This window comes from Ananas comosus, linkage group 5, assembly GCF_001540865.1.
Source record: "Ananas comosus cultivar F153 linkage group 5, ASM154086v1, whole genome shotgun sequence".
NCBI classification, from domain to species: Eukaryota; Viridiplantae; Streptophyta; class Magnoliopsida; order Poales; family Bromeliaceae; genus Ananas; species Ananas comosus.
Window position 1 is genome coordinate 5,590,796 of NC_033625.1, and position 123,467 is coordinate 5,714,262.

Consider the following 123,467-nt stretch of genomic DNA (forward strand, 5'->3'; position numbering starts at 1 on the left):
ATTTTGCGGCCCAACCTTTCAATTTATTTGATTTCAATCAGTCAGTGACACTTTGACTTCAAAATTTAAGTTAATTGCCATCAATGAATTTATAATAGTGAGAATTGCATGAAGTATACTAAACCTATAAAGATAAATGACGTATTCAAATTTTGAAGTTAGAAATATTGTTAATTGACTATGATCAAACAAATTGAAAGGTTGGATAGTCGACTCAAGATGGTTCATAATTCAGGTAAGTTCTATACGTTTTCTCCTTCCAACTTTAACAACACGAAGTCCGAATATAGTGTATCTTTTGACACAGCATATTAACAGAAGAACTTAATTGTTACCAGAATAAACTTTTCGGGATGAAGCTATTGCAATTGAATATATGAGGAAATCAAAATCTGGATCATGATTCAGGGACAAAATTTTATAATTGAACCAATGTGGGACCTACCTGTGCGAACTGGCCGGGTACGACAAAGATGGCGGCAAAGGCGACGGTGGCGATGAGCACAGCAACGACGGTGTTGGAGTTGATCGCGTTGTTTAAACCACCGATGTGGAGCTTGTGCAACCGCCTCTTTATCTTCTTGACCTTCATCTCCGTCTGGCGGTTCTGCCGGAGCTGGGATTGAACGTCGTGCTTTATGTCACTCACCGTCTGCTTTAATTGCTTCACGGGACTCTTTGGGGTGTTTACAGCTCCTTTCACAGTCACCGCACCAACCTCACTTAGAACAGCAGCAATCTCTTCGTTGCAGCATTTCTCGGCGATGGCAAGAGCGGTATCGCCGGCTTTATTAACTGCATTGACGTCGATGCCCTCAACTGATAGTAATGCCCGTAACATCTGCAAGAGATTTGGCGAGATCACAAGGAGAGTTAGAAAACATGAAAATCAAAATGATTCGTAGTTCTTACATTAAGCGTCAGGGGTACAATAGAGAGAGATTATGAAGTTCATCGTAAGCTTCTAATTCAGAGATGAATTTTCAACCATTTGATTTTAAGCATAAATTGGGAGGATAAATAGTAGAAACAAACACATAAAATTTTAACTATATGCCATTTAGACGAAGCTTTTTATATTCCCTACATTATAGCCCATTTTGAGGCACCTATTACCGAGTATAATTAGGAAAGTAGGAAAACGGTTTGAGACTTCAGTTGTTTCATATTGAAAAACAACAGTATCATCAAAACTATCTAAGGCTTTATTTGGGATTGCGAGAAGATTGCAGTCTGTGCGGTGAGAAAGTACGGGGGAAACAAAATTTTGTTTGTTTTCGTACGGTATCACTGGAAAACGGAGAAGCGTATCCCTATATACTTTCGACCTACTAGGCACTAGCATTAGATAGGCCTCAATACCAAAAACATGAGCACATCTTTGTATCAAATAGGAAACAAGATACCAGACGATACACCCTCGAAGCATGTGCAAAGAACTTGCTGTTTTCTTATCCTTTTCTCCTAAAAACACGGAGGACAAAGGCATATCAATGATGAAGAACGTCGGAACTCATACACCAAGGCACACTTAATAGTGAAAAAGCATTCGAAAGTCAAAACAAAATCAGATGGAAACAAAAGAGAAGAATGAAATTGTATAGGTATTCGGAGCTACCTTGAGATTGCCCTTCCGTGTAGCAATATGCAACGGCTTGTTCCCCTTATTGTCTTCCAAATGAATGACCGAAACATCGGGTTTCACCAGTTCGAGCACGACATCGACATTTTGGCCTTTCACGGCCATATGCAACGCCGTTTGCCCTTTTTTATCCGTCCTTAAACCGATTCCAGGATCTTTATTTAATATGGATCTAACCACCTCTACATGGCCCATTCTCGCGGCCGAGTGAAGAGCAGTTTTTCCATTATTTCTCGCAATCCTCGCAAGGCTCGCGTCAGTTTCTAGCAAGAGATTGACAATATCTGTGTGGCCTTGCGTAGCAGCAGTGTCGAAAGCAGTAGAGTTTAGTGAATTCGTAGTCATAGCTAGTGCGGGAAAATAATGCAAGAGCTCCTTTACAACCTCTGCAAGTACCAAAAAAGAAGAACAAAAATAGAAAATCAATTCACTTTGTATCAAATGCGTCGAGGGGACGACATGAGTCCATTTTATCAGATGATGTTGGCTAGCTTCAATACTACGATAACAAATTTTCTCAGTTAACTGTTTACAACTTTCGAATCAAAGTTGAGAGCTGCGATGCATGAGAACGAACTAAATAAATGTTATAACTGCATTATCAACAACACCAAATAAGGGACGGCGTCCATCTTACTAAATGCAATTTAGGAACATACCAAGATGGCCCTGCTTAGCCGCAATATGGAACGCATCGAAGCTGTTATTAGCCTTAACAGCAGCCGACTGAACATCCGAGAGCCTCAGTATCTCGCGAACGACGTCGACGTACCCCTTCTCGGCCGAAACATACAAAGCTGTCTCACCATCCTGGTTCTGCTTGGAAACCAAATCTCTCAATTGGGTCTCATCGCACTCGGACAAAATCTTCTGGACATGAGGCAAATTTCCGGCCCGGGCAGCCAAATGCAGTGAGGTGTCCCCTTTCTTGCCAGGGCTGTCTTTACTCTTCCTTTCTTTGAAGCTCTGTTGCTTCTCCATCGAGCCCAGCCGGAAGCTCTTCTGCTTCTCCATGAAGCTGTGCAGTCTTTCCAGGGCTCCGAGACGGAGGCTAGACTGTCTTTCCATCTCCACCCCTTCTCTACTAGCTTGAAACTCCTTTTGCTGACAAATCTAGACCACAATCTACCACTTCAGTGATAAATTTGAGATCTTGTTTTTTCCACAAAACAAGCAGCTTTTTGTTTTGGTTTTCTGGGTGAGAATCTCAGAAGCAGCAGCAGGAGCAGCTGCCACAACAAAATCCAAGAAGTGGGGGGAAAAGTGCTTTTGGTGGAAGCTGGATGATGATGCTAAAACCCCTTAAATCATATAACATCAGGGTCAATCATATAACATGCTCTTTCTTTTTTTCCCATTGAAGCTAAAAACCCAAAGCATTTATTACACAAACCCACAGAAAAAACAACTCCTTTTCATCCCAGAAGCACTACCTAGTACCACAACAAAAACCCCAAAGATCAATAACACCCAACAACCAAAAAGAGAAAATTTTTGTGCCCAAAAATGAAAAATAAATATGTACCTTTTGTTTGTGTGTCCTGAACCCACAGACCCAGAGCACAAAACTCCACCTTTCTTCTACTCTCAACCCATCATCAAACCATTAAAAGAGAGATGGAGACAATCACTGAGAATCTTGAGAGACACTTCATTTTTTATTTTTTTTTATTTTTATTTTTTTTTGTACTTAAGTTCCCAAAGCTCAAGAGCAGTTAAGCTGCACTTACCCCACTACTAATTTAATCTTGTTATCTATGAGTATACTTTTTTTTTTTTTTCTTTTTATTGTATTTGGGCCTACCATTGCATATTAAAAAGAATTTGATGTTGGATTTTTGTTGTTTAACAATGCTATCATTACATCTTGAAAAAAAAAGATAAATTTTACACTTTTCCGTCTACGATGAGAGAATATAAAATTTATACTCTCCTTTTCGATGCGTAAATTTTTCACCTGTTTATTTTAAAATTTTAAAAAATAAAATTTTTAGTATAAAAAAATTGGCAAGATAGGGTCTAATATAAATATTTAGACTAAAAAATATAGAAACTATGCCTCTTTAATATTGTTCTTGCTCTTTTATTTATGAACTTTAATTATTTTTATGTGATGGAGATGATGCATCAATTTCTTTACAATTTTCTCTTTTTTTAATGGTTATTATTATTATTATTACTATCAACATCATGGTGGAGAGAAGTGGGGCCACTAATTCCCACTATGATTATTCATATTCATGTGGGGAATTGCCCCCTCAGTGTCTACTATTTCAGTAAACTTATCTAATCTTTTAAGATATTTAATAATAATTAACATGTTTTCTAAATTTTATTTTTAAAATTTTTTGTGCATATGTCAGCGTTGGTGCGTAGATTGACAGAAGAGATAGACAATAGACAGAAAACAAACTCAGAACGTCTTAAATTGAAGATGGTTTTGAACAAGTTGTGATATGATGTCGCCGAAAAAATCAATCAGATAGAAAATGAGCGCAAAATAAGTTTTCACATTTACACTTTTGATACTCTTACCAAAAATCTTTCCAACTATGATTCAAATCGAGAAACACCAGCTTAATTAGATTGATAGGCTTGTGGTGCAGAAAGATGGAATATAAGTATGGATGGATTAGTTTTTGTTTGATTTTAGAAATTTGATATTGAAATAGCAATTTTTTTTTAAGATGGCCATCTAAAATTAAGTTAAATTTAGATGGCTTTTGTATTTTATCCCATCTACTTTATTTATTGGGTGTTGATATTGCCAAAGTTATTTTTGACAGGTAGAAATGTACAGAATTTATCTAAACTATAAATTATTTTTTTATTTGAATCAGTTAACGATACTTCGATTTTAAAATTTTAATATTGTCGCTTATCTTTAGAAGTATAGTTACTGTCATTCATGTAATTCTCGTAACTATAAATTCAGTTACGAGTCATCTATAGTTCTGATAAATTTNTTTTCAATTTATTTGATTTGAATGAGACGATAGTATTTTGACTTTAAAATTTTAATATTGTCGCTTATCTTTAGAAGTATAGTTACTGTCATTCATGTAATTCTCGTAACTATAAATTCATTAAAGTAAGTAATTAGTTTAAATTTTAAAGTCAAAATACTATCGTCTCATTCAAATCAAATAAATTGAAAAGTTGGCTAGTAAAATGAGAATTTTGAAAGACTGGGTAACAAATTTAAAATATTCTATAGTTCTGATAAATTTTGTATGTTTTTTTACCTTTTCAATATTACCAGAGGCAAAAAAATAAAAAAATAAAAAAATCTAATCATGGCTAGATATCTGTATTTGCTTTAGCAATATCAAAACTAGTTTTAACTTTTAACAATATTAATTTTTTTTACCGATCATATCTAGCGCAATTTACTAAAACTTGATGGTTGTCATTTGAAATCTCAAATTTGAAACCAAATTACTTTAAATTTTTATCCAATCTAAAAAAACAAACGAAACAATAACATTCTACGCTAGTTAATTAGTTACATATATTGTGTGTTCTTTAAAAGGTACCGTTTGGATCGGGTATAAAGGGGGGATAAGGGGGTTATCCCCCTCTTTATACCCAAACAAATTTTTTTGGGGTGGGAACACAACTTGTTCCCACCCACAAGGGGTGGGAACAAGTTGTTCCCACGTTCCCACCCAACCTGGTACAAGGCCTCCTTGTACCAGGTTGGGTCGGAACAAGTTGTTCCCACCCAGGGGTGGGGAACAAGGGGTGGGAAACAAGTTGTTCCCACCCCCTAGGTAGAGAGAGAGAGAGAGATTTTTATTTTAAATTTAAATTTAAATTTTTAAAATTTATAATTTTTAAAATTTAAATTTATAATTTAAAAATTATAAATTTTAAATTTAAAATTTAAAATTTGATATTTTTAGTTTTTAAATTTTAAATTTGCTATTTTCTATCTTTGAAATTTAAATGTCTTAAATTTAAAATTTGATATTTAAAATTAAAATTTTGAAAATTAAAATTTTAAATTTTAATTTCAAATTTTAAAATTTAAAAGTTAAAATTTTCAATTTTCAATTTAAAATTATAAGTTTAAAATTTAAAAATTTAAATTCAATTATAGGGGTAATATCATTATTTTCTATTTATAACTAACAACTATTCCTCTTATTCCCAATAACCATCCAAACACAATTTTTCTAGTTCCAGCTTATACTCGCATTTTCATCCAAACAAAAAAATATTCTTATTCTTACAAAAATTCATATTTGTACCTATCCCCGATATAACTAGTTCTTAGTAATTCTCGAACCAAACGAAGCTTTACTACATGATCAAAATAACAATATATACGCCACATGCAATAGAATTAAAGAACCACTCAAACCACCAACCATGGTCACTTTATCTTAACAGGTAAAAGTTATTGTCCTCCATTTTGAGAAATTATTGCTAGGACCTGGTCCATGGACCAGTTTGGAAAATAATTTTTTGATGGTTGAAATTGGTAAGGTAGAAAATCTATTTGGATTTAATCAAGAGCATTTTATTGAGATTTGTCCAAATTTGTTACCTAATAAAAGATCGATTTAATAATATTCTATTCGTGCATAATATCGATGGAGATTAAGAAAACAATTCGATAATATTCTTACTAAATGATCAAACCTGATAAGAAATAATCTAAAAATAGTTTGTTTTTTTTTTCTTTTTTGAGAGAAATATAGTAAGCTATCAGCGTCGTTTATTCTTCTAGAAATGAACTCAGCTAAATATGTGAAGCAATTAATCTTCGAATTTGAGATCTCAGGTTCCAAAGATATATCAAATCTTTAGTCAACAAACGCTCTATACAAATGGTAATACGAAAATAATATTAAGAATAAGAATATATAATGTGGTCCACATGTGCATTGTGGATTAGATTTACCCACATGACTTGTAATATTTTAGTTTTTTTTATTTTTTCTGTTTTTTTTTTTTTTTTTTTTTTTTTTTTTTTTTTTTTTTTTTTTTTTTTTTTTTTTTTTTTTTTTTTTTTTTTTTTTTTTTTTTTTTTTTTTTTTTTTTTTTTTTTTTTTTTTTTTTTTTTTTTTTTTTTTTTTTTTTTTTTTTTTTTTTTTTTTTTTTTTTTTTTTTTTTTTTTTTTTTTTTTTTTTTTTTTTTTTTTTTTTTTTTTTTTTTTTTTTTTTTTTTTTTTTTTTTTTTTTTTTTTTTTTTTTTTTTTTTTTTTTTTTTTTTTTTTTTTTTTTTTTTTTTTTTTTTTTTTTTTTTTTTTTTTTTTTTTTTTTTTTTTTTTTTTTTTTTTTTTTTTTTTTTTTTTTTTTTTTTTTTTTTTTTTTTTTTTTTTTTTTTTTTTTTTTTTTTTTTTTTTTTTTTTTTTTTTTTTTTTTTTTTTTTTTTTTTTTTTTTTTTTTTTTTTTTTTTTTTTTTTTTTTTTTTTTTTTTTTTTTTTTTTTTTTTTTTTTTTTTTTTTTTTTTTTTTTTTTTTTTTTGGGCGCACCATCCTTGAATCTTCAAGTTAAGGTCATTACAGCAAACCTCTTGCATGGAGGCTTTTGCTTGAAAGATATCTCTTGGTCTCAATCAATCACCAATAATTTATTAATTAATTGTGTTTTTTTAAGAGAAAAAAGGAAATTGTTAGGTGAAGGACAAGTTGACTTAAGATGTCCAAATGTGCAAATAATCATGCAGATGGTGAATAAAATAATCTCACGTCACACGGAACTATCTCTACCATTTTTTCTGTTTTCTTTTTCATCATGCAAAATGTTTAAATATTTAAAAAGTAATATTTGTTCAAGTGATTACAATTTTATTAATGAGTTGAATATGGGATTGCTACTACCATACTTTCCCAAATGGGGTAATTAATGTATCCTTTTGTCTTTCCATAAAATGCTCAATGAGAATATGTTGTTACCACCGTTTAACAATTACTGGTAGGGTTACTGATCGTATCTAATTTAATTGGTTAAGAACTTGATGGTTAGTACTCGAGATTTCAAGTTCGAAACTTAATTACTTTATATTTCTAGTTGAGTTCATTTCTAAATAATAAACAAAACGAATAGCATGTTATCTTTTTCTCGAGTAAAAAGTGGGTTTAATGCCTGTAAGTGCTTAATTTTGCAAAACGGACTCGGGCCCTCATTTTCTCGGGAATAAGATAAATTATGTTCTAGAATGGGTTTTAGAATGGGTGGCCAAACAAACCTTCAAAAAAAAAAAAAAAAAAAAAAAAAAAACACCCATGGTCAAAACCACAGATTAACATCATTTACCACATTGTCTAGTAAATTTTTTTTTTTGTTTATATGTGAAAGGCTGATATCATTAGTCACTATTTATTTTTTTTAGGAGTCGAGATGAGAAGGACGATATTGAATATAAAAATATCAATTTATGATAACTTAAGCGTTTAAACAAGTAAACTTTGGATTACACTCGTTCCGCTTATTCCATGTAAGATACGTCACCACCTATCAAAGAGGGTCATTCTCATTGAAATTATCATATCAAGAGCATTTTATTGAGATTTGTCCAAATTTGTTACCTAATAAAAGATCGATTTAATAATATTCTATTCGTGCATAATATCGATGGAGATTAAGAAAACAATTCGATAATATTCTTACTAAATGATCAAACCTGATAAGAAATAATCTAAAAATAGTTTGTTTTTTTTTTCTTTTTTGAGAGAAATATAGTAAGCTATCAGCGTCGTTTATTCTTCTAGAAATGAACTCAGCTAAATATGTGAAGCAATTAATCTTCGAATTTGAGATCTCAGGTTCCAAAGATATATCAAATCTTTAGTCAACAAACGCTCTATACAAATGGTAATACGAAAATAATATTAAGAATAAGAATATATAATGTGGTCCACATGTGCATTGTGGATTAGATTTACCCACATGACTTGTAATATTTTAGTTTTTTTTATTTTNTTTTTTTTAGGAGTCGAGATGAGAAGGACGATATTGAATATAAAAATATCAATTTATGATAACTTAAGCGTTTAAACAAGTAAACTTTGGATTACACTCGTTCCGCTTATTCCATGTAAGATACGTCACCACCTATCAAAGAGGGTCATTCTCATTGAAATTATCATATCAAGAGCATTTTAGTCCTTTCAACTAAAAAAGAGACAAAAAAAGGAAAAATTCTAGCAAGCCTATTTGTGCTATAATGGCACTGTTTGATTGGTGGATGACATTATTATCTACATGGATTAAGTGGTGCACATAAGACACTACTGATGAGAGAGCGCCTTTAGATCGCCGTAAAAATGCCCAATAATTGATTTATGTCACACCTCAATCATCCCACATCTGATAATCTAATAATACAACTAATAATACATAGCGATAAAAGGATTAGCATGCTAGCATTCTTTTACTCGAGCTCATGAGTTTAAGCCCACCATGATAAGCTCAAACAAGTTGCTAATTACTGAGGGGCCACTATTAGGCTATATATATATGTGTGTGTGTGTTAAAAAAAAACTTGTAGTATAACTTCTATGAGCACAGTATAAACTTCTGTAAGCATCAGAACAAACCTAGTACAGGCCTCAAAGCTCCCTCTTGCTACAAGTTTCATCTGTAGCAACACATTGAACCTGCAAAAGGATATATGCAAATAAAAGAGCAAAGTTAAGTGATATAATATAAGTAAAGAAAACAACAATAAAAGAACATTCTATCTAAACACCAAAGTAGCTTTAGTCATTAGCTGTATCAGAATTGGTCGGTATTCAACCTTTTTTTTAGAGAAGGGATAGAGAAAGATAGCACACTGCTCGCTTTGTTTGTTTTATTAGAAATGGACTCGGTTAGAAATGTGAAATGAGTAGGTTTCGAATTTAAAATTTCGGATACCAATCATCAAGCCTTTAGTCAATTGCGGTAGGTAAGGTCAGTAGGATTCAACTTTTGTTATAGACTTAGCCATAATCAAAGATTATTTATATAAAAGGAACAAGCACAATGGTTATACCATGAGAGAGAGAGAGAGAGAGAGAGAGCTTTTACTTGTATAAAATGAATTACATGTTTCTATAGTCTAGCATAGATCTTTACAAAACATCACTTAAAAACTATCAACACGGCGCAATGTATGCACAAATCAATGAGGAAAAGCAAAAGAAAATTGAAGCTGAAATTTGGTAGCATACTGACCTCAACATCTTTTTTGTAAGACGGCCAGTTATCAACATTAAGTAGGATGAAACCAACTTTCCCTTCATGTGTGCATCTATTTAGCGATATCACCGTTCATCCGTAATGTATCAATTGGTCACTGAACTGTCTTTATTTCCGACTTGATCCTGGTTTTCACGATTTAGAAGCATTTGCAGACTCCTCGTTACACTTTGTTATCACTTCATAGTTCATGGTAGCTAGTTGAGAGATGTTCTGTATAAAGAAAGGAAATAGTTATCACTGCTACTCACTTCTTAAGTGCTTGTTTAACTTGGCTTGTAGAAAAGCTTTTCTATTCAAGGAATTAGAAGCCTCCAAAAACTAGGCGATTGGTTAACAAATAGAAGCTTGTAAGCGCCAAAAGCAGAAGCTACAGTTTAACTGCCACTTCTACTGCCGAGAGTAAAATAGCTATTTTGCTCTTTGAAACAGCTTTGCTCAAACAATATTTTTGCAGAAACTCCGGCCCATAGATTGATTTCAGCAAAAAAAGCATATTTAGCAAAAAAAACAAAAAAAAAAAAAAAAACAAAAAAGATACGAGTTGGCACCAACGACCTTAAACGAGAAGTTACTGAATGAATACTTCACAGAAAGTGTCGGCGCTCCAAAATCTGCCATACTGCGACATTCATCTCCCTGCAAATGCAACATCAGTAACAATACAGTACTTATTTGCAAAGAGAGTCAAAACTTAAAATTTAAGTGTAATAAAAGAGAATATGTGGCTGTATACATCTTCATCATGTTCACAACTATTTGGGCTGCTGCTGCAGCTGACACTGCTACTATCACACAATTCATCATATTCATTAGCAGCTGTGCAGATTTGATCATCTGCGGTACTCCAAGGATGGCGGCAAGCAAAGTAACTCGTATCGCATTCATCTTCCATTGAAGGAATAAATGCTGCCTACAGAAATACAAATAAGAGTTTCAGCTGGCCAGTTTGCAGAAAGTCCTGCTTTTTTCTGATTTTGCAATTTGGTCTATTTTTTCTCATTTCTGCATATTCGTGCTGAAATATCTTCTGATGGCCCGAAGTTTCCCTGAATGGGATTTCTAGTGCATAAAACCATCAAGATGGTTTCCAGGCACATTTTGGTTTATTAAAGGAGATTTCGATCCAAAGTTGCAAATGAAACGAAAATAGCGGATCTCAATTGAAAGAAAAGGGTGGACAGCTTTTGCAAAATACCCCTTTTGGCAGAGGGGTGTATGCTGTACATGATAAATACTAAGGGAGGGTGTTTAAGATTCAACATGTAACCTTTTGTCGAGCAAGCATATCCCAGTTGATGTCTTTGAAAAAGGGATGAGCCTTGACCTGTTCTAAAAATAAACCGTGTATGAGGTTATAGTAAATTTGCATAAACTTTGTCTGCAAAACAAAAAGGAGCAAATGAAAAAAAAAAGAAAAAGAAAAAGGAAAATGAGTTTACCTCTCCAGCTCCAGTTGCGCCCAGTCTCTGGAGTGGGTTTTCAATTAGCAATCTAAGCACAAGGTGTAGATAGAGTCGATTAGAAATAGCAATTTTCTATTAAGTCAACAGCCAGACAAACAAATACATAGAGTGCAAAAATCAAGAAGTTACAGATCATTGGCATGATATGTTCTATGGATAATATATGGCGACAGTCGACACAGCCGGCACAGAACCCGTATGGAGCCCCTTTTGTGCATCTGCACTTTGGCAATCTCAGCATGGGTGTATTGGCACAGTCAACATGAACCCCATGTGCTCACCTTGTCTAGTGGTACTTGTGCATTTTCCATATTACAAACTAGAAAAATTTGGAGAGAGAAACAAACCCTCGCATATGGTTATGTTCAGATCTACTTATGTGCTTATCTTGCCTTAACATTTTCATTTGTTTCTTCCTAAGAGGTGATAATAACATGCAAAAATTCCGAATAACCTTTTCTCTTGATTACAGTTTTTCCCTTTTTGTTATATTTTTCACTGCCAAGAAAAACAATTACACGAAGAACCGCAGCCTTTCTCCAACTAAATATTTGTCAGTTTGATGTCTTACTTGTCAATCAAGTCATGAGCTTCGCAACTCATCTCCTCTGGTACTTGTGGCCAAGATATATCACGATTCATAATATTATCGAAAATTCTCTGCAAGTGAAAGCCATGTGGCGGTTGAACATCATCAAATATTTCCACATTAACCTATATCTACAACCACGATAAAGCAAATGCTACAGTTCATATGAAAAGAGATACTGCACATTTGTTTGTTATCATGCATAATATATCAGATGATGTGCTGCGTGGTATATAATGAAAACATTGTCCTTACCTGTGTTTTCCTTATTATATAGAGGTGGGGAAAAAAAAAGTTACCATGATGTATCAGGATGGAGGTTACCGAAAAAACAAATTCATGTATACATTTTCCTTCGGAAAAGAAAAGATTATTCTGCAAGACTGCAAGTTGTAGTTTTTTTGTGTATTTATCCACTGTATACTTTCCTACTTAACGAAGTGATGAAACTACATCACCGAGCCATGTGTTACCTCTCGTAATGCATTAACTCTGGTGTGTCTAGCGAATGCTTATGTGAACCATAGTTTAAGCACAAAATGAACAGCTGTTGTTATGAGTAATTTGGCATCTAAGCCTTGCAGTCAAAGAAGGCCCTCCTAACTTCACGCATTCTTCGCTCAACTGCTGCAACTCTCAGTTTCAATCTGTTACATTTCTTTATAATTAATTTGGCTTGATTTTCGCATCATAGTTAACCACAAAATATTCATCGTTAAGACAGAGAATATGATTACCCTTTACTCGAGATGGAATACATTGGACAAAAGTATAATAATAATAATAATAATAATAATAATAATAATAATAATTAGGGTTAATCTAATAATAATAATCATAATAATAATTAACAGAAAGAAAATTGTGCAGTTCCTTACCTGTGGATGCTCAGCATTGAAGGGAGGAATTCCAACGAGTAATTCAAAAAGGATGATTCCCACAGCCCACCAATCTGCAGTTGGGCCTGTAGTACACAACAAATTAGAAGTAAAATTTTTAAGGTCTGTATAAAAAATGGTTGCTAAACATTCTTTGTTCGTGTCAAAAAAGTCTTTACAAATGATCTTTCCCACCACAAAAGCGGTATGATGGATATTTTGGATCACAATTTTAACTCTTAAAACAACCTTATAATTCCTGAACAAAAAAAATGTTACGTAAAGAAGGTTAAGTGCTAAAAGTCTAAACACCGAAAGTTCGAATGTAGAATTTTGTGTTTATGGGGCAGAGTGCAAGTGGGCCTCTGCAGGGTCTTTTCTGTAACCTACCTATGACGCCAAAAGGACAAGTGAAATAACTCATTCAGTGGAACATTATTGTTATATTTAAGATCTTAAATATAAATTGAGTTAAAGAGAATAACGAAAAGTTATCAAGCAACAAACCATGTGGCATCCCTAACAGTATCTCTGGAGCCAAATAATCAGGAGTTCCAACAGCCGACTGTTTCCGTCTCTGCTCTCTCTTTTCCGCTCGCTGTGTTGCAGCCGTTGGCAGATCTTCGAAGGAAGTGGAATTGCTCACATCCGGACCTGACAAATCGTCAGTGCTGTTGATAAGACCAACCTTAGAGAGCCCAAAATCTGTTAACTGTACCAAAAGATGTTAGAAGAAAATGTGAGCAATTAGTTAAAATTGTGTAAGGAAACAAATGCCTATAAAGAATCGAATCAGTTTCTCTTAAATGTAGAGGTATCTTGATGTAGAAAAGCAAAATTGGTCATTTTCTTATCGTCAATTAAATTTTGACTATAGAGATCTGTTCTTAGACCATTTTTACTACAAAAAAAAGGGGATGAAATTGCAAAGAGAAGTGGATAGCCACAGAAATTCACCAAAAATAGAAGTCAATAGGTTTTCAATTGATTGGATTACTTTTCAAGAAGGATTCTTACTTAGCCTCAGCATTGAACTTATAATGAAATCAGTGCTAAGCTCGTCATAGCAGAATAGCAGAAGACTGAAGTGTTAGTGTTCTTGAAAAAGAAATAAAAGTTCAATTTCCACATTTTTATCTCTTGACCATTTTTCATTTTGGAAGTCGAAAAAACTGATCATCAATAGTTGATAAGAAAAACTGGAGCAGCATAATGACCTTGATGTGGCCATCTCTTGCAATTAGCAAATTGTCTGGCTTCAAATCCCGATGAATCACATTCATGTTGTGCAGATACTCCAATGCAAGAACCTGAAAAAAAAAAAGAGAGTAGATTCTGCATTTAAAAATTTCTTACATATCAAAGATTCTGTGTTTCCAGGGCTTTTACAAATATATAACCTGCGAGATCATCGATACACATATATGCCCCTGTAAACTCTGAATTTTCATATATATACCCCTAAAAAATGCAGCATATTTCAAAATTCCCCTATTTATACATTGAGTAGACAATTATACATTGAGTAATCATCCCGTTCATGGCGAAGTTGGTTTTGGCATCAAAAATGTTTTTAGAAGAAGGCCACTGAAATATAAATATACATAAAAAGTCAAGTTTTCGAAGGGCATATGTATACAAATATCTCAGGTAGTAGTAACTTACGATTTCAGCTATGTATGTGCGGGCCATTTCTTCATCCAGACAACCTAAACTTCTCAACAGGGAATAAAGATCTCCTCCGTTCAAGTACTCCATGACCAGATACAGATTTTCCCTACATGTAAAGGAGTAGAAAAAACGTACCTGTCGATCAAGAACAGAAGTTAAACTAAATTCCATGAAGTCGCAATAGCAATCTTTAGCATTAATACTCACCACAAACGGATTACGAGCTGATATAAGAATGTTTCGCTCGGCCAGAATACTTTCCACTGCATTCTTTCGAATCATATCAGCCTTCTTGAGAACCTGTTATAACACTCCTATAGTGTTAGACTCCATAAGCATTTAGTTTTTTCATACATATGTTTTACTCTGAATGATTAATTCTTAAGAAAAGAAGTTAATAAAATTAGTGATCGTCCATTTGCGGCCACAAGCTGAGCACTAAAAACTGATGAGATTAAAGTATACAACAGATCTTCAGCAGTACCAGCTAAAAATTAAGCCTACATGCATACGGTACAGTTTACTTTTCCATAAATAGTTTATGCAGAGTCGAAGTAGGAGTTCGAGTCAACAACTCAAAGTTTACATAACTCATTCAAACAAGAAAGTGTATTAACTGCAGAGAGAATAGCAGTTCTAGCATAAAAAAGAATTAATTTACAAATTACAAAAGTGAGAATAGATATATATAGTGCTCATGTCTACTAAATCAAATAAATAATCAATCACCTTTATTGCAAAAAAGTCTCCTGTTACTCTTTTCTTGGCAAGAAAAACTCGTCCAAATGCCCCTCGACTGATCGGTTTTATTATTTCAAAGTCTTCAATAGATGTTCGATCCTTGATTTTTGCATTTAAATGGTTCTTACTTCCCGTATTATTCTCCAAAGAACCATCCTCATCTACCATTGTCAACAAGATATCTTTCTTTCCATCATCTATTTGGCCACAAAGGTGTATAAATTTCTCCCTGCGAAAGACAAAAAGTAATAGAAGGAACTAAATCCAAATGTAGCACCATTTTATACTGAAACGAGATTAAGCATCTACAAATATACCTTTGTAAAATCTGAATTTACATATATACCCTCATAAGTGCAATTTCTTACTAAACCTCCTTAATTTTGGGATTCATCCAACTCATGGAGGAGGCTATGGAAATTCAGATTTTGCAGGGACAACTGCAGCAGGATGTATGAAACTATCTCATTTTGTGGAGCCAACACAGAGACTTACTGCAGCAGTTTTTCTATCCTTCTTCCAAATGTCTCGACAGCAAGACCGTCCACATTTCTTGTGTCAATAACAGCATTCAAGTCTTCAAGATACGAATTTAAATCCTGCAATGAGTTGTAGTTGCATGTTTTGACGCTCTCAATGCCGCGGGCAATGTTGAGTAGACTATCGATCTGCCAAAATGGGGCAAGTCAGCAATTCGTTACTAGTACATATCATTGAAAATATAGCTACTAATATTAAACCACAGTAAATAAATGATAGAACCCCCTCAAAGTTTGGCATGCTTGCGATGAAAAACCAGATTTATTTGCGTGCATGCCCCTAGCAGATGCATCAGTGCAAAAACCAGTTTTTTATATGTATATATATTCTGGTAGGGGCATGAAAGCAAATAAGCACGGTTTGCATGAGTACGCATGCAACTACCATCTTTCCAAGGGATATATACAATGTTACATATCAGGGGTATATGCGCAATAGATCTAACTTAAGATAGCTCGAAGAGACTAAAAAATAGATTCGAAAGCACCTGCTGAAAATTTTCGAGTTCCGAAAACGCCTTATTTCCACTCAATAGCAAATCAGTCCGACTAGTCCTCGGTGTCATTGCTGGTGATTGTGGTGTAATGCTTCCTGATGATAGCGCAAGTGTTCCCTATAAATCAAAGCATTAAATAACTCACAGTAAATGCCTCATCATGGCGAAAAAGTCTAGAATGTGACAGTCACATTGCTGACGTGGTGTCTCCAGCCAATCAAAATGCACCCTTGGAGTTTATCCATTCCATCATAATTTTTGGAAAAATATTTATATTGTACTTTTATCACAAAATAAGAGATATAATTGACTAGTCATAAATAATGTGGTGTGACTGCCACATAGTAGACTTCCTCCATCATGGCATCTAAAGGCTTTCAGTTTACTACAAGTGAAACTAACTTCTTCATGAAAGAACTCTGTTGCTTCTCCTGGCAACAGATTCAATGAGCTATTCTGACTAGAGGATAATCCATCCGATTCATAAGTTACACATAAGGAACTGGCTTTCGTGCTCTCAGTACTTGCTTCTGAATTATCCAAGTTTTTTGGCATGCACGATGCAAGAATCTTTTCAAGTATCTCCGTAACTCTCTGAAGTCGCTGGTCTATACTCAAACCCTTTACATCACATCTATCGGCAATCGTGCAAATGAGGAAGTGACCTTCCGCATAAATCGTCGGTATCTGAAAGTCGCATATCCGGCATATCATTTTTGGCGTCCCGTCACCAAGAATCTGTTGATCCTCAGAGTAATCAATCGGTGCTTCGGCCTTGAGTGAAGAATCGACCAAACCGGCTAAGGCGTCGGCCACGATATCATGCGCTTCGACTTTAGTTTTGTTTGTTTTTCTTGTTTGGGCGAGCGAGTCGGTCGCCTTTGTCGGGGTTTCGTCCTGTGAATCATGGCTCTTCTTCTGGTTCTTCTCTGCTGCCGAGGGAAGCTTCTTCCATGACGATATCCTATCCCTGCTCCCTGGCGAAACACTTTCGCTCGACTGGGTCAAAGGGCGACCAGCAAAATCATAACTCAAATGCCGATGCTCTAAAATCTTCCTCCACAGAAGCCTCTCCTGGACTTCCTTAGCAGTCAATGTATTCTTTCGGTCGAGCTCGCCGGAACCCCTCTGGAACGGGTAGAAGCCCAAGTCACTGAGTTGGTGGAGCCCGAGAATGTGCTCGTCGTCGCCATAGGGCCCCTCCTTATGGAACTGGAGCAGGCGAGTGCACCGCGTGAGGATGAAAAGGAGCCGCGTGTGGGCTTGCTTTAGGGTACCCATCGGCGATTCTTGCCTGCGGTCGTCCAAATTCTGGACGATCCCCTCGCACTTCACCCAAAATTCGTCCGCAGACATCTCCGCGCATTTTTGGGCTATCACTAGGAGGTCCTCCAAAGGCACCCTCCACTCCGGATGCACGCCTGCGGCCTTCTCGAGCATGCCCACCAAATCCCCTGCGTAGACGCCGAGCTCCGAATCGACTTCTTCTTTCAAGCGGTCGAACTTCGACCGTATAACACTCATCAATTCCTACAAGAACAATACATCGACGTAACAACGCGCACAGAAAATTGATTCCGAAATGAACGAATAGTCTCAAAAGCGAATAAATGGGTGTGCTACTTCGGGGCTGCTGAGGCCGCGGAGCTTGCGCATGGGGAGGTGGTGGGGCCCCTTGGCGTTGAGCTCGTGCGAGAAGCTCTTGACGTCCGCAGGGCCCTTCTTGCGCCGGCCGCTCGTGGCGCGGATGATGGCACGGAAACGCGGCGACTCCATCTCCCTGGCAGCATCAAACTTCACGCGATGAGCCGCGCCGCCACTGCCACTGCCACTGCTGCTGCCGCCGCCCTGTCAGGCATTACATCAAACACCTTACCTACAATCCCAAAAATCATGCAAAAAAGAAAGCATGATTGGAGAGCAAAAGAAACAAAACCTAGGGCAAATTGTAGAGAGAGAAATGGGTTTTCGCTCTTACCTCCATTGTAGAAGGAAATGTGCGTGTTTTATGTTGAGATCTGAGGGGGGAGGTGGGGAATTGGAATTGGTCTAGGGCGTTTACTCTCCCAAAAAAAAATTAAAAAAAAACTTGGAAATAAATTTTATTTAAAGGAAAAATTAATCGATCACAAAAGAGACCCAAAAGAGATCCAAAAAAAAAAAAAGTAATTAAATTAAATACAAAATATATATATATAAAAAAATCCCTCTCTTTCTCTTCGTTCTCCATAGATTCTCTTCTCCTCTCCTCTATTTCTTTTTTTTGACCTTTTTCTCTCTACTACAAAAAAAAAAAAGGAATGACACGTGGCATGAGTACATTGGGCAGCGTCGAGAACCTACTAAATGAGAAACTGCCACGTGGCAATTCGGAGGTACGTTACTTTGCACCGGGGAATAGAGTACCCAACGACAAAAACGGCCGTGTTGTGTTTTACCCATCATAATAATAATAATAATAATAATTATTATTATTAATTATTATTATTATTATTATTATTCCCAACCATTATGAAAAAAAGAAAAGTAAAAATGCATGGAGAAACCTCAACTATATTCCATTTTGAAATAAGTGCCTCAACTCTATTTTTTTCAGAATTAAATGATTTTAATAAAAAAGTAGAAGTTTTAACAAATTCATCAGTGATTCCATTAAATTGAATGATTATCAATTATTTTTAGCAAATAAAACTAGACTAACTAATGACTAATAACTAATAAAATTATTAAATTTGATAAATTTTTTACTGAACTAACCATGAAAACTCAAATAAAAAAAAAAGTAGAAGTTTAGGAGCACTAAGGCCCTGTTTGGATGGATAGTTAAAAAACTCCATGAAATTTTTATTCTGTGATTTTGGTCTAAATGAAATACGAAATTCTATAACTACAAAAAAATTCCACAGCTTTACTTTTAAGCTGTTTGGATACATATCATACAATTCCACAGTATTTATAACAATTAGATTTCTAAAATTTTAAAATTCAAAATTCAAAATTTAAAAATAAAATTTTAAAAATTAAAATTCAAAATTCAAAATATAAAATTAAAATTAAAATTAAAAATTAAAAAATTAAATTAGATTTTATGTTTTAAATTTGAAATTTGGAATTTGGAATTTGAAATTTAAAATTTGAAATTTGAAACTTTAAATTTTAAAATTTAAAGTATACCATTTAAACTTTAAAATTTGAAATTTAAAAAATGTTATAATTAAAATTTTAAATTAAATTAATAATTTTAAATTTAAATTTAAACTTAAGTTTTAAATTTAAATTTGAAAATGAAAATTAAAATTAAAAATTAATAAATTTGGAAATTTGAAATTTTGAATTTGAACTTTTTTAAATGTTTGAAATTTTGAAATTTGGACTTTTTGAAATTTGAGAATTTGAAATTTGAAATTTGAAATTTGGAAATTTAAAATGTTGAAAGTGAATATTGAAAGTTCGAAATTGAATGTGAATTTAACATTTGAAATTTGAATTTTTGAAATGTGAATTTAAATTTCGAAATTTAAATTTAAAATTACAAATCAAAATTTGAATTTGAAGAAATTGAACTTGATTTGAATAATTTGAAATGATTTTGAAATTTGAATTTGAATTATTTGAAAGTTGAATGTTGGACAGTTGGAATGATTTGATAATTTGATTGAAATTTGAAATTGAAATTTGCTTAAAAAATTTGAAATTTGAATTCTGAAAATTTGAAATTTGAACTTTTTAAAATTTAAAATTTGAAATTTAAAATCAAAATTAAAATTTAATTTTAAAATTAATTTAAAATTTTATGTTGAAATTTAAAATTTAAAAATTGATACATCTTTGGGAGCCCAAAATGGTGGAATTTTTTTTTTCCTTTGGTTAAAGTGGATTGTAAGTTTACTTCATTTTTTAGAATATAGTATAACTATACTCCAAAAATTATTATTATTATTTTTTTCTTCCAAACGCTTCATAGGATTATTTTCCTACCGGCATAGCGTAGTTTAACTATGCTACGTTTTTAGAGGTATCCAAACCGGGCCTAAATAAAAAAATAAAAGTTCAGGGTGTTTCCATACATTTTCAGAAATATAAAAAAGTCCATATTTTTTTATTATTTATTTAATTTTTAATTATTTATAACAGGATGTATATATATATATATATATATATATAGGTGTGCATCTTTTGTGACTCTCCACTACTATAAGCCTCAGCTATTATGAGTTGTCCCAGGACATTAATAAAATGATTAAAGCAAGTATATAATGAGAAGAGATTTGGGATTTGCTTGAACCAGAAATATTAATTTTATATAAGTTGCATGAATTTTTTTTAACCTTTTTCAACCTTGTCTTTCTTCTCCTGAAAATTCAATTTAAATGTGTTTTTGATAGGTTAAATTGCAAAAAATTGGACCCAAATTTGAATACTATATATATATATATATATAGTCATAGAGAGAGAGTAAAGCTCCTCTGCTTTAAAGTATAGAAGCTCAACTTGCTATTTTTTAACCGTTGGATTGCCTCGAGATTTGTTCAGCATTAGTAAAAGAGGATTTGATGGAACACACCATTAATAATACTGCATGGATCTTGCGGCGATTCGACGGATAAAAAATTACAAATACAAATGCTTCTGTACTTTTAAAAGCATAAGTGCTCAATTTATAAGTTCAGTAGGCTGTCTGAACTCATATCATTTTTTATAACCTTAGTATTGGATGTGTCCCACATGATTTATTCAAGGCGATCTATAAAGATACAATCGGACTATTTAAGTCGATCCATAAAAGTACGGTAGATCGAATGGTTAGGATGTATTTGGACACGTTCTTGATGAACGGATGTAATTTAACATTCTTACATCAAGTTATATATAAATATGTAATATACGGGAGTCCCGGTCTAACCCTAATTTAATTTTTTGTGACGGCTCCATCTCCGGGGATGAGGGAATTAAACTCGAAACGTCCTGCTCACTTGCAAATTACGAACGAGGACGAACCGCGAGCAAAAATCGCCGCCTATAAATCAGGTATAGAAATCGAAATCATGACAGAATGTACGATCTTAATTTCTAATAAAGTTTCCACACTCAAATTATAAAGATTTTTGTGAGATTATTAGAATTGTATTTGGTGTTAATTTTAATACTAGTTTAAAATAACTTAGGAGTTGTTTGGCTCCTTGAAATGTATGAATTTTGTTTGACAAAAATTATTTTTTATAGTTTTCTGTCCATTTAGTCTTAAAGAAAACTAGATTTTTTTTAATTATTTTTTCCAGATTTCAATATTACATTTTTTGTTTTTCAAAAATTTTTGGAAAATGAAATTATCAGTTTTCCATAAAATCTAATAATTTTTTTTTCAACAAAACTATTGTTACATGGATTCAAAAGAGATTTTTTCATGAAAAATATGTTTCTCAAAAAACTTTTTTTTTTAATGCTTTTTCTAGAAACCAAACAATCCTTTTGCTAATAAAGTAGAATATGTGAGCACTTTATAGAAGAGGGTTAAATGCACCATTATATATTCACCATCCTTTATCCAATTATTTATTTTTAATCTCCAAGCTTTAATTTTTGTAATTGAATTTATAACCTTTATTAGTAACTTCAATTAAATTTTTGTTGTGAAAAAAACTTGTTAAGTGAACACTAAATTATAAGAAATTCATGGTGAAAAGCACAAAGAGTATAGACTAAAATGAAATTCAAGTTAGAGTTTGAGGAAAAAGATTGTAATTAGCAATAAGGTGCAACTATGTATGCAAAGCTATAGATAATTGTAGAATTTGGGTTTAGCCTAAAAAAAAAAAATTAAACAAACTAAAATTCACATCAATGTTAAAAATAGAAGCTCCCTTAATGTTCATCATAATAATAATCAAACAAAAGAACAATTAATTTATTAGGAGTAATAAACCATCTTCTACAAATGTTTATCTATAAGTTACAACAAACTTATAAATTAAATAAAATTAGCAGATGAATTTTCTCAGTCTGTATCCACTGATTAATTAAATAAAATTTGCCTCAGGGCGTGTTTTCCCTTAAAAAAAAAAAAAAAGTTACAACAAACAATTACATTTCATCGGCTAAAATTTTGCTATCACTACCTAAATTTTAACTACATTATGCATTAACTTATAAGATTAGAGTTGAGCTACTGTATTTTTAAAAGCACGAAAATATTTGTGTTTGTCACTTTTTAGCTGTCGGATCGCCTCAAGATTCATGCATCATTATTAACGGCGTATTCCATTAAATTCTTTTTATTAGTACTGCACCAATCTTGAAACGATTTGATGGCTAAAAAATTATAAATACAGATATTCATGTGCTTTTAAAAGCTTTTAAAAGCATAAAAGCTCAATAATATAAATTTATATGATTCCATGAGTACTTTAAATGTTAAATTATGATTAAAAAAACCTTCTAAAAAAACAATTATGCAACGTGGCAGCCACATTGTAACGGTAATTAAAATTTCAAAGGCCTGATGGAAAGTTGATGCCTGATAATTAATTGTAATAAATTGATAATTTAGATGATAAAATTTATTTTTTTTAAAAAAAAATTATTATTGAAAATTACAGTGGAATCAAAGTTAAAATCCACTTTATAAAAATTAGATTTGAGAGAGAGTTTCCGTCCAATGAGTGACGTCCACGTGGGCCTAGTAAAGTGAAAACTTTGTCCGATAAAATATTGCCACGTGGTGCGGGCTCACACTTTACAGTGGCATGATCGTGATTTTATACAACTACCCGCCTCTCCTTATAACCGCCATCCCCGTTACGCATCCTCTCCGCATTTGCATTTCGACCCTCGTTCTTCTTGTCGTAAGCGAATCACTCCACTTCGCTCTCCTCGTCTCCGATGTAGGGAAACCCTAGCCATGGCCGAGGAGACCCAAGAGGTCCACGACGATCGCGGCGCCGCGGCGACGCTCTCTCGAGCGCCCCTGAACGCCTCCACCAGCCGCCTCAACGCCGCCGCGCCGGCGTTCGTCCCCCGCTCCGCCGCCGCCGCCGCCGCCGCGGCGCCGCGCCACCGCGCCGCCAAGATCCACCGCGCCCTCGAGCTGCCTCTGGCGCCGCCGCATGCGGCCGCGATCCAAGCTTTTCCGGTGGCGGCGCCGCCACTGGGGCGTGCGATTCTTGTTCCGGTTCCGAACCACGGGGCGTTCGAGTACTACGATGAGGAGTTCGAGGTCGCCGCCCGTGTGGCGGCGGAGCCGAGCACCGCTCCGCCCCCCGAGGAAGGGCTCCCGGAGGCGGTGATCCGAAAGATCAAGAAACAGGTGATGTAATTTTATCTTTCCATACATATTTCTCGTCGTTTTTGTAGATTAGAGTACTAATTAGAGATGCTTTGGTGTTTAATTTGTTATCTACTTGAGCATGTTGTTCACTTTTACTGTAATTCATGGACCACGGTATATGCATTTCTCCTCTCTCTCTCTCTCTCTCTCTCTCTCTCTCTCTCTCTCTCTCTCTCTTAAGATGGTAGGTGAATTTTTATGAGTATTATATTTGTTTGATCTTGATAATATGATCTTGATGAGTGGTTTCTTTTCTTTCACATTATATACTAACTTTTTTTAATTTTCTTTTTTTTTTTATGCATTGTTCTCTTTGAATTGTTGTGTTGGTAGTTGATACACTTCAGATAGTTGGTATCTCCAATGTTGCTTATAACAAGAAGCTGTTAAATCTTGTTTTGTAACACCCATTTCTGTAGAGATATATAATTCATTACTTTCTTTTAGTTTACAACTTTTTAGCGAGTTCTATGACATTCATCTTCGTAGAATGGTTTCTTTGTGTTGGGTATATTAAATTAGAGTCAATGCCTTTTATAAATGTTTGCTGGATTCTTAAATTAGAGTTGATGCCTTTTACGTGCTTCTTGAGGGAGAAATGTTTCACTCTAGTGTATATTACCTCTTTCACCGATTACCAATATAAGATGGTGCTAAAAGAGAAGTGTGAATTGCTTTGTATTATTGAGTAGTGCTATAATACAACTGATAACACTGGCATTATGCTTTTCTTTGTTAGTGAAGGAAATAATTAACTGATCTTGTTTCATTAGTTTTAGGAGTATCTTTTTGTTAGGAAAATGAATAGGATGCCATAAATCGCCTATTTATTTTACAAAAGCTATTGCAAAAGAATTAATTATATATATTTGTATTAATATTAATATTATATGGGTTCTGATGAAGTGACCTCTAATAAGTCAAGCCAAGAATGTTCAAGATATGACGTTGCACATAGCTCTCATCAGCTCTTGAAAAAGGTTAACCAAAAGAGAACTATGTCTCATTTCTAATTAACCTGATTTTCTATGTTGCTGACAGTTTCTATGATTATCTTATTTATTTAATTGTACACCTCTATGCTAGCTTTACGGTTTAGTAAATTACATTTTAGCACTTGAAATTTTAGAGTAAAAGGTAATTACCAAAGTAGGAACTATTAGTTCTTGAACATTTTGCCAGCATACATATGTAATACGTACAGTTCTCTATCAAAATGTCTGTTTGATATTTCTTTGTCATCTGTTGCTTACTCCAGTATCCCATATTTCTAAAAGTCTCTAAAAGTTTCATTTGATATATCACAGGTAGAATATTACTTCAGTGATGCAAATTTGGCTACAACCGAAATTTTGATGAGGTTCATCAGTAAAGATCCTGAGGGATTTGGTAATCTACTTTCTCCAGTAAAGATATCCAAAATTTGAACAGTGATTGTGATTTTATTGTTTTATTCTATTTGTCAATAATGTAATCTAGTATGTTATTTTCTATATAATAATAAGTGGAAGCTCTCTCTTTCATTGATTTTCTTTAGTTGTACCAAGAGCTTGAAGTGTGCTTCTTTCTTGTGTATAACACTCGATTATGACTCCCCTTCTCCTGGTGCAGTACCTATATCAGTAGTTGCATCGTTTAAGAAGATTAGGGCCTTGGTCCACGATAATTCTTTGCTTGCTGCTGCTTTAAGTACATCAACACAACTGGTAAGCTTTTATTTTCTGCATAATGTTCTTTTACCCTTCTGTAGTAATATGCACGATGCTCAATGATCTGCTAAAAATTGACTGTTGTTTAATACACCCAAGTGGCATCGACAAATGCATAAGTAACCATATCTTTTTCACGTGTGTTTCTGATTTTCATGTCTGTTTACTTAAAGCATGTCAGTGATGATGGAAAGAAAGTTAGACGCAAAAAACCTTTCACTGAGGCAGATCTTGAAGAAGTGCAGGTTAACATCTTATCAGGTTTTGATTTTAAGGGAATTATTACTTTACCTATTCAAGCCAATATTAATTTTCTATTTTCTTTGTTTTTTTTTTTTTTCTTTTAGTCGCGTATCATCTTTGCTGAAAATTTACCGGAAAATCATTGTTACCAAAACCTTATGAGAGTGTTCTCAGCTGTTGGGAGGTATGAAGTTTTATGTTCAAATTAAAAGTTACGTATATCAATATAGGCACTTTATAAGCGAAGGATATGTTTTTTGTAGTGTGAAATCGATTCGTACTTGTTATCCACAAAACTCGGATGGTACAACTGCTGCAGTAAATAGGTCATCAAAGAATGATATGGTACTTTGTAACAAGGTACTGTTCAATTCAATGCGCTTATTATAGATGCGAGGTTATTCTACCTTGTTTTTAGCTAGAGAGTGTTATTTTTTAATTATTGTTTTTATATAGAGTTAATAAGTTACAAGGTGAAATTTGATTCATAGACCGTTGAATTTCAAAAAAGTTGGTTTTCCATGTTCTAAACTCTTAAATTCATTATTCAAAAATAACTCTAGCAATTAAAAAGGAACTCTGACAAATAGTTTATAGCTATTTTAGATGTCCAATCGCAAAGTTTCTTTCCTAAATTTGCGTGAAGAAGTTTGCTGAATTTGAGAGTTATTTCTTTGTATATCTCCTTAACATGCGTTACTTTATAATGAGGTAACTTATTGTAATGAGAATTCTTTTCAGATTTTCTTTGAGGTAATAACATTTAAATGTCACTTATCTTCTTTCTCTACATATAGGTGCACGCATTTGTGGAGTATGAGACTGTTGAAGATGCCAAAATAGCAGTACGCTTGAACTTGTTATTTAAACTTCGCTTTCCATTACTTAGGAATTACCTACTTTACCTGATGACTCTTTTTTCTTCTTTTCTGAGCGGATAGGTTAACAAGCTTAATGGTGAGACGAACTGGCGGAATGGACTAAGAGTTCGTCCGCTGCTTGATTGCATGGTACTTTCACGACGTTGTATCCTCTGTTTATTCTGAACTACTGTACACTTTTAGTCATGCATTTTCCCTGTCATTTACTACTAATCAGCTTTAGTACTATTATGGAATAGTGTTGTGGACACTCTACTTGTCATCTTCTAAGAAGCTAACAGGTAAATTATTTATGTACAGTTTGTTACTGGACATTGTGGCTTAGGATAGTATGTTAATATTGATTGGAGGCCTATAGTTAAATTCCCTTTTGATGCTCTGGAACTGTTTAACACTATATTCAACCTATCTTATGCTATTTTGTACTAATTTTGGTGGTTGATAATCAGATTGTTACTGGGTTGTGAATGTCACTTCCCAGAAGCTCTTTGTCTTTTGTGAACGTTTACTTATACATAAAAATGATTCAGGCCTTCTTGGTTAATGATTTGGTTCATTAGAAAAGTACCTTCATTGCTGAAAATGAAATCTGTTTTTCTAATCCTATCTACTATCAAATATTCTACACTGCTTGCCCAGAATATCATTCTTAATCAGTGGAATTCGCTGAATATCTAGAATAGACCCTCGCATAATATTCTAATAGTTCAGATGATTTCAAATGAATCCTAACACAAAAAACTTTTTGGTTTTCCAATTAGAAACATGGAACAGGACGAGGAAGAAAAGATGGACATGAAGGTGATGGTGCGAGAGATGGAGATTTTATTAACACAATTAACCAACCAAAAGAGAAACAAGCAGACGATGAAGCACATTTTGAGCATCATGTATCTCTCCTTGATCCTTTATTGACCTAATTTCTGTTAGCCAGGACTACATTGAAAGCTTACTCCCATCTTTGAGCTCCTTTTTTTTAAATATGTAGTGTAGTTATTCCTCCACGGCAAATTACACCATCGATCACAGAGATTTAAAGTTTCACTTTGGTCTTACAACTTTGTGTTGCAATTTAAGACATTGAGTTTGAAGTTTCTGTTCAATTTTGTTACTCATCAAACTTCGTCAAACTCCGTTTGACTTGTAAGATGATGTGATAGCTGAAAGATGGCTGTTTAATGGATGATGTGATAGCTGAAATAGCTGGCACGCCATTTCTTGCCTTCATGGAGATGAATAATTCAGCCGCAGCATCATTTCTTGAAGATGACATGGCTACTAAAGTGAGCTGCTATATCATCCCTCTGTTAGGGAAATCAAACGGAGTTTGAAGTGACCCGATTGAATCTACAGGGGAAGTTCAGTGTCTTAGTTGTAACAAATCCAACTTTAGTAACAATTGTTCTTGTTTTTTTGCCCTTCGCTGGATCTGAATCATTATTTACTCTAGCCTAAGATTTTAAGAGTTTGGAAGACTAAGGATGGTATTAACAGGATGAGGAGAATTTTGTTGACAAAGAAGGTGGAACGAGGCGAGGGAGGGGGCAGGACCGAGGAGGGAAGTGTCGAGGGAAGGGACAGCACCACCACTACTCCACAAACCGTAACATCGGCCATGCTGTCGGGACCCCTCCTTTGACCCATCCAATGCACCCCGAGCACCCGACGGCGGCGACAAAGCAGCCTCCTGGGCCCCGAATGCCTGATGGCACCCGGGGATTCACCTTTGGCCGCGGGAAACCAATAACTAATCCGATCAGTTCGAGTTGACCGATTCCTCAAAATGTCGATCCATTTTGTTGTAATTGATCGTATTTTGGGGCAATTGGTGGAAAAAAGGGGTTTACTAGATCAAATGTCATCATAGAACTGGGATTTGAGGGTTCATCACAGAACTGGTATTTGAGAGTTGGAAGTCCCGGATTTCACTGATTGTAACCCCATCTAGGATGGTGTTTTTTTTTTGTGTGCGTGCGCGTGTACGCGCACGCGCTTGTTCTTTGTCTTTTGTAATAATTGAGAGAGTCATGTAAAGATAGAACAAAAAGGAGGAAAGAGAGAGCAGAAAGCCGGTCAATGCATAGTGACACAACAATAATCTTCTCTCACACTTCATACTTTGGTATATGGTGAATTCAAAGTTCTTCACTTTCCATCCTTTAATATCAGTTCCTCAACTTAAATTTTACTTAATAACACAACCTTAATTCAAGATTTTTATGTAACTTTATGGGGTTAAAGCTTAATACGAGAGTAGAATGATAATTGTAATAATCAGAAAGAACTAGTGTATGTAAATAACAACAAAACTTTGTGTTTGCTCGAAGCATTTTCCTTTGCAGTTTATCGGGACAAAATTTCAAATCACTGTTGTGGGATACAATGCTCTTAGATTGTTTTGTGAGTAAGTACTTATTAAACACTTATAGATTCTTCCTATCTTAGAGGTGGAAACACTAAATTAAAGCTTCTATTTGAGCCTGAGACTCTCACTATGGTCAGAAGTAAAAATGAGACAACTGATTTTTCATACCAGTTTAGTCCCAAAACAAGTATTTTTCAAATGCAAATAAAAAATGTAACTATATAGCGAAAATTAAAAATAAGGTAGTGAGGCCCAAAAACTAGAATCTAATTCAGGACATTGATATATATGCTGTAGTAAAAATTTATTAAAAAATAATCTTATTATAATATACTAGCTAAGAACCCGCACGATGCCACAGATATTAAATATTTTAATAATAAAATTTAATTGATTTTTTGATATTTTATATAATTCTATTAGTTAGATAATTAATTAAATTATTTTAAATAAAAATAATTTAAAATGGTACATGTATAATATAAATTTTTGAAAGAGCTTATTAGCGATTAACTAATTAACTATGATATATATAAGTAAATGGCTAATAATTATTAGTAATTAAACTAATAATTTAAAAAATTTGTCTATAGATAAAAGATTTAATCCAAATAAATTAACAAAATAACTAGAAGAAGATGGTGAAAAGAGAAGAAATGGTTCCATGAACCGTTTGTATAAGAATATTAGACACCACATTCCTAAATACCCATTGTAACAAATTTATATATATGTTTTTTAAATTTTTATATAGTTTAGATTACATCTGGGGAGAAATATAAAACGGGTGTATAAATATATTTTATACACCACAATCCTAAAATATCATTATTATACAAATTTAAATCACTATAATTCTTCATATAAAGGTTTTTTATATGGTTAGATTAATTATTAAATAAAATTTTAATTTTATAATAATAAGTTTTAAGAAATATGTTCAGTATATATAAGATAAGATTATAAACTGAATATAAATAATAACTTTTATTATTTAAGAAGAGTGTTTCGCTGTGTGTAACTGTGTATAAGAGATTGAGGATTAATATATAGTTATTATTATACATTATAAAAATAGATGTGTATAAGAGATTGAGGATTAACATATATTTATAAATTATAGATTTATAAATTTATAGATTATAGATTATAGATTATAAATCATAAGATTATTTGAGTGTGGCTGTGTATAGTATTGTTTTTTAATTTTAGGATAAATTTCAAATACCACCCTTGTGGTATTACACTTTCTTGCTATAGTATCTTGTGGTTTAAAGTGTATCAATTTAGTACTTTGTGGTTTTATTTTTTTCTTTTCGTCAGCTAATCTGTTAATATTTTGTTAAATTATATATAAAAAATTTCAGATATCGCACCTAGGTTTATCGAATATTCACTTTAGTACTTTTTAGTTTTAACTTTCTCACTGATTTAATGAAAAAAATAGTGAATGAGATAATAGAAAGAGAAAAATAAAACTATATGGTATTAAATTGATACATTTTAAATTAAAGAATACTAAAATAAAAAATACGAAAATACAGTAGTGGTATTTAAAGTTTTTTTTTTTTTATTGTAATAATTGAACAAATACCCAAAACCCCCTGTCCAAGATATATTGGAGAAGAGGGGCACGTTCTCAAGCCCATTTATAGGGTTTCTCTTCGAACCCGAACGCGGCCCCTCCCCACCCAAAACCCCTCCTCTCCCCTCTCCACGCACCTCCGCCTCCGCCACCGTCGTCGTCGCCGGCGCCGCCCCTCCATCGCCGCTTCTCTCCGCCGACCCAACCCACCTCAGCGCCGCGTCGGAGTCGTCGTGGCGTGTGACCTTGACGCCGTTGTTTAGGGCTTTCATCTTCGGGCCGGAATCCGTCGCGCTGTGCTGTTGCTCGACGTAGAGCTCCGAAAATGGCGACCTCGACGCTGTTTAGGGCTTTGAGGTGCTCCTCGACGCAGCGCGGCCTCAGATTGGTAAGCTTTTTCGGGAATTTGTGAAGCATAAGATGCAAAGGACGGATTTTTAGGCTTGAGCGTTGCGGAGTTTATGGTAGTTGATAGGTTTAGGAATTTGTTCGAATACTATTGCTTTTAGTTGTACACATGAAGCCATGGTTGATGTTGTAGGGTATATAGAGAAGTAAACTACTTCATGCAAGCTGGGGCTAGTAAAAGATCTTATTTACTTGTTTCTTCTTTCATTAATTTGTAATCGAAAAAGGCAAAGTAGAGCTTTTTAGCTTGAGCTTTGCTGAGTTTATCGTAGTTGATAGGTTTCGGGATTTATGGGAATACTATTGCTTTTAGTTTGTACATATGAAGCCATGGTTGATGTTATGAGGTATATAGAGAAGAAAACTACTACAAAGAAGTTGAGGGTGGTGAAAGCTTCTATTTTGTGCTTAATGACTTAATCCATTCTGAATAACTTGGTAGGAGATTATTGTTTAAAATATTTATGTGGATATGATGATATGAGTCATATGACATTACAATTTTAATGGAATTTATGCTATTATTATTTAAAGTGATACTCTATGTCCAATATTGTGGTTAAAATAGGAATTGTTTAGTTTACAACAAAAATAGGAAGAAAATTTTCACACTTTCACTAGTCGAAGCTACCTATTGTGGATAAAAATCATTTTTACCATGAATATTGACGAAAATAAAGTGCTACATGTTATGTAAAAATAGGAAAAGCGAGTAGCCATGAAGAAAATGCCTTATTCTTAGAATATTATAGATTCTTTTACCTGCTTTAAGAGATTGAATTAGTGTTGTCTTCCATGTAACTATGATTATGCATAAGATTCAGAATATCTTAATGAATATGTGATCAGATATACGTAGTTACTTGTTAAGATTTCAGATGTCCACATATTAAATAAATGTTAAATTTGTAATCAGCATGAATTACGAGGAGAGCATGGTTGTTCGATGTTTTTTTTTCCATGTATATTAGCTTTACTAAACCAAATATTAGTGGTGCTAAGTTTTGCCTCTGCAGTATTTATAAAACACCAAATGTGAATGCTAGGTCTTGGCATAGCATGTGCCATTGCAATTGTGTATTGTGTATACAAAAGCGTATGCATTGAAATGTGATCCTTTCACAAATATGATTTCATTTGCTTTTTACTCGTGAAAACTTCGGAACAGGGTGCACGTTCAAAATAAATATTTTCATTTATCTTGGTATTTATTGAGTTGATTAGTTGTAGTAATTGTATAAGGAATTCTTAACGAAAACACCAAGTATGATCTTGAATATGCTTATTTCTTATCGTCTGTATTTATTCTTCTTCACACCTGCGTAAAATTTTTAGAAACTATTTATATCGTTTTAGTACTCTCCAATTGAAAATATATCTTATTATGTTTTGTATTTAACAGGCTACAAGTGTTCATTTGCAGTTGGTCCCTGGGTATAGAAATTCGAGTCATCGACAATTAAGTGTTTTCAATGAGTTTTCAAAGAAATTGAAAGGAGAAGCTAAAAGGTAATTACATTACCACATTTCAACTTCTTTTTGTCACTAAGAGCTACATTTGTCATATTGGTTGAAGCTCTTATTTCTTTTAAGAGTAGGAGGCTCCTTGTGATCTACTGTGGCAAAATTGCTCGATAGCATAGATGGAACTTTTTGAGAGCAATTTAATTTTCACTGATAGAGCAGCGAGGTTTATTGTTCAGCAAATGTCGATTATCACGATAACTGTTTGACATTTGATGCCCTTTCTTGTGAATATATTTCTGTAATTTTACTTTAACTTTTAGATATTTGGGTTGATGACAGTAACCAAGAATTCCAGCAATCCGTGAAGGACCTGAATGAAAAAATTGGTGTGGTGAAGGAAGATTTGAAAGTAAGGTAATTTTAGATGAAAACTCTGTCTGTTATGGTTCCATAAGTTGATATGACGGTTTGGGAAATTGGAAAATGCAGAACAAGGAAGACTGCAGAGAAATTATATAAGAGTGTCGACGATGTTTGGACTGAAGCTGAAGAGACGTCAAAAAAGGTTGGTTTGAGTAATGTTTATCTAAGATAGTTTGAACAGTGTTTATCTAAGATCTTTAAAATATGTTTGTGGCCCCTTTGGCCCGGCATTTTTTGGTGCAGTGCTGTCCATCACTGCAAAGGCAGCCCGTTTGGGGGCTGCTTTTTGCAGTGCGGCATGGTCTGCCCCTGTGATTTAACGTGGTGTACAGTAGTTCCATCGTGTGGGCTTTTCCACACTGTAGTGTGGTGTGGTTCAAAGTTGGAATGCATCGCTGAGCCAAACAGGTTGTATATTAACTTGATTGTCAAACATGTCTCTGTAAGCAAGCAAGTGGTGCTGCCTCACGGCATCAGAAATTTTGATTTAAATCTGAAAGTTCTTATTTTAGTTCTTGAAGAAGGCAGAGAGCATCATCATGCTTGTAAGAAGAGCTGCTTTCTGCTTTTGCATGTTTAATACGATGGAATTAAGTTAATTTGGTGAGCTTCTGTCTGATGCTTGTTCCTTGAACCTTATCCCTATGATTTTAAATTTCAGTTTCTTACATTTTCAGGTTTCTGCTAATGTTAAAGAAAAGATCTCAGCTGCTAAAGAAGAGGTACCGCGTTTTATTCCCCGCCCAATAAATCTTAACATTTTTGTGTTCACGCTTATTTTTCCTTTGGTTCTTTGTGGGTTGAAATCTTTGGTTAGGTGAAAGGGACCTTTGGACTTGGAAACGAAGAAGCTTTGGGTTCAACAGAAGCTTCGAGTGCTAAAGATGCGACTGGAGCAAGGGCTGATCAATCCCAAGAATCCGTCAACAATAACAATAACAATAACACAACTGGGGATGATACGCTATTCGGCAAATTTAAGTCAACCTTTTCTTCTGCTTCTCCAATGGTATCTACTGCATTTCAAAAGTTGAAAGAAGCAAAAGTGTCAACCTTAGCAAAGAAAGGATATGATATAGTAAAAGATGAATTAAGTTCAGACAAAACCAACAAGAGACACATGCAGTATGCTTCTGCATCTACTGCATCAGGCGAAACAAGTACCAGAACTGATATAGTTGTTGTGCCTACAAAAAGGTCACGATTGGGTGAAAAATGGGAATCATTTAAAAAGAAGGTAATCTAAAGCATACCTATTTGACTTCCTTTCTGCTTTTGCCCACAGTTTATTAGTAGATAACCTATATTTTCTTCAGATGCAAGATCATCCAGTCTTCAAGCGTGTGACTGGGTACACTCAACCTGTTGTAAATAAGGGACAGGAGGTGGTGTTCTATTATCTTCTTCTTCTTCTTCTTCTTCTTCTTCTTCTTCTTCTCTCTCTCTCTCTCTCTCTCTCTTTATTGGGATTTGTGAGAGATCTTTTGGAGTTATGACGCTCATACAGTTTTTAAATTGCAGTTAGCAGAGGACGTGCGAGAGCGGTGGGAAACAAGTGATAACCCTGTTGTCCACAAAATTCAGGAGTACAATCTCTCTTCCTCCACTCTCCATTCTGTCTATCAACTACTAAGATTTGATTTCATTTGATCTTATTAGTAGATGAATTGGCATGTGATGCTTTTAACTTTCTGTTGATCCTTGTCATTTTCAGTTGAAATCTTAGCTAACTTTATTTTCTAACTGTGAAAGCTAGTTATCACTTCATCATATGCATATTCTGTTATCAAACTACATTTTCTTTAGGAGAGAGGAAATATTTTCCGCCTCCTATCCGATTCATACAAAGCTCCAAAACTTTTAATTTTTCAAATGGATTTTACTTCTGATTGTGCAAAAACATACTGTAAACCTTTAATAGTCACTAGTCAAACATGTTAAGTTTGGCTATTCTCACTTACAGAAACTTGTTTAATTGTGCTAGTGCCTCTTCTAACATATTTAAGATTTTCCTGTTCTCTTTTATTTAGATTTGATGTCCAAATTGATTAACACAGTTATTTGCAGTTTGAATGAAACTGTTTTTGGAGAAACCGCAACTGCTCTATCTTTCAAGGAGATCCGCCGTCGGGACCCGTAAGTCAAAACAGTTTTGTCATCATGTAACCTTCTTATAATAACTAATTATCTGATTTTTGTTGGAAATATGTCTGGCAAAGGTCTTTTTCTCTGCCAGATTTTGTTGCTGAAGTCCAGGAAATGATCAGGCCTGTTTTGACTTCGTATGTCAAGGTATCGATTGTTATTTGTTATCTACTTCCCTTTGGGATTTTTTTTCTAAATATTTTGTTTTTTTATGCAAGTATATCTTGCCTCAGATCGTACTATAATGCCAAGAAATGGATTGTTGTGATATGCAGGCTGATATAGAGACATTGAAAAAGTATTGTACACGTGAAGTGATTGAAAGGTGTAAAGGGGAGCGGACTGCTTATCAAGCTCAAGGCATCTTTTATGATAATAAAGTATGAACGGTTATATTATTTCTACTTTCTCTATGCCTTCTCTTTCTTGGAAATGCCGGCTTAACCATTTTGTTGGCCTAAATTACTATCCTCAGTCACTTAGTTGTATTACTAAATCTCGTTAGCTGGAAAGTTTTGTGAATACATTAAACACTGGGAATCCATCTTGAGTATAATTACCTTTTTCTTCAGATACTTTTGTGCGAACCCTTTAATGTGTATTTATACATGATATTGATGCAAGCAGATCATTCATGTATTTGCCGCAATTATTGTTGTTGAACTAATTATCTGTTTAATGGCATTTAACTGTCTGAATATTTTCTGCGACTCATATCTGCAATCTGCACTGATTCAACATTTTTTTTTTTTTACTTTTTCACAATAATATCAATCAGAAAAATCTGTTGACTTATGTAACAATCAATTGCTAATTGGTTTTTCAGATGCTTATTCTGCTGTTCCCAAAATGTTTTCTACTTGGAATTTTTCTTTTTGTAAAAAGCCTGTTTTTAACTGCCTTTTGTTTGATGTTGCAGATTCTTCATATTTCAGAGGTTGACGTTAGAGAGACTAAAATGATGGGATCTTCACCTATAATTATCTTATCTGTAAGAATTCTACTAGGACAATTGAATTTCTTTACCTTTTGTTCTTCTTCATCTGCTTTTACGGCCATAATACTTGTTCCTCACATAATTGCCGCCTCTATCTTTAATTTCTTTTTTGTAGTTTCAAACACAGCAGATCTACTGTGTACGCGATAGAGAAGGAAATATAACAGATGGAGGACAGGTAAAATAATAGTTTTGGTTTGATGTTCTTGTACCTTCAATGGAATACTAGTAATGCTGATCAGGAAAAATAAGAAGGATTTTGCTTTAAGATGAAGTCTCTCGCCTTTCAATAACTTTATTTTTATATTCCTTTTTCGGAGGTCTTCTGTACTGCCCACACCAAAAACTGAAACTCATTAACGATACCATCTATTTTTCACTAGAAATTTGAAATTCGCGATGTGTTGTTCCTAATGAACCTGTCATGGATTTGTGTTATTAGTCTATTTCCTACTATGTGGTCTCGGCATCGCAGGGACGATATTCTCCTGTAATTTCGATTATGATAAGTTTCCATGGATCTTATCTTTCTTCTATACTTTTGGTTAGGATACAATTCAAAACGTATACTATCTATGGGCGATGCAGCTAATAGACCCTGAGGAGCTCGGGGAAGGTGCATATTACCCTGTGTGGAGGCTCCGCGAGATGCAACAGCAAGGCATTCAAGCTCTTATATAGAGAGAAATTATATACCTTCTTTTTCATAATTGATAATAACGACCAGCAGTTTACCGTCCGAGAAGATCCTCCAACCAATTTTGAGTTCAGCTGGTCTGCTGCTGATGCAATGGCGTGTTTCGACATGTTAATCATTTTTCTCTGGCCTCTCTTTCCTTGTTTCTTTTCCAGCCGAAATTTCAGATAGACATGTTTGTCCTCTGTTCTTTTATGGGGATTCCGGCGGCGATGATTTATGTTGTTAATTTGATGATTCATTTATAGCCTCCTCTTTACTGATAAAAGTGTATTATGAGGCTGGGAATTTTGAAGTTCTGTTGTTTCTTTTTGTTTCTGACCTGCGGAATCCGGAATGCTTGTTCCTTCACATTATAGGAAAATTTGTATTCATTCGTAGAATCATTTTGTGTTTCGCTTAATTGTATACTTAAGCTGCTGTATTTTTAATTTCCCTCCTCTTTTAAACTTGAATTCTATGCAATTGAATGTGGAGGAATGGGCTCTNCTTTTAAACTTGAATTCTATGCAATTGAATGTGGAGGAATGGGCTCTATTTTCGCTGTTGTTGTATAGCTTGTATAGCCATTTTCAGCGAAACAAAGGATAAATCATGTATTTCATTTGTTTCGCTTAATTGTATACTTAAGCTGCTGTATTTTTAATTTCCCTCCTCTTTTAAACTTGAATTCTATGCAATTGAATGTGGAGGAATGGGCTCTATTTTCGCTGTTGTTGTATAGCTTGTATAGCCATTTTCAGCGAAACAAATGAAATACATGATTTATCCTTGTAAAGTGACCTTTTTATCCTTATCCTTTTGCACATTAATACAAGAAATTTATATTTTGATCTTTTTTGTGGGGCTAGGAGCAGATCACAGATTTTTAGAAAAAGGTATTTTAGAGACATTTACTCTTTGTAGTGAGTGGTGATATTTAATGCTCTGTGAAATATTTCCAATGGTTTGAGTATTGGAATGGTGATTTTCTCTTCATATTTGCATGGATAAGTGTTTGTGTGTGTGTATGTGTGTGTGTGTGTTTTTTTTTTTAATTTTCTCGAGCAACAAGCTTCTGGATTAAATTGGTGAAAGCTTTTAGTTTTCATTCTTAGATCGTGCTTTCGAAGTGAGCTTGTGAAATATTGGGTTAATATGTCTTATTTTTGTTGTTTAAAAATGAATAAAAAGGAAAATTCTAATCACTAGAATAAAAATCCAAAGAAGTTGCACGATAAGGAAATATGTGTACTTGGACCATATTAAAAGTTTCACTAACAAAGCTGCAAAATATAATTGAACACTAGCCTTTAAATTTTAGCAGTAGTATATCTCACTGTATTTACTACTGTTGATGTGTTAACATGCATAATATATGAGATTTCACTTAGTTTATGTATTTATAGTGTAAAGTACCACATGTATTTGTCAACAGGTTAGAAGTTTGATCCCTTATTTATGTTTAAAAAATAGAGTGATTTAGGTCCTAGCTTGCTGAAAAAATAAATTAATATTTTAAAATTTTTGATTTTATTGCCCAATCTTTCGTAGTATATTGACATTGAAAGTTAAGCTAATTACATAATTTAATAATTTGCAGTTGCGAGAATTGCCTAAAGTATACTAGCTAAATCTATTAATTTACAGTTGCAAAAATTGCATAAAGTATACTAATTAAATCTGTAAAGATAAATTACGGCGGATTCAAATTTTAAAGTCAAAATGACGCGCGTTGATTGATTCAAAATCATCAAACTAATTAAAAAGTTGAATAGTAAAATTAAAATTTTAAAATGTTCAGCGGCCGACTCAAAATGGTCGATAGTTCAGATAAGTTCCGCGTTTTTTTACCTAACACTTTAGTCATACCTTACTATTCTTGAGTGCATGCATTGCTAATTAGTGAGGCTTTTAGCACCACCAAACTCCCAAGCCCTAAACTCTCCTTCCCTTGAGCTCCACTCCTTGCTCTTTGCTCCTCCTCCTCTCCACCTCTCTCTCTCTCCTTCCACTCCTCACCTTCTCCACTCCCACACACTCCTTTTGCGCCGCCGTCGACGGAGTACTAGCGCTCTTATTCGTGCTATTATCCGGTCGAACATCGATCCTCCTCCCCCTCACCGCGCTCGGCGCGAAATGAGCTTTCGTCGTCGGAGCAACATTCGTTGTCGAGATCAATACTGGCGCCGGCGCCGCGTTATCGGAACCTTTGGTCTTCGGCGCCGCAGCAGCAACAACTCTGTAGCTGCTTCTAGGGTTCATGTTGGAGTTGGAGTTTGGCCTGATCTTTGGAATGGTAGGTTTTTTTGGTGTTGTACTGCTGGACTTGAGAGGTAGGTTGAGTTCTTGTTTGAGGGTTGTCTTTGCCACTGCAGCTGCTGGTGGTGGTGGTGGTGGCGGCTGAGAGTTGGGCAGTCTGGCTTTTGGTGTTGTGGATTTGGAAGAAGAAGAAGAAGAAGGTGTGGAAGATTTGGAGGATTTGGAGGTTGGAGAGCTTGGCCTTGGGACTGTTCTGGCTGCCTCTGACTTGCTGGAAAACTGCATGCATGCATGCATGCAAAATTAGGGTTTATTTGAGTTTTGGAAAGAGTTCAAAGCTATTGATTCATTACCTCAAAAAAAAAAAAAAACAGAAAAAAAGAAGAAAGAAGCTAAATTATAAATAAAAAACTTCTCACACTTTAGCATCTGTCTCAATTACCAAGGTTATGCACTTTACCATTATCTTAAATAGATCTGGTTATTTAAGATGATTGGTGAATTTAGCTATAAAAATGTTGTTAAAAAATGTTTATAGATAAAGTTACTTATAAGTAGTATAATAGATGCATGTAAATTTAATAAAATTGTTCAATAAACTAATAATTTTGATAGTATTAACAAAATGGAAGGTTTCTTTTATCTAAAATTTGTATTTAGTTTTTGAATTGTAAATTTAATAGATGTTGAGATGTGGAACAATATTATATATCAACTTATTTTAATGAAGTTAATTTTACAATTCAAAAACTAAATACAAATTTTAGATAAAAGAAACCTTCCATTTTGTTAATACTATCAAAATTATTAGTTTATTGAACAATTTTATTAAATTTACATGCATCTATATTTTACAATATAATTTGCTATTTTTTAAAAATTCATTTTTGTGTATTTAAGATGGTGACAAAGTGTAGGATAATAATCGATGCAATTTTTAAAGCAAAAATAGTAATTGAGAAAAGGATGTAAGGGTAAGCTTCTTATAATTTAGCCAAAACAAAAAAGAAGAATAAAGATTGACTCGCGAGCTTTATTCAAAACGATAACACTAGCTAGCTAGTTAAATTTATAATCTTATTAAATTTAATGACTCTATTAGCAATTACCTGCTAAAAAGTAATTAAGGCCATCGTCAAATTCCACAAAATTCGCCCATGAATTTAATAAGATTTTCAATTTAATTAACTAAAAAACTTTAAGATACAGAAAACCCTTCAGAAAATACTCATTTTTTTAAACTTTTTTTTTCCGACTTTTAAAAATCTATGTTTTATACTCTCGAAATTTCAAGTTAAGTCACTATTCCGTCCATTTTTTATAATTTATACCGAAAATACTCTTAAAAATAGCATAAATATATTAAAAAATTGTTATTATTTTTTTTATAGAACAAGTATAGGCAATTGGTCATTTCGCCCTCTCCGTTAACACCGTAACCTTCGAAAAATATTTCTGAAATTTTAAGATGACAAAATATAAATTTTTGAAAGTCAAAAAAATAAATATTTACAGAAAGATTTTTTATATGAGGAATGCTTTAATACACCACAAGTATTAAAATTTACTCCCTTAATTAGTAAAGGGTATCGTTGGGATTTACACGAAGTAACCTATTGAGCAGGTTACCGATTTGAATTAATTAACATGACAATATTGAAAAAAAAATTGGTATATACCAAATTTGTCAGTATCCTTTAAATATTAAATATCTTATTTACTTTGATAACTTACCAAATTAGATGATACCCAATTTATTAAGTATTCATCTCAAAAAAAATATTGAATTTAAATTTAATTTTTGAAATTAGTATTGTAATGTAAAATTTTAATTTTGAAATTTATATTAAACTTTTAAATTTGAATCTAAATTGAACGTTTAATCTTAAAGCCAAATTTTAATTTTTGATTTAAATTGAAATTTTGAATTGGAACAAAAAGTTTTATTTTAAATTTATGTTTTATATTCAAAAAAATTAAATTTGATTTATAAATTTTTAAATGTTGTTTTGAATTTAAATTTACAGTTTGGTTGTAATTTAAAATTCAACTATTATTGTAGGTATTTAAGAGGGTCACAATATTCTTTGTTGGATAAAACCGGTTTCGTGGACCAAACTATTTTACAAAGACTAAAATACCCTTTAAATGGGTACCTATGCTTCAATAGCAGGTCACCTCTAGAATCATATTAAATCTAAACCATCTATTAAGAAAAATAAATGGTCAAGATTTATATGGAGTACTGAAGTATTCCTCTTTTTATATTTTAGCCAAAAAAATAATAATAATAAGTCAAAGACATAAATGGTAAAAATGAAGATGAGAGAGAGAGAGAGAGAGAGAGAGAGAGAGAGAGAGTGACCCTTGAAGAAGGTTTAAGTGGGCGCAGGATGGGGAGCTCTTTGTGAACAACCATCATGCTGGGGTCAATAATAATATTAACATTTGCGTCCATTTCAAGGGATGGAAACAGAGGGGTTGCTGGAGGAGTTTTGAGCCTGCAAATTAAGTGCAAACCATTTTACATCTACATTTACATTCACATTCAAGTAATAATTCACTAAAACTACCTGCTAATTAATGTATGTTTATAAACAGATCTATATTTAAAAGTGGTGTGGGAATATAAGAAAAAGAAACCCAATAATTAATTCTCAAGATAAGAAGAATGTGTATTTTGATCAACTGTTACCAGTCATAGTCATTCTTTTCAGGTTCTGCAGCAGCAGCAGCAGCAGCAGCAGCAGCAGCAAGGAAATCTCTCTTTGCTGATGGGAATTTGTACAGATTATGGCCTCCTGCAGCTGGAAAAAAGTAGGAAACATTGTTTTATTAGGGAATTATAATTGACTCATTAAGATCATGTTTAGATGTCAGAATAAATTGTAATGGATATATCGTAAATAAGAAAACGAAACATAATTAGTTATTTTTGTTTAGGTGGTGTTTGGTTTATGAGAAAATATGAAAATCTATTTCTCATAAAATAGTTTTTTTTTTTTAATGAAAACACCATTTTTCTTTTTCTTTTTTTTTCATTTTTCTGAAAAAAATATCACAAGATAAAAATAGTTTTTTTATTAAATTTAGAAAAAAATTACCAGAAAAATTATTTTTTTTCTACAAATCAAACCGATAGAAATTACTTATTTTTGCCAAAAACCTATTTTTAATATATATTTTTCAAATATTTAAACACGTCCTCCTTATTTAAGTTGCACTAACAAATTTAAAGATATCGTAACCACCATTCATTACTCCTTAAATATAAAAAATATTAAGTACTGACATAAACGACAGAAGAGATTCTGAATCTCGAAACGAATAAAATAAATGATCGTCGAGTGAGATTGGACTTTCAGTACTTAATTTATCAGTGCGCTATTCATCGGAGCCAAACCTTTTTTTATTTTTTTTTCTTTTGAGTGAGATAATATACATGCAAAAGACTTAAGTGATCGCATGATTCCATTCAATTTCATCATCCAAACTACATAAGAAGATACACCAACACAAGCACTAATATTAGACACACTAACAAAATAAATTTAAAGGCATCTAGATTCTAGATAGAAGAAAAAAAAAAGTTAATTAACGACATAAATGATGAAAAGAGATTCTGAATCTCAAAGCAAATAAAGTAAATGATCGTCGTGTGAGATTGGCCTTTCAATACTTCATTCATTAGCGTGCATTTAATCTGAGCCAGATTTTTATGTATTTCTTTTAAAATTGTAAGTAAAATAACAATATAAATGCAAAAGAGATGTTACAAATAGAATAATCAATAAGTGATCAACACTATTTGATTCAATTTCATAACCACAAATTAACTCACATAAATAAGAAGATGCAGCAACACATGCACACACTAACCTGGGATGCGCTCGAACTCAACAGAAATCGGGTCGAGCAGGCTCAAATTCCTCTCCTTTTCGCGCCGAACCATCTCGCCGAACAGAACCAAGCTCTCGTCTTCCTCCGTCGTCGGCCGACCCCGACCGGAGATTCGCCGGCCCCCGGCCTTCTTCGTCATTTTCCTCAAATCCATCATTCCAAAATAAGAAAATTGAGAGGGATTCAACTGCAAATAATCAATCACAAAAAGGGGGTGGGGGGAATGTTATTGTTTGGTGTATATATATATATGGTGCATGTTGTAGTACAAGGCATCTAAATTGGCCGGCTTGGTGGATTTGCACATAGCCCCTCAACTTTTATGACAATTTTAGAATAGTCCCTACGTTTTCTCACTTTCAGATTAGTCCCTGGCATAGTAAAAAAAAACACAAACCCCTCAAGTATAGGCTATTTCCAAAATAACCCGTTGATTGAGATCACCTCAGCTTGTGATTTTTTTGGAGTGGAGTGATTTGAGCCTAATAATTAGAGGATTTTACTAATACTAATTTTATCAAATTTAATAGTTTAAAGTGCTTTATGTTGAATAAACCTAGATTAATTAACTGTTAATAGCTTCTTGAGCAGTGAAATTCGATAAAAAGTTTTAAGTTAATTAACTGAAAAACTCAAATAAAAATAAATTAGCAGTTAAAAAGGGGTCTCAATTAGGAAAAATTAAAGTTAATTTCATATTCTTCGACACGGTGTTAGAGGGCTCCTAGCATTACATAATTTTTCTCATTTGATTTAAATTCAAGTTTTGGATCTGGTCTCGCGTCGAAACATAAGAAAAAGTGTTGAATATAAATATTAAAATACTGTTTTATAAAAACTTTAGTTTTCAATGAACAATGGTCGAACACTATATAATTCCTTTTAAATATTATTTTAATGTAAAATTATTAAATTAATCCTAATTGAATTCTTTGCCATTTTATTTGACTTGGCCGGCTATGTATAATAATGTATACATACAAAAGTAGTAGAAAAAAGAGGAAAAAAAAAAAAAAGGTTAAGGGAATGGAGTGAGTTACGAAGCTATAAGGGAGATGGTTCTCAAAAGCATCCACATGGCCATGTCTCATTCTCTTATTTGGGTCCTATTTGTTGGGACATAACATAATTTAATGATGAGCCTCGCAGGTGACACTTTAGTTCTCAAAAACTCTAATTTGTTATAATTACTGATTCGAATTTTTATACTTGTTGCAATCAAATCCCAAAATCCTATTTAGTTGACTAGACGTGATGCATTATTGATGTAAAAGTGATTGTAAAACTGTTATATCACTTTCACATTAACGATATATCAATATTATTAAGCTGTAAAACTTAATTGCAATAATTCTAAGACTTCGAGCCAAACAGTTGCAACAAATTAAAGTTTAAGAGCCAAAGTGTCACCCATTATAGTTTTGAGGGGCGAACGCGCAATTTGCCCTGAAAATTTCAAACATTTACTAATTGATATGTGGCAAACTCAGAATCAGTTTGGCGCAGTTGGAACTTCTGAAGAACTTTCGTGTTGGTAAAGGAGGATTTTTAAAAAAAAAAACATACAACTCTAAAACTTAAGTAGAAGTTTTGTTTAAATAAAGCGGGAAGAAAAATAAGGCATTATCAATTTCTCGCAACAGACTGAAGATTGGTAAGTTTAATGATAACATGCCTGACAGACAGACATCTTGAGGTAACATGCCTGACAGTCAGACATCCTGAGCTTTAAAATCTTTATCTTCTGGGTTTCAGATACCTCTCTTTACATTGTGTGTGTGCATGTTGCGAATTCGGGAAAGTTTCGACGCATATTTGGATGTTCACAACTACTTGATTTAAAGTCCTAAACATTTGTAACTACAAGTTAATGCAACAGGACATGTCAAAGTTAATTACGATTTACTACGCATTATTAACCGACGAAGAACAAGAACTTATTTGCCACTTCTGCAAAGGAGCCCGCGATGAAAACATGTTCTGAATCGTGTCGAGTTGTTAGTGCTGACCACTCAGCTTAGCTAGCTCGTACTTTTTCCTGATTGCGTCCCAAAATGCGGGGAGGGCGTCGGAATCGGGGACTTCTTTAAAAGATGGTAGATAGTTCAGGTCCACTATAACATGGTCTCCACTACCCTCTTGAATCTACAAGTACAAATGATGAAATATGGTGGGATTAGATATGATTATAACAAGAAATAGATTAGCTTCTTATGTTCAGTAATTAAAGAGAGCTTAGTTTCTACACAAGCACAAAAGAGATTTTTCGAGGGTTCATAACAATTGGCCAGGTTGGTTTTGTGTTTAGACAAATTCTCAGAGAGAGAGAGAGAGAGAGAGAGAGAGAGAGAGAGAGAGAACGGAGAATTGCATGCGAACCCTCAACTATATGACATATGAATGGAGTTCCCAACTATATTATTTTTCTGGTGAAAATTTATGTCAATTTGATTGCGAATTATGTTAAAATTAATGGTTCTATCACCAATAGATCATCAACGGTGACCAAAATATGCAGTTCTGTCAGCTGAAACATGGGTGGAACCGTTATATTTAATAAAATGGCTGAATGGAGTTCCGAAGTTTACTGATGGAATAACTAAAATTAAAAGGCAGTGTCAATCCAAAATCCTAATACAGATATTTCAAAATGGCCTAGAGTTGAGAAGTACCTATGTTTGCTAAAGCATAATCTTGGTAGTAATTACTTCGACAACCAAAAAAGACAATCGGTAAAAGAGTATAATACTTACGACGACATCAAATCCAAAAATGGTAAGGCCAAGCCGCTCCCGTAGCCAATTTGCAGCTTTTTCAATTAAGCCCACATCCAATGATTCTTTAATGGCTTTTGACGATCCTATTGGTAACTGTTCCTCTCGAGCAACTGGAAGGGTCTTCAAACTGCAGAAAAATAATAAATCGTCCGATTTTAAAATATAACCAAACTACTAAAGCCATTTAAAAAATGGAGCTTAATTTATTTAGAGAATTACCTGTTAAAGAGAAGAGGTGCAGACCCAGTTTTTTCTGATAATGATAATAGAACACATGCATTTGGCATTGATTTCTTAACTGCATGGAAAACTTTATCGCCGAGGACGTAGAATTTGAAAATAGTTGAACAGTGATCAACATATTCCTACAAAATCAGTACCCATTGAGATCTGACGCTGCTAGTTTATATCAAGTATTATTTGATTATATGAATTTGTACAAGCCCTAGTTGAGATCTCAAAGCGAAGCAGTTATTGCAGTAATCATTTGCTATAATAATCTTGTCACACTACTCAAGCGGCAAGTAGAATATATGAGCTTATAACTCAAAGAAATAAGAATGGTAATGTGTGATTCTTGTTTCATTCACTATCAAGATTTAGTCGGTAAACAAAACACCAATTAACTGCAGATATTGCATTGTTTCTCTTGTCAATGTATCATCAAGTTATTGTAAAGGATGCAATATTTTACAAACATATATACTCAAGAAAATTGATCATAAATAAGGAAAAAAAAGTGAGAGTTCCACTTTCGAAAGGTAAGGAACTTTTTGTTTTAAAAAAAATAATAACTAATACCGCGAAGGCATTAGGTATCATATATGCTAAATTAAATCAGAGAGGGGAAACAGCAGAATGCGTTGTCAAACTTATGCTTAAAACTGCTGCATTGTCAAAGTTAAGCATAAAAGTGTTTATGTTTTACCTGTAGAATAGCTGGAAGGGGAACACCAAGGTTGGCAAAATCTTCATATTTAAAAACTAATGCCTGCAGATAAGCAAAAAGCAAAAAGATAGATACGTTACCGAAGGGAAAAGATCACTCTGGTCTTAGTAACGGCTATGTTGTTTCACCACAGACGGTTTATGAACTGACAATGTTCATGTGCAAATGTAGATTTGGCTTGTAGAATGCTAGAAATTGATAATTATAATAATTTTGACTCAATCCTCAATGTTAAAGACTTGTCTTGAAGTACAACGTATCCTTCAAGAATAAAATGCCTAAGATACAAAAAGCAACTTCTCCAGCCCAATTCCACAAGATAACAAATTAGAAAGTTTCTCTATATGAATTTGAAAATAACATCATCTCTCATTGCACAATTTTTTTTTCTTTTCAAGAACTATAGTTTCAGTAAGAACAAAAATAGAAGCTACTCAAAGAAGGCCATACCATGTTATGAGCATCAGCCACCCCGCATGCTACTTGTGGTTTCACAATGACAGGAAAGTTCAACTTAGCTTCTAATAGCTGTTTTCCTAAATTTGGATCATTAAAATTATCAACCTGCAATATAACAACACGCTATGAAATTGTATGCAACAACTCAATACAAATATATTAAAAAAGTATATGTTTATTATGAATTTTGAACCAAAATACATAATACATAATTAAATTAGTGCATTTGAACACCTTACAAAAAGTTAGATAATACAGCAAACAAGCACAAAAATCTGCAATGACCTATATGAGAAAAGAAAAGTACACGAAGCTTATGGACTTAGAAAACCAAATGACCTTTAAAAAATGCGGTGCGCGGAGTCTGCAGCTGCATTGAGCGCCGAAATCTTGCAATCCAAGTAGAATTTGCTGAATTTGAAGGCGATCCAGCAAAGGGTATATACTAGAGAATGGGTCTACAATGCAAAAATCAGAGTTTTCCTGTAGAAACCTGCATGAAGGGTATGTTTTTTCAGTGGCAATAATGCAAAATAGCAGGTTTCCTAAAAATTAAGGCTTTTGCCAAGTAAACCTGCATAGAGGTGGAGTAATTATAATGATGTTAGAGATTTGGAGATAATAGTTCTTTAAATGTGGCAGCTCTAAAAAGTCAAAGTAAATATATGAAAAATGAAAGTCCTTTTTCAGAGCAAGTTAAATAAAACCATAGCTGTTATTGGTACTATTAGAAGCAATTATACATGAGAGTACCTTTGAAGTTCACTCATTCCAGTGGTAAAGGAAATTCCCTTCGGAAAATTAAAAGAAGAGTTGGTATCTATGCTTATGATCTCATCAGTTACTTTATGAAGTATTACATCAACTCCTTGCAATTGAGAAGCTAAAGGAAGCTCAAATATGAGAGGGACAAAAATAAGCCCATTCTCAGTAGGACAAGAAGGGAATGCTCCTCTCTGTCAAAAACAGCAAGCTAGAAATTAAGTCTCGATAGCGACCACAACCCTAGCTACCTATGTCAAAGATTTACCTTGGCAAAATCTTCTTCGCGAGATGGTTTCATAACATAGCCAACTGCCAAAACTGACTTGTCACATATTTCCTGCTAAACATTTGTTCAATTGAGCAAACTGCATCATATTATGTTAAAAATTCAACAATGGGATTATTAGATGTTTGCCTAAGTATTGACTTATCTTTTCGCCGGCCAAAGTATTATTCAATGGGCCAGGGGCATTTCAGTCCATAGAAATAAACTTCAGCCCGGATTTGCCACAACAAAACTCGTGGATCAAGGTTGCAAATAACGAAAAGAAAAAAAAATATTTGCCAAGATCCCCCTTATCTTAATGCGATAGTTAACCTTTTTAATCAACCTACAAATAGTGATAAGTAGCCCGTCCAATGTGTCAATAAATAGGACTTCTTTATCCGTTGCACCACCATTGCATTTGCCCAAACCTAATAAGGTTTTCTAGTTAGTGTTACAACCAAATGTTGCATGCATTAGTTCACTAAAAAGAACTATCAGGAACTAAAATAACTAATTCTTGTTAAATACTCACAAAAAAATTAGGAACAGAAGGAACAAAAGAAAAAAAAAAATAATACCAATTAAATCTTAGGTATAAAGTTTCATTTGATTCTCACCTACAAGGATAATCCTCCAATTGTGGTTCTGAAGCTCAGAAAACAGAATCTCATCAATTTTGGAAGTTACATATACGCAAAGGTCTCCCGTTCTAGACCTATCTTGGAACAATTCATTAAGTGAATTGTCAACATGGGAAGTGAGGAGTGAAATACAATTAAAGGAGTACAAAGCAGCTGTCTTTGTGAGAAAATCCGCCTATAATGAGTAAGAAAAATATGTCAAGATATTTTATACATCCATAGTAATTAAGATGCACCTAAACAAAAAAGAAAAACAGAGTGCACCTTTGAAGCAGGGATATCCTCCTGGTGACAGAAAGCCTGAGATAAGATGAGAGACTTCGTTATTTTTATATTTATTTGAATTTGTGTTTTTTATCTTTTGAGATAAAGCATATAGAGCGATTTAACTTTCTATAAAGAGAATAACTAGACAACCATCTCATTGGATATTAATTGAGAAAATTACAGAGGCATAAAAGTATGAATCGGCAGATCCTTCACAATATCCAACAAAATCACAAAACCAGAATAAGTATGTTTAGACTTTCTTTCCTTACAGAGACAATTAAAGCATTGGAGCTGATATTGAATTCACATAATTTGAATGGAATGTTGACTACACAGTTACTGATAGAACGAATATTTGCTAAAACCCAGATAAGAAACTGTAAAAGGTATGGGATCAAAAGGAAATGACAAAATTTGATTCTTCCTCTTGGCTCATGCGTATAGCAATTATTCTGATAAAACTGCAGCATTAGAATCTAGACCTCTTAAAAGAATGAGAGAACCAAGGAAAGCCATTAGTACAGTAGAAGCAAATTTATAAGGAAATGCAACAACCAGCCACATTATTCAAAAAGGTCAATCCTTTAACCAAACAGAAGACACCCGCATTTCCTCAAATGTAGCCCAAATTACATATTAAAAAAGTAACTAGACATTTATTAGGTCAAAACTGAATACAAGAGCAAAAGCAACCGATCCAATATTCCAACCTATACCAATTACATTAGCCCACAAAGCAGAACCTCAGAACAGATTGGAGTGGGAAAGGAGATTATTTCATCCATTAAAACCCAAACGCCCAAATATCATCCACATTACTCAGAAAAGTCACTCCTTTGACATAATGGCACAGCTATAAGGAGAAACAGAAGATACCCATATCCTCAAAGAAACCAATTCAAAAGAGGAGACTCTCCAATCAACTACACTACACAAAAAGCTCTCTCCTTCACCATATTTCACACGGTTATTTCAACAAACAGGTGATACCCATTTCCACAAAACCCAAACTTTAAACAAAAACGAATCATAAGCTTTTGGGAGAAGTTGTAGTATACCACACAAAGCTTGGAGAAGCGAAGCCTACGAAGCAAAGCCTCCGAACCCGATCGGAGGGAGGGGTTCGTGCCCTCGTCTTCGGCGAGGAGGATGGATTCGTCCAACAAAACCCTAACCCCGCCCATGTATCCACCTACTCTTTCACCCCTCTCTCTCTCTCTCTCTCTCTCGCTGCGGGAGATTGGAGCTCTTCTTCGCGTGGGCGACAGGTGTGAAGCTCTCTCTCTCTCTCTCTCTCTCTCACACACGCACACACACACACACAAAAGCACACACATGACACATACAAACGGTCGAGGCTTTTTACATCTATGTCCCTAGCGTTTCTAATAATTTCGTAGAAGTGCCTAATATTTTCTCTTAGCAATTATTTTATTTAAAGAGGGGAAAGAAATTCTGAACTAACTTTGGCAGGTTATGGTTTGCTTTCTAAGCTTCTAAAATATTAATTTAAAATAAAAAATACAAAATTTTTAATTTTTTTAGTTAATAATTTATTTTATTTAGCAATTATAGGCTTATTTATATGTATAAGTCAGTTAGAGTTCCGTTATATTATGGATAATAAAAAATTCATAACTTATAAAGTTAGCTTTTAGAGGCTCTACAAAAATATTTTTTAATTTAATAGCAATATTAATTTTATAAAAATTTAAGATATAGTGTAAATAATTGAATATTTTATTACAGATAATAGTTAACTATGTCTATGCAAATTTTTTTAGTTTGGGTTAGTGCTTGCTGGACCATTTGCAAAACAATATTAGAGCGAAAATTAGAGACTATATTTTTAAAAAAATTATTTTAAATAAATTTTGACTAAATTAAATAAATTACATGCATTTTGTGTAGTATCTTAATCGCTCTTTTATATTTATTTTATTTTATTTTCTATCTTACTCACTACGCTCTATGCCGTGCGAAAATACATATAATAGAGAGTGCACAAAAATATGGCAAAATACAAAAATTAAATCAAACAGAGAAGAATAATTACGAAGAAACAGTGAATAAGAAAAAAAAGTCGCTAATGTAGATTCAGCATATGTCAAGGGGTTTTGTGTAATTTAGCTATATAATTTAATTGTTTTAGAGGGTTGTTTCCGAAAAAAAAGGTCCATTCCTTTTCCGGTTTTCCCCTCCCCGTCATTTCGTGCCCTAGCGCTCGTGTCGTACTTTTCGCCGCCGCATCTCCTCCGTCGCCGGCGATTTCTCCTCCGCCGATCACCGCCGCCGCCGCCGCCCTGCCGCCGCCGCTGCCGCGGAGGCTGAGGTGAGTTCCGCCGTGTACTTTGAACGAATGAAACCTTAAAGCTTCAAATCAATGACGTGCGATCGAGTTAGGGTTGGTTTGGAATTAAGTTGTGTGTGTGTGTGTGTGTGTGTGTGTGTGTGTGTTTGTGTGTTTTTTGGAAAATTGTTTGATTTGATCTTATTCTGAGTGGAGAAAAGAAAAAAAAATTGTGTTTTTTTTTTTTATGCGAATTGATTGCCAAATCACCTTACCAGATGTTAGAATCCAAGGCTACAAATACTGTCTTTTTGGATGCTAGAACGGGTTATTCAGTGATAATTTGTGTGTTACGAGGATTTTCTTTTAAAAACGCAAAGCTAGGAGTTTGATTTTAGCTCATCGCAACATCTTCGCATTCATGATTTATCTTACTCCAAAGAAAAAAAAAAAAAACATCATGCTTTTCTAAGCATTTGATCATACTCTTCATTTGGCAGATACTACGGCCCTGTTCGGATGTCAAAACAAAATTCATAATTTGGTAGAATGATGTATTTCACCTACGAGATGATTTTTCTTATTCAGAGAACATCGCTTTGAGATCGAAGATAGTATGTGTTTCTAAGTATTCAATTATACTCTTCCATTTACCGAACACCGAAAGACTTTTGAGTAAATAAAAGAGATGCGCTGAACAAGATGCTCACACATCCGAACAAGCCCCCTATGTTGTCATCCGAAAGTTATCTTTTGTTGCACCGGCAGAAATAGCAAATGTATCTTGCTCTGTGTTGGCAGGACTTTCCTGCTGCCGTTTGCTTTTTGTTTTGTTCCGATACGTTTCCTCATACGTAACGTGATTATATTCTGCTTCATGACCGTATAGACTCATTGTGCTTTGCATCTAGGTTTCCCATTGCTCAATCCGGGACCTATTAGATACTCTTTGTGGGTTTCTGGCTCAAAATTATTTATTCCCTCCCCCCCCCCACCCAATCTCCACACCAGGGGACTGCCAATCAGAAGGTAAGTGTCACAAGATACTTCTAACAAATTGGTGAATAGGACATTATGATTAAAGCTTAATTGAATTTATGCTACCTTGAGAGGGTATACAATTTCATCTTCAGATTTGGCTGATTGTGGACAAATTTTTGGAGTATTAACTCCTCCAAATTTATCTAGTACTATAAAGATGTTCCTTGTTAGCGTATTCATACAAACCTCATGTTTCATGGGAATTGGATTGTTTTCATGGAATTTTTTTTTTTTTTTTTCATCTTCTTCCATGCATCGCTACTAACTTTGTGTGGGGGATTTTGAATTTCTTAAGTGATGAAGTTGCTACAACTGCATTCATTTTTATTCTTTCTCACTGCATTCATTTTTATTCTTTCTCATTTTTGAGGATTTAAATGTAAGGATAAAGCTAAGTTTCTATACATCCTAGCTTTTAGAACGACTTCTCTCAGCTTCTACATTGAGAGGAATCAACCATGCGGCGATAAGTCTAGTTCTGGATCTTTTGCTATTGCAAGAATTTGAAATGATCTTCTGTGCTCCAAAAACAAAAGTTTTAATTTGAAGCTTTTGTACTGCTGTAGGGGATGCTGCTGAGGGGATTTTAATGAAAAAAAATACGTTAGTGGCTTTTGAGCAGCTCTACTCAAACAGCCTTCTGCATAATTTTCAGCGGAGGGCCAAACATGTCTTCCGATCTGTAGGCATGAAATATATTTTAGTTTTGGGACATGATGCATGTAAAGAGGCTGGATCTAAATGCTTTTGTTATCTACTCTAAAATGCATGTTATGGTAATAAAATATGTTAGTTCATGTTCAATGTTTGAGATTTAAAACTAGTGCATGAATAAACATGAACCGGTTGTTTGTCATTGACATATTCAAATACTAAATTACTCTCATTCTGACCATTTTGTGGTATTCAGATACAGTTTGAAGACGACATTTTGATTCCCGTGATGTTTTGATTATGGCAGCAGAACACAAATATACAGTGGCTCCTAAGGTTGAGACACCTCCTAAGATTTTGTACACTGCCTCGCAATTCAAAAGATGGGGTCGGAAATACCCCTTTGTCCGCTACGGTCTTCCACTCATTTCTCTCACAGTGCTAGGATCTGTTGGCCTTGCTCATCTTATACAAGGCAGGCAAGTCTCTCTCTCTCTCTCTCTCTCTCTCTCTCTCTCTCTCTCTCTCTCTCTGCAATAAAGTTGCTACATTGGTAGGAAACTTGTGCTCCTTACCCTTTTCTTAAGCATATCCTTGTAGCAATGTTGGCTATTTGCGTCACAGTGTCACAAGATGCAGCATTAATAGCAGCACTCGCATGACCAAACGCCCATATTTTAACCATCTATCTCTTGCTATTGGCTGTTGGAAACACTAAACCCATTATACGCTTCCTTACGTTGTCGACTAAATAATGCAGCAAAGAAGTGACAAAGGAGAAGGATGATCTAGAATGGGAGATTATCGAGACAACAAAAGCACTCACCAGAACTGGACCTGTGGAGGGCTATAAGCCAAAGAATCTCTCCCTGGAGGAGGAGCTCAAAGTAAAGTTTACATATAGCTGCTGCTGCTGCTGCAACAGCTTCACAACAACTAAGAAAAGTTCTTTTCTTATTCTTTTTTTAAACTGATATGCCCATTCGTTCCTTGCAGGCTCTACAGGAAAAGGTTGACATTAACAAGTACGAATACAAGAAGATCCCGAGACCAAAATGACGAAAAATTCGAGCATAAACTAATAAGTGTTTCTTCTTGAGTTCCTTTTTTTTGGTTTTCTTTTTCTCGGCCATAATGGATTGGTACTAGTTTTATGTTTCCCTTTGTCTTGGCTCTTGTGAAATATGAATCTCCTGGTAATTACCAAATGCGGTTTCTATATACTTTTGATGATTGCTTTACATCATTTTTAATGTTATTAACAACTGATTCGAATGTCCTATCATCAAGATTGACTTTTTAAAGCTCTACTATCTCTGAACAAAAAATGGTCATACAATATACTAGTAAGAAACCAGGGCAATGCACAGATTATAATTTCCTAAGTTAAATTAAGTATAGAGTTGAGCTCTTGTACTTTTAAAAGCACATAAGTATTTGTTCATGTGACTTTTTAGTCTCAAGATTCATACAACATTATTAATGCCGTGTCCCGTTAAGTCTCTTTTATTAATGCTGAATAGATTTTGAAACGATTCGACGGCTAAAATTTACAATCATAAATGTTCCCGTGCTTTCAGAAGTATAGAAGATCGGCCGGTATAGTATATATATATAGTATTATATAGTATATATATATACTAGTAATATAGTAATAGTTATAATATCTATACGTATATAGTAGTGATATATAATATATATATAGAGTTGGGGGGAGGCCTTTCACTATGCTATCGGAAGCACGGAGTTCCGTGCTGTCACGGGCTCGGCTTTTCGGATGTTGCGGGATTTTCGAATCGTCGATCGGCTTCGTTAAACTTGATCTAGAGTATTTGGAGTATCTAGAAAAAAATTTTATTATTTTTCGATATCATTTGCCTAGTGATCGAATGACTCAAATCAACAAATTTCAATGCCGTAGTATGAGCCGTTTCAAGTTTAACGGTGGTATATATATTCCAAATCACGTGAAATTTTGATAGAAAATTTTTATACTATATAAAACAAGATCAATATCTTTGATTTAAAATTTTAATGTCATATATTACATTTTGTAAGATTTTTATTTTCAGCCGTTGATTTTGAGCGCCTTCGTTCACTAGCAAATGATTATCGTAAAATCATAAAATTATTTTCTAGGTACTTCAAATACTCTAGATCAAGTTTAACGAGCTGATCGACGATTCGAAAGTCGCCAACATCGAAAACGAGCTGAAAGTACGGAAGCTCCATGCTTCCGATAGCATAGTAGCCCACTCCATAGTTGTATGGGTAGTATAATTAAGTATATATATATAGTATATACTATATTATATAATATCATATATATGTATATATAAATATATATAGTAGATGGGGAGGCCTTCACTCATGCTATCGGAAGCACGTGAGTTCACGTGCTGTCACGGCTCGGCTTTTCGGATGTTGCGGGATTTTCGAATCGTCGATCGGCTATCGTTAAACTTGATCTAGAGGTAATTTGGGAGTATTTCTAGAAAAAAATTTTATTATTTTTCGATATCATTATGTCCTAGGTGATCGAAGCGACTCGAAAACAAGCAAGATTTCAAATGGGCCGTTATGTAAGAGCCGTTTGCAAGTTTAACGGGTGGTATATATATCAAATCACGTGAATGTTTGATAGAAGAATTTTTTAAACCTATATATAAACAAGATTCAATATCTTCTGATTTAAAAATTTAATGTCATATTATACATCTTTGTAAGATTTTTTATTTTCAGCCGTTGATTTGAGCCCTTTCGTTTCACTAGGCAAATGATTATTCGTAAAATCATAAAATTTATTTTCTAGGTACTATCAATACTGCTAATCAAAGTTTAACGGATGCTGATCGAGATTCGAAAGTCGCGGCGAACAGGTCGAAAACGAGCCTGAAAGACGAGAGAAGGCTCCATGTTCCGATAGGCAATGAGTGCCTTCACTCCATATATATATATATATATAATATATATTATTATATATATATATATATATATTATTATATATATATATTGTTCTAATATATGTTCTTTATTATTTATGCCTTTAGATAATATGTTATAAACAGTTTTAATATTAATGTAAATTATAAACTTTTAAAGATTAATAGACACAGGAAAAATAAAAAATGGAACAGAGAAAAAAAAATTGGAAATCGTGAAGCAATACCTGATTATCAAAGCTAAATAGAGAGATCGAATATCGCGGATTATATAATTTATTGCACAAAAGATAAAAGAGTTCAAAAAATATAAATAATATAAATAATAATATTTTCTCAGGGATCTCTCAAATTTAACTCTATAACTAACAGAAAAAGACCAAAAATACTATATATATAATCGGGATCATGACATTACGAATCTAATAAAAAAGCACTAATAAACACAACAAAAAAGGAATAGTGAAGATAAAACTTTTAATCATCAACACTACACAATAGAGATATAATAACATATTAACAATAACTTAAATTAATACCACATAATAAATAAAAAGCTTTTAATAATAAGAAAAAATAAAGGCTGTTTAATATGGTAAAGATAAAGGAAAAGATATTAAAACCGAACAACACTCAATTGACGTAAATCATACAAGATCATTATACTAAACAAAAACAACAAGAATTTAAATACATTATATATACATAACATCAATCTAGGAATAAAAAACTTATTAAATTTATAAGTCTAATGAAACTAAGATACAATAATACATGAAATCAGTTACAATCACATAATGATTATGAGCAGCCTACAAAAAAAACAGAAAAGCTCACACTAAACTGACCAAGAAATCTGCCATAGCGTGTACTTTAAAAGCTATAATAAAAATAATCCGTTTAACAAAACTATTTCAAAAGTGATCTGGAAATTACTTACAATACAATATACACATAAAAAAGAAAGCAAAAATAATGTAAACAAAACTATCAATACATGATATACGAAAATGAATAAGGATCTTTAACTAATAAAATACTATCACGTACAAACAACAAACAAAAAAACACCAAAAGACACTCGTAAAGAAACACAAAACACAAGTAAGACAATATCAAAAAAAAAAACCAAAAAATACAAACAAAAAACAAAAACACAAAAAAAAAAAAAAAAAAAAAAAAAAAAAAAAAACAAAAAAAAAAAAAAGAAGAAAAACAACAAAGAAACACAAAAATCCAGCAAAAAATACAATACCTATTACACAAGTATACAATTATATATACAATTTTCAAATAACCAAAACAAATACTAAATAAAATATTATTCAATTAATTAACCTAGTAAGCAAATGCAAAGAACCAAAGAAATAAATTAATAAGAACATAATCAAATCAAGACAAAAGACGACATAATACAAAAAACATCAAAGACAACAATAATAAACATGGCCTATAATAATAAAAACAAGCACTAATTAATATCAAATAAACCTTAGAATCTAACATCAAATAACATAACTCAAATAAAATAAATATAACTAAAACCAAAATTCTGCATAATTAATCACGACATGCTAAACACATTACTGCAATATCCTACTTAGACAATATACCTCAATCATACAAAAAACAGACAACGAAATCAATAAGAGACACAAATACAAAAATCCAAAAAATAAGAATTTAAACACACAAGCAGTAAATAAAAAAAAAACAAACATTAAACTCATTAAACTAATAACTTCAAGTCAATCAAGAAAGAACTAACTTAAATCTACACAAACAAAAGTCAATTATAAAACGTAAGATAGCGCACTAAACGCAGAGACAAAAATAAGTGAAAAAACTAACCTAATAAATAAATCTTCAATAGACGTATACCATAAAAATAACCCCACCAACACATAAAATTAGACACGTACCACTGATATATAAAATACAAAAATACTCATACGAAAATAATCAACAAATCATGAATTACAAAAAAACCGTTAATTACACATCTAAATCAACGTTAACTCAAAAAAACAATTAAAATAAAAAATAATTGCCATTACTAATAATGATTAGGATCGCCACTTGTTGAATTATGATGTGTGTATATATATATATATATATATATTGAGAGAAGAGTTGCTATACTACAGAGATATCTATACCCCTAACTCATTTAGATGATAAATCTTTCAAATCGACAATCCATATCGTTAAATATAATTTAGAGCATTTAAAATATTTAGAAATCAAATTACGTAACTTTTTGAATTTATAATAAAATCAACTCGGTTGCAAATGTTTAGAGATAGTTTAACGGTATATATATACATATATATCAAAATAAAATATTTAATGCAAGTTTATTTGATATAAAAATATTTTTGTATAATTAAAAGGTTATAGCTTGAATTTTAATTTTAAAAAGGTCTTCAAACTTATAATGTGATAGAATAGTATATCTTACCTGCGAGATAATTTATCTTTTTTTTTAAGAAAAAAATTGAAAGTTTATTTTGCCTATAAGGTGATCTATTTTATTATGAAAAAAAAAAGCGTCCAAAGTCGAAATAATATTTGTTATAGACATATAATCACACTTCTTATTTAACACTTATTTAATGTTTCCTGAGTAGATGGGAGGTATACACAATATAAAATGTACTAGCATTTAAATAGGATTGTAATTTTAATCCTTTATTATTATATTGCACAAATGCACCAAAAGGTATGTATTAGCTATCATTATTGTCGCCGTTACGCGCATTACATATTTAAAAATGCTAATAGTTGTGCTAATCAAAATAGGTCTAAGCACAATGCACAATCTATTGTATTTGATTGTGTTCTAGTAAAATATATTTTTAGTCATCAAAGAGATTTAATAAAACATTAAATTATTTTCGAGTTTTTTTTACCTTGTGCATTCAAGAAATTAATCCCGTGTGTAAAATTTTTTGTGCATGGAGTTCATCTAGTCGTTGTTTTTTTTAGTAAATTTAAGAAAAAACTTCAAAAACTTTCTGTGGTTTCGCACTTTTTCATTTTAGTACTTTGTGGTTTAAAGTGTATCAAGTTAGTACCCTGTAGTTTCTTACTTTATTACTTTAGTACCCTGTGGTTTAAAGTGTATCAAGTTAGTTCTCTGTGGTTTTATTTTGTATCAAGTTAGTACCCTGTGGTTTTATTTTTGTATCAAATTAGTACCCTGTGGTTTAAAAAACCACAGGATACTAAAGTGATAAAATGCGAAACCACAGGATACTAACTTGATACACTTTAAACCACATGGTACTAAAGTGAAAAAGTGCAAAATCACAGTGTGCTAACTTGATTCCATTTAAATTATAGGGTACTAAAGTGAAAAAAAGTGAAACCACATGAGGGTATTTGAAGTTTTAGGAATCTCGTACAAACTTTTGTAGACCATATTAATCCACTTTTTTATCTTTTTTTTTTTGGCTAAAATCTAACATGTTTATTAATACGTGTAAAATTTAATTAAAATGAATAGATGATATGCAAATTATAGCAATTATTTTAAAATTAGGATTAAGTATTGTTATGTTCTTCTAAAATTTATAAATGACTTAATATACTTCTTTAAACTATAATAAGGCAATTTATCTATCACTTGAAATTTTTAATATCTTATAAATATAATCTTTTTGGTTATATAACTACTCTTAACCACTATTAAAAGAAAATTAGAAGCCAAAAATAAACGAGATATTAGATAAGATTTTTATTATCGCATTAATTAGTATTTTATATAACTAAGTATTTATTATTATAATAATAATGGTTAAAAAAGTGAACTGAAGTTTAGAGAAATATACAGATTATTTATAAAAACAGTTTAAGCTAAAATAAAATAATTAATTTCATTATCACACATTATATTAAACTTCTAAATTAAAAAATATAGATTATTATTCTAATTAAATTAGTGAATTTACAAAAAAAAAATTATTACAAAATACTCGGCCAAAAAACATAAGGACTCTAGTACTCTCCATCTTTGGTAAATATATATTTATATATATATATATACACACACACACACACTAAATATTAAGCATTTAAAAGTTGATATATAAATTCAGTGCATTTTCACCGTATACTTACACATCTCTTCTCTCATTCTCTTGAAAATAAAAATAAAAATAAAAATAAAAATCCAAAGGCTAAATTAAAAAAAAACCCCTATCAAAATCCGTTTTTTCATTTTCTCCCCCTGTCATTTAAAAACCTACACTTTACCCCTTTATAAAATAAAAATGTGCACTTCACCTCCTATCGTTAGGGTTCCGTTATAATTTTTTTTTTTATACCAAATATACCCCTCCATCTCTCTTCCCTGTTGCTTCGATGGCTTTCGGGACGGCGCCCTCGCCGGCCTCGCCCTCCTCCTCTTCGATCGCCCCCTCGACGCCATCTTCCTCAACTCCAACCGCCTCCGCCGCCGTCGCCCCATCCCCGCCAACCTCTGCGACTCTCAGCCCCGACCTCCATCGTCGTTCTCGTCCACAACAAACTCGGCGGCTACATCCCGCCCTCCATCAGCCACATGGCCGACAGCCTCAACGAGATCGTCCTCCTCGACGACGGCCTCGCCGCCTGCGTCCCGCCCGAGGTCGGCCTCCTCCGCCGCGGATAAGGAGGATCAGGGAGAAGACGAAAATGGCGAAGGGCAAAATGGTCATTTTATCACACCATACCGTCCTGTAAATATTTTTTATTTTACAAGGAAACAAAGTATAGATTTTTAAATGACAGGAAGGAAAGTGAAAAAGCGAGTTTTGACATGGAGGTTTTCCGTAATTTAGTCAAAAAAACACAAAAAGAGGGAAATAAAAATACTAAAAAAAAAAAACCCTAATTCTCATTTCGCAGAGAGAGAGAGAAAGAGAAAAGCTCTGTCACGACTCCGGCGGCGGCGCCGCAGCGGGAGGCGGCGGCGGCGGCGGTGGCCTCCCGTCGACGCACGGGGAGCACCTACGCTCCACCCACGCCTCCAAGTCGAACCGCCGAAACCCTAGGCCCCAAATCGTCCTCCCGGTGCAGAGCCTCCCCACGATCCCCGCCGCCAGGCCGAGCACCGCCACCACCGCCACCGCCGCGATCGCCGCCCCGTACGACCCTCCCCTCCCGTGGTAGTACGGCGCCGCCGCCGCAGGAGGAGGCGGCGGCAGCGGCGCCGCGAGGAGGGGGAGCAACATGGGTTGTTGGAGGCGAAAAAGGTGAGGTTTTTAACTCTTTAACGGTAATGGCGCGTAGAAAAGCGCGGGGAAGAAGCCATGGCAATAGGTAGGTAATAAGGTCCGGGAAATGGCGGGAAGGGCAAAACTAGGGTTTTTGGATTCGCGGGGGTTTCGAAGGATTAGGGTTTAATGGAGGAGCTCTCATGGCGGTTCCGAGAGCTCATTTCTTAATATTAGGGTTTAAGACTTAAGAGAGGGGAGGAGACAAGAAAAAAGAGATGGTTTTTTTTTAAAAAAAAATTATTTAACTTAATTTAATTTTTTTTTATTTTTGTGGGACGCGGAGAATTGTCTGAAAGGTTCGGGTCTCGCTGAGGTAGCGAATATTGTTGGGTGGACCGCGTCCATAGACCCGGCCTATGAAGGTTCTTAACTTTGAACTTGGTGGAACAATTATTGAAAGGTTTAACCATTTTTTTTGACAGCATTATTTAAATAAATAAAATGTAAATTTCTGTAAATTGTGCTGTAATGTATAGCTAAAAATCTTTTTTTTTTGAAATATCAAATAATGATTACTTTAAATATTTATATTTTTTATATTAAAAAAAAAATAAAGAGTTTAGTGGCCAGAGAAGTCAAAAGTCTAAATAATTAATCTTATTTAGCTGATGTATCACTTTTTCTTCTTTTGAGATTGAGGACAATCAAATTTAAAAAAACTTGATTGTATTTCATAAAATTCGCACTCTTTAATTATGGTGACTATTGATATTTCTGAATCATCCCTAAAAATATGGAGGGCCGAAGGGGCTCTCCACTCTCTACTTCTTTTCTTGTTGGGTCAGGATGGATTGGGGACGGATTGATTTTAATTCTATTTTGGCGTCAACTTACTGCTCCATTCAGAGTGAATCAGGACGAGAGCTAAATTTGGATGGATTTTTGATGAATTGAGATGGATCAAAAGAAAAAAAAGGGATCTCTCTCCCACTCCAGACATATTTGGGATTTATTTTTCTATATTTTTTTATTTTCAGGATCGAGACGAAAGCTCTAGCAACTTGGATCCATTTATATTCCTACTCTCTTTCAACAACGCTCTCTTATTTCATACTATTCAGTTTAATTCGGCATAAGTTAGGTCGAACAAACGCATTTTTACCGGCTTTCGTTGCGCGGTTTTAGAAAATCCGAGTCTATAGACCACGGTCCATGCAATAATCTGTAATAATCTGGATAGGTTGAAGAGAGTTTGTACTACTACTGCATGATGGATTGGATGTCCGACACGTGTCGGATGGACGGTGGAGTATTCTGGAAAATAAATCTCCACCGTATCTGGCCTGAGATTGACTCAATTGTAAAAATTTGTAACGCTTTTTTTACTCTTTTTTGAAACCACTTAACCACCTCAATGCCTGTCACACTCTGCTACAGTCAGTGCATAATATAAGTCATAGGGGTAAAAGAGTAATTTCATAAGATATATAGGAAAAAAAAAGTGTATAGGTAAAAATTACTACGCCACCGTTTGGTTCGGGATTAAGAAAAAGTAGCTATTCCAGAGATAGGGTTAAGTTCAGGGTTAAAATGGTGTTAAAATTTTTTTGTGTTTGGTTGGAGGTTGGAGTTAGTCTAGAATAGTGAAAAAAAGTGTTTGGTTGGAGTAGGTGGGATAAAAAGATAATGATTAATAAAGAAGAAAAAGGTGAGGGCTCGGGACGCGTGCGGGGTTAAAGTTGGGAGGGGGAGTGGGGTTAGTAAACCCCACTAACCCGGTTTGGGGTGGGGTTTACTAACCCCACCCCTTAAGAGTGGTGTTTGGGTATAAATTGGGGGTTAAGGGGTTATTCCACCTCTTAACCCCCAACCAAACGGTGGCTAAGACAATAAAAACTGAGACTTTTTTTGCATTTAGCCATCTGGTAAATTTTTATTTTAAAATTAGTCCTGTCAAAATTTAATTTGCAAAAATGGCCCTGGGCCTGCCACGCAGACGCCACGTCAGCGCCACGCGGACAGGGCCGGAGCCCGTGTGTTAAGTTGAATACGGTGAACCATTTACCGTGTTCAAACACGGTGAATGGTTCACCGTGTTTAGTACGTATTTTTATTGAAAAGAGGAATAGGGAGTAGGGATGTCAATAGATATGGATATCCGAAATATTATCCGAATCCAAACCCGAATAAATTATATATATATACATAATTTATTTTTATTTATTTATACAATATATAAAATATTTAATAATTTTTTTTTCTTAGATCTTCATCCAACGGTATAGATTTTTAAAACTCGCTGGGTTCAGGTTCGTTTTTCGAGTTTTTGGTCGGATATGGATATGGGTATGAATTTTTAAAATCCGTCGGGTTCGGATTCGGATTTGGATTTTAATTTGATTTTCGGATTCGGATTCGGATTTTTGAAAAAGAGAAAAAAAGGAATACAAATTTCCTATTCCTCTTTTCAATATACAAAAAATACATACCAAACACGGTGAACCATTCACTGTATTTAGACACGGTGAATGGTTCACCGTGTTTAACTTAACTACCGCCGCCAGCCCCGCCCGCGTGGCGTTGACGTGGCGCCTGCGTGGCAGGCCTAACGCCATTTTTGCAAATTAAATTTTGACAAGGCTATTTTAAAATGAAAATTTGCCAAGCGACGACTATATGCAAAAAAAAGCTCTAAAAACTGTTTACAACATTTTCGTATAGGTAAAAATTACTAAGACAATAAAACCTGTTTACAATATTTTCACAGAATACACACACACAGATTATGAATATTTCTTCTTTTGGGATATTTGAGAGTTTTAGGACCTGCTTGTTTCGAACTTGCGAGTTCGCGTAGCTAGAGGTTGCTGGCGTTTTTGCACGTAGTGATGAACTCGGACTTCTGTAGAGTCCACACAGCCTGCACGCCCGATCACTCTAGCATGCATGGCGGAACTCGCCGGGCATCGGCACTAGTCGAGGGCGAAGTTGAGAGTTCACCTCGTGCGGACGGAACTCGCTGACATCGATAGAATGCAATTTTGTGGAAACAAACACGCCCTTACTCCGCGTATATAAATTTTTCGAATTTAACGTGCAATAATAATCAAGGGGAGATTTCAATTTTCAACTAGAGTGTGTATTAATCCATGTCCAACCTCCTCTTTAATTTACTTGATGTAGGCTCAGAGACCAAACAATATTTTGAAGCACTTCTTAAATACATCATTCATATAAACTAATTAAGCTTGGCAAAAAAAAAAAAAAAAAAAAAAAATCTCAGGTATTCTGCTAAATACACTTAAATTTGACAGAAGTAATTTATTTTGATCAAAGTGAATTATTTAATATTATTCTGAAATAATAATCGCCCTAATCCTTGGACAATGCAATTCTCCAATTTATTCCTCGCATAGTTTTGATCTGCAGTGGAGTTTACTTCATTCTCAACTATTCTTTCGCAGCTTGTTCTTTATGCCGCACCTTTTCTATTATTCTCTACTGTTTTTAAGAAAATAATCAAACATAGCTTTAATAATCATAATGAATAATTTAAAAAAATCAAACCAAATCAACAAAAAATTTGTTGTGTTCCTCTCAATATTCCTAGAATACTGAATTACTACAAAGATAAAAATATTTATTTTTTCAAACATTATCTCTTAATTAACCAAACGCATGTTTATTGTATGGGGTATATATGTAACGGGCTTTCAAATATATATCAATAAATAAATCAAAAGCCTATATATATATATGGACCTGTAACTTGGAAAACTAAACAAAAAAAGTGAATATGAAAGAAAGTAAAAAAAAAAAAAGGTAATAAATGATTCCTTCATTGATTATTTGAAACATTTTAATTACCACTTCAACACAAAGAATTAAACCATCCTTTTCTTGCTTAACAAAGAGAAGAGACCACCCTTTTGGGAAATTCATAATCATAAATTAAGGACTTAAAAACAATTAAGGCCTCACTAGAGACATGTATTTACATCTTCAACTTCATGGAAATACAACACAAAACCTTCAATCCTCTATTGAACCACTAATGCAAGCAAACATTCGCAAACTTCGAGACCTTAGCTCCTTAGGGAACCGTGGCGGCCGGCCAACAGCCTTTTCTGACGAGAAAAGCCCGTCAGAGAAGTCGTCGAGGGATCGGTGACGGTGATGGACCTGACGGTCGTCACAACAGCCTGCTAACTTGCTGGGCGGAGACCGAAGGAAACTATGGCTTTGGCCATGATAGTAATCGGCGGTTGTATCGAACCGATTCGCCGCGCCGTAGGAGAGACACTTGTAGTACATCCTTGTTCTCCTCCTTTTTATTGCTCTATAAAGGAAAGGGATGAGTCCTTCCATTTTGTTTTTGTTTATCTTTTTTGAAAATAGGGGGTTTCATCAACAAGCTCTTTCTTATAGGAAATGAACAAGTAATAGGTTGACTTGGTGTGGTCATCTTGTTCTTTGGAATCTTATGTGATGCTTATTATTATTATTATTATTTTGTTTTTTTGTGTTTGTGAAATTGGCTTAATTAATTCACCTTTTGTAAAAGTAAAAAAAAAAGAAGAAGGAAGAAAGATGGAATTAATTGTGGGTTTGAATCTTGATGATTGAAAGAGAATAACAAAAAGAGTTTAGAGATTTACTTAATTAAGACATGCATGCTGTGATAATAGTCAAATATTTCACTTATTTATAAATTACAAAATGAATTAATTAAGAGCTTTGGTTAATTAGGATAAAATATATATATATAGATTCCACATATTGTAAACTACACTTTTTATGTTAAACATTTTAATGTATATGGATCATGTTGAATAAGATCATGCATGTTTCCCACTGATTGATGCCTAATTTAATTACTCTTAAAAAAAACCCTTTTCTATATATCATGTGTTTTATTAATTACTAATTAATTGGATTTTTTGCGTAATCTCGGTCTTTAACGCTTGAATTGGATAATTAAATGATTAATTAGAATAGGATTGCTTTGCCAACCCCCAAATATATATTTACTATAGTCAAATATTTTGATAATCAACATACACAATCTTATATATTTAATTACTTAAGTGTGATTGTATGAAATTGAAATATAAACTTTCGTTCGATTTCATCTACAAATGAAAGTTCTATGTATGCGACAAATTTTGAATTTTAAACCTTTTTTATGTATATATAGTGAAATTATAAATCACTAAAACTTGTACTTATGAATCAGAAATGTTACTCGTTCGACCGATAATACAATGACTTATTTGATCTGCTCAAAGAAATTTTTATTTATGTAAATAAGGACTGATTCACGATACAATGGTAAACAAATAAAGATGCGAATAAACAATATATGCATCATTTACATGTTATGCACATGAAGTAGTTTATACAAGTTTTATTCGAATACTCTACAAAGAACTTTATTGTTCCAATTTTTTGCATGTTTTTAAATTATTTTTTTTCTCCCCTTCTCTAGATTATCAAAGATAAAAGCAATGGTTGAGGTTCCCTACACGAAAATGCAACAACAAATTTTATATTATTTAATCTCATGCAGTTTAATAAGTTGGGAATTGTAAGCATCAACTATTCAATTAAAAATACAAAAGTATTATTATTTTGGCCACCTCAATAATTTTTATGTGGGCGTCATACTTAATGTTTGAATTAGTCAATATCCTTTATCTTTGATTTAGCAAACACATATTCCATTGCCGTGTCTAACTAAATTTCTTTTTGCCACCTAACCCAATAATTAGATATTTATTAAATTCCCCACAAGTCAAAAGGAAAAAGAGAAAGGTGTCGTATCATGGTTTTGTAACTTTTGTCGTCACACTCCGCTTACTCTTTCTGCAACAGTTATTTTAGGAGGGAACGTTACAGGCAATAATATGCATATTCTTGTTGATAAAATACTTATTTACATCGAGTATGAAAATGATAAAATCTATTCGCCTGAAACATCTTAATATGCCTACAAGTAAAATTTAGAATGATTCAATGTAACTAGGGATGTCAATGGATATGGATATCCAAAATATTATCAGAATCCGAAACCGAACCAGACAGGTTTACTCAAACTAAACGGATGTGGATTCGGTTATGGGTATAAAAGATAAAAATCCAACGAATATGCATATGGGTATGGATTTTGTATATTCACCCAACCTGAACCTGAAACTGAACCCGAATAAATTATATAATATTTTAATATCTAGAGATTGTATTCAATATTTAAAGAATGTATTGTTGTCTTTAACTATTTGAATTTGTGCTTTTCTTATCCAGATATTGATATTGTTTAACATGAATATTTTAATATTGTATTTGATTGAGTTTTGAAAATTTTGATTTCACTATAATATGTTTTGAAATATGATAAAAAGAAATGATTATTTCGGGTTGGGGTTTTCGGATTCGGGTTCAGGTTTCAGGTTTTTGGTCGGATTTGGATATGAGTATGGATTTTTAAAACCGGCCGGGTTCGGGTCGGGGTTCGGATTTTAATTTAATTTTTGGGTTCGGGTTCGGTTTTCCAAAAACCCTACCCAAATCCGACCCGTTGACATCCCTAAATATAACACCCCAATAATGCTATATCGGGTGGGAAACTGATTCTGATTAGAATATATAAGACTTACATGCTAGTAATAATAACTGGACTTAAGCATTTTAGACCGGTGGTTTGGATCTATCGAGTTATTGTTGCTAGCGGATCGGATCATTACATTCAACGAAGCCTCTTATAACGTTTCACTTGAGTTGCATGTTAATAGATTAAGCATATATAACAAAAACTATAGAGAATTTTTTAAAATATTATAAATTGGTGAAACGAACGATACTTCTAGAGTCAAGGGCTTATCTAGTTGAAATTTTGTAGCAAAATTTTTCCACAAAGGTTAGTTAGCATGTAGAAAGAAAGCACAATAGTTGTTATTAAGAATAAGTATATCTGCTGTGCTTTCGAAAGTATGAAGACTATCATATTTGTAAATTATTTTTTATGACAAGACATGATATCTAATTTGACGATCAGTTTTGTTAGGTATGATCTATACTATTAGAGCTATTTAGAAGAATAGAACTTGTGTGCTATTAGAAGCGCGGAGGCCTCCGTGTTCCTAAACCGGTCGTTTTCGATGACTAAACGTTCGAATCGACGATTAGCTCCGTTAGACTTGATTTAGCTTATTTGAAGTATCTAGAAAATAAATTTTAAGATTTTTCGATATAATTCACATATTAATCGAAAGGGTTCAAAGTCAATAATTTTCAATGATTAATATGTGCCGTTTACATGTTTAACGATGTGGAAGTATTTAAATCAGATAAAATTTTAATAGAAAATTTTTTATATTATCTACGATATAATCAATATTTCTAATAAAAAATTTTAGTGCTACATCATAAATTTTTGTAAGATTTTTATTTTTAGCAGTCTATTTTTACTACTTTCGATTACTAGGTAAATGATATTGAAAAATACAAAATTTATTTTCTAAATACTTCAAATACGCTAGATCAAATCTCGCGGAGCTGATTGTCGATTCGAAAGTTCCATCATCAAAAATGAATTAGGAGTACGAAAGCCACCGTACTCCTTATAGCACACTAGTCCTACTATTTAGAAACCAACTTTAAAAATTTTTCAACTTTATTTGTTAAATGATCAAAAGGTTTCAAAAATAACTATTTTAATGACATATATGCTACATATATAAGTTCAACTGTATAAAACAATCTAAATTAGATAAAATTTTAATAAAAATTTTTGCTTACCATATAGAAAAAGATCAATACTTTCGATTTGAAATTTAAATCTTTTATCATTGTTTTTATTAACTTTTTATTTTTAGCCATCCGTTTTGAGGTTACTTATAGACAAACAAAATAAAAAAAAAATTATGAAATTTAATTTTTAGATAGTTTTAATTTCTGTAGATCATGTCTAACAGAATCGATCGCTGAATCAGATGTTCCATCATTGTAAACAATTTACAAGTATAACGATTTATGTATTTTCAAAAATATAGTATCCTAGCTCATTAATAATTATTATCACTATATCTTTACCCTAATATTTAAAGTGTCCAATTAGGTCAAAAAAGAAATCCACCCACTTGCTAAGATAAGTTAGTTATTATATAGAGCTCATGTGTGCAATTATAAAGTTAATAAAGGCTACTAATAGAGATATCAAATGCTAGTAAAGTCAACAAAATATGGAATTTTTAAACTAGTTTTAATGTGATCCTAATTAATCCTTTCCTTCAAATAAACCTAATCTTTTAGATGATCTCATGTTTCCTTGAAGCTGCCACATATACATGAGGGACATTTGTTTGTTGATATTTAAAATAATAATTGGCTAATATTTTATGTTTTTTTTTTTTTATTTAAGGAATCTTAGATAAGCTTTGTCTACATATGATCCATTTTGCAATTGATTCTAAAATAATGAAAGAGAAAAATGTTTAGCAACGTCACAAACGCTACCCACTAGGGATGTCAAAGGGTCAGGCTAAATCCGAACCCGAAAATCAAATTAAGACCCATACCTGCATCCGAACCCGTCGGATTTTAAAAATCCATACCTATATCCGTACCCGACCAAAAATCCGAAACTCGAATCCGGACCCGGATCCGGCGAGTTTTAAAAATTCATACCGTTGAATGAAAATCTAAAGAATAAAAATTATTAAATATTTTATATATTATATAAATAAATAAAAATAAAGTATGTATATATATAATTTATTCGGGTTCGGGTCGGGTTCGGGTTCGGGTCAGGTAAATACAAAATCTATATCCGTATCCATATCCGTCGGATTTTTATTTTCTATACCCATAACCAAATCCATATCCGTTTAGCTCGAGTAAACCCGCCACGTTCGTGTTCGGGTTCAGATAATATTTCGGATATCCATACCCATTGGCATCCCTACTACCCACTCATAAAATGCGTGGAAAATATTTAGGCATGTTATCACAGCAGCTGATCCTCGACGTATGATTGCTAAAAAAATTTCAATACTATTCAATCACTCTTTCACCTTGAGTATTATAGCAGTAAGAAATTTCCAGCTTAAATGATAATGCTAGTGTCGAGTACAATTAACGTAAAGTATTTGAAACTTGATCTCTTGAGTCAAAAGAATTGTTAGAGTATTTCATGATTCATACTGTTAAATATAATACAAAATGTTAAAGGAGAATGCATTTAATTCATACTATTATAGTATAAAAATTTTCTTTCCTAATTTATAGGCGTCATGGACACTGACATGGAACACGATACGACTCAGACACCGCGACACGACAACTTTCAGAAAATTAGAATATAGACACGACATGAACACCACTAATAAAATATAATATTATTAATATAATAATATATCTTTATTATATATTAAAATATTAATTTTGATAAAATATTATTATATTTCTCATACGAGAAAAATTTTCATTAATAATTTATATATTTTAAGAAAAAAATTATCCACCACACATAATTTATTTATATTGTCAAAAAAATATATATACATTCATAAAAAAGCTAAAATATTTATTATTTTACATTATATATGCAAAGAAAAAATAAAATAAAAAGTTGTATGCACTATGGATCGGCATTAAAAGCACGGCCAAAAAATGTTCACATCCTACACGTGTCCGACACGAACACGCGAGGCTTATAAAAGTGTCCGTGATACGTAGCCTAACTTTGACTTTTTGCTTTTTTTTGTTTTTACAAGTTAAAAAAAGAGGAATTGTGCTTTAAAATTTTATAAGATTATATGTAAGACAAACGACCAAATTGGTTGTGTAGTTAGAAATTTTAGTTGACGAGAGTAGTTCTTTAAACTATTTTAAAAAATATAGGGGGGTCTAATTATCAAAATTGAAAGATCAAGAGCCTGCTTGCACAACAACGAAAAGTCAGGGGGCCCTGTGCATTTTTCTGTCCCGTACGTATATACCTTTTGGGCCGGGTCGGGTTGAGTTAACCCGCCCCACGAAAACAGGTCCGGCCCGAATCGGCTCACCTCTGTGATTTGGTCGGGTCGAACCCTAAACCCCACAACGAGGCCTCTCTCTCTCTCTCTCTCTCTCCCTTCTTTCTCTCTCTAGAGGCGAAGATGTCGAAGTCGTGTAAGGGGCTCGCCATGGAGCTCGTGAAGTGCCTCAGCGAGACCGATTGCGTTAAGGTCTCCAATCCTAATCCCCCAATCTCAACAACATCCTCCTCATCTGATTTCCCCCTTTAACTGTGTTTTTACTTTCTTTTTTTCTGTTTTTTAAGTATATATATGTGATCTGGGGAACCCGCATTTGGATTTGATTACCCGCAAATTTTCGCGATTTTTCGCTTTTTTTTCTCGATTTTTTTTTTTCCTTTGCTGGGTTACAGGGGATTTAGGGTAATTAGATCTTGACCAATGTGAGTAGCTTGATTAGGTTGTAAAATTCTATGTATTTTAATTCGGGATTTTTTAAGAAACAATAAATGTAGGAATCGGAATGCTTAGAATTCTATGAACAATGTATTAGGGCATTCTTTTGTCTCGATTTATAGGTAATTAGGTATTTGAAGGTGATAGAGGCCATTTTAGAACCCTAGGAAAATGATTTATGTTTCCCTCACCTTAGCATCTCTCCTTTAGCAATTCCTTGTATCAACTTACCAAGTTTCTTTGAATAATAACAAAGTGTCTGCAAATTGATTTACCTTGAATGTTGCATTGATTGATTTTTACACGAAACGGTGCTTCAAAATTGAACGGCTCATTCGGATGGGAAATGGAGCAATTTTTCTGGAATATTGTGTAATTTGTCGAATGTTTGGAACTATCAAGCCAACGAATCACTAGATAAATCATTGAGAAATAGTTAAACCCATAGAGTTTGAGTTAGAAACGCCTCTGTGTCCGTTCGTGCACGATTATCTGCATATTATAACTAAACTTTGTTGCAAGATGTTGAATTTGGAGAAGAACTGAGAGTTACCAGAAAACTCAGGAGTTGATAATGAGGGTGAAGAAAAATTGTCGATCGAATTTGTAAACTTGCTGCCATGAACTTGTAGTCAAGCAAGTGATTCAAATTGAATTCCTTGATAAGTTTATTTGTTTCTTGTTAACAACATCATCATTTATAGTTCTTGTGAATTATATCCTGTTTATTCTTTTGAAGTAAAATATACGAAGGCATTTTAATTGAAATTGTTTCATCCATGGATGAATTCGAGGCAGAATGGAAAATACCTCTACGCCTTCCTCTCTGTCTATTATTGCAATTTTAAGTGGCACAATTTTAACCTCATGTTTTACTCTCATCTCAAGTATGCCCAAAATTGGGGATGACTGCTGCATCTGGATGCAAAACTTGATGAAAATGGGTTGGCAGATGATATTAGTAATGAAAATGCATTTTGGATGATTGTTGCGTTTGATTTGGCAAGATACAGGGAATAGTGCATGTGTTATCTGTACTCTAGCCTATTCGCTTCAAGAGTGTAAAGCTTACATGTCATTTGTATTTCTTGACTTGTTGAATTACTTTTGATTATTACTTATTTTGTTGAATTACTTTTGATTATTACTTATTTTGAAACTTATACTGTAAGTGGATATTCAGGTTGAGAAGAGATCGTATAGGGAATGTGCAGGAGAGAAGGTACCTACCATTTCTAGTGAGTGTGTCGGCCTGAGGGAAACATATTTTAACTGCAAGAGAGGCCAGGTATGTTTTACCATGCCCTTGTAACTTCTTCAAATGGTTCAACAATTTAATATTCATTTTATGCAAATGTAACCATCACAAGAATCTTTTCACTTCTTTGTCACGATTTGTAATAATCGGTTTTTCTATTTTGTCTGCATATAATAGTTAGATTCCTCTTATGTCTGGAAGTTAACATGTTGATAATGTTTTTAATTCCATTCACTACAAGTTGCTTCACTTGCTCGAAGGCTTTAGCCCCCACCCCTCTGCATATGCCCTGAGAGGGTGGTGGGAAGCACATCCAAAAGCTTGTGAAATTAAACCATGATTGGCTATCTTGTCAGTATCTAGAAAATCGACAACGATACACAAAATATATTTTACCACAACTAATATGCTGGATACTAGTCGAGTTTAAAGTATAGAGATAGTGAGTGTTTCAAGGCTTCAAGCTCTGATGTTAACTTAATCTTGCTAGTTGTCACCCCAACCTTTTTTAAGTGTTCAAAAGGAAAAAAAAACAAAAGAAAGAAAAAAGAAAAATTGCAGGCATGTTAGTGGTGAGAGAGTGGTGGAATAATTGGCCTTTTCGGGTGGAAACATGTTAGATGGATTCGAGGGAAAAGGGAATAAACTGCTTACACCAAGCAAGTTTGTATGTGAATCCCTTTAGTTTGTAGTTTGTGTGTTCGATGGATCTGTTTTCAATGGTGTGAATCTATTTGGTTTTTGGGTTCTTATCTGCTTGGTAATGGATCTGTTCTTAATAGATCTGCTGTATCAACATGACTCGAGTAATTTAGCATACTTTTTTTTTTTGAGTGGGCACATTCTCGCTCATCCGAGCCCAATTAAAATTAGATTCCACGAAGGCATGCTTGAAGTGATTGCGATGAACACATTGAAGTTCCATCAACTCTCATAAGTAGAAGCTTGCAGACTATGACTGGATCACTAACCAGCATGAACTTAATTGTTTCAGTCAATCAGCTTTAGCTATCTACATTACCATCCATAAATTTACATGCGGAAAGAAAAAACAATTCACGACAGAGTTGACCAGCACAGCATGTGTTTTTTGCCCCTTATCTACTTATCATGTTAATAATTGGCGATTTGTTTCGTGCTACAGGTCGATATGCGAGCCCGAATACGAGGAAATAAGGGGTACTGAAATGGATCTCGACTTAGAGAACACTATATGTGACATATGTTGGTAGCTGGTAAACCTTTTCTTTGGATCTTTGTACTCTGTTGAAGAAATTTTGGCCACAGTTGTGATTGTTGAATTAAATAGCTGTTTCTGTGACTACGATTTGGTCCTTTTTTCCTTTTCTTTTGTAACTCTTCTTTTGGGATAAAGGGCCACACAGCTGGATATTCAATGCAGTTTTTCTTTGTAAAAATGTGTATTTTCAATATTTGATTAGAACTTGATGAGAACTAAATAATTGAAAATGCTGATTGGAACAAATCTATTCTCGAAACATTTTTTTTTCAGGTTAAAACATTTTGAACTATACTCCTGAACTCTCTATTTTTATCTTTTTTTTTGGCTGATCTTGGATTGGCATATGATATGGTTTGTTTGAATAATTATGATCAGTTAATTTGGGTTTTTTCATATGTTCAACAATGATTTATGAGGCTAGATGAATTATCTGATCGATAAAAGCTTATTACAGGGATGTCAATGGATTGGATTCGGGATCGTTTTTGCGAAAACTTAAACCAAAACTGAAATCGAAGCTAAGATTCGAAATTGAACTGAAATCGAATGGTTTTAGTAATCTGTTGCCAGATTTGATCAAAATTCACATCCCAAACCAAACAGAAATCTAGAATCCAAACATGCAATATTTTTTATTTATACATTAAATTAGGTCATATTTAATGATTATAAATAAATTATCAATTCAAGCCCAGAAGAATAATAATAATTTTATATATGTATAAGCATTGAAAATCAGTTTTAATTCGAGTTTGGTTGCGAGTTGGTTACGATTTTTGAGTTTTGTTTGAGTACGCGTATTTTAGCTTAGATTTTGATAAAAACGATTTTTTTAAAAAAATTTAAATAGGAAAATAGTAAGAAATTTATTAGCTTAATTCCCCGCTGTAGTCGTCTCCACAACCCTAAAAAAAAATTTGAATTCCTCCACTCCCAACGGTCACCTACCTCCATGGCCTCTTTCCCTGCGCCCCACCTCCATCGCCTCCTCCCAAATCTCAACGCTGACCTTCTCCTCCTCCCATGGCGCTCGAAGGCCCCTCGCCTCTCTCCCTCTCCCTATCCCGGTTGCTCCGCAACCCTCGCCTCTTCCCGCGCTTCAATTCGAGGTAAATTTTCTAGGGTTCTCCATTCGTTCCCCCCCTCCTCTAATTCCCTTCGATTCGCTTTGATAAGGTGCGAAGCTTGGTTCGATTCAGCTTCTTCCACGAATGGGCGGGCACCCACTTTCGATTCGGAGGCGGCGACGGAGCAACCGCGTTCTGGATTGGTAGGGCTTTCTCATTTGGTTTCCGAATTTGGGGCCCTTCGATCGTTGATATTTGGTTTGGGAGAATTGGTTGTTGTTGGTTTGGTTTTTGATCTGTAGCTTGGGAGCTCAAATTAGGTTTTTGCAGATAATGTGTTTGATGAAATGCCAAACCCAAATGATTAACATGGTGAGGGTGAAAGGTGAAAAACCTAGCTTGATTAAGCGTTGCATGAACTTATTGGAAGGGGAAAATACTTTAGACCCCCCCAAACATTATTGTTATTACAGATTGCTATGGAAATTCGCAAAAAAATTAAAACGAACTACACAAACTTTGTACTTTTGTGCAGTTTTTCTTAACAATCTTCGATCACATGAATGCCAGATGATTCATATACCCTAATAATTATCTGAGCATTTAGAAGAAGAGTGGTATTTGACTTATTTGAATTTCACGTAATAGAATATTCTGAAGGAAAATTGGTAAAAGTGGTTGGTCGAGACAATTCCAAATTTTACATGACACCTATTGCGTGTGGTTATTATATCTTAGCAGGAAACAATCATGTCGGTATAATATTCCATCGAGTAACATAATATTCCATAAAACATGTTACAAATACTACTAAATTAGGTCGTAAAATAAAAAACTCAAAATTTAAGTGTTCATTTCAAAAGCATCGTAGGGTTAGGTAGTAAAATCAAAATTTTAAAGTTAAAGTTATCTGTTTTAAAATATGCTGTAGTTCAGGGGAGCTCCGTACATTTATACATTTCGAAACTATTGCAGGAAATATTGGGAGTTGCCGATCTACAAACAGGGCATGATGAAACTGCGCTTCCAAGTATTGCCTCCCAAGACGCCACTTCCACAAAATTTAGATGGAGCGGAAACATGTCAAAGTTCCTCATTGATTTTCTCGTAAAGCAGGAAATAATCGGCGCGGGAGTCGAAAAGCCGTTCGATAAAAGCACTCTATTAGCTGCCGCAAAAGCAGTATCTGAGAAATTCAGAACAAGTTGTGATGTAGCCAAGGTAGAGAATCGGCTGAAGAGTTTTATAACCAAATGGACCAAAGTAGAGAAGCTAAAACACTTAAATGGAGCTTCCTGGGATCCTATTACGAAGATTATCAGCCTGAGAGGAGACCATTACAGAGATTATGTTAAAGTAAGCAACACTTATTTATATTTGTACTTAAAATGTACAAAACCAACCCGAACTATAGCCTGTTCTGGGATGAGTATCCAACCTTTTAGAATTTCTGATTTTACTATCTAACCTTTCTGCTATATATATTTTAACTGAAGTGAAGTGACATAAATCAGATGATGTAACTCTAAACAAATTCATTAAACCAAATGGACGCCAAATTTTATTGAGAGCCATCAGATCGAACAAATTGAAAGGTTAGGTAGGCATCAAAATATTTGAAGGTTGGTTAGTCGTTGCAAAATCGGTCGTGGTTCACATATGTTCTTTACTGTTGTACCTTATATATACACCACTGCGACACATTTTAGAATTAGAACTCGAGTTAACTTGTGCTATCACATTGAAGGTTCATCCGAAGGATGCTACACTACTTAATAGGCCTATCAAGAACTACAATGAGCTGGCTATTCTTTTTACTGATGATATAAATACGGAGGAAATCGGGACTAAAGAAGAGACTGTCGGAGGTCACTGCGAACGACAACCACCAACTTCTACGCCCGGCTCATCGTCCGCTCCATCAAGTAGGGGAAGATCTTCGAGGTTTACAAGGCACGAAGAGGCCAATGTGGTGGATGTAAAGAACTTAGTTGTGAAGATAGGGGAGCTTATAGATGCTATAAAGGATTTAAAGCCTAGAGACTTTGGTGAGGAATTGTGGAATGCTATATCGGCGTGTGATTACAATGAGCGCATGTCGGTCGTAGCGTTTGAGTATTTCCTGAAGAACGAGATTGAGGGGAAGGTTTTTCTGGTGCGGCATCCGGAAATGCGCAGGGAGTGGCTGGCGAAGTTCTTCTCCAGCCTTTTGTGATGCTCTTGTATTTGTGTTTGTTCCTCATTTTTACTTTGCTTCCTTCCCTGTTCATTTCGTGGTTCCAGGTTGAGCCTTTTGTACAATTTCTTGAGTTTTTGTTTGACCCTAAATGTGATTTTGCATAGGAATTTCTCTTTCAATCTTATTGTCAAAAAATGAGTTCAAACTTCAAAGATTATATAGAAAATTATCAAAATTACAAAAAAAAAAATTCCGTGTACTTTAGCTCCTGTCTCAATTATCCGCCTTGTGTTAAAAAGAAAAAATTGCATCAATTTCATCTTTGCACCTTACCATTATATCCAATAGGTTTAATAATTTGGAATGATGGTTGAATTTGGTTATAATACTTCAATGAAATTATATGGCACAAGACTCGACTTGGTCGGGCATGGCCGGCACGGGAAGGTTGGGTGAGACGAATTAAGTGAGCCCGCTTCGCTAAAAGCGTAGTGTTTTGGTGATCATTTTATCCTCACCGGCCATGCCCGATCAAGTCGAGTCTTGTGCCCTTCGCTTGTAGTCCAACTTTTCGTTATCAATAAAATACTTGGATCTCTTTACGTGCTTTCTTTCAATTCTCGGTCGTTGCCAATTTGCGAAGTTGTGCCTCGGGACGGTTTTGCTTGGCTGACTCGTTTTGTGCAGGTGACAGACGAGCGCCGCGTGGGCTTTTCGACAAAAAGTCATTAGACCCGTGACAAGTGATACTTCAAAAGTTGAACTCGACATTTATTATTAGAATAAAAGGGTTTAGAATTTACTCTTATATTATATTATTCAAAAAATTGATTACTCTAAAATATATTTAATAATTAAATGTTATTAAATATTTAATGTACACTATCAAATTTAAAACCCATCCCCACAGTAAACTTTAGGCAAATTGGACGTTAGGTAAAATTTACTTTTGTAATATTTTGCCAGACCTAGTCAAATAAATGTGCAATAATTTTGTAGGGCTTTTTTTTTTTTTTTTTTGCATTTAGCTCTTTAAAATTTTCTTTTATAAATGATCTCAGTAAATTTAAATTTATATATATGGTACTTTTTTTACTATGCAAGCATGGTGATTCAATCATTATATTTATATCTACATATAAATCCTTTATTTTTAACTTAGGATTATAAAAAATATAAAAAAGAACATGATAATTTAATAAATACGATGATTGATTCATTCTCTTCAATATAAAAATACCATTTAGATGCTTGTGCGGTGAGAAGGTGACTATTTTATATAAATATAAATTTGTTAGGACCAATTTATGAAAAAAAGTTTTGAGAAGGCTATATGCAAAAAAATAAGTACTATTTTGTAATATTCTGCAGAGCGGCAATTTGCGGTCCCGTCACCGCACGGTAATGATATTGCCGAGTCCATCTATTCTCTCTCCATTTCTCTCTCTCTCTCTCTCTCTCTCTACTGCGACCGACTCCGCTCACGTATCTCTCTCTCTCTCTCTCTCTCATCGATCGCTTCTGAATCGATCCCTCTTTTCTCTCGAGGTATTGTTCTCAGATCCTCTTCTTCCACTTCCTCTCGTCCGATTTCGCCGATCACGTAATGGTTGTTTGTTTGTTTGTTTTTTTTTTGATCATTCATGTTTTAAATTCATCTTGTTTGTGAATTTCTAACCCCTAAAAACCCCAGTTTCTGATAATGTATGCCCTTTCTGTTTGACCTACTTGCTTAGATCTTGGCTGATCGCCGCTTGGTTTGCTGGATCTGTTGCTTTTTTGATCGTTATTACTAGCTTGGGTGGATAAATCATCTTGTTTTGATGTTACTTTGTTGAGATTCTAGGGTGCCTTTTGTATTTATTGCCAATGTTGTTGTAATGTGTTGCATTATCAGTTGAGATAGATCTTTTACTAAGAAATTTATTGATCTGGAGGGGATCTTATGATCAAGTTGTGCTCTGGTCTCTGAGGAATTTGTGACTTGGGTGTTGGTGCTCTGAGATCTTTAGTTCACGAGTTATTAAGTGTCTATCTTACTAAGTAATGTCTGATACATTATTGTTTACCTTGAAGGATCATGTGTTACTAAGTTGCAACGAAGGTCAATTTATGACTAGGGGCCTGATTTGTTGTGCTCTAGCCTCTAGATTGTAGCGGTGTTTGATGATGTGTTGTTGAGTAATGCTCGTAGGAGAAGCACGATGTTGAAATCTTCTTAATAGCTTCTCTGTATTAGAAGTTTCAAATTAAAGCATTTACTTTTGGGCCCCAGAATTATATTCCTACTTTCCACCATAGCAGAAGATTTTGGCTTTTTGTTGCTCAGATGAAGCAAGAAGTAGAAGCCGGGCCAGAGATGCTCTTACTCTGCTTCTTCTTGCAATTTTCTTTTTTCTTTTTTTTTTTTTTTCCTTCAGGCAGCTTTGTTTTTATTGCATTTTGTCGAAGATAATGCATAAATAAACAACTATAGTAATCTTTTAGTGTTTATATTTTCTGACTAACTTCTTCCACAGCTAATTCATGATGCTTATGTTAGTTTCTTTTGAACGCAGCTTTTCTTCATCTAGATTGATCTATCTGCAAGTCTATTTTACATATTTCTTATTTTATATTTCAAAGAAAAAATTATCTCTGTTTCTCGGTATTGTTCGTTTGTTGATCTAACTCTGATCGACATGTTAACAATTCTTTACTTAAGCATTTGCTTGTATGCATGTATCATTCGTAAGGAGGAAAAAAAAAGGTTCTTGCTTTGAAAAATCTTCTAAGACATCTTGATATGGTTGGATATCATAGTTTCCACATGTCCTTGTAATGCATTAATTTACTTTAGCACTATTTTTTCTTGCAGCCAGGCTTTGTACATTATATGCTTGTATGTTTAATGAATCATGATCATTTAATTAGGTGTGTGATTCTAAGATGGAAATATGCTAGTGCAATGATTTTTTCTTGAAATTTTTGTGTTTTATCATTTACATGCATTTTTGTATGCTAACACCTGCAATCATTATCGCAAGGAATGGCATCTTCCTCTGACAAATCAGAAGTAGCGGAAAAGAAAGCGGGAAAGGAGGAAGAAGGCAAGCACGAGGGAGGATTCATCGAGAAGGTGAAGGATTTTATTCATGACATTGGCGAGAAGATCGAGGAGGCCATTGGATTTGGAAAGCCGACTGCTGATGTTACTGGGGTCCACTTTCCCCACATCAATCTGGAGAAGGCAGAGATTGTTGTCGATGTTTTGATCACAAACCCTAATCCCGTCCCTATCCCACTTGTCGACATAGACTACTTAATAGAAAGTGATGGACGAAAGCTTGTATCTGGTTTGATTCCTGATGCAGGAACGATACATGCTCATGGTTCTGAGACCGTCAAGATTCCCGTAGTGTTAATCTATGATGACATCAAGAGCACGTATCATGATATCAAGCCCGGAAGCATAATCCCTTACAAAATTAGGGTTGCTCTTATCGTTGATGTGCCCATTTTTGGAAGGCTCACTTTGCCTTTGGAGAAGACCGGTGAAATCCCTGTGCCTTACAAGCCAGATGTTGACGTTAAAAAGATTAAGTTTAACAAATTCTCTTTTGAAGAGACAATTGCAACACTCCACGTGACATTAGAAAATAAGAATGACTTTGATCTCGGACTTAATGAGTTGGACTATGAAATTTGGCTAACTGATATAAGCATCGGATCTGCTGAGCTCACTGAATCTACAAAGATAGAGAAACACGGGATTACTCTGATGAAGATTCCGGTCTCTTTTAGGCCCAAGGACTTTGGATCTGCTCTTTGGGATATGATCAGGGGAAGGGGTACTGGTTATACTATTAAAGGAAATGTTGATGTGGACACACCTTTTGGACGAATGAAATTACCCATCAGCAAAGAGGGTGGGACTACCCGTCTTAAGAAAGAGGATGATGACGACGACGACGATGAGGTACGCTAGCTTATTTCCCTGTGAATTCCTGGCTTTTACTTCTCATGTATACATCTGAAATTTGTTTTTCTGGAGTAGTTGAATTACAGTTTGATTTTTACTCTTTGTTTTGTGGAAGTGCATAGCTAAGATTCTATGTATCTTGGATTTAGAAATGTATTTTTAATACTAGGTTCAGCTCAACTCAATTTATAAATAAATTTAATCAGCTTGAACTTCAACTAAATTCAACTTGACCTTTATCTTTAGAATACATTTCATGATTCCTTGACCAAGTTTTGCATTAGCGCTCAACCTAGTTCTCCTTCAATATTTATTTTGCAATTGAGCTTCGGACTGGACTTATGATGTTTCCTATTTCCTGCAATGCATTGTGTTTAAAGGGTCCATATTGAACAGGTGCTGGCCATAGAAGAAAATGAAATGAACTGTTGTAGGTTGTCTATATATATATATATATAGGCTAAGGCTACTATACTCTTATGAGGATAGAGCCCTTCATACTCATAAGTTATTTTCAATGATGAGTATTCCGAATCGACGATCCACTCCGTTAAATATGATTTCGAAATATATATATATATCTATATATATATATATATATATATATATAGAGAGAGAGAGAGAGAGAGAGAGAGAGAGAGGAGCTGGAATGCTATCGATAGCAAACGGGCTCCGTTGCCACCCATTTGTTTTCAATGATGGAACCTCCAAATCGACGATCGGCACCATTGAATATGATCTATACCACTTGAAATGTTTAGAAATCAAATTTCATATATTTTCGATATTGTTCTCTTATCCATCGAGTGGAAACAAAAATGAACNCAAAAATTCAATTGATTTGGATATCTTTACGCCGTTAAACGAGAAAACGCCTCATATCGACCATTAAAATTACAAATTTTGAAACCCTTTGATCATTAGGCAAATGATGTCAAAAAGATTTGAAATTTGATTTCTAAACACTTCAAGTGGTATAGATCATGTTCAACGGTGCCGATCGTTGATTTGAAGGCTCTATCATCGAAAACAAATGGGTGGCAACGGAGCCCGTTTGCTATCGATAGTATTCTAGCTCAACTATATATATATATATATATATATATATATATATGATGATCTTCTGTAGATTCTTTCTCATTTTGTTCCTTCTGTCCTTCCAAAACAGCAATTAATTTTTATGACCCAGAAGCACACACAATAATGGTCAGCAGAGATCGGCGAGTAGCATAATCAATCTAACAAGTGATCTTTTTACGTAGGACCGATCATAGTTCCCGATTCTCTGTTCTTTCTTTCGGTGGGAACTGTTATCACCAGTTCTCTATGGGCCTAGGGGAGAACTTTTTTTTTTTTTCTTTTTTAACAGTAAAAGAAAATCCTTTCATTTCCAATATTCCACAAGAAGAGAAGGAAGAAAACCAGAATTCTGTTGAATTTCCAGTATTCAGTTTCACGAAATTTTCGTTCTTTGCATGGATATTTTGAAACTATGAACTAATGGATATTGTGCTCCAAATATAAACTCGGTTGCGCCTTCGCATATGTTATGATAACATTACAGATTACTTCTATCTGATCCTGATGGTTCACGGCTAATTATTTCTCTGGAATGTTTTCGCAGGACTAGATCCCGCGCCTCGATGCCCTACATATTCTTAATGAGTTAAAGAGAGCTTCATATATTATAAGCTTGGTAAGTCGCCTACCTAGTTTCTAATTTTCCTGTCTCTCAAACTTTTGCTCCAATGGACAATGTTTGTTATTATAAAACACTATGTAAAATATGCTGCTCTCTGTTACTATGTAAGACCCTTCTGGGGAGCTCATATTTTGGATTATGTTGTAACTGCTTCCGTTTTTCTTATGTGTTGAGGTATGATGATGTGTTTTTTTAGCCTTATCAAGCATTCTGAGGGTTTAGCTTTGGATCCAAATTATCCTATTTCACTTTGGTTCCCAACATTTTAGTTTTCGCATCTCGGTCCCTAATGTCTAGTAACTGTCCTGTACCATCTACTAATAAGAGTCTGGGATTCCGTTTCCAAAAAGCATCCACTTCCAATTGCTTCTAATTTTTCTCCTATAATGCTATAAAATTACAGTAGTAATCACCGTCAGCGAAGCATGTAGTTAGCAGTTTTGAATTCGAATTTTTCAGTCCTTTCAGAGTATATGAGCAGATGCTTTCTGCTGTTGTTTAGATCTCTTCTTTTTTTCTTTTTTTTTTGAGAAAAATGTAACATGCTATTAGCGTCGATTATTGAAAAAAATAATCTTTGCAACAAGTTTGAGGCAACTACTGAGGTTTAAAAAATTGTATTTAACTACTATAGGTTTAACATGTTTTTATTTTACTATTTTATGGTGAAAATACTTAAAAATAAATTAAAAATAAAATTACAAGATAGTTAATTATAATTTTTTCGAATTTATGATAAAAGTAAAAATGTAATAAATTACTAGGACCAAAATGAAGTTAACTATTCTTCTTCTTCTTTTTTTGCGTAATTTAATCTATTTGAAAATAAAGCACACTAGGTTTAGTTGGTCTATTCAGTTTATTTGCATCTTCTTGTTTATTTGTTTTGAAGCCAAATCAAAATCCAAATATACACTCAAAGTATAAATTTTCCACAATGAAACTGTGTGTGTGTGTGTGTGTGTGTGTGAGAGAGAGAGAGAGAGAGAGAGAGAGAGAGAGTATAATGCAATTGGTTGGTATTGGATTTGGGTTTAAAGTATGCGTTGTGTTGTAAACTAGGGATATTTTCTTATTTACTGTAAACAGTTATAAATTAATTAATGAGAAATAAAAGGGGTAGGCCAAATATTGCGGGATCATCATGAGAGGCACCACATGGATTGAGTGAGTATTCCTTTGCACGTTTCGCACATGTAACAAAATCAAATGCTTGATGCACCCCTCAAAAGTGTGGGCTCCCTAAAATTGTGTGGGTGGTTGGTTAATAAGTATAATCTAGCATATAAAAATAATCAAAAAGATTAGTCCAATGGTAGAAAACTCGATAGCATCAAGTGTTTGGTGCTATCGATACCATAGCAGCCAGACTCTTATTATATTATTTTTATATTAATAATTTTTATCGATATTTAGTCAACTAAATTAGATTCTAAAATTTTATTATAATAATTCAAAAACGTTGCCTCAGAAATTATAATAAATTAAAGGCTAAATTACAGAAAGTTCTTATGTCAATACTCGCTTTTTTCATTTTTCTTCCTTTATTTAAATATCTACACTTTGCCCCAAAAGAAATAAAAAATGTTTATTTCGGTCCCCGCCATCCGTGTTCCATTAGAATTCTGTCTATATTTTATTATTATATATTTTTATACCTAAAATACCTTTGAAATTCTCATCTCATATACGCCTCCTCTCTCCTCATTGACATTTTCGATCGCACTGCCTCGCCCTTCTCCACCACCCTTGCCCTAGCCTACCCCTCTATCCGCGCCTACACACACTCCCTCGCTCTCCTCGTCGCCCTTGCCCATCTCTCGGTCCACGCCTGAACCCTAAACCTTGAACTCATCCTGATCTCCTCCCTACCATTGCCGAAATGGAGGGGCGATGAGGGTGCAAGAGGAGCGGGGGAACAGGTAGTCAGAGCCGGAGTCGAGGGAGACGCGAAGGACGGAGGAGGAGAGGCTGTAGATGAGCAGAATTGGAAAAGAGACGAAAAGAGTGATGAACAATTTGGTTATTTTGCATTAGAGTTAACTCTGTATTCCTGTAAATATTTTTTATTTTAAAAAGACAAAATATAGATTTTTTATATGATAGAGAGAGAGAAACTAAAAAATCAAACTTTGATAAATTTTTTTTTTTGTAATTTAGCTCAGAATCAAAATATCACACAGTTGATAGTTTGAGGGCCAAAAGTGTAATTTACTTATGATTATTCTTTTCTCTCTCTCTTGTTAAGAAAAAAAGAGGAAAGAGAAGATGCTGTCAGTGTAGCAATCTGGCTACGTGGGCGGAAGCAGAAAATGACAGACTGTGACGCCTGAAGTGACGGGGAAGTCCAGGGGGCAGGAACCGAAAACACATACACTGGCTTCGGCCAAAGGCCCAAAGCTATTTGTGAGAATATAAAATACATATATTTTAAATAAAAATATATTTTTGAAAAGTTACTGAGTTTTACACTTACTATTAGATACTTCATAGATACTTCTAGATAATTCTTTACTTCCTATATACTTCTCTTAAAAAACCTATTAGTCGGATGCAATAGAAGTACAGAATAATTAAAACTATATATAATTAATAAAACAATAGTTATTATTGTATTTATTTTATTTGATTGGATGTAGTAGATCGTGTTACAATTAAAAACAATCTATTTAATTGCAGATAGTTGAGAAGTGTATTTTTAAAATTTTATTATTTTATTATGTATAGTAGTCTATTACTTGCAGCGTAGAAAAAAAAAATATATTTTTTATTTAAAAAGTAATTTGAGAGGTAAACTTATGTTTTATTTAAAGTTGCTCTCTTTAATTATTACAGTTAGAATTGCGACTAATTTAGATGTGGTTTCAATTTCTATAGTTTAACCTCCCAATGTTGAAATTTAACCATTAAACCAAACACTATATATATATATATATATATATATATATNAGAGAGAGAGAGAGAGAGAGAGAGAGAGAGGGGGGGGCAGCTATACTATCAGTAGCACAGAGGCTGTGATGCAGCTTTCAAATCAAAGATCGGATCTGTTAGACTTAATCTATACTATTAAAAATACTTAAAAATTAAATTGTATAATTTTTGGATATTATTTGGCTAGTGATCGATTCTGTTTCGTCAGACTTGATCGTATATAGAGTTATAATTATAGTACAGCTGTAACTATTTATAACCAAACAGCTCTTTTAACTCTCTCTCTATTTGTTTTAACAAATTTTAACCGCACTACAAATTTTAACAGTACCTACAAAAATTTGTTAGCTATAAATTTATAGTTACAGCTGCCATCCAAAAAAATAAAAAAAATTGTAGCCACATGCTTTGACCACCAAAACTAGGCCTAAAGCTTCATCCCTACCACTTTTCTCTCCTGTACTCTTTTTTCTATACTGTACAATCCCTTAAAAAAAGAAAATGGTGTGAGAGAGAGAGAGAGAGAGAGAGAGATTTAAGGGATAATCATCCAAAGAATGTTTAGAGGAGCCAAAATTTCCCATACAAGAAGTAGAAAGAGATAACCAAGGTACAAATTGATTTCCTTTTGATTGTTTACCCTTTTAATTTTGTGCTTCATATATATATATATATATATATATATATAAAACCTAAATTATATGGTTTGGTTATAAATACTCTTGTAGACCAAATATTATTTTGTAAATATGAAGCTTTAAAACCTTCCAATCATGTTGTAGATTAAATGACATTAATTACTGCATAACAGTGATATGCCATGTTAACTAGGTAGTGATGATATTTTTTTTGCCTATGTTTATGCATAATTTAATTCCTTTTTCTCCTCTAAATCTTGGTTCAAAAACATTGGTTTGCTTAATATTTATATACACTACAAGTCTACAATTTCTGGTTAATATTGCATTTTCATCTGCATATATTCCTCATCTTTTACATGATATGAATATGATGTTCTCCTGGGTTAATTGCAAGAACTATAATTGGAAAATCTTCTACTGTTGGCATGCAGGTTCAAATCTGAGAATCACTTTTCTCCAAGATTGAAACAAAAAAGCAGTTATTATGAAATGAATTTTGGAACATTGAGCTCTGTACTGAGATTTATTGAAGAACTTCTCATTTGTGCACTCAAAGCTCACACTGGTGGTGTCATGGAAAGAAGATTAAGGAGAAGTGCTTCTGCTGCAAGATTATACATGGACTACAACAAGCCCTATCTACAAGTAAGCAGCAAGCAGCAAAGAGCCTTCCCCACAAGCTATTTCCGCGTCGAATCGGTTCCGGTACTTCTCTTCCTCACAGCTTCCCTGCTGCTGCTTCCATTGGTTCTGCCCCCATTGCCCCCTCCACCTTTCTTATTACTGCTGCTTCCTATGGGAATGCTTCTTCTGCTCATGATCTTGGCATTTATGCCCTCCGATGTTCGCGAAGTCGCTTCTTCCTACTTGTAATGAGTATAGTAAATTTTGGATTGAGATATATATAGAGAGAGAGAGTCTGGCTACTAAACTCTTCTGTGTATAGATCCTTTTGTATTCATAAGTTTTCGGCCGTTAGATGTACCGTTTTGACCATTTTCATCCATTGGATGATGCTATTCAACTAACCACCCCTCAACTCTAGAGGGCCATTATTATTCTAACCGCACATTTCTTTATCCAACGGCCAAAAATTGATGAGTACAAAAGAATCTATACTCATAAGAATATAGTAGTCCTAGACTATATATATATATATATATATATATATATATATATATATTGTGAAATGTTTCTGTTTTGTACATAGGAATACTTGTTATGCTTATGTTCTTGGCATTTATGCCCTCCGAATGTTCGCGAAGCCGCTTCCTCCTACTTGTAAAGAGATTAGTAAATTTTGGATTGAGGCATATATTGTGTGAAATGGTCCTGTTTTGCTGTACTAAATGAATGGATATGCCAAATTTTCCTATTATTAATCGAGTTTTTTGTGCAAATTTTGTTCTTGTATGTAGTGTTGAAATCTGTGGTTTGTTATGATTATATATGTTGTCGACTCTTATTTATTTTAGCGAGGATTGGAGAGTATATATTGATGAATTGTCGCATTTTGTTGGGACTATTTATGATGAGAATAGGAAGTATGAAAAAGTTTCAGATAAAAGCGAGTTCGACGAACTTGGCTGCTTTATTGAGATCATTTCAATAAATTGGTGGATAATCTCATATGATTTTTAATGTACCATTATGTAGGAGTCTCTCTGGTGTTAATAAATACATACAAGTTAAAATATGTGGATTTTTTTTGAGAGAAAGTTAAAATATGTGGATTATTGTCGCGTTTCACATGTTTGTCGAGTAAATTAGGAACTCATCGGTCTAAGTTGTTAGCATTTTACATTATTTGTTGAGAATGTCATATTTATGGCTTCTGAGAGGTGAAACCTATTTGAACCACTGAAGCAGGAAATGATCAAATTTAACTATTCAAAGCTTTGTAAGTTACCAATTATGCTTTGGCTAATATCATGATCAAATATTTTTAGTGTTTATGGGTGATTTCTGAATCTCGCGCACGCGAACCAACGGTTCAATTTGTATTAACATATATGACTATTTTGGTTGCCAAAAACTTGTATTGACATTTTTTTTTTTTGTTGAAAAAAAGGTTGTAAATAAGTTTTGCTATTTGTAATTTGCTATTATGATGAGATTGGATTAAGGAAACTTCAAGTACTTGGTTGGTGTTTCCTGCTTTGTAAGTTGGAGAGATGAATCCTTCTTGTTGCTTATTTCAACCTACAAGATCACATGATTAAGTTTTGGATTGGGGATTGAATTTGATCTTTTTTTATCAAAAAAGAAAAAATTGTAGGTCATATTGCTGGGAGCTTCATGATCAAATGAGTATAGGCTTTTTAGTACAAGCTTACTCTCATCTTGTTTTAGAGTTAAATTATGCCAAAGGCCACTGGTGAATAAACTTAGGGCAAAGTTTCATTTAGATCGCGGAACTTAAGGTGTTTAAACTTAGGGCAAAGTTTCGTTTAAATCATGGAACTTAAGATGTTTTGACTAATGTGTTGTACTGTTGATTCAGTTGTCACATCACATTTTGTATGGAAATGATATGAAAATTAAATTACAACTCTCTGAAGATAATGTGATAGCTATATCAGCTAACATTTCGTTGTCGTATTACTACATCTTCTCTTATAAAATATCGTCTGATCTACTGTTGCATTATCTTAATATTAAGAAAAGCAAACGGAGTTTAACAAACATTACCCTGCAGAAGTTGAGTTGAAATCGAAGTTCAGTGCAGTAACAGTAACATTTTTTTTTTTTTAAGTTGAGTGATCCAAATGAAACTTCTAAAAAAGTTTACTAACAAATGAAAATTTTCAAGTCTTTTTTACCATAAAATGTTTACCCCTCTACATCAAATTTCCAGTGTCAGAGCAACTCCTGTCCTTCAATCAATCAGACAGACTAAATTGTATTAGTGTCTCAAATTTTAAATTATTATAATTTGAGTCTCTTAATTTATTTAATTAGTTAAATAATAACGCCGACACTAATATGACAGTGATGTGATAATGTTGACACTAGTATGACAGGGATGTGATAATACTGAGACCAATAACATTACAGTTATTAAAATATTATACTACTGTCACATCATAAAGTATTAGTATCTGGAAACTAGATTGGTCCGTAGAAAATAATTACAACAACAAAAAAATTTAAGTAAAAAATTATAATTAATTAAAAGTTTAGAACCAAGATATCACATGGCTCAAAATATGAGGACCAAAAGTGAGACTTGTATACTCAGAAAGGACATGGCAAACAATGTGTCCAAATGATCTTCTTTTCATTATCTTATTATTATTACTTCTTTTTTATTCAACAAAAAAAAAAAAGAAAAAAAAGAGGAGTTATCAAATTCCATATAGATAGTTAGTGCTTCACCTGATGTGATGGGCATGGACTTCTATCATCATTTCCAGTAATGTGGAAAGCAAAGGGAATCAATCACAGTCCTTTTTTTTCTTTTTCTTTTTCCTTTCTTCCTTTTCCTTGTGCATGCACCCAGGTTAAAATGTATGGATAGTCCCTAATCTATTCCAATGTTTCATCTTAGTAGTTAACACTTCTTTTGTTGTTTAAAATAACTTCTTTTTATTTTTTTGAGAGAGAAAAAGATAGATAGCATGCTATCCGCTTCGTTTATTTCATTTAGAAATAAACTTAGCTGAAAATGTGAATTAAATAGGATTCGAACTTGGGTCTAGGATACCAACCATCAAGTCCTTTGACACTTGCTCTAGGAACGGTCGGTTTGTTTAAAATTACTTTAGTCTTGAACTTTCACACTTAATAGTGTGCTTAAATCTTTTAACCAAAAGTGAAAGTGAAAGATAATTTTACAGTAAAAATCAACTACCGTCGAATTTTCTTTTGCAATTTATGAATAAGTTTAGGTACTAAATTGTTTCAGTGAAAAATATGAGAGCCATGGAATTGTATATGTATCATAATTATCCATCTCCATTTTTACTCCAAAGTGCCTACTATTTTGATACTGCACAAAAGAATTTTTATTTTAATAAAAGCTTAAGCTATCTGAGACCGGTGTATCACTAATTTATCTTCATTACTCTCCCCTTTAGAGAAATCGATTGTTCACAAAAAATTAAAGGATTTGGTAACATATTTATTAGGATATACTATTCATTTTCATGAATATTTTAGCTGTAACGTCCCAATAGTCCCACATCGGATGGAAAAATAATTCTGATTAAAATATATGAGGCCTACACGCTAGTAATAATAACTGGACTTAAGTATTTAAGGTCGGTGGTTTGGGCCCAACGAGTTATTATTGCTAGCGGGTTAGGTCGGTGCATTAACTCGCTATTGCCGAGTTGTAAAGAACAACCCAAAAGGGAGAAAAGCAACACAACATTATAGGGAAGTAAAACAGACTGAACGGCACGTGGGCCACCTGGCCCGGCACGACTTCAGGCCGTGCTATAGCCCGGCAAGCTCGGCCCAAGGCTCGGGGCCGTGCTGGGCCTTACCTTTGGAGCATTGGGCCAAAATCTATCTTTTTTTAAATAATACAAATTTATTTATTATTTTTTAAAAATTAAATATTTATTTTAGTATAATTATTTTTATAATTTTTTTATTGTTTTAATAAAAATATTAATTTAAATTGAAAATATTGATTATTTATATTTTTAAATTCATACTAAATTTTTTTAAAAAAAATTAAAAATAAATATTTTACTAGGCCGACCCGAAGCACGGTCCGGTCCGGCATGGCCCGTGCCTTCCAAGCCGAAGGGCCGTGCTGTGTCAGAGGATAGACAATTTGGGCCCGACAGTGCCCGGCCCGAAATTAAATCCGGACTGAGCGGGGCCAATCGCTAGCCCGTTTTGGCCTGAAAAATGTGGGCCGTACCGGCCCGGCACGGCCCATATTACACTCCTATATATTCCCCAGTCGCCAAATTTAAACGGTCGGAGTGATCCTACTAGTGCTTAAGCCCGAGCTTCGTGGAAAAATAAAAATATTTTGATGATTGTTCTTCAATAGTTTCGGACTAAAGTGGAAACATAACCTCATAATCGGAACTTTTGCTTTTGATGCGTAGAATCTCATTGCAGCTTTTTGTCACTATAGAACATTTAGCCCTTGTTTAGTTGGGGGTTAAGGGGTGGAATAACCCCTTAATCCCTATTTTATCCCCAAACACTCCAAAAAATGGGTGGGGTTAGCTAACCCACCTCAAATAAATTATCCCGGTTAGCTAACCCCACCTAACCCCACCAAATTCCAACCAAATATTATTTTCTATTCATAATAACCCACTATCTTTCTTATCACACCTATTCCAACCAATCATTATCCTTCTTTATCAATCATTATCTTCTTATCCCACCTACTCCAACCAAACATTATTTTTCATTATTCTAGACTAACTCCAACCCCCAACCAAATACAAAAAAACTTTAACCCCATTTTAACCCTGAACTTAACTTTATTCCTGGAATAGCTACTTTTTCCTTAACCCCGAACCAAATGGAGGCTTAGACTTCTCTAATGAATGACGACACTATCAAATAACAATAGAGAAATGATTCGATATTTTATTTTATAAAAAGTAAAAAAATCTTAACCGTTAATTAATAAAGGTTAAAAATATCATTTCATTATGTAACAGGTTAAAAGGTTATTTCATATGAGGGTATTTTTGTAACAAAACTAGACAAAATTTTTAAAAAATTTCGATTAATATCCCAAATTTACCATTAATTTTGTAACTAATTTAAACATTAATTTAAAATTTGATTGATATTCCAAAATTTAGGCATTAATTTTAGGAATTTTAGAATTCTTCTAATTTAGTCATTAATTTAAATTTTAGGAATTTTAGAAATAGTAAAAAATATGTTCAATTTAATTATTTAAATTTAAATTTAAATAAGAGAAATTTTGTGTTACTATTTTAACAAAATTTAATGTTGATAATAACGAATTCAACATATTTAATTTGTTTAAGAAACTTTTAAATTCCTCTAGTTTAGATATTAATTTTTTATCACAACTTAAAAAAATTGAATGTAGGAAAAATAATTTTAAATTCCACGTATTTAATATGTTGTAATATTTTTTAACGAAATAACTGTGGATTACAGATATGAAATGACAAAATATTTATGGATTACCGATGTTAATAGGTACGAATACCCATAATTTTATCTGAATCTGAATCAAAATCCAAAAGCAAATGCAATGGATTTGTCTATTCTAAATGGATATAGTTTTGGATATGAATATTAAAAATGAAAATCCGACAGATTTAAATTCGGTTATGGATTTTGATTGTATCCGATCTTAAACCGAAACCAACTGAATCCCGAATTTATTTTACGTTATATATAATATATATAATTTTTCTATGTTATATTTGAATATATATTTTAAAAATTTAGAATTAATTTAATATATTTTAAAACATTGTAAAGAGAAATAAATGTTTCGGATTTTCAGGTTCGAATTAGATTTCGGGTTTTGGATTTTTAGTCCGGTACGGGTGTGGATATAATTTTCTAAAATTCGTCAAATTTGGGTTCGGGTTCCGGTTTCGGGTTTGATAGTCGGATTCGGGCTCGGATTTTTGAAAATCTGCCCCGAATCTTACCCCTTTACATCTCTACTGTGGAATGTGGATGAAGAAGAAAGATAGAGGGAGAAAAAAAAAAGAAGAGTGAATAGAGATTTAATTTTTTATAGTGGATTAAAATTATTAAATTATTCATGTATTAAAAGATCAAAATATTCTTTTTTGTGATATCTGGAAACCGGTACCTCTCTCACCTGCTATTACGGGTCATAATTTTAAAAAAATTAAGTCTGAGCCGTTGAATAAAAATAAATGAGCGATTTTGTAAAATAACAAAGAATAGAAGTATTACTCATAACAATAAGTGAAAAAGCGGGCGAAAATGATAAAAGAAAACTTACATAAACGCATTTTATGTAATTATTTAGAATCTTTTGCCTTTAAAATGTCAGAATTTTTGGACCCATATAAAAGAATGCTTTTATTTCCTAAAGTGATTAGGTGGAAATTCAAAATGTATGGAGACTCCCTCAACTATAGACTTCTATGAAATGGCCCCTCAACTTTTAAATTTATTTAATTTGAGTTATCTTAGTCCAATAATGACTCGGTTAAAATTTTTAAATAATTTTAATAAACTTTTAAGCGTATCTAAGAAAGTAATCACAATTTAGACACAGAAGCTGCAAACTAATAAAAATTAGGACTATAGAAGGTGTTGATTGAGGAAAAAAGTGATTTCTCATATAGCAGTAGCATGCTAAATTGCTATTTCCAAACTAATCAATTATAAATAAGAGAAAAAGAAAATTTCATCGTAAAACTCCTAAAAATATATTGGTTCGAACTTCAAAGTTCAAAAAATCAAAGTTTAAGATTGGAACTATTTGATATTTCAAACCATCTAAAGCAACAAATTAAAAATTTTGGGAGTAAAGTAAAATAAATGGAATAGGTTAGGGACCAATTTGAAATTTACCCCACTACTTAATAGTAGTCCCTGTATTAGAGTCGGCAATATTCGCAAAGACAACGCCGACTCTTTACTAAATCCCTCTTATTCTCGTTTGGAGCGGTGACTCCGTCAGATAACAGCGAGGAGCTCGGAGGCCCAGACTATTGCGGGCTTTGCGAGGGAGGTGCCTGTTGGTGTGGACTCGTGGTGGGAGGTAAGCCAAGTTCATGTCGGTACCCTGTGAGGATTTCCAAGTCATTCTCAGGATGGAGAAATGGTTAAGGCCTTAGTCGTGTGGCAGACGATGGGGCAATGATTATGAAGAATCAGTTTGCGGTCCGTGGTTGGGGTTGCCGCGGAGTTGGGTATTGCGAATAAGTCGTAAGACTCATAACCCCACGAATCCCGTCTCTTATCTTTTTCTTAGTATAATTGTATGGAGGCCCCCTCAACTATTGGAAATTTGATCTACAGGCCCATAAATTTTTTTTTATGTTGAAAGCCTCTCAATTTCTTTTTATTTTTTGAATCAAATAATTATATCAAATTTAATAGCTTTTATTTATTTTTTAGTAATAAAACTAAACGATTTAACATTTACTAACTAGTCATTATATATAGTAATATTTTTAATGTAATCAAGTATTAAAAATTCAATAAAAAAAATAGAAGTTGAAGGGAGAGGGTCTCAATCGAAAGAAAAAAAAAAGGTAAGGATGCGTTTCAAATTTGTACACAGTTGAAGGGCCTCCGTACATTTTTTCATATACTTTTCTCCCCTAAATCCTCGTCGTTGTCACCTTCTCTTTTCTCTGCTTCCTCTCTCTCTCTCTCTCTCTCTCCTCTCCCCCCCCTCTCTCCCCCCATTTTCGCCATGGATGAGGAGTACGATGTGATAGTGCTCGGGACGGGGCTCAAGGAGTGCATCCTCAGCGGCCTCCTCTCCGTCGATGGCCTCAAGGTCCCACCGTTTATCCGATCTATGCTTGTTTTATGCGTTCGTTACGATCTATAAACTTGTAATTGAGTTACGTGTGGATCGATCTCCATCCATGGTGTTTGATCTCAATGTGTTGTTGGTTGTTGTGCGTTCGCATCATTGTGATTAATGTGAGAATTATAGTTGAATTGGACCTTAAAAATTGCGTCTTGGGATGTTATTTGTCTCTGATTTGTTAAGTCTAGGCAACTCTTTATGATTCTTGTGCTTACAGGTTTTACAGATTATTGTAGTGCATTAAAACAATAGTGACCTTTAAATTTTGGTTCTAATGTAAAAAATATTACCTTGTTTTGATGTTACAATGTATTTGTTATATAGCTTATTCTGGTTCTAAGAAGAACACTCGTTGTTGCTTTAGTCACATTAGTCCCCAATTCAATTAGCCATAACTACTCAAATCTATTTCAAATTGCCCTATAGTTGAGGAGAATTCATGCATTTCTACCTTTTCATTTCGAATTGCGTAATGACAATAACTATATTCAGACAACAATGAGACGACAAGCTATCATTTGAAATTCTTAAGTCAAAGAGTTGTCAAATATGAGATATTTAGTTGTAATGATTTTCATGGTAATTGACCTGCTAGTGGTTAACTTTCACCTTTTCGGAAGTTTGAATTTGATGTGATTGATGTTGAAGCACTCGACGTAGTGGCAGCATTTTCCATACATGCCTATTTTAAGTTAATGATATATTAAAACATTATCATGGTTACTAAAGTTGCTATTTATGGATCAGGTCTTGCACATGGATAGAAATGACTATTATGGTGGAGAGTCTTGCTCACTCAATCTCTTCCAGGTAAGAAACTTCGTCTTTGGAGATCTAATGCAAATAGAAAGTTGCAAACTGATATATTCGTCTTTGTACTTATTTGAATATCACTGTGTGGACATTTACAATGCTTAATCTGAGTAGCATCTTGGTTTTTATTATCTTACTATAGTGTTTGATACGCATGATTTATGTGTACTTAGTGCATTTATTCATACTTCCATGATGGCTGAAATGCCATTTCTTATTACAGCTTTGGAAAAGATTTAGAGGTAATGATAACCCCCCTGCACATCTGGGACCGAGCAGAGATTACAATGTAGACATGATTCCAAAGGTATGTTCTTACTCGTTACATTACGAAGTAAATTTATTCACCTTGCAGTGAGAACTTACACTTTAGTAAGTTATTCCACTAAAACTTGCATATTTTGTGGCCAAACCATACTTATATGCTTGGTTGATGTAAGACAAGCTGGAAGTAACCGACAATACCCACTGTTGCTCATTGTCTCTTAGGTTTCTGCTTTTATATTGGATGGTGTAAATACAGTTCAACACTATACATCGAGATGTTGCGCCAAGTTAATTTTAGTTGTCTAGTATTCTTAGCGAACTTGCATAGAAGGTGTGTTCGGTTGGACCTTCTTGTCCCAGGGAAGTTTACTCTTTGCTGTTGTGATGCCACTAATCATTTTGAGGTTCTCTCTTAAATGTGCTAATCTGTTAGCTTCAAATTACTTTTGTGCATTATGATTGAAATTGTGAAAAGAACAAAGCATTTTCTCTTGGAACTCCTCAAATTGTTTTACAGGCCTGTATTGCAATTATCTTACCTTTTGAGAAACTACAAATATGATTAATTTTTGCAAATTACAATTCAGAAGCCTCTTCTTTACCCTCCGCTCCACTAGGCTACTCTGCCATCAGTAAGAAATTGTCAGTTGGGGAGGAGGAAATATCAGTAGGAACTTATGGATTTATTGTGGAAACATGGAATTTATTCTTTGCTTTTTCCAAACTCATGACTTTGCTTCAACTGAAGGCGATGGAGCACAGAGATGAAGATCTAGTCAAAAAAGTGATTAAAGATGTAGAAATTTGCTACTTCAATAATTATTCTCATAGTGAAACCATTCCATTATAGAATAAATATCTTGCACATAGGATTGATGTGTAAGAAAGAAAACAAGGAAAACAAACTGATCAGCTTGATTATTTCCATTTCCATAGGGTTTCACATTTATTTTTACAGCAATCTCTTAATATGAAAATAGAGATCATTCTTGCTTGGACAATTGCTTAGACAAACAATATGTTGGTTTTCACTTCCAAAAAATATACATGAATTACTTCTTCTTTTTTCGTAATGACAAGTTGATTATGGCAACTTAAGTATTGGTCTTTGTTCATTAAGATTAAAACTTTCTAAATTTCAAGCCTGAGTTGTGCTTGGAAGTGCATGCTCTTTGCGTGTTCTTTTCAATGTCGCTTTTGAAATGGAGTTGGCTAGTTTTTACAGTTAAAATTTTGACATTTCTTAAAGAGATAGTGGAACTCACTGGATAATGTTTCTCTGGTTAGTTCATGATGGCAAATGGAATGTTGGTTCGAGTTCTCATTCATACTGATGTTACAAAGTATCTGTACTTTAGAGCTGTAGATGGAAGTTATGTCTTCAACAGAGGAAAGGTACTTTGCCATTTTCCTTTATCAGTTGCTTCTGTTGTTAAGCTTCCTCTTTTCTCTTTTGATGATTCTTTTGTTGACAAATTCTTTTTTTTTACGTTTTGTCAGATTCACAAGGTGCCTGCCACTGATATGGAGGCGCTGAAATCTCCATTAATGGGATTGTTTGAGAAGCGACGAGCTAGGAAGTTCATCATTTACGTCCAAAATTATAATGAAAGTGATCCAAAGACACACGAAGGTTTGGACCTTACAAGACTGACAACTAGAGAACTGATTTCGTGAGTACTTATTACTGCTTACATATTAATTCTAAGAAAGCTTCTCATCTATGGATCATTCTGTAAAAATATCTCTCGTTGCCTTTTTTTTGTGGTTTGTTTTGGAGCATATTTTTTAATTTGCATACATAAAGTAGAATAGTGGCAAGGATTGTCGTGCCAGTCTGCACAGTCTAGCATAGCCGGCACGTGCCGCCATGCCGACCGTATAAAATAGGGCATAAGCTGAGGAGTGCCAGCATACCGGACCGTGCCAAGATATAAAATACAGTGTGAGCCGAGGAGTGCCAGCATACCGTTCCATACCACTAGCTCACCGGCATGCCCTATGCTAGGGACACAACAATCCTTGCATAGTAGTAGAGAAGTAAAATGATTTTTAGATAATCCATTTTTTGGCAAGTTTTGGAACGCAAAGGAAATTAGCTTTTTCTATAGTACCTACACTCCGATTGTTTCTATGTCGTTCTTTTAATATAAAAATTTAATCAGTTGCTTCGGAAGCAGAAAAACTCTCTTATAATTCCTATAACTCTAATTTTTCCTTGTTTTACTTCAGAAAATATGGTTTGGATGATAATACAGTGGACTTCATTGGTCATGCTTTCGCTCTTCATAGAGATGATCGCTATTTAGATGAGCCTGCCCTTGACACTGTAAAAAGGATGAAGGTAACTTTGCTGCCAAGAGCATGTTGGCATGTCTTGATTGTTAATATATAATATGTAGTTGACTTGCATGCGCTTTTTTTTAATCCTGCTTTTAAAATTTGTAGGCTTAATAACTACATTGTTGCTAATACTTCTACTGAATGTTTTGGTGATAGCTTTACGCCGAATCTCTTGCTCGTTTCCAAGGTGGTTCACCATACATTTACCCATTGTATGGACTAGGAGAGCTACCACAGGTCAATCAGTTTTTTCCCTTGTACCATCTGTATTTTCATCTTTCAAATACATTCATCCTCCTGACTTGAGGTTTCTCCATGTAAATGCAGGCTTTTGCACGCCTTAGTGCTGTTTACGGGGGGACATATATGTTGAACAAGCCAGAATGCAAGGTAGCTCTGTTAAATTACGCATCTAAAAGACATTATATGATCATTAACAACTCCAAATGCAATATAGTAGGGAAAATTCTGATTCTTATTTAGTGTGACCTGCTTAATCAATTCTCCTAATCTTAGCTAATATTTTGGGCTATCCAGGTTGAATTTGATATGGAAGGAAAAAGTTTGTGGTGTGACATCGGAAGGGGAAACTGCTAGATGCAAGAAAGTTGTCTGTGATCCTTCTTACCTGCCCAACAAGGTAGAGTGACCAAGTCTGGATATCTTGAACTGTGAAATTTGTCCTCAAATCTACTTTGCTTGTATCCCTGTAATTAATTATGTTGAATGTATCCCACTAGTTCCAGCTAAATTGGGGAAGGTTGCTACCAAGGTATTAAAATATTGTAGCATGCATGCATGCATGGCATGTGTGTTGCTAAATTACGAACACTGTTGTGCGACAGCACATATAATGCCAATACACAGTATGGCCTACCATACTCTGCTTGCACAATCCGGGAATACTTGTAATGATGAAACTAGAAAATCTATCTGTTGTTTTTCTAATTTGATTAAACTTTCAGAAAATTATTTGGATATATTGCAAACAAGGGTCACAAAATAGGAAAACTGAATACCCCTAAATTAACCCTCAATTTTGTCTAATTTAGATCGTTTAAGGATATGGTAAAGAAGAAAATGGTCTGGAAAGCAATTTAAACTTGGAAAAATTGCAAAAAAGAGGCTTATGAACCATGCCGTTAGCATGACCATGCCATGCTGATACCGTGATGCCATGGAATGTGCTGATTCATGCCTTGCCGCTTATTCAGAGCTATGGATTTTCTGGTAATATGACCCACAGAGGTTTTCTATAATTTGCTTCCAGGTTAGGAAGATCGGAAAAGTTGCGAGAGCAATTGCTATTATGAGCCACCCTATCCCAAACACTGATGAATCTCACTTGGTGCAAGTTATATTGCCCCAAAAGCAACTGGGCCGAAAGTCAGACATGTGAGTTGCTTTCATCAAGTCATATACTAGCTTCACTTATCATTAGTGTGTGTGTTGTTGCAAGTTTAGGGTCACTTGGATTTTTGGTTATGTCAGGTTTCAGGTTGTTTTGGTTGTGATTGTCCTTGGTTTTTGGTTGCTAGGGTTGGATTGTCTTGCATTACTTTGGGTTTGGGTTACTTCGTACTTCGGACCATTCAGGGTTGGATAGTTGACTTCTCAAGTCAACTTGGGTTATCTTGGGTTTTGACTTTTGGGCAGGTTGTTTAGGCTGGGTGTCCAGTCAGCTTTTGCTGCTGATGCATATCATGCTGCTAATGATTCTTTCTATATCTAACGTCTTACCATCTACTCCTGTTTTATGACGTATTATCAGGTTTCTTTTCTGTTGCTCTTTTTTTCACAATGTTGCGCCAAAGGGGAGGTTCATCGCCTTTGTCTCAACAGAAGCTGAGACAGATAATCCAGAGAAAGAACTTAAGCCAGGGATCGATCTTCTTGGGCCTGTGGATGAGTTATTCTATGAGACATATGACCGATATGAGCCGGTGAATGAACCCTCTTTGGACAACTGCTTCATTTCAACTGTAAGTCTTCCAATCATTTCTTTTTTAACTCCAAAATTTGCAGATACTCAGCAAGTAGTTTGCTTTCTTGCAGAGTTATGATGCTACTACACACTTTGAATCTACTGTGACGGATGTGCTTTCCATGTATAATATGATCACTGGAAAGGTAAAGTTTCTCCTATCTTTTTGGTTTCTACCTCCCTTTATTCGTTACTTGTTTCATATTATGAGGGTACGGAGCGACAATTAAGAGTTCCGATATACTAATATGATCTTAGACTACTTGAGTACAGGTCAACAACTACAATTTTTTAAGCTCATAAACCTTAAGATTAAGCTGTGCCTATTTCGACAATTTTATTCGTGGTTGATACAAAGAATTCATTCATTAATTAATTGTTTGTGATTGACAATCTTAATGGTGGATGTCACGAGATTATTCCTTCACCAACTTAAGAATAGTCTAAATTAGTTTGCATTTGATTAATTTCAAGTAGTATTAATTGACAGTCTTTTTTTGGTCTCTGCACTCTGCATGGTTCACAACTTTTATTGTTTAAATCAAATTTAATGCCACAATAAATTACAAAATTTAACGGTCAAACTTTAATTTTGGAAAGCAATTATCAAGATTCAAATGCTTACTAAATATCACGTCTCTACTGAATCCATATTTATGTGTACATAGATAATGACAAACACAAGCATATGCATCTCAACGTATCAAAAAAGTATGTAGTAATGCACATAACATTAATATTATAAATATATGTTGGAACTCCAGTGGATGTGCATTAACTACTTGTAGAAATCACATCATATCCATTTGATAAATTGATTTGAACTTGTCCTATGTACTAAATCTAGTGATGTTTTCTCTCCGTATTTTGTTTTTTAAGTTATATTTTGAACTAATTAGCTATTTTAAAATACCCAAAAGCAACAAATTATCTTTTTCAATCATTGTACAGTTAATTAATTTCAATTCGTGGCCTAAAGGTACGTCTTTGTGTTTTTCTTTTTATTTCTTTGTTTCAGATATAGACGATGTTAACTTTCTACAAGATCTCGAATTCTAACACCCTGATCATATTTTGTCAACAGACTCTTGATCTTAGTGTGGATCTGAGTGCTGCTAGTGCTGCCGAAGAATGAGCTGAGGAGTTCTCTGACTTTGAAGTCCCAGACATTCAAATTTTACGAGATGTTCTTTACGAACAAATGTCGTTTAATAGGCTGTAGGAAATTGGAGATTTTTTTTTTCTTTTCTATTAAATAACTGCAGCTTCTCTGTACATTATACCCTGTTACTTAGTTATGTCTAGGGGAGTATTTGAAATGTGATCTTAGAAAAATCTATTTATGATTATGGGTTCATATTCTGCTGTTTCATATTGGATTCTGCTTCTTTTCGAACTCCATAATGAGTTTCTCAATTCCTTAGAACACTTCATTGCTCTGCAGTTCAGGTAAAATAATATATGGACCTTACCTAAACAATACTATATTTTGATGTAGGTACCTAAACTTTAAAAAATTTGATTTTAGGTTAACTGTGACCCTATAAAAATGTCTGATTGGAGTTTATTGGCTTCGAAAACTGAGAAATGGATTTTAAAACTTTCTTGTTTCCTACATGGAACTAATAAATTAATGGTCTTATATATGATGTGAATTAATGGACTACATGAGCCTAATTTGAACTCAATTATAGTGAAAAAAAAGGAAAAAAAAAATCAACTTAAAACTGTTCCAATAACACTAGATATTAAACTTGAACTCCCAAAATCGTATTCACTTGAAATATTTAAATTGCCCCAGCAATTGAGACTTTAGCGTGACATTTAAATCTGAAGATAAACTATATTGTATGAGTTATAACATGTAGGAATATGGCAACTTAAATCCCATTTAGTCTCTGCATTTCTCATTTATGCACTTAAATCCCAAATCCCATAAAATGTCAATGAGGATATTTCTCTCTTTCTATAAAAACTACAAAAGATTTGGTTTTTTTTTTTTGAGAAAAAAAAATATTTGGTATTGTTTACCCGCACGTGTCTTGTGTGCATGATATAGATTACGTGTGCATGAAAAATTCATATGCACTGAATACACAAATTAATAAACGATCTAATATAGAGGATTCTGCTAAGGTCATGCATATAATTCAAGATACCATGTGAGAGATAACCAGCACACTGATCTATAAATAATAAAATTTGTCTGTAAAAGGCCCAAAACATTACCTCACAATATATATTATTATGAAAAAAAACTTATATATCCAACTTACCCGTACTGTGTCGCATCTTGAAAATAAAGAGCACTCGAGTTTAAATATGGGTTACGTACTATATATCTCTCCTAATAATAATGTGATTGATTTAGGTATATATTCTGTGTGAGAATTTAACAAATATTCTCAACATCTTCGACAAGATGTATATTTTATTGTTATTTGATGAAGCATTTTGCAATCTAATAAAAAAATAACACTGATCACCAAGTGGAATTTCTCAAGTAGCTAAGTCCATAATATTTTATTCGATTACTTTTTCTGTGTAGTCATGAATGGGGCTTGAACAAGAACACAATGCATCCGAAGAGGCATAAATTAATATGGGCGGTATTTTAGTTGCATGAAGCTTTTCCACTTCCCTTTTGTCCAAGTACTATATCACTTTGATAGCTTCTATGATTTATTTTATTTTATTTTATCTTTTTACATTTTAGATAAATATTAGAAAAAATCCAACTATAAGCAATGTTATCTGTACATTTATATATAGGGTTTGCGTTTTACACCATAGTCATTCGAAGAAGTTTAATACTATCATTACACTTATATATAGGGTGCAAATACTTGCACCCTAGTCATCCAAAAACTAATATCTTTTTACTAGATTTGTCAACCCTTCTTTTCTTTTTCCAATGCTAAAAGTCCATGACAAGTAGGGTGTGCGGGTAGTAAGAAATAATGCTTTGAGAAATGCTACTTGTACATAAAAAAAAAAAGGGTGTAAATCTTACTCCTCCTAATTCTAAACTTTAAATAATCCTTTTAGGTTTTTAGTATTAAAAATAAAGGACTGGTATAGAATGTTAATTGTCCCTTGGATGAAGGAGTATACATATAAATTACACACTTTTTGAGTATATATAGATATATAGCAGTGCTCTACTGCATTTTATCCTTTCTAAATGAAATAAACGGAGCGGATAGCGTGCTATCTATCTCTCAAAAAAAAAAAGAAAAAGATGTGCAATGCTGTGTGTATATTTAAAAAGTGGGTGTAAATTTTATACGCTATCCATCCAACTATCCAAGGTCCAATATTTTTACACCAGCTAGCCTTCTCAGCTTTTTTTTTAAAATATTGAAAATTCGAAAGAGTTTCTCTAAAGTCTAAATCCTTGGATAGATTGATCCTTGGATCAACAGATGTAAGATTTAGGCCCCAGTTGTGGCTGTTCAAGTAGCATTTCTCTGAAAAGATATGGTGGGTTCTTGCTAGGATGGCCTACAATTTTATTTGTACTAATACGACAACGCTCTAAGGTCTTTTTGTTAAATAATATGAAACAATCGTTTATTTTTAAAAATTTAAGCTACTAACTAAAGAACAATGTTCCTTATATTTATATTTGACGCTATCCTCTAATACCATGTTAAACAATATGATACGACCGTTTTTTATTTAAAAGAATATTTTTAATATTTATATTTAGAGAAATTCTACGTGTACGCATAAAAAAGTGAGTGCAAAACTTACGCCCCCTCCATTAATTCAAGGATCAATTTTGCACACTTGTCCTATTAACACTTTTTTAGATCCCTCTCCTCAGAGGTAATCTTTTCCGTCAAAGTCCACATGAGAATTATAAAAATATCCGAGCTAGAAAATGCTTCCACAATGCACACGAGTACAATAATAAAATATTTTTAAAATATTATGTTACTATAAATTATTACTCATAATTAGACTCTTTGTCATCCTATAAAGCATCGATGCATGCATTTGGTTTGTGATATATTCTATGTTGTGCAACTACTACAATAAAGACCTCTTTTTTTTTCTCCTTGAGCGAAGTGACTAATTGAATAGTCATTTTGAGGTATATATACTATCCTGTAATGTCTTCAAACACAAAAAAAAAACTCTAATCTTTTTTATTGTAACACATTAAAAGATAATAAAAATTGAACGTAGATTCACTCTATTTTTCAATATTAATGTTTAATTGTCATATATAGCTAGAAGAAAAAAAAAAGGTTTCTTCTTCCTTTGAATTTATACAAAATTATATACAAGACATGCAATCGAAACAACTGTTCAAATATTATAAATTTGCTCAAGATTATTAATTAGGAGCCTATTAAACTATTTGATGAAGTTTAGGTATAATTTTTAAACCCAGAAACTAAAAATTGCTTATATTAAAGCATTTAATATTAAAATTCCGAAAATGTGCAAAATTGGTCCTTGGATATGTAGAGAGTTGTAAGATTTACACCTCCTTATTGCTTGTACAAGTAGCATTCCTCTTCCTATTACATTTAACATCCTATGTATTCCCTATCTTTTACGGATCGACTTCATTTTTTTTCCATTAATTGTTTGAACATCGCTTGTAACTAGGCTTTCGTGACGAACACACACTCCTGCTTGAAGAGTACACTCAAATCCAAAATTTACTATTCAAAAAAGAGGGTATCTGCCAACTGATCCATAGTGGTGGAAGGACCTTCTTTTTAACCATCTCCCCCTCCACAATGCACATGAACAAAAGTTGTAACAAAATTATAGATTTTTTTTTTTCCTAATCAGAAATCCAATGCACTTTCTTACTATCACCTCAAATCTTTAATTGTGCCGAGTTTGGAACCATGGATTCCCCTTTTCTTTTAAAGATTATTTTGGATCAAAATTTCAACTAAACACAATCCAAATTGGAAAATGGGAATGGAAACCCCAGGATATATGCTACGTCATAAAAACGAACTTTACTACCACCAATGTGCATGAAAACACACATGCTATGCCACAGGAACCTTTTTGCAGTTAATTTGTTTCCCTTGCGTAGAGAGAATACGTTATATATTATGAGAAAACAATTGATGATGGCATAGCATGAGACTAAATTTAATGCACGCGTTGTGGAATCATCTCTCTCTCTCTCTCTCTCTCTCTCTCTCTCTCTTCTATTTTCCCTTGAATGTAAGCCACCTATATATTAAACCAAAAGAGAACACCCATGCATGGGACCATATATGCATGAGCATTAATATGTGTTGGTGCATATATAATTCCACATACCTGTGACGGTGATATGATATGATGATCACCGAAGTCACTAAATTGGCTCCTTCTTACCTACTAGTTCGCATGCATACGTATACACTCATATATACATATAGTTGCACTTTTGTATATATATTAATATTATAATTCTAATTAATTTGCCTTCTTTATTGGTTAAGGTAATCAAATATTATTTAGAACTCTCATTATGTGTACTTATTTTTTATTTTTTACGAAGGAATTTATTGTTTAATTATTAGAACATTACATAAAACTATTTCAGTCACTAATCGTGCCTTTGTGGCTATCAAAGCTTGTGTGATAATAGCTAGATGCATGACAAAAGAAAGAAATGACCATATGGATTATATATTCTATTTCATTGCATTACTCGGGCTCAAAACAAAACAAGTGATGAGTTTTGATGTTTAATATCCCGTCCTTCACACGTTGAAAGATTATAACTATATTTGAGTGGAATAAAGTAACATAACTCCTACATATAGAGTATTAATATATCCTATCATGCTACTTATGAGAAATTAAGTATCATGTTAGTTAACTAATATAAATTAAAATGTAATGCATGCTAATATTATCAGTACTTGGAGTAATATTATTCATGCAGTAACCAGGCATTTCCTTCTATTATAGAGAAATGCTAAGCCTAGCTACAAGCCAAAAATGTTGTAGGTCTACAACCCCTAATCTAAGGTTGTAATCCTCCCCCTAGGGTTTATACAGCCCTTTTTGGGTTTTAGTATCAAAAAAAGAGAATGATATGACTAGAGTAAAAAAGTTAATTAGCTTTTAGATGTATAAGTTGTAAGATTACAACCAAAAGGACACTTCTAGAGAACAAAAGATGTTAGTTTTATTCATTTAATTAACTTATATATATTATATAACTTTGAGGATTATCATGTGAATGTAAAATCAACATACATACGAGAATCAGACGATTGTGCATTGAACTTGTCATGTATATGTCGCCAATGATTTAATGGCCACCGATAGATGTCGGTATCCACTGATGCGCCTTGAGCGACTAACGAACTATTCATGCCGTATAATATCAGCTGGTAGAATTCAATTTGAAAGGTGAGTGTGCTATAAGGGCACAATGCATAGAATTTATGATCTTCCATTAATACTGAAAACTAAGTTAGCTACAAATGTTCAATGTGGATCAATTTGGTTTCTGGTATGCATGCACTAAGGCGAACATTCAAATTAATAAATACTCCAACTCTTTTTTATCATCATGCTGAAAAAGTTTGTTCGGTTCATGAAAGGTGCATCATGTTTTGCTGTAGTATTCCCTTAATTGTGTCTACTTTATCAGAAGAGGACATAAAGCAATAATAAGCTCTTTGAAAAATTAAGTTCGAGAAACAAAAAATTCTTTTGTAATTTCTTGAAATATGACTAGTTAATATATGTATATGCTGGAATCAATAAGAAAACTTTGAGCAAAAATGATGCTTTTAAGATGTTTCACTAGCATAATGCCAAATTAAGTTGGAGATAGATGCTCAAGAAAAAATTTCAATAATGTACATAACATTTCAAAAAACATTTCTGAATTATATCTATTTTAGTACAAGCATCATGCTTGGTTTCGTAAAAGATGGAGCAAATCCAAAGCTAATATATACCTATATATATATATAGATGATCAAAAGTGAGGATTATTATTTTAATGCAATGTAGAAAACCAAAGGTCAATTTTAAACTCTTTGGTTTCTCTAAGGTTTTAAACTCAATTAGTTTATCCCAAGTTTAATGGAATTACATTCTCTAATACTACTAATATATATATATATATATATATATAGAATTGGATTAGACCGATTCAAATAGAGCAAACTAAATACTACTGTTATATATTGTTATATGAATTTAGAAAAGCGAGATTACTTCATATATTTGTGATTTTGGATGTCATGAATGTTATGAATTTGGATTCGCGTATTTTCCACATTTTGCATATCTGAATTTGTATATATTGACTTTAAGACAGATCTGGTGATAAGTAAGAACAATATTTTCAAAGATATAACCCTAATGACTCTCTAGGAGAGTTGACAAACAGGGTTGGCTTTTAGGTATTGTTGACAGGAGGCTTCTTTGGGTCCATTAGGAAGAATTGCGTAGAAGACGGTTTCTAGCGTGATCGTATCATGGAGATCTCTTGATGATCATCTGTTTTCACTAACCAGTCCTTTTCACTGACAATTTCTCTTGAGGATTTTGTTTTCTCTTCAATAGTCTTTTTGCTTCTTGTTCTTTCTACAAGCAATATATAGAAAACAAATATATATATATAANCTTTTTGCTTCTTGTTCTTTCTACAAGCAATATATAGAAAACAAATACATATATAAAACTGTACACGGTACAGTAAAACCCTAGTAGAGGTGCATTATATATATATATATATATATATATATTGTATGATCATATTTTGACTTGGTATATATGCAAGAGGAGATTGGAAGATTCAGAGTTGGGAGCTTTTGGAGTCTCCCATGATTCCTCACGAGACCCATTTTCAAAGTCTTAGCATTCCAGAGAGCTAAGATTAACATAGGTGTGAGAAAGTTGAAAGTGTGATGGATGCATGAGTGGTAGAGAGAGAATAGGTGTGGTGGACCACGAATATATATATATATGAACCAAATAGAAAGACCAAGGGTGCAATGGTTCCACACCCAACTTGTGTTGGCCCCATTTAATGCAAAAAGGATTACTCTAGGCATTGTGAGGTGAGCTCACCATGAGAGAGAGTGAGAGAGAGACACACACACACACATAGAAAGAGAGAGAGAGAGAGAGAGAGAGAGAGAGAGAGAGAGAGAGAGAGAGAGGTGAAGGGCTTAGATGTCACGGGTTTCACTTGACTCTTAGCTTGCTACATGCAACCATATATATCTACCCAAGAATACATATAGTACTACAGTGCTCCAACTATATAAAAACCAGGTTGCAAAGTAATTCCAGAGGCATCTTACAAAGTCATCTCTTCTTCTTTACACAAGAAAACAAATAGCATCAATCAACGCATGCATCTGTATATTAAGGTAGGTTTTGGAATGAGGTGTGTACATGAGAGTGAAAACCATAGTGGAAGATACAAAGAAACCAAAAAATTATATATAAAAAGAAGGGCATGGATGGAGGGGTAAATTGCACCACTAGTCCCTAAACATTTTAACAACACTTTACTTTCATCCTTGAACTTTTAACTTGAACATTCCACTCTATATATACTGGTGATCAAATATTAATTCACTTTAACCTTACCGTAATTATCTGTTCTCGAAGAAATAGTTAGTTATTTTCTACATCTGGTGCATCCGTAGATCCATGAACAATGCATCGATACATGATACATCGCCTTCAATTCCTTCTCTCATAGTGATCCAATTCCTATCACTCATTGATCAGTTGAGGTCATTTCTCTACTTCGAAATTGGATAGTTAAATCAAATTAAACTACAAGATGAATAGAAAGTTAATGAATTCGTAGTGCTTGGATGGACCGAGGAATCAGTTGCAAGCTTCTTTTTTTTTTTTGCAATTAATACAAAGATAAAATGGACATTTTTGAAAGTTCACAGAGTATCTCGAATTTCTAACTAAAAAGATAACGTAGCAAAGTGAAACTTTTCCTTTTTGTTTTTATTTTGTTTTTTCTTTTGACAATCTGGAGTTTGGCCCCTAGCTACAACCCTACCGAGAGTCTCCGTACCAGGAACTCGAACCCACGAACCCTCAAACCCGGCCCACTCAGATGCCTTATCGTTCAGATACCAATAGTTTCAGTAACAAGAAATGCTAAGTTTACAATGAAAAAAAACTATAATCTCTACAACCTCTCATCCAAGAGTCGCAGGATTTACAAAGAATTTTATAGTTAATATATCCGAGGTTTCAAATTCGAAACCTAGTTGCTTCACGTTTACAGCTAAATTCATTACGTAAAAGTAAACAAAACAAGATAATTCGCTACGTAACTTTCTCTCTCTAATTAAAAAGAAAAAAATGATAAGACATGTATTAAATGAAAGTAGTAGTAGGATTACACCCCAGAGTGGGCTGTAAACCTATTACTGCTCTTAAGTAATAAAACTGTGGGCTAGATCATGTTCTAGAATTGCAAATTAACCACAAGAAAGAGGAGGGACCCAAAAGAGAAGCATGCATGACAAGAAAGACAGATTTGCAGTAGAGAGGGTAGAGACAAGAATAGAAGCATTAGCCAATCACCTCTGATAGGGGGCTACCGCCAAGTTGTCCTCCTCCATTGCTTGGTCCCTTTCTCATCTTCAACTCCCTCAATGCACCCTCATCTCTATATGCATATGAGAACCTCATTTAACCCCTCCACATAACCTTTTGCCTTAATTACTAGTTGGAGTTATATACAGAAAGATTTATATACTTTGAGATAGATTGATGGATCAATTGTAAAAAGAGGTGGCAATGTTTTCGGTAGGTGTAGTAGTCCAGTAGCAATCTCATTTATTACTCTAGTACCATTTTTCTTCTTCTTCCGGGTTGTGTAAGTTCACCCACTCATCTTTCCTTCTTCACCACTTGCACAAATATTTGAGGAAGAATTAAACCACTTGAGGGCAAATACTTTAAAGGGTAATCCAAAGGGTCGAAGAGCGGGCGATCGACGATATATTCTAAGATCTCATCGGTTTATGGCCATCGAGTCGGCCATGAACGGAGAAGAGAGCAGGGGCGACGGCCACGAGAACGACCTCGTGATGCCGGGCTTCCGGTTCCATCCTACCGAAGAAGAGCTAATTGATTTCTACCTTCGGCGGAAGGTCGAGGGTAAACGCTTTAACGTGGAGCTCATCACCTTCCTCGATCTCTATAGCTACGACCCGTGGGAACTTCCGGGTTTGATCCCTCTCCCTTCTTTCCTCAACCTCTTCCACTCCTAATTAGTTCGGATGCATATATAAGACCTGAAGTAGCTCTTTGCATGCTGTGAATTTAATTCAACTTAGTTGATCCTTTTTTCGGCAATCTAATTCTTTTACAACATGAACTTGTTTTAATTTTCAGCATTGGCAATAATTGGAGATAAGGAGTGGTTCTTTTATGTTCCTAGAGATCGAAAGTACAGGAACGGCGATCGACCCAACCGAGTCACTCCGACGGGTTATTGGAAGGCGACTGGGGCCGATCGGATGATTCGAGCCGAAAATAATCGGCAAGTTGGATTGAAAAAGACCCTTGTTTTCTACTCTGGGAAAGCCCCTAAGGGTATCAGGAGCACCTGGATCATGAATGAGTACCGTTTGCCAAAGAGCGAAACAGATCTGTATCAGAAGGTAAATCTTGTCATTATATAGTCCTCTAATATCAGGTCTGAGTTTTTAAGGTAGAAGAAATTGGAACTCTAGGGTTTTTGGTATCTCTAGTTGATGAGTATAAGATCTAAAGTAAGAATATGATTCATGATAAAATAGCAATTAATTAAACAAGTTTTCTGAGACATCTTTCCATTCTTATTTTGCCACATGTTTATCTCTTCTATCTTTTGTTAATCTTTTGCACAAACATGTGCTGCCACTTAATTTGTTAAAAGATACTGGATTTGTTGGAAAAATATACTGCACAAGAGAAGCTGAGATTTTCCGTGATCTTTCTCCTAGGTTCTGCATACTTGTATGGTTACTTTTAGTTTAGTAACTAGGGTTTGGTATAGAATTAATATATTTCAGTCCCTGCCATATAAAAAATCCTCTTTAAAAATAAAGTGACTCCACATGTGTTCCTGTTGCACTTCTTTTATTCCTTGATCTAATTACGAGAAAAAGCAGCATATATATGGCATGCATCTCTACCTTTTTCCTTTATGTCTCCCTTCCCTTTCCTCTTTGCTTCTTTTGCCCCAAAATATCTTTCAATTTGTATCGATGAATTCCACAGTTTACGCATGATTTCTTCTTCGTTCTACTTAATTTTAGATTGAACTTTTCCTCCTTGATCCCTCTCTTGTACTCCTTAATTATGATTGTAGCTTTCTCCTCTTTTGAAGAATTCTTATGTTATATATACTTGTATTATGTTATTCAGAAACTTTCTCCTCTAATTAGTATTATCCTTGTTATCTTCTTTTTAGATCTATCAATTATCTATCCTTTTTGAAGGATCTCTCTTACTTCTTCTTTCTAAATCTCCTTGTGTTATTCTCCTTATGTGAATTCCATCATGTTTAATACACTAGCAAATTGAATTGCTCCTTAATTTCACATCTTAATACTTGTTGAGCCTGATTCTTCTAGTTCTTTTCATTGAAGAAACAAGTGATCAATTCCTTATTAGCAGGCCGAAATTTCGCTATGCCGAGTCTACAAGAGATCCGGGAACGACGACTACTCCCAGCTCACTAGCACACTCTCTGCAAAGGCATCTACCTCTCGAGGGAGCCTAGCCAATAGAAAGCACCTCACATCTCACCATCAAGTTGTGAATTTCGCGATACATGATCAAGGTGAAAATTCATCGCTAAAAATCCCCGAGATTGCTGTGGGAAGCAAAACCAACTTGCCAACATCTATGCTACCAAAACCAAAAGTCTACAGATCGACGGCCTCAGTTGCTTCATTGAGCTCAACTACCACGACTGAAGAAGATGGCCTTTCCTTCTACCATTCGACGAACACGAGCGGTTTAATCCCTCCATACTCCCTCCTCAATTTATCCACTTCTACAATGACCTCAACTCCAATTGATGAGCTAAATAAGATAGTTGGATACGATCAAACATACAACAACCAACCCAACCATTTCCATTCATTGACACCGCAATCTCAGTTGCTTCCATTTAATTCGCTGCCTGTATCGTTCTCGACCGTTTCAGATAAGCTTTGGGACTGGAACCCTCTTCCGGATGTTGGGAGGGACTATACTAGTTTTAAGTGATTATCAACAAGTACCATGAATTATATATATATATATATATATATATGCACCTATTAATGGCCTCCATTTTTAGGATGTATGTCTAGTATTATTAAAGATTGTGCTAGTGTGTTTAAGAACTCAAGATTGTAATTGCATTAACCTTTTATGAACTTACAATATAGCTAGTGATATTTCTATTGTTAAGCTGAACAACTTTGAAATTTTAGTCATGTTTCACTTAGGTTCTTGAACTTAATTTTAACTTTTATATTCAACATCCCAAACTTTCAAGTGNTAATAATAATAATAATAATGGTGACCTACTGCAGTCACATGACTCCCATGCATGCGTGAATGATAATTCTCAACCAATTCTCTATACTTCCACAACAGAATCTCTGCAGGTCTTCCACCAATCATGGAATCATTATTTCATGCATGCTCAGAAGGTCAAACATATATTACCATCCAAAACTGTTCAGAAGGTCAAAACATGAACATCCAAAACAATAATTAATATTCCCAAGTGCAAGCCAGCAGAAAGGGTCAATTAATATTGCACTATATATGTACTTTACTTGGTCCTCCAGTTTATAGCTTCAATATTGATAAACACTCTAATTTCAAAATGTTTCAATTTATAGTTCCTGCTATGAACTTTTTGTTATGACAAGACTAACTGCTTGTCTCTGCTGTGCTAAATGTTTATGCATGCACCACGAATTCATTAGTCTTCCATGCGTCCATCTCATACTTTATGAATCCAAGCATCAAACCAAAAACAAAAGGCTGTTGATTTGATGATGTGATTGAAAATATGAGATAGGATTAATGACCAATAGATGTGTAATGCATCTACATATATAAATATATATATAATCCGGCTGGGATACTATCGATCGATAGCACCAAGAATTTGGTGCTATCGAGTTTTTCACTGTTAGATTTAACCCTTTGATTATTTTTATCCATTAGATTATACTATTCAACCATGCAACCACTCACTAAACCCTAGAGAGCCCACATCATTCTAACCATACATTTCTCAATCCAAGGGCTAAAAATCTAATAGCACAAATAGTTTCGTACTATTGATAGTATTCCAACCTAGTTATATATATATATATATATATATATATATATAGAGCTAGGCTGGTATACTATCGGTAGTACGGAGGCCTCCGTGCTACCAAGTTGTTTTCAATGATGCGGCTTCCAAATCGACGATCGGTTTTGTTAGACTTGATCTACACTATTGAAAGTATTTGGAAATTAAATTTTATAATTTTTTGACATCATTTGGCTAGTGATTAAAAGGTTTCAAAATTGATAATTTTAATGGTAGATTTGATGTGTTTGTGAATTTAACGGTGTAAAACAATCCAAATTTGATGAAATTTTTATAGAATTTTTTTTTCACTATTTAGAGTAAGATCAGTATCTCTGATTTTAAATTCAAGTCTTTTATCATCATTTTTTATGAGATTTTTATTTTCAGTCGTTCATTTTTAGACTACTTGTTTGATAGGTAAATGATGTCGAAAAATTATGAAATTTAGTTTTCAAATACTTTCAATAGTGTAGATTAAGTCTAACGGAGCCGATCGTCGATTTGGAAGCCGCATCATTGAAAATAACTTGGTAGCATGGAGGCTTCCGTGCTACCGATAGTATACCAGCCGGACTATATATATATATATATATATATATATATATATAACTAGGTTGGAATACTATCAATAGTACGAAACTATTTGTGCTATTAGATTTTTAGCCCTTGGATTGAGAAATGTATGGTTAGAATGATGTGGGCTCTCTAGGGTTTAGTGAGTGGTTGCATGGTTGAATAGTATAATCTAATGGATAAAAATAATCAAAGGGTTAAATCTAACAGTGAAAAACTCGATAGCACCAAATTCTTGGTGCTATCGATCGATAGTATCCCAGCCGGATTATATATATATTTATATATGTAGATGCATTACACATCTATTGGTCATTAATCCTATCTCATATTTTCAATCACATCATCAAATCAACAGCCTTTTGTTTTTGGTTTGATGCTTGGATTCATAAAGTATGAGATGGACGCATGGAAGACTAATGAATTCGTGGTGCATGCATAAACATTTAGCACAGCAGAGACAAGCAGTTAGTCTTGTCATAACAAAAAGTTCATAGCAGGAACTATAAATTGAAACATTTTGAAATTAGAGTGTTTATCAATATTGAAGCTATAAACTGGAGGACCAAGTAAAGTACATATATAGTGCAATATTAATTGACCCTTTCTGCTGGCTTGCACTTGGGAATATTAATTATTGTTTTGGATGTTCATGTTTTGACCTTCTGAACAGTTTTGGATGGTAATATATGTTTGACCTTCTGAGCATGCATGAAATAATGATTCCATGATTGGTGGAAGACCTGCAGAGATTCTGTTGTGGAAGTATAGAGAATTGGTTGAGAATTATCATTCACGCATGCATGGGAGTCATGTGACTGCAGTAGGTCACCATTATTATTATTATTATTATTTTTATTATTTTTATTATTTTTATATATACAGATATATGTTGTCATTTGTTTGCATGGGCTACTGAGACAAAACTAAGTGATCTGTACTCTGTCTCTTTGTTATATACGGCAGTACATGTTTGAGACAAAACTTGAAAGATATAGCAGATATGTAGTACTGGAGCTGACCTTGCACTTTCCAAAACAATTTGCATTATATATAGTTAACTAACTTTTTTGGTGAATAATGCAGCAGATAAGCTTCATCTTTAGCTGTGACACTGTTAGAATTTAAAATATTCCTACATATATATAACGTATAATATGACTAAATATTTTAACCTAACTAGAAAATTTTGGGTGTTTGCTAAGCCAAGAGGTTAAGAAAGTTAAGTGCATTGAAAAGTACTTTATTTTACTCCTTGTCTTTATAATCTAGTGATTATACCTACATTGCCTACATTTGGTGTGTCCATATAATTATCATGCACCATGTATACATCCATCGACATTCCATCCAATATTTCAAACCCTATCGCCATTGAGTTGCAGCTTTTTATCTACTTAGAATTGGATGATGGGATTGAGTGTATGATATGGATTAAATTAAAGACGATGAATCCATCGTGAATGGGCGTATAGATGTACAGATGTAAGCAATTTTTTTCCAGAAAATTAGATCATGATATAATATGGACTAAAGTAAAGCACTTTTAAAAGTTTGCGGTATCGAATGGCGAACTTGTTATATATATATATAGATTATGATTCATGTCCAGTAACTTAAATTTTGGTTATAGGATTTCCATAGTTCAACTTTATATTTGTGTAAAAGTATGAAAAACTTATAACAGAAATCCACACAACGCTAGAATAATTTTATTCTGTTGTATATATCAATTTAGTTATATCAAAAATTAAATTATTGCAAAATATATTTTATTGCAATAGTTTGTGTCGTTGTGATGATGCAAATCATATTATTAAAGCATATATATAACAAGATTTATAGCAAGGATTTGCAACATTCTACTGCAACCAATAGTTATCAATTGCAATAGTATTTATTGTTGAAAAATAACGAATTTCTAGTAGTGCACTTATGGTTAAAAATTTCTACAGCCCTTTCACTACAACAGAATTAGGTTATAGGGACACAAGTTTGGGACACTTTTGAGTAAGTGTCCTATTTATCCTAAAACTTAAAAAAAACATCTACTAATGCCTAAATATAAAGCCCAATCAAACCAAAAATAAAAGATTACTCTACTCAACTCACCACACCCAGTCCATTTGGCCCGATTACAAACAGAAAAGAAAAAAAAAAGAAAAATCAATTACCATCTTTTCTTCTCTCTTCACTCAATCCACTGAAATTCTAGACAAAGAGCATTTCCTGTCGTCCTCCTCCGCCACCGCAGCCAACGAGATAGAGTTTCGATGGTTGCTAAATGCTTAAATAAGTGTTGGTAAATTAGCAGCACTCTTTTAGGTTATAGCGACACTCTTTAACTGTCACTATATACCTAGCGACCCCACATATAGCAACACTTTTTAAAAGTGTCGGTAATTTTAGCTAGCAGCACTTTTTTGACATGTACCTACATTTAAAAGTATCACTATAGACCGTTTTTGTTGTAGTGTTTCAATCACTAGTTAAAATATAATATCGAAAAGTTGCGAAATTTATTTTTTAGATATTTCAAATACTCTAAACCAAGTTTAATGAAGTTAATCATCAATTCCATCATCGAAAAACAAACTTTGGAGCACGGAGGTCTCCGTGCTTCTAAATTCTAGTAAGCCTCTCTAACATGGTATCATAGCGGACGGTTTGAAATTTTTTGTGATGCACATAAAATTAGGAGTATGGATTTGGCACATGGAAATCCTAATTAGTTTTTTAACTAACGGAGATTATTCGGAGACGTGAGTTTGTGTTAGTATAGATTGTAATGTTAAAAGTACTAATGAAAGTTAGAAAATTATTTAAAAATTAAAATGATTAAATGGTTGTATTTTTTTCACAAGATTAATTACTGATAAGAAAAGATATGTCTTTTTATTGCAAAAAAATGTGCCCTTTTCATGGAAAAATATGTCTCTTGATGGAGAGTTGTATCTCTTTAGTATTTATGAAAGGATGTGTCTCTTCAATATTTGTGAAAAGAGTGTGTCTCTTCAATATTTACAAAAGAATGTGTGTTTTTGTTATAAAGAGACGTGAATACTAAGGATGGAGTGTGTCCTTTCACCGTAATCAGTTATGTACATCCTATAAGTATAGGGTGTTTGAAGTCTTCAAAGGTAATAAGGCAAATCCTTTCTTCTTTCTAATATTTCACACTAATTTTTTAAAAAGTTCTTGAGAGAAAATCTTCAAGTGTATTATGTGCACGCTTTTGGAGGTCTTATCGTACCCTGGAGATGAATTCCTTTAATTCGACAGCGCATGCAGTTTCAAGTGGAGCAAATATTACCTTAAAGAAAGTGTTGATATACGTCTCAAGACTATAATAAACTTGATTTACATTTACTCTCCCTAACAGTTTGATGCATGGATTCTAATTAGAAAAGGTGCAAAAAAGAAAAGGAAAGAAGAAAAAAGGGAAAAAAGGCATATGAAGAGCATGTACTTGATAAAGAGAAATGCTGAGTCTACAACTTGTAATCTTTACCACCCTTAATCCAATAGTTTAAAGGTTTAATTAATCAAATCCTTTTTGTATTTTAATTTCAAAAAAATGATAAAATTAGTGTAGTAATTTTTGAGAAATAGGTAGCACGCTATCCGCTTTGTTTATTTTATTTAGAAATAAACTTGGCTGGAAATGTGAATCAATTAGAATTCGAACTTGGGTCTCGGGTACCAACCATCAAGTCCTTTGCAACTAGGATTGTAGACCTAACATTGCCCTTCAATAAAAGCTAATAGCGTTTTGTTGTAGAGGATTAGTTTTAAGGACAAGCTAGCTAACATGTGAAAGGAAAAGATTGTTAGAAATTGCATGCATGTTAAGAAATAGTGTCACAAGAAACAAAAATCAACAAAAAAAAAAAGAAAGATAATTGATATCTAGCTAGTACTATGTTCAGAACAAATGGGTCTTAATAAATATGTCACATCTTTGAGCTTATACAAGCTTAGATTAGCATAATTACACTGAATGTAAAATGAGATCTTCGGCTCCAAAAACAAAAACTTAGGGATTAATTAAGCTGGAAGCTCTCAATTTTTTTTTTCTTTCTTGCTTCTATTTTTGCTAGTGCAGTAGAAAAAAGTAGTAAAAAAAGGAATAATATTGCTAGTGCCTTTTGGAGCAGCATATTCAAACAAGCATGCATGTATACATGTGGCTTCAAATAGGCTAAACAAGCAGCTCTTTGGACACTAGAGATTGGACAAAATGAACTCCAAAGAAAAAATTAATTATGAAACCATAACTGCTAGGTTAATTTGCTATGGGTACTTTTGAAAATCCCCTAAGAGATCATTTGATATATATGCTAAGTATCATACAATTAAAGTTCATTGATTGGTTCATACAAGCATCCCTGAGACACCATCACAGTGTTTTTGGGGGGCTAGATGAGGGGTAACATAAACATTACTCTTAAAAGAAAAAAAAAAAAAGAAGAAAAAAAAAAAAGAAGAAGTAATGCATGCTCTTGTATATAAGCTGTTTCTGTGTTGGTATCCATGGTATGGAAAATTTTCATTACTTAATGCGTACAGTTAAAAAATACAATATTATTATTTACCAACACATTAATAAACTATGTGTAAAAAATTTAAAGGTATTAAATATGCCCTGCCACAGATCTTCAAAATATTGTCATTATAGTTTGTTGATCTATTGCTACACATATACTATAATCTTTAATTAATTTGCGCAGATAGTGTAAAGCACCATTCCAAGATATCAACATTTTGTTGGAGAAATAATTTTAGTGGCCATTCCTCCGATTGAGATCGCCAAATACACTGCCCACCACATATAGAACTCAAACCGTATAGGGCTCAAATCTCAAAGCAATACTAGACTAGTGGATTGTGGCAATCTCGAAACATTTTGTTTAACCAGGTTAAATTGCATTGTTGGTTCTCAAACTATGAGACGCGTGACACTTTAGTTCTCGAATTTTAATTTATTATAATTTTGGCCTAAAATTTTGTGAATTAATGGTTGCAATCAATTCTCATAGTGCAATTTAGTTAACTCAATACAAAACAGTGATGTGGCGTTAACGTGACTGTAAGATAGTAATATTATAATTGATGATTAATTTGGAAATAATTAAAAGGTTATATAACTATTATATTATCGACGTATCATTATTCAGCGAATAAATTTGCACCGTAAAACTTGAATGCACCAATAGAGAAAATTCGAATTAATATTTGATGATGAAAACGTCAAGTCACTCCTTGTTTTTGAATGCAAAAAGTACAGTCTAGCATTGTTTCCTCTCCATTGAATTCCTGCGGTGGACAGACAGCCGGTACTAACTGACTTGCGAAGATGCCGTCCGCAGGCAGCAGTTGAAGCAAAAGGCCGTCGGTCAGGTCGGCGTCCCACCCGCCGCGCGGTTTTAATTGACATGAAAGAAGATGGGGCCCACGTACTACTTTGACCGTTGACCGTGAATGTTCGTCGCACGCGTTGACCGTTCGTTGACCGATGGAAAGGTCTAAAAAGTATTTTCAAACCAATTGAGTTATTTTCCAGAGATCCACAAGTCCAATCATGATTTTCTAAAATTATTTTTATTATATTATATTTAATAAAAATATTTAATTGGCTTGTAAAAAAAATAATGTGATGTAGTTGTTAGTTGTTACACTGATGACCACCTCACTGACGCGAGGAATTCTATATTATCACACTTACACCACGTCATTAATAACAAGTCAATTATATTTCTTTTTTTCAAACAAAAGTACAATAAAAATATTTTTTTATAATCATGATAGGATATATACCCCTAAAAAAAAATATTTGATTGATTTATTACGTCAGGTTACCAATATAGCCGTTGCATTATAAAATTTTTCTACTTACACGCGGCTAGCTTTACGTGACTGGCACGTGCAGAGACAACAGTTGCTTTAATTAATTTGTATCTTTTGGGCCTTGGGCTCCGTTTGGTAAATTTATTGGGCCTCTACACTATAAACGCCGTGTTATGGGTGCATGTTTGTGGCTCTTAAATTTTCTATTTTCTCTGTTTTTAAGAAGCATGTAGATTTACTCAGCGCGCCCTTTAATTAGAGTAACGTTAGAGGAAGAAGGTGTACACGCAACAACTGACTATCTTAATTAGTGGTGGTTTATACTATATATTAGAGGATTCCATTGTGGGGCGACTCCTATAATTACGTTATATTTTAGATACTTTAATTTGTTGAATGATTAGAACATGCTGTTACTTTATGTTCTTATTTATAATATAGTATTTGCCAATTTTTTTAAAAAAAATATAGTTTATGCACGAGTGGAACGTGTGTATATATATATAGTCCGGCTACTATGCTATCGATAGTAACAAGTCCTTGGTACTTTGGAGTTTTTTACCGTTAAATCTACCCTTTTATCATTTTCATCCGTTAAATTATACTATTAAACCAACCACTCACTCAACCCTAAGGGACCACTATCAATTTAACCGGGGACCACTATCACCCTAACCGCACATCCTGTCATCCAACGGTCGAAAACTCAATTGTACCAAGGGCTTGGTACTATTGATAGTATAGTAGTATAATTCTATATATATAGAGAGAGAGAGAGATCGAGTTGAGCTAGAATACTCTCAAAAGCACCATGAAGGTGGTGCTTTTAAGTTTTTAGCCATTGGATGAAGAGATATGAGGTTGAGATGATGGTGATAGGTGGTCGTAGGTGGAATAGTGTTTGATCTAAAGGCTATTAGTAATCAAGAAGTAGATCCAAGAGCTAGAAACTTAGAAGCACCAAGGGGTTGGTGCTTCTAAAAGTATTCTAGCTCAATTATATATATATATATATATATATATATATAGNATCAAATATACCATGCCGCATGTCTCCAAAGTATTGTCATTATAGTTTGTTGATCTGTTGCTATGCATATACTATAATCTTTAATTAATTTGCGCAGATAGTGTAAAGCACCATTCCAAAATATCAACATTTTGTAGGAGAAATAATTTTAGTGGCCATTTCTCCGATTGAGATCGCCAAATACACTGCCCACCACATAAAGAACTCAAACCATATAGGGCTCAAATCTCAAAGCAATACTAGACTAGGGGATTGCGGTAATCTCAAATTATGAGAAGCGTGACACTTTAGTTCTCGAATTTTAATTTATTATAATATTTTGGCCTAAAATTTTCTAGATTAATGATTCCAATCAACTCTCAAAGTGCAATTTAGTTAACTCAATACTAAATAGCGATGTGGCGTTAACGTGACTGTAAGATAGTAATATTATAATTGATGATTAATTTGGAAATAATTAAAAGGTTATATTACTATTATATTATCGACGTATCGTTATTCAGCGAATAAATTTGCACAGTAAAACTTGAATGCACCAATAGAGAAAATTCGAATTGATATTTGATGATGAAAAACGTCAAGTCACTCCTTGTTTTTGAATACAAAAAGTACAGTCTAGCATTGTTTCCTCTCCATTGAATTCCTGCGGTGGACAGACAGCCGGTACTAACTGACTTGCGAAGATGCCGTCCGCAGGCAGCAGTTGAAGCAAAAGGCGGTCGGTCAGGCCGGCGTCCCACCCGCCGCGCGGTTTTAATTGACATGAAAGAAGATGGGGCCCACGTACTACTTTGACCGTTGACCGTGAATGTTCGTCGCACGCGTTGACCGATCGTTGACCGATGGAAAGGTCTAAAAGTATTTTCAAACCAATTGAGTTATTTTCCAGAGATCCACATGTCCAATCATGATTTTTTAAAATTATTTTTATTATATTATATTTAATAAAAATATTTAATTGGCTTGTAAAAAAAATAATGTGATGTAGTTGTTAGTTGTTACACTGATGATCACCTCACTTACGCGATGAATTCTACACTATCACACTTACGCCACATCATCAATAACAAGTCAATTACACTCCTTTTTTTTCAAATAAAAGTACAACAAAAATATTTTTTTACAATCACGATGGGACATATACTACTAAAAAAAAATATTTGATTAATTTGTTATGCCACGTTACCAATATAGCCGTTGCATTATAAAATTTTTCTACTGACACGCGGCTAGCTTTACGTGACTGGCACGTGCAGAGACAACAGTTGCTTTAGTTTGTATCTTTTGGGCCTTGGGCTCCGTTTAGGTAAATTTATTGGGCCTCTACACTTTAAATGCCGTGTTATGGGTGCATGTTTGTGCCTCTTAAATTTTCTATTTTCTCTGTTTTTAAGATGCATGTAGATTTACTCAGCGCACCCTTAATTAGAGTAACGTTAGAGGAAGAAGGTGTACACGCAACAACTGACTATCTTAATTAGTGGTGGTTTATACTGTATATTAGAGGATTCCATTGTGGGGCGACTCCTATAATTACGTTATATTTTAGATACTTTAATTTGTTGAATGATTAGAACATGCTGTTACTTTATGTTCTTATTTATAATAGAGTATTTGCCAATTTTTTTTAAAAAAATATAGTTTATGCACGAGTGGAACGTGTGTATATATATATATATAGTCCGGCTACTATACTATCGATAGCAACAAGCCCTTGATACTTTTGAGTTTTTTACTGCTAAATCTACCCTTTGATCATTTCCATCCGTTAGATTATACTATTAAACCAACCACTCATTCAACCCTAAGGGACCACTATCAATTTAAACGGAGACCACTATCACCCTAACCGCACATCCTTTCATCCAACAGCCGAAAACTCAATTGTACCAAGGGCTTAGTACTATTGATAGTATAATAGTATAATTCTACATATATATATAAAGAGAGAGAGTTGAGCTAGAATACTCTCAAAAGCACAATGAAGGTGGTGCTTTTGAGTTTTTAGCCATTNAAGAGTATAGATCTTGTTTTAAATAGTTTTAAAAATTTTTTAACAAAAATTCAATTGATTTGGATATTTTTACGCCGTTAAACGAGAAAACGCCTCATATCGACCATTAAAATTACAAATTTTGAAACCCTTTGATTATTAGGCAAATAATGTCAAAAAGATTTGAAAATTGATTTCTCAATACTTCAAGTGGTATAGATTATGTTCAACGGTGCCGATTGTCGATTTGGAGGCTCTATCATGGAAAACAAATGGGTGGCAACGGAGTCCGTTTGCTATCAATAGTATTCTAGCTCAACTCTATATATATATACATATATGTATATGTATGTACGTATGTATAATTATCTGCGAATGGCATGGGTATAAATATGTATACATGTATATATATATATATATATATATATATATATATATATATATATATATATATATATATATATATATATATATATATA

General features: G+C 33.7%; 14 protein-coding genes and 1 pseudogene across 28 annotated transcripts in view; 9 read left to right on the forward strand and 6 right to left on the reverse strand.

Moving 5' to 3' along the window:
• Positions 1 to 3,476, reverse strand: part of LOC109710967 (ankyrin repeat-containing protein At5g02620-like) — a 4,721-nt gene extending 1,245 nt beyond the window's left edge. Inside the window, exons 1-4 of one of the 3 annotated variants that reach the window (XM_020233800.1) lie at positions 3,168 to 3,476; positions 2,302 to 3,075; positions 1,619 to 2,028; positions 446 to 841 (exon numbers count right to left, since the gene is read on the reverse strand). In XM_020233800.1, coding sequence (XP_020089389.1) covers positions 446 to 841; positions 1,619 to 2,028; positions 2,302 to 2,710 — 1,215 coding nt within the window. In that variant the 5' untranslated portion in view covers positions 2,711 to 3,075; positions 3,168 to 3,476. The remainder of the gene's footprint in view (positions 1 to 445; positions 842 to 1,618; positions 2,029 to 2,301; positions 3,076 to 3,167) is intronic. The other 2 variants (XM_020233801.1, XM_020233799.1) reach the window with 2 other exon arrangements.
• LOC109709872 (probable serine/threonine protein kinase IRE) lies at positions 8,902 to 18,431 on the reverse strand. Of its 8 annotated transcripts, none has more exons than XM_020232228.1 (18): positions 18,194 to 18,431; positions 17,839 to 18,063; positions 16,618 to 17,745; positions 16,207 to 16,332; positions 15,675 to 15,847; positions 15,168 to 15,408; positions 14,646 to 14,738; positions 14,433 to 14,573; positions 13,985 to 14,077; positions 13,275 to 13,479; positions 12,768 to 12,853; positions 11,872 to 11,960; positions 11,277 to 11,328; positions 11,105 to 11,161; positions 10,571 to 10,747; positions 10,393 to 10,473; positions 9,811 to 10,047; positions 8,902 to 9,251 (listed from the first exon to the last, which is right to left on the reverse strand). In XM_020232228.1, the coding sequence occupies exons 1-17, from the start codon at positions 18,197 to 18,199 to the stop codon at positions 9,967 to 9,969; spliced, it is 3,054 nt and encodes a 1,017-aa protein (XP_020087817.1). In that variant the 5' UTR covers positions 18,200 to 18,431; the 3' UTR covers positions 8,902 to 9,251; positions 9,811 to 9,966. The 8 variants fall into 8 exon arrangements, with proteins under 8 accessions (XP_020087817.1, XP_020087816.1, XP_020087820.1 ...); XM_020232227.1 differs by having other exon boundaries at positions 10,559 to 10,747; XM_020232231.1 differs by having other exon boundaries at positions 11,105 to 11,166.
• On the forward strand, positions 23,012 to 28,535 carry LOC109710821 (la-related protein 6B-like). The gene is made up of 10 exons (XM_020233598.1): positions 23,012 to 23,518; positions 24,847 to 24,928; positions 25,151 to 25,245; positions 25,422 to 25,493; positions 25,596 to 25,675; positions 25,755 to 25,851; positions 26,289 to 26,336; positions 26,433 to 26,501; positions 27,134 to 27,262; positions 27,867 to 28,535. The coding sequence occupies exons 1-10, from the start codon at positions 23,114 to 23,116 to the stop codon at positions 28,140 to 28,142; spliced, it is 1,353 nt and encodes a 450-aa protein (XP_020089187.1). The 5' UTR covers positions 23,012 to 23,113; the 3' UTR covers positions 28,143 to 28,535.
• On the forward strand, positions 30,367 to 36,890 carry LOC109710658 (mitochondrial import inner membrane translocase subunit TIM44-2-like). 2 transcript variants are annotated; one of them, XM_020233381.1, is made up of 14 exons: positions 30,367 to 30,710; positions 32,133 to 32,239; positions 32,537 to 32,611; positions 32,687 to 32,762; positions 33,298 to 33,342; positions 33,438 to 33,857; positions 33,937 to 34,005; positions 34,142 to 34,206; positions 34,688 to 34,756; positions 34,840 to 34,912; positions 35,041 to 35,145; positions 35,685 to 35,756; positions 35,878 to 35,940; positions 36,312 to 36,890. In XM_020233381.1, the coding sequence occupies exons 1-14, from the start codon at positions 30,648 to 30,650 to the stop codon at positions 36,441 to 36,443; spliced, it is 1,434 nt and encodes a 477-aa protein (XP_020088970.1). In that variant the 5' UTR covers positions 30,367 to 30,647; the 3' UTR covers positions 36,444 to 36,890. The 2 variants fall into 2 exon arrangements, with proteins under 2 accessions (XP_020088970.1, XP_020088971.1); XM_020233382.1 differs by having other exon boundaries at positions 32,154 to 32,239.
• LOC109710339 (flocculation protein FLO11-like) lies at positions 38,377 to 38,985 on the reverse strand. Its single transcript, XM_020232851.1, has one exon. The coding sequence runs from the start codon at positions 38,983 to 38,985 to the stop codon at positions 38,377 to 38,379; it is 609 nt and encodes a 202-aa protein (XP_020088440.1).
• Positions 44,231 to 50,053, reverse strand: LOC109711053 (inositol-tetrakisphosphate 1-kinase 6). Of its 2 annotated transcripts, none has more exons than XM_020233939.1 (12): positions 49,788 to 50,053; positions 48,724 to 48,759; positions 48,436 to 48,634; positions 48,149 to 48,246; positions 47,816 to 47,887; positions 47,539 to 47,741; positions 47,125 to 47,278; positions 46,777 to 46,890; positions 46,306 to 46,368; positions 45,597 to 45,742; positions 45,354 to 45,504; positions 44,231 to 44,745 (listed from the first exon to the last, which is right to left on the reverse strand). In XM_020233939.1, the coding sequence occupies exons 1-12, from the start codon at positions 49,911 to 49,913 to the stop codon at positions 44,599 to 44,601; spliced, it is 1,509 nt and encodes a 502-aa protein (XP_020089528.1). In that variant the 5' UTR covers positions 49,914 to 50,053; the 3' UTR covers positions 44,231 to 44,598. The 2 variants fall into 2 exon arrangements, with proteins under 2 accessions (XP_020089528.1, XP_020089527.1); XM_020233938.1 differs by having other exon boundaries at positions 47,816 to 47,890.
• On the forward strand, positions 50,492 to 53,955 carry LOC109710340. The gene is made up of 6 exons (XM_020232852.1): positions 50,492 to 50,518; positions 50,951 to 51,061; positions 51,931 to 52,048; positions 53,022 to 53,193; positions 53,475 to 53,601; positions 53,711 to 53,955. Exons 1-6 carry the CDS (start codon positions 50,492 to 50,494, stop codon positions 53,771 to 53,773), a joined length of 618 nt encoding a protein of 205 aa, XP_020088441.1. The 3' UTR covers positions 53,774 to 53,955.
• On the reverse strand, positions 60,549 to 61,093 carry LOC109709785 (taperin-like). The gene has a single exon (XM_020232105.1). The coding sequence runs from the start codon at positions 60,870 to 60,872 to the stop codon at positions 60,573 to 60,575; it is 300 nt and encodes a 99-aa protein (XP_020087694.1). The 5' UTR covers positions 60,873 to 61,093; the 3' UTR covers positions 60,549 to 60,572.
• Positions 64,728 to 65,296, reverse strand: LOC109710794. The gene has a single exon (XM_020233553.1). The coding sequence runs from the start codon at positions 65,223 to 65,225 to the stop codon at positions 64,890 to 64,892; it is 336 nt and encodes a 111-aa protein (XP_020089142.1). The 5' UTR covers positions 65,226 to 65,296; the 3' UTR covers positions 64,728 to 64,889.
• Positions 70,960 to 74,031, forward strand: LOC109709767 (cytochrome c oxidase assembly factor 5). Its single transcript, XM_020232085.1, has 3 exons — positions 70,960 to 71,083; positions 72,513 to 72,617; positions 73,732 to 74,031. The coding sequence occupies exons 1-3, from the start codon at positions 71,015 to 71,017 to the stop codon at positions 73,771 to 73,773; spliced, it is 216 nt and encodes a 71-aa protein (XP_020087674.1). The 5' UTR covers positions 70,960 to 71,014; the 3' UTR covers positions 73,774 to 74,031.
• LOC109709766 lies at positions 74,174 to 77,270 on the forward strand. 3 transcript variants are annotated; one of them, XM_020232084.1, is made up of 5 exons: positions 74,174 to 74,939; positions 75,007 to 75,100; positions 75,873 to 75,927; positions 76,014 to 76,253; positions 76,645 to 77,270. In XM_020232084.1, exons 1-5 carry the CDS (start codon positions 74,783 to 74,785, stop codon positions 77,110 to 77,112), a joined length of 1,014 nt encoding a protein of 337 aa, XP_020087673.1. In that variant the 5' UTR covers positions 74,174 to 74,782; the 3' UTR covers positions 77,113 to 77,270. The 3 variants fall into 3 exon arrangements, with proteins under 3 accessions (XP_020087673.1, XP_020087672.1, XP_020087671.1); XM_020232083.1 differs by having other exon boundaries at positions 75,873 to 76,253; positions 76,645 to 77,269; XM_020232082.1 differs by having other exon boundaries at positions 75,030 to 75,100; positions 75,873 to 76,253; positions 76,645 to 77,269.
• On the forward strand, positions 78,478 to 82,944 carry LOC109710869. Its single transcript, XM_020233658.1, has 3 exons — positions 78,478 to 78,624; positions 80,103 to 81,034; positions 82,662 to 82,944. The coding sequence occupies exons 2-3, from the start codon at positions 80,105 to 80,107 to the stop codon at positions 82,665 to 82,667; spliced, it is 936 nt and encodes a 311-aa protein (XP_020089247.1). The 5' UTR covers positions 78,478 to 78,624; positions 80,103 to 80,104; the 3' UTR covers positions 82,668 to 82,944.
• On the forward strand, positions 86,039 to 87,711 carry LOC109709919 (ARGOS-like protein). 2 transcript variants are annotated; one of them, XR_002216236.1, is made up of 2 exons: positions 86,039 to 86,280; positions 86,743 to 86,780. XR_002216236.1 is itself a non-coding variant. In XM_020232297.1 (2 exons), the coding sequence occupies exons 1-2, from the start codon at positions 86,491 to 86,493 to the stop codon at positions 87,182 to 87,184; spliced, it is 453 nt and encodes a 150-aa protein (XP_020087886.1). In that variant the 5' UTR covers positions 86,377 to 86,490; the 3' UTR covers positions 87,185 to 87,711. The 2 variants fall into 2 exon arrangements, 1 of the variants encoding a protein (XP_020087886.1); XM_020232297.1 differs by lacking the exon at positions 86,039 to 86,280 and adding an exon at positions 86,377 to 86,501 and having other exon boundaries at positions 86,743 to 87,711.
• Positions 94,663 to 101,598, forward strand: LOC109709796 (annotated as a pseudogene).
• LOC109709984 (NAC domain-containing protein 35-like) lies at positions 109,798 to 112,625 on the forward strand. Its single transcript, XM_020232391.1, has 3 exons — positions 109,798 to 110,418; positions 110,587 to 110,855; positions 111,856 to 112,625. Exons 1-3 carry the CDS (start codon positions 110,214 to 110,216, stop codon positions 112,450 to 112,452), a joined length of 1,071 nt encoding a protein of 356 aa, XP_020087980.1. The 5' UTR covers positions 109,798 to 110,213; the 3' UTR covers positions 112,453 to 112,625.

Bases quoted from the DNA above. Each gene is read 5' to 3' on its own strand.
- LOC109709872 (XM_020232227.1), bottom strand. The intron at 15,409-15,674 runs GTAAGTCTCTGT...TGTCTTTCGCAG, and splicing joins AGGATAGAAAAACTGCTGCA to GGAGAAATTTATACACCTTT. The intron at 10,748-11,104 runs GTTACATGTTGA...GTATTTCTGTAG, and splicing joins ATATGCTTGCTCGACAAAAG to GCAGCATTTATTCCTTCAAT.
- LOC109710821 (XM_020233598.1), top strand. From the start codon at position 23,114: ATGGCCGAGGAGACCCAAGAGGTCCACGACGATCGCGGCGCCGCGGCG. The intron at 25,494-25,595 runs GTTAACATCTTA...TTTTTCTTTTAG, and splicing joins CAGATCTTGAAGAAGTGCAG to TCGCGTATCATCTTTGCTGA. The intron at 27,263-27,866 runs GTATCTCTCCTT...TGGTATTAACAG, and splicing joins AAGCACATTTTGAGCATCAT to GATGAGGAGAATTTTGTTGA.
- LOC109710658 (XM_020233381.1), top strand. From the start codon at position 30,648: ATGGCGACCTCGACGCTGTTTAGGGCTTTGAGGTGCTCCTCGACGCAG. The intron at 32,612-32,686 runs GTAATTTTAGAT...TGGAAAATGCAG, and splicing joins AAGGAAGATTTGAAAGTAAG to AACAAGGAAGACTGCAGAGA. The intron at 35,146-35,684 runs GTATGAACGGTT...TTGATGTTGCAG, and splicing joins GCATCTTTTATGATAATAAA to ATTCTTCATATTTCAGAGGT.
- LOC109710339 (XM_020232851.1), bottom strand. From the start codon at position 38,985: ATGCAGTTTTCCAGCAAGTCAGAGGCAGCCAGAACAGTCCCAAGGCCA.
- LOC109711053 (XM_020233938.1), bottom strand. From the start codon at position 49,913: ATGGGCGGGGTTAGGGTTTTGTTGGACGAATCCATCCTCCTCGCCGAA. The intron at 47,742-47,815 runs GTAAATCTTTGA...TGTTTTTGACAG, and splicing joins GCGAAGAAGATTTTGCCAAG to AGAGGAGCATTCCCTTCTTG. The intron at 44,746-45,353 runs GTAAGTATTATA...TTGTACTTGTAG, and splicing joins TTTTTGGATTTGATGTCGTC to ATTCAAGAGGGTAGTGGAGA.
- LOC109710340 (XM_020232852.1), top strand. From the start codon at position 50,492: ATGTCTATGCAAATTTTTTTAGTTTGG. The intron at 52,049-53,021 runs GTAAGTGTCACA...TGATTATGGCAG, and splicing joins AGGGGACTGCCAATCAGAAG to CAGAACACAAATATACAGTG. The intron at 53,602-53,710 runs GTAAAGTTTACA...CGTTCCTTGCAG, and splicing joins CCCTGGAGGAGGAGCTCAAA to GCTCTACAGGAAAAGGTTGA.
- LOC109709785 (XM_020232105.1), bottom strand. From the start codon at position 60,872: ATGTTGCTCCCCCTCCTCGCGGCGCCGCTGCCGCCGCCTCCTCCTGCG.
- LOC109710794 (XM_020233553.1), bottom strand. From the start codon at position 65,225: ATGGAAGGACTCATCCCTTTCCTTTATAGAGCAATAAAAAGGAGGAGA.
- LOC109709767 (XM_020232085.1), top strand. From the start codon at position 71,015: ATGTCGAAGTCGTGTAAGGGGCTCGCCATGGAGCTCGTGAAGTGCCTC. The intron at 71,084-72,512 runs GTCTCCAATCCT...GTGGATATTCAG, and splicing joins GCGAGACCGATTGCGTTAAG to GTTGAGAAGAGATCGTATAG. The intron at 72,618-73,731 runs GTATGTTTTACC...TTCGTGCTACAG, and splicing joins TTAACTGCAAGAGAGGCCAG to GTCGATATGCGAGCCCGAAT.
- LOC109709766 (XM_020232082.1), top strand. From the start codon at position 74,783: ATGGCCTCTTTCCCTGCGCCCCACCTCCATCGCCTCCTCCCAAATCTC. The intron at 74,940-75,029 runs GTAAATTTTCTA...GGTTCGATTCAG, and splicing joins TTCCCGCGCTTCAATTCGAG to CTTCTTCCACGAATGGGCGG. The intron at 75,101-75,872 runs GTAGGGCTTTCT...AAACTATTGCAG, and splicing joins AGCAACCGCGTTCTGGATTG to GAAATATTGGGAGTTGCCGA.
- LOC109710869 (XM_020233658.1), top strand. From the start codon at position 80,105: ATGGCATCTTCCTCTGACAAATCAGAAGTAGCGGAAAAGAAAGCGGGA.
- LOC109709984 (XM_020232391.1), top strand. From the start codon at position 110,214: ATGGCCATCGAGTCGGCCATGAACGGAGAAGAGAGCAGGGGCGACGGC. The intron at 110,419-110,586 runs GTTTGATCCCTC...TTTAATTTTCAG, and splicing joins CGACCCGTGGGAACTTCCGG to CATTGGCAATAATTGGAGAT. The intron at 110,856-111,855 runs GTAAATCTTGTC...CCTTATTAGCAG, and splicing joins AAACAGATCTGTATCAGAAG to GCCGAAATTTCGCTATGCCG.